This window comes from Sphaeramia orbicularis, chromosome 24 (genome assembly GCF_902148855.1).
Source record: "Sphaeramia orbicularis chromosome 24, fSphaOr1.1, whole genome shotgun sequence".
NCBI classification, from domain to species: Eukaryota; Metazoa; Chordata; class Actinopteri; order Kurtiformes; family Apogonidae; genus Sphaeramia; species Sphaeramia orbicularis.
In genome coordinates, this window is record NC_043979.1 from 4,411,967 (window position 1) to 4,556,145 (window position 144,179).

Here is a 144,179-nt window from a genome sequence, read left to right on the forward strand (position 1 = left end):
AGAGCCGGAAGGGTACTCGGGCATCTTCGGAATTTTGTCGTGATGTGCATTGTGGGAAACGGAGGCTTGCGCAGCCACCTGACAGTGACAGCTGCTAAAGACACGACATGGAAATGCTGCTGCTGCAGGTGGCTGCACGAGCCTCCATTTCCCACAATGCACATCGCAACAAAATTCCGAAGATGCTCAAGTGACCTACTGGCTCTGTTTGTAAACACATGTTTTGTTTATGGTGGATGGCACTTCAAAATTGTTCACCGTAATGCAAGAGATTCAGGTGAGTAATCACAGAAAGACTTACAGATTCATGATACTGAGGTGTGACAAACAGCCGTGTGTCACTTAAGTATCAAATACAGGCACCTTTGTTCACTTAGCACTTTAACTTGCACGTGTAGTTTACAGCACAGCACTTTAAACAAACATATTTGCACAGACAGAGTAATTGCACACAACTGTTTTTTTTTTAAAAGTAGTTTATTGATTTTTATTGTCTTTCCTTTTCAGTTTTTACATCCAGGGGTACTTGTATTTTAACTGATTGATGATTGCTTGGACCTGGAGAAAAGGAGACACAAATTAGACACAAAAAGATAAAGTGCAATGTAAATGTGCAGTATTTAAGTTTAGTTTGTTTAGTGTCTGTGTGAGTGGATTTTAAAGTGTTTTTAGTGAATGGTGTTTTAGTGTTTGTACCTACCCTGTCCTTGTGTCCAGGTCCGTCAGCAAAAAGAGTCCCAGCATAAACAACAACCCTTAAGAAGGTTCCGGCCTGGAGCAAGGCAGGGAAATGTGTGGGGAAGCCGGGAGGTGTATTTTTATTGGTTTATGGGTTTTTATTTAACTTTGGTGTTTAGAATTAGAGTTTTTAGATGTATAGCTTGGGTTTTAGATAGGTTATGGTTGTGGGTTTTAGTTATGGAGGTTTTAGATTAGTTTTAGCAGTTTAGGTTGATTTGTAACTTCCCTATGGAGTTGTAGTGGTTTTAGCCAGTTAAGTTGAACAGTATAAAAGGCGCCCATTTTCATCAGTTGTGGTTTGACTGCTGGAGAAGACACTGCTGCGCCAACCTCTGCATGCACTTGCACTTTTTTTGGCATTTGCAGTTTCAGCACTTTCACTTTGTGTGAAATAGATAATATTGAAAATATTAAAAAAAATTGTGGACCACACCATCTCCTGCCTCTGCCTCATCTCCTTCCTCATTTCACGGGCCTCCACCTGCTAAACGGCCAGCCGACGTCACATGAGGATATGACTGAGGTTTGACAGATTTGATGAAAAATTACTCACAAAAGTCTCCTGCACCTTTATAGATGTAAAAATATTAAAGGGAATTAAATCAGTGATACATGTTGTAAATGTGTACATCCAAAACTCAGACTGCTGTCTTCATCTGACGTTCAGTCTTCATTGCAGTAAAACAATATGAAACTAAGGCAGTGATTAAAAAAAAAAAAAAAAAATCATACAAGAAGTCCTGACAAATACCTCAAATAAGTACAGATAAAAATGAAACCTGACAGGTTTATCAGACATGTCAGCAGGTCCAGAGTCGGACAAAGGCTGGCGTTTCCATGGCAACGGCCAGCATCCTGTACATCTATCAAATACAAATGACATCACATACTGAAGCATTTAACCTGGTTTGACTTTAGGGCTGTGAGCCACCTGTTGAGAAGCTTTAATACTGTAGAGACTGAGCTGTAGGCCCTGATCAGCGTTAAACATCAGACTGTATGTACACAATACTGACACGGAAAAACAGGACAAACTCACAAACACCTAGAATGACATAAAGACAGAAAACCACAGTGAAAGTCTAAATAAAAACTACAAACTCTATTAGAACTCTGGTGTAAAGCTAAAGGAACAGTCCAGGAAAAGTGTTGAATTTGTGTGTGAGCTGGAACCAAAGTGTTGAACAGCTCCTTTTCTGTCCTTTGATTCAGGACTGAACAGGTCTGAGTCCAAGCCCAAGAAGAACCAGGAACCGCTGAAACAGAACCACACTGAACATCCAGACCGGACCAGGACTCCAGGAAAAGAACTGGGACTGGGACACAAACAGCGCACACACACACACACACACACACATACACATATTCTGCAGGATGGATGTGGACGTGTATCTCATCCTGTGTTCCGTGCCTTCAGTCTGAGGTGCCCCCCACTGGCCTGGAACAAACGTGTCATCCAACATGTGCTGGTGTCACTCATGTGTCTGAGTCCATGTAAAGTCCATTTAATGACTGAATAAATCAACCTGATCAGTGGAATAATGCTGACATGGGACGGCTCTGAAACACACACATGTTCAGTCTCAGTGTTTGTCTCGGACTTTTCCTGGTGGACTTGAACAGACAGGAGGTGGATTTACAGAATGCAGGACTTGGAGTTCCCTCCTCAATCCTTCCAGGTTTTAGGTTTAGACCATCACATCACCTGAGTCATTTGATCTCATCTATGTGGACATTTTCCATATGAAACCCAGCCCAGTTCAACCAGTAAAACCATTAAACAGACACATGAAGGTCATTTCTGCACTGCAAAAATCTAAATCTTACCAAGTGTATTTTTCTCATTTCTTGTCCAAATATCTCATTACACTTAAAATAAGACATAATCACCTGAAGAGTAACTTTTCAGTGAGATGTAAGAACTTATTTTTATTTTTGATAATCTTATTTTAAGAAATCTTACCAAGATAATTTTCACTTGTTCCACTGGCAGATTTTTTTTTTTTTTTTGCTTAATTCAAGATTTTTTTTTTTTGCTTAAGTCAAGCAAAAAAATCTGCCAATGGAACTGGTGAAAATTATCTTGTAAGATTTCTTGAAATAAGATTTTCCAGATCTATTGTCTAAAAATCAGTTCTTATATTTCATTGAAAAGTTACTCTTTAGGTGATTATGTCTTATTTTAAGTGTGATGAGATATTTTGACTTGAAATGAGAAAAATACACTTGGTAAGATTTTGATTTTTTCCAGTGTGTATGACGATGGAAAAGCTCCATGAGACACTGAAACATGAATAAACCCATGAGAAATATCAGGCTGAAACACAGTTTGTCAGAAGCGTCCAGTGTCAGCATTGAAGTGTGTTAGTGTGTTGAATAAAACTGTGAACTGACCCGACAGTAGAAGTAGAGGGAAATGTTCCCGATGATCAGGAGGAGGGGGACCACCACCATCCTGATGATCAGATTTGTCACCAAGTCTGAAACACAACAACAACAACCATCAAGTTTGGGCTCAAAATGGGAAAACGGAAAATTAACCAGAGAATGGGTTTAAGTCCAAAGGAATATTAGTGTCAGATCTCCCAGATCTACTTCAAACACTGTCTGCACATGACAATACATTCACTTTACAGGTTCTATCAGTGGAACATTTAAACATCTATTGGATAAATGGATAGAAACCAACATATATGTGGAATAACACACCATTATATACCTGGAAAACATCAGCAAACCAGCACTTTGGTCATTAGTTTAACAATTAATCTGATTCAAATCCATAACATTGAACACATTTAATCTGAGGCAGATCATTTCTAACCCAGTGGAGCCCGGCCCAACAAACCCCGCCCCTCGCACGTATTGGAGCTTATTCTGCACCCTTGTGTTGTGATAATGTTCATGAAGTTGAAAAAAATAAATGCACATTATGTTTTCATGACATTTGTCTGTTTTGATATTATTTCATGGTCACAGACTCTAACCTTCACCCCCAGAGCTCAACATTTTAACCCAGAGCAAGTTTAATCACTTCCTCAATGGCATTCATTTATTATTTATTTGTTTTTTCAGAATAAGTTTATTAGAAATGATTAATTTTTGATGGATACTTTTTTGGACTGATTTCCCAGTCCTTTATAACAGTGGAGTACCACAATGTTGGGGAAATGGGGGGGGGGGGATAAACCAAAAATGTGAAAAAATACAAAAGCCTTGGCTTTATGTCAGAGTGATGTAGAACAACTGCCTCTATATATGTGCCAAGTTTGAAGTCAGTTGAAACAAAATTGATGTTTCTATAGATATTTGAAATTTCGCTCATTATAACTAAAAAGAGAAAAAAAAAAAAACGATTAAAAACATCCCTAAAAATTTTTTAACTTTAACCTACTTTTCCCAAAATGTAATGACATCTATTCTGGGTCACTAGCAATTTATTATGAATTCAACTAATAGTTTTTCTGCTAAAGTGTTAAAAAACAAACTAACTAACAGATGAAACTGTCATTGGCAGTGTGCTTGCCGGAGGCCTTTGACAGAGAGCTTTGGCCAATATTTTCATGCTTTATAACCTGATACTAGTTGTTTTTTCTGCAAAATTGATGGAGTTACAGTCAAAAACTGATCAATAATTGGTGTAAAATACAGTTCTTCATCTTTTCATGGTCATCAGGTATGACCCACTTGGACGTTTAGAGGCTCCGTAGTGAATGTGGACGCTAGTGATGTCCGATCTGGATTTTTTTAGCTTCCGATCAGATTTTTTTAGGATTAGTTTTGCCAATGCTGATCTGATACCAACTTTTTACAAAGAAATTTTAATTTAAATGAGGTGTCATTATTTATAGGTTATTATACTATTGTTTTACTGTAGATCACAATTGGGCTGAATGTGGAACCTGAACTAAAACAACTATGACACCTTTGACTCTTAATAACTTTAGTATAATTTTTGCACTTTCCAAATTCATATTGAGTGACAAATTAGATCAGCAGCTGATACTGATCTTCAGATCCGATTGGGACATCTCTAGTGGAAACACTGTCATCTTCTACAACATTGATTCACTACTAAAGCCCATGGAAATGGATCAATGACAGTGGATGGACACACTAGGTTTATGTTTATATTTTGCAGAAAAGGTCACTTTTTCGTCAGTTTTCTCTGTTTCTGATATTATAACCCTTAACTTTAATCTGACACAAAACACAAAAATACAGAGGATTATGTCATAATAAATTGTGATTAAATCACTTAAGAAAGCTTTAAAATGGAGAAAAACATATTTTGAAACTGCCCCAAAAGTAACACTGGGTCTTTATGGGTTAAATGAACACAAAGGTTTCCACAGCGCTGTACAGGAAAATAAACACAATAAGAAGATAAAATACTAAGATAAAAACACAATGAAACATAATAATTCAAAAGACTGTCCACCCCAGATCAAATACCATGCAAATCGAATTAACAACCTACGCGGTGTGAAAAGCCAAAGAAAAGAGGTGGGTTTAAAGAAGAGCTTGAAAATGAGGCAGACAGTGGAATTCAAAGTGTTGGTTGATGTTGTTGAAGTGGACTCGACCTATTGGACAGATTTGACACCATGTGTCCAACTGTGTTGGTCCAGACCTCCTTCTGTTGCTGCTCATAGACTGACTGATACCAGTGGACCCCCTCTAGACCCTGGACATGTGGACCACACACACACACATCTACAGATGCACCTTGAACTGTGCACACTAACTGGGCTTCACATTCAACCTGGATGGACTGGGTTTAACCCTTTCATGCATGAATTATTAGAGCCTTTGTCGAGATCTTTTCTTGAGTGTTTTTATTTGTCATAAGGCATGAAAAAACAATGCAATCGAGTTTTTTTTTTTTTTTTTTCATGAATTTACAAAAATGTCCACTTGTCTACACCATGCATTTTATTCTTGAAGCACAGAAACATGTATTTAAAACCCAATATTAGAAAGTGATATGAAAACAATGAAATAAAAACATTTTTAATGCTGCCAATCTGATGTTTTCTCACATTTTAACATACTCTAATACTAGTTATGACTCACTTGATTGATTGATTTGATTGACTGTTGTATTTATTTTGAACATGAATGTCAAAACAGAAGAAAATAAATGAACAAAACACTTAAACATAAGACACATAATACATATTCAAAAAGGAATGAGAAGAAGCATAACTTATAAAATCCCACCCCTTCTCCTTAAATAATTAATAACAGTAATAATCTTCCTAGTTCATGGAGATAATATACAAAAAAAAAACCTTTTTGTTTTTTTGTTTTTTTAAAAACCTGTTAATTATAGTCTAACGATTAAAAATTGATATACACTCAAACATGTCACTGCAGATCAGGTTTATCAAAAACAGTTACAGTAATGGTATGAATGTCAGTGTATTGGATGGTGCATAAGTGTCCACTGTCGGCTGATTATGCAACTGAAACAACAAAACCAGTGAATATACAAGAGAACAGCTGTAGAATAACTGTCCACTGCAGTGACCACTATGCATGAAAGGGTTAAACCTGGTTTTAAACTCAGCTGTGGTTTGAACTGAGCTCAGATTAAAGGAGTGTTCGTTGGTTCAGCCCAGTCTCTGACAGGTTCAGCTGGACCAGCTTTACCTGATCTCAGTTCTACCATCGTGGTTCTGCTCACACCTGTTCACTCTGCTCACTGGGAATGTTGTGGAACATGGTCATGTGACTGTTACTGATGCATTGTGGGTGTTTTGTGTGTGTTTGTCCTGATGTTACCTCCGACAGTGAGATAGAGGGCGGGGCTCTGAGACGAGAGGCTGTGGTTGAAAGCGTTCACGTGATAAACACATGTGTAGTCCCCTCGGTGGGCGTAGCCCATGTCAGTCAACAGGAAGTGGGCGGAGTGATTGACAGCTGGCAGGGTGAGGTTCAGTGGCTCCTCGGTGTTGGAGATCAGCTGGAAGGAGCCTCCTGGGTACTGTGGTTGGACGGAGCATGTGATGGTGAAGTTGGAGCCGATGAGCACCCGAAACCCCTGCTGGTAGACCCCAAAGACCCCCTCAGACAGGGAGATGTTGGGCTGAAGCAGCAGATCTGTCCACACACAGAGACATGATTGGACCAAGCAGCACACATGAGCACAAACAAGCAGTTATATGATCCACCCTCCTCAGAGACACAGATGGATCTGATCCACAGGAGTTTGGGATGGGATGAACACTGACCAATGAAAACATGGAGGAATGGGTCATTTAGAGCACAGCGGATGTTCAAAAGGGATTATGGGTAAATGATGACAAACATTAGGGCTGGGTAAAAAAATCAATTTGATTGATTTTGGATTGATTTTATTTTAATTTTGCTTAATCAATTAATAGTGCATGAGATCAATTTTTCAGAGCAGGATGGCGAGTACCTGACCCGGGTACTGCCGATGCTGAGGCGTGGCCACCTCCATCTCTGTCTCGCGGGCCCCTGGGGGACATGGGGCATCTCGAGCTTGTTCTGGTGCGGGAGGGGAACAGAGGAAGGGTGGGGAAAACCCCTCCAGGCCTCCAACTCGAACTCGCAGTTTGGAGGAAATGGCCGCCCAGACCGTTTGGTTGGCAGGGGCTCTCCGAGGCAGGTGGCAGAAGCTGGTCGTACACATTTCCTTTCTAATGTCAATATTGATACCAGTACTGATGTGCTTCATGGCTGTGGTAGTCAAATGATCAGGTTACAGCTCAAAATTGTACTTTGGTATCATTAAATGAATCTGAATCAATCAATTAATACTGAATCGAATCGATAATGGATCAAATCGAATTGTGATCAATCGATTCACAACCTTATAAATCGAATCAATTAGGGAAACTGGCCGCGATACCCAGCCCTAACAAACATGTGGTGGTTTTACAGTCTCACATGTCAACATTTGGTCCTTTTGTTCTTAATGAGACCCAGTGAAATACGTTTGTCTTTTCAGCCTCATCTGGTCAAAACGAAGACATTCATTTGGGATCTGGACGTTACAAAGGTCAAAGGTCAATATTTGACACATTTTACAGAAAAAAACAATGAACTGAGACAAAATAATCAACTGATGAAATGAAAAGATTCATTAGATGTAACTTTAAATGTCAGAGTCAGAACCATCTGGTCACAGAGAATTCAGTTCAGACACAGTTTGTGTCCATTTGTACCTGAACACATCACGTCCACAGCGGATGAGTGATTAAAGGGATCATCTAGTTCAACACAGTCCCTCAGTCCAGATGTCAGCCTTACACAAGGAACTGAGATCCACCACTTAGGTCTGGAAGGAGCATTTTTTCTTCTCTTGACTGAAACAGCTGATCCACAGTTCAGATGTTGACACACAGCAGATCCAGACTTCAGGTCCCAGAGTTCATAGGGGTCTCCTGCTGGTCTCCACTGTCCCTGGTGTTGGATCTCCAGAGCCCCAGCACAGCGGCTCAGCTGTCCCACTAACCTGACACCACCTGGATGTGAGCAGAGACACAAAGACAGGAGGACTGGTTCAGCTGTTTAGAAAATGTTTCATCTCTCATCCAAGAGAATTTTTCAGTCTTGAAGAGACGAAGAGAGGCAAAACGTGTTCAAAAGAGCTGAACCAGTCCGGCAGAACTGAGAAGAACTACCAAGAAGAACATTCACATGGTTTGATATGGTGGTGGTGGGGGGTGTTACTGGGAACTGTTCTGTATTCTGATGGCTGTTTGAAGGAATGACCTGTGCTATCCCTCATTCTGTCACTGAAGGTGTAAAAGTCTGTCGTATGAAAGCCACGCCCCCTTGGTACCTGTACAGGTGAGTCCAACAGCTGTTTTAGGTGAGCAGGTCTTCCCAGCTGAGCTGGACCGTCTACAGTCCAGGACTGCAGCCTCACGTCCTTCACACTGGAGCTCACTGGTCCAGACTGGAGCCTCCCCCTCTCCATAGAGCCCCCCCTGGAGGACTGAAGGAGCCCCACAGCCCAGCTCCCTACAGACCACCTCGGCATCCTTAAGGTTCAAATCCTCTTCACACACTGAGGACCAGGACTGGTTGGACCGGACCTCCAGTCTGCCTGAACACAGACTGGAACCATGGACCAGTCTGACAGAGTCTGTGGACCCACAACAACACAGAGACATGTTTAACCCTTTCATCCATGAATTATGAGAACCTTAGTCAATATTTTTTCTTGAGTGATTTTATTCCTCTTTAATAATAAAAAACAATGCAACTGAAATTTTTTTATGAACCTATTTTTCATGGAGTCACAAAAATGTCCACTTAGCTGGATACCATGCGTTTAATTTTTGAAGCAAAAAAACATGTAGTTAAAACCCATCATCAGAAAGTGATAACTGTGTGAAAACTATGATATAAAAGCATTTTTAATCCCGCTAATCGGATATTTTCTCTAACTAATACAAGTCATTACTCACTTCATGGAGATAATATGCAAAAAAAACAAAACAAAACTGTTAATTACAGTCTAATAACACCCCAGGACCCCAGGAAGAAGAGCAGTCACTATGGTGGAAGCTAATGGGGATCTGTGTAAACAATATACAATCAACAATAACAATTAGCAATTGATTTACTGCAGATCAGGTTTATCAAGAACAGCAAAGTTACAGTAATGGTATGAATTGCAGTGTTTGGGATGATGCTTAAGCGTCCACTGTGTTGGCTGATATGGAACTAAATAAACTAAACCCGTGAATATACAAGAAAACAGCTGGAGAAAGGCTGTCCACTGTAGTGACCAGTGTGCATGAAAGGGTTCAAGACACAAAAGTCCATCAACAGATGTGAGTGTGAGGATGGACTCTTTCAAAGCCTCCTGTCAGTCATTGGTGACACAGGAACTAAACAGTTCTCATGGACCAGTTCAACCAGAGCCACAACGTCCTCAAAGAAAACAGCAGAACAAAGAACACACCAGTAAAAGGTCGTTTAGTGTTGGATGTGGAGCTGAAGGACACAGTGAGCGTGTGCTGTAGTTGAACTGGATTCCAACAGAGGGCGCTGTCTACATTTAGACTGGACCCAAACAGGCCTCAGGTCCACTCTGGTCAGAGTTAGTTTAACGTCAGCGCTGGTGGACACACAGTCATTCTGAAGTCAGACTGAACATTCAATATGTGTGAGTGGGGTCTGTTCAAAGACAGTGGGTTTGATGCAGGCAGAGAATCCCAGTGGTCAGTGAATGCACCATAATGCAGTGTGTTTGATCAGTGACCTGTGCACTGGTTCATCTCAGACCACTGGAAACATGTGACTCAAGTCAAGCATCTGCATTTAAGGACATGGTTTAGTGTCAGTGATGTTTCCATGGTGTCCTCAGAGTCCAGCAGACCCACATAGAGCTGGAAAAAGAGCACATGGACCAACACAAAGTCCAGTTCAAACAAATGGACTCAGTCCTTCTGAGCTGTTCTGAGTCATGTGACCACATTCACAGACTGGAACTGTTGGATGTTTCAGTTCAACTGTCCAATGTGTGGACCTGGTCTCACTGGGTATGTGCTTGGTTTGGTTTCTTCTGTGTGTGACATGATGTTAAATCAGCTGTTTGTTTGTGGACATGGATATCATTGATTGATTGTATTGATCAGTTTGTGTGAGTTCACATTAAATCTGAGTTGAAGTCGTGGACTGACCACACTGCATGAAAAGTGGGGTTTTCGTCAGTTAACGTCCCTGTAAATTGCTGTGGAACTTGAAATTAACGCCTACTGGTGGGAATTTGAAGTCACCACAGAAAATTCTCTCTAACTGCCGGGAATTGCCGTGAATCCCCCCCCTCTGGTTAGAGAGCCTTGGCAGTAACCCCTCCCCAGCCCCTTGGGCTATGTGAGGTTTTCGTATGTAAATGGTCCTGCTGTGAGGTATACAAATGCAAATGGAGTCGTACATGACACAGCAGTTTACAGTGGAGGTGAGACAACAACTCACTGACTTGAACCAGGCAGACACTGGATGAGCCACCAGACTGTGGACAAGAACCAGAAAAAGGCTGGAGCACAATCCAAAAATTGTGGTAAGTATATATTCAATTAATTATTACATGTGTGCTATTTAGGTGGGAATTTTATCTTAGTGTGACTTTCTTCGTTAATTGCACAGTGTATGATAGTGTGGTTTGACTGGTGGAACTGATTAAAGTAATGAATGTGTCACATTGACCTGCTTGAACCTGGAGGTGTTTGTTCCTCAAAGTGACTTAGTCTTGTATTATTTTAGGAAGGTGTGCGCCGTCTGCAAAACAGTGAAGGAAACAACAGATGGTATGAACCAGAGCAAGGGTCAGATTTTAAAGAGTTTGGATCCATTCTGCTCTATAGAAGTAAATGTATGCCTTTAATGTCTGCTTTTTCTGAACTATTTCTATTTGGTTTTCAGACTGAGCTCACCCACAGTGAAGCAGTGACTGCTCATTTAATGGCAGCTCCAGCTGAAGGTCCAGGCTTGAATGGAGTAGAAAGTGGAGTCCTGTTGATTAAGTAACTTTAATAGTTTGTTGTGTTTTGTTTCTCTATTGTTGTAATCCTATGCATCTATTTTTTTACTCTTCCTAACTTGTATATTTTAATTCCAGTGGCCTGTAAGACATAAAGAAACATTGTGATGGAACTACACATACAGCCAACCAGATCTAACAGTCCAGGCAGAAGACATGAACATTTCAGCCCACAGCAGAGAAGAAAGACGGTAAGATTTATAAGAATCTGTGTTTAATCTGAATCTGACACAAACACCACATTCTACTACTGTTAGCCTCACAGTGCAGCACTGATGGTACTTCTGTCTGTACAGCAGCTGGAGGCAAAAGAGGCTGAACTGGACAACAAGGAGGAGATTTATGGAGGGGGATCACAATGGATATGACGTCTGATGAAGAAGATGGCACTGATGGGACATCTGGGTTGACTGTAAGGTCTCCATCCTTCCAGAGTCTGGAGCTCTAACCTATGAGCTGCACTCTAACACACACTACAGCAGAACCAGCATATGTTCTACCACCACAGACACTACAGCAGAACCAACACATGTTCTACCACCACAGACACTACAGCAGAACCAGCATATGTTCTACCACCACAGACACTACAGCAGAACCAGCATATGTTCTACCACCACAGACACTACAGCAGAACCAACACATGTTCTACCACCACAGACACTAAAGCAGAACCAGCATATGTTCTACCACCACAGACACTACAGCAGAACCAGCATATGTTCTACCACCACAGACACTACAGCAGAACCAACACATGTTCTACCACCACAGACACTACAGCAGAACCAGCATATGTTCTACCACCACAGACACTACAGCAGAACCAGCATATGTTCTACCACCACAGACACTACAGCAGAACCAACACATGTTCTACCACCACAGACACTACAGCAGAACCAGCATATGTTCTACCACCACAGACACTACAGCAGAACCAGCATATGTTCTACCACCACAGACACTACAGCAGAACCAACACATGTTCTACCACCACAGACACTAAAGCAGAACCAGCATATGTTCTACCACCACAGACACTACAGCAGAACCAGCATATGTTCTACCACCACAGACACTACAGCAGAACCAACACATGTTCTACCACCACAGACACTACAGCAGAACCAGCATATGTTCTACCACCACAGACACTAAAGCAGAACCAGCATATGTTCTACCACCACAGACACTAAAGCAGAACCAGCACATGTTCTACCACCACAGACACTACAGCAGAACCAACACATGTTCTACCACCACAGACACTAGAGCAGAACCAGCATATGTTCTACCACCACAGACACTACAGCAGAACCAGCATATGTTCTACCACCACAGACACTACAGCAGAACCAACACATGTTCTACCACCACAGACACTACAGCAGAACCAGCATATGTTCTACCACCACAGACACTAAAGCAGAACCAGCATATGTTCTACCACCACAGACACTAAAGCAGAACCAGCATATGTTCTACCACCACAGACACTAAAGCAGAACCAACACATGTTCTACCACCACAGACACTAGAGCAGAACCAACACATGTTCTACCACCACAGACACTAGAGCAGAACCAACACATGTTCTACCACCACAGACACTAGAGCAGAACCAACACATGTTCTACCACCACAGACACTACAGCAGAACCAACACATGTTCTACCACCACAGACACTACAGCAGAACCAACACATGTTCTACCACCACAGAAGACTGGACTGGACCACCCTCAGAGAAGATGGCACCAACACTTGTCTGATGTGATGTTTTTAGGTCAAAGATCAAACTTATTTCATACGTTGTATAAATTACTTTCATAAGTTACAATAAGTTGATAATAGATAAATCAGTTAAAATCTGTTAAAATGCAGTTGGCTTAAGAATTGATAGGAGTGAGATGTCTTCTCCTTAAGGATCTTTGTGTTCTCTGTGCACTCAGGTTGTATACAGAGTGAGCGCTCTTTTCCTAGAGATGATCTTTGCCGTATATTTCCGTTCGTTCTTTTCTCTGCAGTTAAAGTTCAGAAAAACTCATGTTCGCTAAGTGTGCTCTACTACTGTGTGCCTTGGAAAATTTTCTTCTTTGTAAGTGTATATATCCGAAAACAACATTAGGTTCTAGATGTTGGTTGATTGAAACTGTTCTGTGAACGTGTAATGAAGCTAACGTTTATGATATTCAAGCTAGTGATGTGAGTGCATTACGTGTGTAGAGTAATTAATAAGAACTGTCTGTTAGTAATTTAAGTTGGATGTATTTTATATGTTGCAGTTACAAAAACGTTTCAGAAAACGTCAAGTAAAGGAGAAGCTCCAGCTCAGAACACAAAGCCTTGTTTGGACTGTACTGTGTTGTTGTTTGTGGCTGGAGCTGCACAGACACATGTTGTGAGGACAGCACATCTGACTGAACTGACTGTGGACATTCTAAGTGTGTTTAATTTGAAAGTGTTGGCACTGTTTTCTTAAATATGTAAGTGTGGTTTTTGCATTCTACATTTTATTAAAGCTTGTCTTTATTTTTTAACATGATCTTGGCAGTCGTGTTCTTTCTTAATTGATATTGGTGGTGATGTTTTCAGTATGTGAATTATTACCCTGCAACAATAAATAAATATGTAAATAAATATCTGAATAATAAACATAATAATAACAACAACAATAATAATATTTTTAATGGGTGGGGCATATTATAATGCTGCACAGATGACCAATCACATGTGAGCTGTCCTTTGTGGTAACATCCAATGGGATGCTATTAAAAGAAAAAAAAAAAAGAAAAAAACATCCAATGTGTGTCTCTGTGGTCGGACATGGCAGGCACCAGTGACATTCAAATGTAAATGAGGGTCGTTCACACCTCTGCGAGCTGTTAACCCCCGCACCCGCCCCGCTCCTCCTCCCCGGTTGGCTCCGTTTGCGGCAGTTTCCGGCACAGCTGAACTTTTCTGTAAACTCACGATAATTACCGGGAATCTTTGAAGTTGGCGGGCGTTTACGGGGTCGATAATCTGTTTTTTCATGCAGTGCCAGGATCTGAGCGTCCACAGAGTCTGGAGCCCACAGTGACAGTAGAAGGGTTACTGTTCAGTATTAATGCTCTTACCTGAACACTTCAGCTCCAGGTGCGAATAGAGACGTGTCTCAGATGTAAAACAGTCACTCAGTGAAGGTTCATCACACAATGGTCTGATTGACCAACAGTCTATTTCTGAACCCCCCCATCTGCGTCTCACTGAAACTGCAGATCCACAGTCCAGTTCTGCACAAACTCTGTTTCCTAACTTCCTGTACCAGTATAACCCTTCCACTGGTTTCCAGTTTTCATCCTGTTGTTTCATCTCCATGTCACCATGACAACGACTGGCTCCTCCCACCAACCTGAAGTGGACAGACTCTGTAGAAATAAGACAGACCAGTCAGAGTCCCGTCCAGAACCACAACACACCATCTGGACCACATGGACTGGATTATTGACAACATAGGGTTCCATTTATTACCTCCACCAGGAGGTATTGTGATCACTTTGCTTTGTTTGTTTGTTTGTTTGTTTGTTGGCAAGATAACTCAGAAAGTTATGGATGGATTTTCATGAAATTTTCAGGAAATGTTGATACTGGCACAAGGAAGAAATGATTAAATTTTGGTGGTGATCGGGGGGCGGGGTAAAAACTGAATCAGTTCATCCCTCATTCATTCAGTCAGTGAATTGAATCAGTCAGTCTGCTCCTGTTTGTCAGTGTTTCCTTCAGTTGTGGATCTTTAAAGCCGCACTTGTCCAAATGCTAGTAACAGGAGCTGAGTGTGCTCAGTGGAGCTTCTGGAAACCCATTATTCCTGAATCCTCTGCATTGGCTCCAGTTTGTTCAGATGAAAACCACCTGAACCAGGATGTTCAGCTTGAACTCATTTCACATCCCTCCTTTATGCATTTCTTACCGGTTGAAATGTTGCCGTTTTCAGACAGGAGCCCTGCAGGAAAAACACAAAGTACATCCATGAAAATAAGACAATATTCTAATTAGAAATAAAACATGTCCACATTAGCGATGAAACAGGAAACTGAGGCTGATCAGGATGGATCTAAAAATGTCTGAACTCTGTTTGTGGTTTGACTTTTACAAACGTCGTCTAAATACCAAACCAGCACATGTGACACAGATGAAGGTTCAAATACAAATATATGACATGATTGAACAGTATTAGATGAACAATGAGAAGAAGAAACTGACACACTGGGTTGGATCAATATTAGTCAAACTGGAGGAATCATTAATTAATCAACTGAAATCAACCCAGACTTGATTAAACTGATTATTGTTCAGTTTGTGTTTGATGGTTGAACTAAAAAAAAAAAACATTGAACCAGAACTGATCTGTGGTTATTAAACTCATAGATCACAGGTGTCAAACATGCGGCCCGGGGGCCAAATCCGGCCCGCCAAAGGGTCCAGTCTGGCCCTGGGGGTGAATTTGTGAAATGCAAAAATTACGCTGAAGATAATAACAATCCTTTCAGTTCAGGTTCCACATTCAGACCAATTCAATCCCAAGTGGGCAGGACCAGTAAAATACTGTCATAATAACAAATAAATAATGACAACTCCAAATTTTTCTCTTTGTAAATGTAAATATTTGCATGTATTTACACTAAAAAGAAGTATAATTTTACCAAAAAAAAAAAAAAAATGTGAGCAACCAGAACAAATATGAACAACCTGAAATGTCTCAAGAGAAGTACATACAATTTCAACAATATTCTGCCTGTTACTAAATATTTTGTGTGCTTGTAGATCTACTGTGATCTGCAAGTTATAACGTACATATGTAAATGATAAACTGAGACATAATATTGTTAAAATTACACTAATTTTTTCAGTTTGTTCATGTCTTTCACATCTTTTGAAAGGATAGTTTGTAGATGTAAACCTTTTCATAATGTAAAATTACTTTTTTCACTCTAAAACGCAGAGAAAAGTTTCGAGTTGACATTATTTATATATTATTATGTTATTATTTTACTGGTTCGGCCCATTTCAGATCAAATTTAGCTGAATGTGGCTCCTGAATTAAAATTTGACACCTCTGTCATATATGGATCATTTGAACCCAAGTGTTGAGTTGAACAGGTTCTGTCTGTGGATTGTGTAACAGCAGCTGATGGACAGACTGTAGAACCAATCAGAGAGCTGGAATCAGCAGCTGCTGTGACAAACATGAAGTGGATCAGTGAAGGTGGTTCAGACTCTTCATGTACTGGTGTGTGTGTGTGAGAGGAAACACAACGTCTATGTGTTTGAACCAGATCCATAAATCCAACAAAGACAAGTTAAAGACAGAACCTGAGGCTGATGAAACCACAACACACATTTGCACTAGTTTATCACCTGGTATCCATGAAAGAAGGCAATCATGGTCACAGTCAGCAGCTCAACCTTCTAATTCAGGGGTCTCAAACATACGGCCTGGGGGCCAAATGTGTCCCACCAAAGGTTCCAATCCGGCCCGTGGGATGAATTTACAAAGTGCAAAAATTCCACAGTCAAGGCTGTGGAACTCATTTTAGTTCAGGTTCCACATACAGACCAATATGATCTACAGTCAAATAATAACAGCAGAAGAACCGACAAAAAAGAATGACTCCAGATTTTCTTCTTGGTTTGATGTGAAAAAAAGATTACAATATGCCAATAAATAATGACAACTTCAAATTTTTGTCTTTGTTTTAGTGCAAAAAATAACATTAAATTATGAAAATATTTACATTTACAAACTATCCTGTAACAATAAAATGTGAATAACCTGAACAAATATGAACAACCTGAAATGTCTAAAGAAAATTAAGCACAATTTGAACTATTTTCTGCCTGTTCCTCAGTGTTTAGTGTTTGTAGAGCCATCCATTATGAATCCATCCGATCGTTTATGCACATGTAGAAATGATAAGTTGAGGCAGAATATTGTTAAAAATTGCACTAATTTTTCATAAGAAATTTCATTTTTTTCAGGTTATTCACATCTTTTTTGTTTGAATAGTTTAGAAAAGTAAGTATTTTCATAATTTAATGGGTTTTTTTGCACTAAAACGAAGACAAAAATTTGGAGTTGTCATTATTTATAGAATATTATGCTATTATTTGACTGGTCTGGCCCAGTTGAGATCAAATTGGGCTGAATGTGGAACCTGAAAGAAAATGAGTTTGAGAGCCCTGTTCTAAAAGTGTCTGATGTCACTGTTGGAACAGACACCTGACTGGACACAGCACTAGAAAAGTCATATTTACAAAATATGGCTGATGAATAACACAATTCTGACTGTCCGTGTGTCACATACTGATAAAAATTTATATTTTTTAGGAATATATATTTTTAATTGTTGTTCCTCTGACAAGATATAGTACAATACTACCAAAGGCGCTGTGGGTGTATTAAGATTTTTACTTAGAGTTTTGATCCAAATATCAAAAATGTCATATGGTGTGACTGTCTGGCATATGTGTGCCCTCACAAATAAGAGCATATTTCCAAATAAATTAGAAATATTTGATAGTTCTACAGTGCATGTAAAATAATAATGTGTTATCAATAGCCACATAAAGTGTTGATGTCTATACGTAATGTCAAGACAAGTTTTGTCCAAACACATTTTGTCTGCAAAATGGTTGTCATATGGTATGACACTATAATGTACTGTATATAATAGTGCTTTTCAACCTTGGGGTCGGAACCCCACTTGGGGTTGCCTGGAATTCAAATGGGGTCGCCTGAAATTTCTAATAATTGATAGAAACCCCCCCCCCCAACAATTTACTAATAAAAAATATATGGTGAGTTTAGAGACAATCACAATCCACAGACATGACAAACTGAAGCTGAAACTGCAGCACTGTGGTTCTGTTTATCTGTCAGATGTTCACTGTGGTCGGTTTCAGATGCTGCAGCTCTTTCATAATTCACAGTTTGAGTTCTTGTTTGTTCAGTATTAATTGTCAGCCTTGTAAATCCAAGCTGGACTGACTGTACATATCCTGACCAAGGAAAATCCAATTCTCCCTTTGTGCAGTAATCTACACCTGGCTTTTCTGTCTCCGTCCATAATAATATACATTATATAGACTAAATGTCATCTAAAATTAACGTTTATTTGCAACATAGTATAGCAAACTATTACATGATCAAAAACAAATTAATTTTAGCAAAAAACATGTCTCTGTTTTGAATATCTGGGGTCGCCAGAAATTTGTGATGTTAAAATGGGGTCATGGGTAAAAAAAGGTTGGAACCACTGGTATAAAAGTATATTTTGAACAATGCTGCTCGTCTTTCAGAGAAGGGAAGCTCATTGTCGGTTTACATAAAAAAAGTCAAGTTATTTAAACATAAATTCAGCCCTCTGTTCCTTTTTAAGTAAATGGTCAGTGACCTTATCATACCAACTAAACAAGAAAACGTTGAAATTATGTTAAATTGAAACAAGGAAGTACAATGAGTGTGTTTAATTTACAGTGCAAGAAATGAACAAGTAATTTCATAGTGGTTTCCCTGATTTCACAGCAGAATGTGTGACGGGATTAAACTGAACTGTCAGTGAAGGAGTGGATCTCAAACAAGCTGTCAATCAAATGGGATTCAGCCTTTCGACTGATCCTCCAATCAGCACGTGGAAGCCCAGTGTCCAGCCCAGCTGAGGTCCGCCCACAGCTCCATTCACCCCCAGAGATGCTGAGTGTCTGGGGGCGGGACAACATCGTAGCATTTATCCAATTACCGTCCAGTTTTGAGGCAATGAAAAAAACTGTTCCACTCAGTCCCATTGAAGTGCATGGACGCTGAGCGTCTACGGACAAATGCACTGAGCAGAGATCGAATGAGAAAACAGCACAATGGGAATGGAGGAGAAGTGAACAACATCAAGTCCGTTGATTTGTGATAAAGCTGATTCTGAACGAACTCGTCTGTGACATGAACGTGTTCTAACACATTTGTAGTCAATGAAATGTACATCTGTACATATTTAAACATTTAATTTTCGTAATTTTAGGGGAAGCCGAGCTTCCTTTGCAGTCTGTGAGAAATCACCTCTGATTTTGAACAGACAATAATTTGGACATCTTAATGATGAAGAGGACCACACCCAACCAGGAAGTTACAGTAACATCTCTGGAGTGACTTGCAAAGTCATGAGCTGAATTGTGCTTTTTTGATTTTTAGTTAAAAAGCCATGAATCTGACATCACCAGTAGTGGTCAATGTTTTGTGTCTTATGGTGCGACATTATTTGCATAAAAAAAAAAAAAATTCACAGGCACTTTAGCAGATGATTAAACGTGCTACTATTTTGCTGGCAAATGAAATAAATAAAGAAAATCAACAAGTTATATTCATGCAAGATAATTTATTTATTTTTTTTTTCATTGCAAAGATGGGATTATTGGGGGGGTTACATTGGCTGGGCCTGGTTTTTGGGGAGGTCATGACCCCTGTAACCCCTGTGGAAATTAACCATCTGCATGTGAGGACTCTGAAACCTGTTGGATCTCTGTCATTAAAATCCTGGATAGTGACGGGAAGTTCAGCTAATTTTAGAGAACCGGTTCTTTTGGTTCGGTTCACTAAAAAGAGTTGGCTCTTTCGGCTCCCCAAATGTTTTTGTTACTTAAATGAATTTATTACCAAACTAGAAGCACTTGGAGAGCGCAGACCTCCGCCAAGGCTGATCAGTGGCCCCCCCCGTGGGCCCCCCCACCCCCGATCACCACCAAAATTTAATCATTTCTTCCTTATCCCATTTCCAACAAACCCTGAAAATTTCATCCAAATCTGTCCTTAACTTTTTGAGTTATGTTGCACACTAACGGACAGACAAACAAACAGACAGACAAACAAACAAACAAACAAACAAACAAACCCTGGCAAAAACATAACCTCCTTGGCGGAGGTAATTATGTGTAAAATAATGTATGGGATGTTGAAACATACATTATATCAAATGTTTATTATGTACATGGCTTTATTTATCCACTTCTAAACACACTGTAGCTGCTCCTAAACTTGTTTCTTTCGGCTGCAGAAGAGAACCACACTCCAGCTGATGGTTGATCAATGGTTGGTTTATTTTTTAAATTTTTTTTATCTCAGGCACCAAACCACTGTGAAAAACTGAAATAATATAAACCATAACATATAATATCAAAATGTTGGCATTAAGCATATTTAACACAATATTTACCATAAACATCACATACAAATCCATATAAATAATAATCATAAGTAATCCATACTGTGTGCACCCTCCAACCAATAGTAAGGAGTAGCTCTTCTTAAAGGCGTGTTTTCCTCATAATTTCCAAAACAGAACTTAACTCTATGTCCCTGCTATATAACATCACATGACTGATTGAAGTATCACATGACTCACCAAATGCATCACATGACTACCTTGACATGGACTTTTTCTCCACCAGCAAGGGCCATTAATTACCAAACAAACAAAAATACATACAGATCAAATATTTAAACTAAGACACATATCTCAGTGACAGCTACACACACTACACAAATAAATCCTGGAATACAATAACAGAGCAGCAGAACCGGTCTCAGTAGACTCACTGGGACCTTCATTAACCCTTACTTGTATTTTCTAATTGCACTGATGGATGAACAGTTACCATATGTCTGTGCAGGGTGTTTGTGGAACCTGCTCGGTATAAAGCAGGGGTGGGCTACCTATGGCTTCGGGGCCACATGTGACTCTTGGGCCCTTTTCAAGTGGCTCCATATGACTTTGACAAAAAACATACAGAAATGATTTTTTTTTAAATTTAAACACATTTTGCTATTATTGTCAAAACCATAAGGTCATTCTAATGTTATGCAGTTGTAAAAATGTAGACTATACTCCACATGAATAAAAAAAATATAATATAATAGAAGTAGCAGTCGTAGTGAATATAGTCTACTTTTTATTTTATGACACTGAAGGTATTCCAGTCAATTTTTGCTGCACAAATGTCACTCTTTTCTTTAGTGTAGTTGTGACGTCTGTGTAGTTGTGTAAATGCACCAAAACTTTGATTTATTTTCGACATATTCTGTACAAACTAATCCTAAAGAGCTTCTTAAACAGTCACTACTCTGAGGTAAAAGACAGAAGGATATTTTTTGGCTCCAGATTTTTTTTTCTATTTCTGTCCTAAAAGGGCTCTTTAGATAGTAAAGGCTGCTGACCCATGGTATAAAGTCTACACTCTGCTCTTGAACAGTCTATGATATTGCAGCGTCTGGCTGGACGTCTACAGGATGAATGCCACTTATTCCACACTGATCACTTTATTAATAGAACACAAAACAGTTAGTGTCGGCTGAAACTGTGACAAACAACTGAATGACAGAAAAACATAACTGTCACTCATCCGCTCTCAGCCCACGCTCATACGTCACCACACACACACACACACACACACACACACACACACACTAGTTCACTGGCTCCGCCCCCATACCTCTGTCATCCAATCACCTGTCCCTCATAGCCACACACACTCACCACAGACAGACAGAAATGACAGAACATTGAAACAGCAACATCCCCAAACATTACCGCAGGGTATTACAATATTCAAATGAATCCACTGAATCTTCCATTCTAACTCAGTGTTTTTCAACCTTGGGGTCTGGACCCCACATGGGGTCACCTGGAATTCAAATGGGGTCGGCTGAAATTTCTCATTTCTACAGTTTATTTTTGGGTATTATTGTTATGAAATGGATAGTGTACTTTTGTTTCTGATATGTGTATTACTGTCACGTAAAGGACAGAGTTTATTTTTGTTTTTTAATATGTGTATTATTGCCATGAAAAGGACAGAATTTCTTTTTGTTTTGATATGTGCACCATTACTGTTATGGAAAGGACAGAATTTATTTTAATGAGAAATGCTGCTGCAAAATGGACAGAGTCTATCCTTGATATGTACAACACTTGTGTTTTATGTGTAGTCAGAATTTAATCTGATATGTGAGGATTTTTGAGTTCCTTATGGAATCTGACGTAGGAATTTAGGGTAGGTGAAGGATGGGTAAGGGGGCGGGAGATTATAAATTAAACTTCATCCCGCTCCTTTTCAAATGGTTTACTTTCTTTTTATATAATTCTTTTGTTGTTTGATTTTATTGCAATATTCGAAAAAAAACAAAAAAAAAAAAAAAACAAAATAAAACAAAACAAAGGACACTGCACATGTTAAAGATATATCCACCAAGACTCCAAACATGCATGGAATAAACCAAGCCTACACTGACTCTTCCCTCCAACTGGATTCCTCTCCTTGACTGGATCTGACGTCTTTTAAGTGTGTTGTTGTTCTTCTGAATTCTCTCATACTGTTTGCCTTTTTAATGTCCTTCTCAGTCAGAGGAATCCTCATTGATCTAAATCCAGTCACACCTTATTTACCTCAGCTTCTGATTGGAGGATCCAGCTTTAAAAAACTAAAAATCCCCTATAAAATAATTAGGAAAATCTTCAACCACAATTCAAATCCCATCCTGTCCTACAGAAAACCTTTCTTCATTTTATTCGCGTAAATCTATAAGAATTTTGCGAACCCAATATTTAAAGTTTCCTTTAAACCCAAAAGCCAAAGAAATTCATTTTTAAATTCTGAAATTCTTAAATTCCCTCCAATGATGTGATAAAAAAATTATTTGGTTTTGAACCAGATAACTGTGTTGTTCTGTAATGAGACTGAAACCACAAATCATTTATTTTTCCATCGCATGTATGTGGAAGTGTTATGGCTGGACATTTACGACTGGCTTCACACAAAAGTTTGCCTTCTTAAAGAATTTTCTGTAATGGACATTACTTATGGACATGTACTGGACAATGTCAAAGACAGCTTTATAATAAACTAGAAGCACTCGGAGAGCACAGACCTTCGCCAAGGCAGATCAGTGGGCCCCCGTGGCCCCCCCTCCCCCAATCACCACCAAAATTTAATCATTTGTTCCTTGTGTCAGTATCAACATTTCCTGAAATTTTTATCCAAATCTGTCCATAACTTTTTGAGTTATCTTGCACATGGACAGACAGACAGACAGACAGACAGACAGACCAACACCGGCAAAAACATAACCTCCTTGGCGGAGGTAATAATATCATCATTCTGGGTCAATTTTACAGACACAAATGTAAACATTTGAAGATGAAACCCACATTTTCCAGTGTCCATAATCAGTTTCTGCTCTATGTGAAAACTCTCAATCACATGAAGAGTAAACCTGCATTTAAGATTTTATCAATTATTAAGGAATATAATTTGTACAACAAATCCTAGCCCCCCCCCCCCCCACACACCTCATTTTATTTATTTATTTTTTTCCTCCAAAATTTGCAGTCTTGATGATTGTTGATATCTATATATTTACTCCTGTTTGCACCACTGCCTTTGTATGTTCTTTAATACAGATGCCAAGTTCTTTGTATATTTGGATATTGTCAATTTAAAAAAAAAAAAAAAGAAAAAAAGTCCTTTCCTGCTACAGCACAGGTGTCAAACATGCGGCCCGGGGACCCATTCCAGCCCGCCAAAGGGTCCAATCCAGCCTTTGGGATGAATTTGCAAAGTGCAAGTTAGGGCATCAAACTCAAAAATAATATCATCACCTATAAATAATGACAACAGCAATTTTTTTTTCTTTTGATTCAGCGCAAAAAACATTAAATTATGAAAATATTTACATTTACAAACTATCCTGTAACAATAAAATGTGAATAACCTGAACAAATATGAAGAATCTGAAATGTCTAAAGAAAATTAAGCACAGTTTTAACTATATTTTGCCTGTTACTGAATGTTTTGTGTCTTTGTAGATCTGCTCTGTAATGCATATGTATAAATGATAAGTTGAAGCAGAATATTGATAAGATTGTACTTACATTTCTTTACAAATTTCATTTTTTTTCAGGTTATTCACATCCTTTTTGTTAGGATTGTTTTTAAATGTAAATATTGGCAGAATTGAATGTCATTTTTTTTGCAGTAAAAGAATTTGGAATTGTTATTATTTATTGGCTATCATGTTATTATTTTACTGGTCCAGCCCACTTCAGATTAAATTGGGCTGAATGTGGCCCCTAGAAGAAAACGAGTTTGAGACCCCTGTGCTCCAGGGACGACAGATGGACATGAACATGAACGTTTTAATCTGGTCTGGTCCATCTCTGCTCTGGGTTGAAGGTTTTCTCTACATGGTCCCTGACAAATAAACTAATAATCTAAATAAACTAAGTTTTACCCTCATTTACCATCATGACAGTCACATGACCATCAGCACACGCTATAATTGACATCAAACACACGACACATGTGTAACCATGGAGGTGAGGCTGTCAGACAGTGATAAACCCTCTCAGCTCTGTGTGTGTCCATCTTTCCTCATACCTTGGATCCATAAGGACATCGAGAAGGACATGGAGATGATCCTCAGTGTGTGGTCCATGTCCAGTCCGATGCTCTTCTCTTCTCTGAGTCCTCCTCATCACTGTCTGTCTTATATCATGTCGTTCGTCACCTCCCCCTCATTCTTATCTCCTCATCTTCTCTGTTGTGGTTAGGCTTCTACGTAACATGCCTTCACATATTTGGGCAGTAACATTTCACTATGAGTCCCAACCACTGTTTTCTGGACGGAATGATTCAATCTGGAAAATCCTTCATGTGTTAAAAGGTTTTATGTTGAAAATCTAAAAGTCTAATGTGGAGTTCTAGTCAGATACGAGTGTGGATGGAAATGTAGAGGTTGAGGGAACTCATCTGCTGCTACTCAGTCCAACTGTGGTCAGTCCAGCTGCAGACTCAACACCCACAATGCACCACTGCACCAGGACAGATGGACTGAATCACACTAGTATTAGTCCATGGGCCTGGAGGGGTTACCGTGCACCCCCCAGGACCCTTCATGAGTGGTATCATTTTGTTTGATGGATCATATCGATTACAAATCACGATGTTAACGCTTGATACCGTGGGGTGGACTCGCATAATGGCTGCTTTTTCAAAATGGCTGACATGAAATCAGGGAAATCAGTTTTCTTCATATCTCAGCTCCCTGAGAACATACAGACTTGAATTAGGTGTCAGTCCCATGTTTTTGAGGTTGAAGCATTCACTGAAGACCACACTGAGCACTGAAATCCAATATTTCATCCTTTCTGAACAAAAATTCAAGATGGCCACCAAATAAGTATGACTCTTTTCTGTCAAAATCATTATAATTCCGTTGAAAATGAATAACATTTTCATAATAAAAAAAAAAAAAGCCAGCGTTAATCTCCTGAGGGTCTTTAGCACAAATGTAGCCTTTTTTTCCCCATAAGTTTGTTTTTAATTTAATGAATTTTATAATAATATGTTGGCCCATTACTCACAAAGTGATTTGTCTGCAGACAGGGGATTATCATTTCAATTTGATAGCAAACAGTGAAAACTCTTTTTAAATGAATAAAATACTATCAAATGAAAAAAAATAGAGTGAAAAAAGAGGTTAAGGCAATGAGCACTGAAATCCAATATTCCATCCTTTCTGAACAAAATTCAAGATGGCTGCCAAATAAATACGACTCTTGTCAGTGACAAAACCTTTAATTTCAGAAAATAATCTACTTCTTATTTTCAGAAATCTAAAACTTGTGAGCCAAGTTTAACATGTTATGCCAGACATTATAAACTCACAGTTGTGGTACCTCCTTACATATTTCAAAGATCAAAGAATCTAGAGAGTACAACTGTACAACAAAAGCTAATATTGAACAAACAATGTAAGATTCAAAGTGACAGCGTTTCTCTTTCTGTTTTCAGTATTCATCATCTGTATCACTTTCATAGAATTCCTGGGATGGATCAAGTTTAAACATGTCACTGGCTGGACTCTGTACTCATACTGCTTTGTAACCTTGTTCTTGAGTGTACTGGCAGCAGAGCACCACTCTGGTGTCTGTTTCTGATTTGAATAGAGTGCACCAGTTTGTTGAACACTGGTGTGTATTTGATCATCAGATGTCAGGCTGTAGGCATGTGTATGGAAGTAAACCTGTCTCATCAAATTTTGAATTTATAAAAACCATTGGATTTCTAGTGCTGAATTTTTTTTTTTTTTGCACTGAAATCAAGTATCTGAATTTTTTGTCTCTCAAATCCCCTATGTTCATAAATTTAGAATTTAAAAAATTCAGCTGCAAAAAATTCAGATGCAAAATATTCAGATCGCACATCCGCGTTGACCATCTTCCTGCATCGGCATCACTTGACCAACCTAATGTAATTCGATTGGCTGGCTGTCGGGTCGACTTGAGATAGAATCGATTCCTTATCCTTGGTGTCCTGGCTGTGTGATAAGAATTTTTTGTGTCTGAATTTTTTTTATTCTAAATTTATAAACATAGTTAAATTGAGAGACAAAAAAATTCAGATACTTAATTTCAGTGCAAAAACATTCAGTGCTAGAAATTCAATGGCTTTTATAATTCCAAATCTGATGAGACAGATTTACTTCCATGCATGTGATAAGGGTGATCTTTTTGCTCTGGTATTTAGCAGCAAAATCATCTTGACGCCACACATGTAGCAAGAGTTTGATCAACTGGATCTTGTTGGCATCATTTGTTGGGAATGCTTTCCAATCTGATGGACACTTTGTTTTTTCACCCTGTGTAATCAATTTCTCACCAGAACCATGTTGTCTCCTCTCCATGACTTTAACCAAATCTGGTTCATACATGTCAGTAGTAAAGACTACATCTGATGTCTTGACCATCGTGTCACCTGCCTATGGACTTCAGATGCCATAATCTGGCATATTTACAGCTGCAATTGTAGATGTTCATTAATATGCACTGTCCCTAATAAATAAATAAATGTCAAATATCTTGTGGCAGATCTCTTTGAAATTTCCTGGGACCTCTTGCATGTAATGGAATATTGCTTTTCCATCTTCAACAACAAGTGTACATGATGGTGATGGTATTGTTGCATTTTCCACTCCTTTGGTAAGAAAATGATATCCTGTAGATTTGTCAGTTTTGTTGAAGAATCCATCTGCTGTTGCCAGACTGTACGGAACTGCTGTCATATTTCATCAAATCTTCAATCTGAATCTTGGCCCCATCATGAGCTTACACAAGCAGTTGCAACATGATGGTGCTTTGCTGTCTATATTCAATGACTTTGTTATTCTTGCTGATTAGTGTGACTGTGCACTTGTTTCACCAAGGGTCTTTAATTGAGAATTTTTCATTGGTTCAAACAAGTGGTCTTTTTCTTCCAAATGTTCTTTGATGAACTTCTCCTTGGCTTCCTTTGACATTGCGTCCTATTCTATCTCCACAGGAGCTGCAGCGCCAGCAGACAAACAGTATAATTTGCTTGGGTCATAAATGTCAAACGGGTTCATGAAGCTCCTTATGGCCTCAGCTGTGCGTTTGACCATGGCCTCACTTTTCTTCACTTCAGCAGGTCCTTGTGTTTCCTGGCACCACAAGAGTCTGACAGCATGCATGCAAGTGCACAGTCACACTAATCAGCAAGAATAACAAAGTCATTGAATATAGACAGCAGAGCACCATCATGTTGCAACTGCTTGTGTAAGCTCATGATGGGGCCAAGATTGAGATTGAAGATTTGATGAAATATGACAGCAGTTCCGTACAGTCTGGCAACAGCAGATGGATTCTTCAACAAAACTGACGAACCTACAGGATATCATTTTCTCACCAAAGGAGTGGAAAATGCAGCAATAGCATCACCATCATGTACACTTGTTGTTGAAAATGGAAAAGCAATATTCCATTACATGCAAGAGGTCCCAGGAAATTTCAAAGAGATCTGCCACAAGATAATTGACATGTATTTATTTATTTGTTTGTTTATTTATTTATTTACTTAGAGACAGTGCATATTAAAGAACATCTACAATTGCAGCTGTAAATATGCCAGATTATAGCCGCAGTGCTAATTACCTCCGTCAAGGAGGTTATGTTTTTGCCAGGGTTTGTTTGTTTGTTTGTTTGTCTTTTTGTTTGTTTGTTTGTTTGTCTGTCCGTTCGTGTGCAACATACCTCAAAAAGTTATGGACAGATTTGGATGACATTTTCAGGGTTTGTTGGAAATGGGATAAGGAAGAAATGATTAAATTTTGGTGCTGATTGGGGGTGGGGGGGCCCACGGGGGGGGGGCCACTGATCAGCCTTGGCGGAGGTCTGCGCTCTCCGAGTGCTTCTAGTTTCCATCTGTAGTCCCTATGCAGGTGACACGATGGCCCAGACATCAGATGTACTCTTTACTACTGACATGTATGAACCAGATTCAGTGAAAGCCATGGAGAGCAGATGACGTGGTTCTTCAAATCAAGAAGAAAACAGACACTAGAGTGGTGCTCTGCTGCCAGTACGCTCAAAAACAAGGTTACAAAGCAGTATGGGTACAGAGTCCAGCCAGTGATGTGTTTTTTTTGTATTGCTCCATCATGCTCCATCCCTGTAAATGACCATTTTGTTTGATACAGTTGCAGGAAACAACAAGCGCCTCATCAACATGACAGAACTGGTATCCTCATTCACACAAGAGTATTGTACAGCACTTGCTGCACTCCATGTCTTCAGTCATTGTGACAGCACCAGCGCTTTCAAAGGCATCGGGAAAGTGAAGCCAATAAAAGTGCTCCAACGCAATCCACGATATCAAAAGATACTCGCAGAAGTTGGCACAGAATGGGAAGTATCAGACAAACTCCTCAGTGGACTTCAAGCTTTCGTGTGTGCCATGTATGGAAGAAACAGAAAACAAAGTGTTGATGAACTCCGCTGCATATTGATCTGAGAAAAGTACGAACTTACTGATAATGGATCCATCAACACACGCAAAAATGTTGACCTGTGCAGTCTCCCACCATGCAGACAATCGCTGATTCAACATGTGTGTCAGTCCAATTGTCAGATGACTATTTGGAGATGTGCTGATTCTCCAAGGATACAGACACCAAAGGCATCAGATGGTCATGGTTGGGAGGAAGAGGATGGACAGATTGGACCTCTTTGGTTTGAAGGTAGCTGCTGACCTGATCTTCTTGTCGATGCTCAAAAATCTGATAGATTCAACAGATAGTCTGATGAACCTGAGGAAGATCTTGATCCATCCAAGGAATTCTATGAAAGTGATACAGATGATGAATTCTGAAAACAGAATGAGAAACACTGCCACTTTGAATCTTACATTGTTTGTTCAATATTAGCTTTTGTTGTACAGTTGTACTCTCTAGATTCTTTGATCTTTGAAATATGTAAGGAGGTACCACAACTGTGAGTTTATAATGTCTGGCATAACATGTTAAACTTGGATTACAAGTTTTAGATTTCTGAAAATAAGAAGTAGATTATTTTCTGAAATTAAAGGGTTTGTCACAGAAAAGAGTCGTATTTATTTGGCAGCCATCTTGAATTTTGTTCTGAAAGGATGGAATATTGGATTTCAGTGCTCATTGCCTTAACCTCTTTTTTCCACTCTATTTTTTTTCATTTTTTTATACATATTTTATTCATTTAAAAAGAGTTTTCACTATTTGTTATCAAATTGAAATGATAATCTCTTGTCTGTGGACAAAACACTTTGTGGGTAATATATTATAAAACAACATGTTATAAAATTCATTAAATTAAAAACAAACTTATGGAAAAAAGGCTACATTTGTGCAAAAGACCCTCAGGAGATCAACTCTGGATTTTTTTTTTTATTATGAAAATGTTATTCATTTTCAACGGAATTATAATGATTTTTACATGGATGTGGCATTTTAACAGAAAAGAGTCATACTTATTTGGCGGCCATCTTGAATTTTTGTTCGGAAAGGACGAAATATTGGATTTCAGTGCTCAGTGTGGTCTTCAGTGAATGCCTCAACCTCAAAAACATGGGAATTGATACCTAATTCATGTCTGTATGTTCTCAGGGAGCTGAGATATGAAGAAAACTAATTTCCCTGATTTCACATCAGCCATTTTGAAAAAGCAGCTGTAACATGAGTCCATCCCACGGTATCAAGCGTTAACATTGTGATTTGTAATCGTCATGATCCACTGAACAAAATGATATCACTCATGAAGGGTCTTTGGGGGGGGGGGGGGGGTGCACAGTAACCCCTCCGGGCCCATGGACTATATCATTTGTTTCTTTTTGAGGATCTGTCCATCACAGTTTATTTACTTTTATATGTTATTTGTATATTGTTTTATAGTTCAGAGACGTGTAATACTGACAACATCAAATCTGTAAAGGAACACATGTAGAATGTAAACAACAAAGAGGTGTCGATCAATCATCCATCCATCCATTTTCTTCCGCTTATCCGGGGCCGGGTCACGGGGGTAACAGTCTAAGCAGGGATGCCCAGACTTCCCTCTCCCCAGACTCCTCCTCCAGCTCTTCCGGGGGGACCCCGAGGCGTTCCCAGGCCAGCCCAGAGACATAGTCTCTCCAACGTGTCCGAGGTCTTCCCCAAGGTCTCCTCCCAGTGGGACATGCCCGGAACACCTCCCCAGGGAGGCGTCCAGGAGGCATCCGAAACAGATGCCCGAGCCACCTCAGCTGGCCCCTCTCGACGCGGAGGAGCAGCGGCTCTACTCCGAGCTCCTCCCTGGTGACTGAGCTCCTCCCCCTATCCCTAAGGGTGCGCCCAGCCACCCTGCGGAGGAAACTCATTTCGACCGCTTGTATCCGGGATCTTGTCCTTTCGGTCCTGACCCAAAGCTCATGACCATAGGTGAGGGTAGGAACATAGACTGACCGGTAAATCGAGAGCTTCGCCTCTCGGCTCAGCTCCTTCTTCACCTCAACTGACCGGTACAGCGACTGCATCACTGCAGACGCTGCACCGATCCGTCTGTCAATCTCACGGATTGGGTGGCAGTCGATCAATCAATCAATCTCAAAACAATAGTTATCTGATACTTTACATTTAGAGCTGCAGACCAGACTCTGAACCCTTTGCCCTCCTCATATTTACTACCCTCTGGTTACCTCCATGCCATAAAAAACCTGATAGAAAACCATCATACAACAGTTTTTTTTGTTCTTTTTTTCCATAAGTCTCTTAAACACTTTCAGCCCTGATCAAAACTAATGAACATTCAACCATTTTTTCAGGTACACAACGTCTGTGAGTTTTCTGCTGGTACGAAGAGGATCCACAGTGAAGAGAAGCAAAGGACTGAAGGAGAACACAAGAGAACGTAGAGGAGTCAACCTCAAACACACACACGCACACACACGTATGCACACCCACACACACACACACACGCACACACCCACACACACACACACACGCACACACACACACACACACACACACACACACACACACACACACACGCACGCACACACCCACACACACACACACACACCCACACACACACACACACACACACACACACACGCACACACACACACACACACACACACACACACACACATATCCTGGTGTGCACGGCTGAAGATGTCTTGTAAAAATTCACTTTAGACCACAGGTGTCAAACATGCGGCCCGAGGGCCAAATCCAGCCCACCAAAGGGTCCAATCTGGCCCGTAGGATGAATTAGTGAAATGCAAAAATTACACTGAAGATGTAAACAGTCAATGGTGTGGAAATCATTTTAATTCAGTTCCACATACAGACCAATTACATCTTATTTGGGTCAGATCAGTAAAATAGTATCATAATAACCTCTAAATAATGACAACTGCAGATTTTATCTTTGTTTTAGTGGAAAAAAGTAAAATTACATGAAAATGTTTACATTAACAAACTATTCTTTGACAAAAAATGTGAATAACCTGAATAAATATGAACAACCTGAAATGTCTTAAGAAAACTAAATGCAATTTTACCAATATTATACCTGGTACTATAGGTTTTGTGTATTTGTAATTTGTAATTTTAAAGTAAGTTGTAACACACATGCGTAAATGATAAACTGATAAGCTGAGGCTTGCACTTGTTTTTCTTAAGACATGTCAAGTTGTTCATGTTATTCAGATTTTTAAGGAAATATTGTAGATGTTAACATTATCATAATGTAATTTAACTTCTTTCACTGTTATTATTTTACTGGTGCGGCCCACTGCAGATTATATTGGGGTGAATGTGGCCCCTGGAATAAAATGAGTTTGACACCCCTGCTTTGGACTAAAAAACCTTTAGGACCTGTTAATAATCAGTAATGTTGTAATAATAATAGCCTTCAACAGGTGGGGAAGGGAGGAAGGAAAATGGACAGAGGAAAGAGGAGTAAAATGACACAAGCCTGTTTTTTCTTTTGCTTAAGTAGCACAAAAGCAGCTCAGCTCAGTCAACCTGAAGGAATAAGCATCAGTCCAAACATGGGCTGTGACTGTCCATTCCACAGGACTGACACTCACAGTCAGAGTTGGACAGAGTCATCCAGATAGAATCCAAAGCCCAAACATAACCCCATAAAACAACATAAAAAATACTTAAAGTACAATTATTAAAAAAAAAAAGGATAAATAAATAAACAATAACTTAAATAAAAAGAGAATCAATGTAAAACATAAAATATAGTAATATAAAATAAAATCACATACATAAAAAAATAATTTTTCTAATAAATTAAATTTAATTAATTATAAATACACAATAAAATAAATAACTTAAATAAAAATCCAATCAAATACAGAAAATTATCTAAAATAAAATGAAATAAAAAATGCATGTTTTATAAAAAGTACTGAAGCACTGAACAGATGATTTCGAAAGTTTCAAAATGGTCAAATTAAATTCACCCTTAAAGGTTCTCGTGCGTTTGAGGTGCTTTCTTAAATTTCACCTGAAAGTCTACTTTTTGTGAGCAGACCTGTTCCTTTTTTGCTGCTGATCAGTAACAGGGTTTGGTTTTCAAATAGATCTGATGTTTCACACATCACTTTTCTGATCCCCATCAAAGGATGGAAACACTTGAACCAAACCACACTGGGTTCCTGTGGCCCCTGGTTGCTATGGTGACCATGGTATTACATATAGACATGTAGATAGCTGATTGGCTGGTATTGTGGTGATGCCTGTATGTGCAGACAAACAGGAAGTGTGTGATGAAAATATTAGACTTGCACGAAGATCAACGATTATGATCACACTTCTCGGTAGTGTTTACACATTAAAATAAAAGCACATTCAAAACAAAACATTATCATGTAACTGGAACATAATGTTCCAAATGCACGACTGGGGGCATATTCTGCACTGGGGGTGTGTTCTGGACTGGGGGGCTATTCTATTCTATTCTATTCTATTCTATTCTATTCTATTCTATTCTATTCTATGTCTAATGTTCCTCTCACATGTTCATATTTAGTTACTAGAATAATGGTTCCAGTACAGTCATGTATGTTCACATGTTCATCAGTTTCTGTGGAGGACTGACTTTATGGCACAGAAACAGACAGAACTTCACTAATCAGGAGCAGTACCAGTTCTCCCAGTACGAACGTTGTGTAGGACCCTATAAACTAATGGGGGCCCCTCCCTCACCTTTCTGATCATGTCCATCCATTTATAGGTATGTGTTTGAGTAAAATGAACATTTGTTTTATTCTCTAAACCAGTGGTTCTCAACCTTTTTTCAGTGATGTACCCCCTGTGAAATATTTTTTCAGCCAAGTACCCCCTTACCAGCACAAAGCATTTTTAGTTGAAAAAAATGACTTAAAACAGAGTGCTGTGCCGTCAGTGTCTGATTTATTCAACTTTGGAACTCCATTTGTAGTGGTCTCTCTTGAACTATTTGGAAATAAAAACATATAACTAAAAAAAGAAAGAAAGAATTAACTTAATTATACATAAAGATTTGTCTACATAAAAATAATTATCAACATAAAGTGTCCTCTTTTGCGAACATAGTAAAGATCTGTTCTCAAAAAGAAATCATTAACTTAATCTTACATAAAAGCAGAAACTGCTAAAAATAATTTAAAAAAATATTTATCATCTTAAAATATCTATTTAATAATTTAAAAAAAAGACTGACAACATAGTAGTCTGTAGTTTAGAGTCTGAACTACCAACAACATTTCTCCCAAATTCCAGATAAAAACATTGTAGAACATGACTCATGGTCAAAATAACAAAAAGATGCAGGTGTTTTTCAGACTCAAATAATGCAAATAAAACCCAGTTCATATTCATTTCTGAACAACACAAACTAATGTTGTTTGGTAAAAGTTCACACATCCATATTTGGTGGAATAACCCTGATGTTCAGTGACAGCTTCCACGTGTCTTGGTTCTCCTCCGTTGCTGTTGGATGACTCAGTGCAGCTCCTGCCAGAGAAGTTCCAGAAGCTCAGACCTGTTCCATGGCTTGGACCATCCATGTTCCTCCAGAAGTTTTCAAAGGGAGTTCAGGTCTGGAGATTGGACTGGCCATGACAGGGTCTTCATCTGGTGGTCCGTCATCTACACCTTTATGGACCTAGCTGAGGTCAGGAGCAGGCCTGGACTGGCTAATCTGGAGGACCGGGACAATTCCTGCTGGACTGGTATAATATTTAGGCCACGAGGGCTGGAGTTCACTTTAAATATATATTATTATTTTTTTTTTTTTTTTTTGGGGGGGGGGGGGGGGGGGGGGTCATAGCACTGGGTTGATCACGTAAACTGCAACCGCTATTCCTGGGCCGCCACCCCCTCTACAAGCAAGCAGACGCAGACGCACCTATGTCCTTGCATACGGTTAGTAGCTCTAGACTGTATCTGTGGAGCATATACGATCTGTGCTCTGTAGACTGTGGATGGTCAGCTGTGTTTGCTGTTTGAAACATGGAGAATAGAAAGAACAAGGGTGGTGTGGAGAAGCAAGAATTAAAAAGAGGAAAGCTCTGGAAGCAAACGCAGCCAAATGTGACAAAATCTGCAACTTTTTCACAAAAACGACCTCCGATTGGAAACAACTAATGAGGACGATGAACCGGGTAAACCACCTTTAAAATTAGTTAATTATCAAGTCAGTGAATTATGTGGCATTGTGGCGTGGAACATAACGTTATGCAGTTTAAATAATAGTATGGTGTGAGGCCACAGAAGTGGGAAACTTTGTCTTGTAGCTCCTCAGAGTCAGAAAGCAGATCCAGCAGCAGACACCAGCCATGAGCCCACAAGTCCAGAGTGGGCAGGTAGGACTGCTCAGAGAGGGAAGAGGATTAGAAGAAATAGGCTCCAGTGAAGAGTATGGTGTAGGCCTGTTCAGTATGAAAGGTATCTGAGATGATTCAGCACTACATGAATGAAACTGACACCAAGGCTTTGAAAATAGAAGATTTGTGCTGAGAATTCTGAGCGTTTTTAAACTGTGCTTTAGTGTCAGAAGCAGAGCCAGGAGCCAGTAGTGATGAGGGGATTGTTCCTGTCAGGATGGAAGGAAAAGGTGAGCTGTTGGAACAGACTGTGTGAACAAGCAGTAGTTCCACTAAAACCACTGTCTAGACCCAAACCATAGTCCTGACCTGTTTTACTTTTTATTATCAAAAGTGAGACAGTAAATACACAAAGCCCACAACTGAAAGGCAATAGTATAAAGTAATATTAAATAAACCTGCATATTCTGCCAGTGTAAATATCTGAATTGGTTAAGTAAGTCCAAATGTCTGTAGATATTATTTTTTATTGTGATCCAGGTGCAGGTGAGTCTAGGGAAACTGGAGGAAGTGTGAAAGGGAGAGCAGAGTCTACTGATGACAGAGGAGCAGCTCAGCAGCACAACCCTGAACCACTAGGCACAAAGGAGACAGATGAACAGGAGTCTGCTGTTAGCTGTGGTTCCTCTGCTCACCCTCAGTCACAGGACATACAGACAGTTTTTTCTGATCATCCTCATCAAACCCCTAATATCACTATACCAAAAGTTTTCAATAGTAACGATGGAACAAACCGCAAGTAAGTTGTGATGGAAATCTTTTGTTGCAGAGGATACAAAAATAAGAGTTATTAGAAAGTGCAGCAAGCTTTATTTTTTTAAATTATTTTTAAAATATTTTTATATCTTCTTTTATTTCATTTCAAACATTTTAAAGGTTTGAAAAATGTTAACACTTATAAGAACAAAAATATAGATTCTGTTATTGTGTTGTGAGGAATAATAATGTTGGAGATGTGGATGTGCACTCACTGTTGAAATAAATCCACATTGTGAAGCAACCTTTACTTGCGCTGAATTGGAAATATTTTAGAAAATACACTGAATTAGAAGGCTTTGCAGAACAGTGTGTAGACCTAACATGTAAGGTTAGAATTGCATGATTTTAATAATTGGTCATGATCTAAAGTGGGCCGGTCTGAGGTATGAAACTCCAGGGCTGAAAATGAGTCTCAGTCCAGCCCTGTATGTATATATATATATATATATATATGTGTGTGTGTGTGTATGTTGAGAAGCTGCTGTAGCAAAATGGAGGATTGCCTTCCACCATAAATTAGAGTTAGGGTATATTTCTTTTATGATTCCAATCCATTCCTCTTTTACTGTGGATCAGCATTTAAATAACTTCTATCAGATTCAATGGTTTAGTCACAGCGTTTCAAAAAAATGTTATGCTTTTCTTTCACAAATGTGGGAACGATGGTCCAAAACTGCGTTAAAATGTACAACAGTGAAATTTCTCTTGCCTGTCCAGCCAGCACTCTGGGTGCTCAACACCCCTAAACCTCTGATCCTAGAATCACCCCTGGTATGTATGTATATATCATGTTCTGTTAAATGGATGAAAAAATTACTAACTTACCCTCCTAAATGTCAGAAAGCTGTCATGGTGACAGGGGGGTTGTCTTTGGGCAGATAAATAGTGTGAAATTTCAGCTTTTATGAACACAAAACCTAAGCTCCATCTGATTTTCTGCGTCACTTCAACAAAAAAGAAAGCCTGGTTTCTAGTGATCATACAGGAAACACACAAGTACACAACAATAACATGTTTGTAAAATGTGATTTATTTGTCAGAATTAAAACAATACAAAAAAAGGACTTTGGAACAAAAAAAAGTGCCATTGAGGTTATAAATTACATTATAAAGTGGGGTAAATCATAGAATGCTTCGACATTGAATGTATCTTTGATATTTAATCTGCACCATGAGAACAGGTTTTCCACATGAACGACAAACTGATGACATCTTTGGTGATTTTGGATCCATTTGGCCATATTTTTAGTAGAGGACATTTTTATGGAAAACAACAAATCAGGGGACATATATAAAGAAAGACAATGGAAAAGACTGACAGAGCTTGTGTGGTTATGTGTACCTGACAGACAGGTGTGGACTGGGTTTGGTCAGTGCTGTTGAGGCTCATGAAGGTGTTCATGCTGCTGGACAGGTTCCCACGCTCACGGCGCCACTGACCAGAACCGCTTTGCTGAAGCTCACTCTGCTGTTGTTGATCACCAGGTTTTTAACACATCCCACGTAGGGGTTCCTGGTGCTGATGTGGTCTGGGAGGAAGAGGTCTGGGACAAGGTGAAGAGAGATTAGAGGGTGAAGGCAAGGAAAGGTTAACATCTGATCAAAAAAATGTAATTACAATAACCTACACCGAACTTAGAGTTTTGGGTCAGTTATTCCCTCTGCCCCAAGGAGGTTATGTTTTCATTAAGGTTTGTTTGTCTGTCTGTCCATGTGCAAGATAACTCAAAAAGTTATGGACGGATTTGGATGAAAATTTCAGGAAATGTTGATACTGGCACAAGGAACAAATGATTACATTTTGGTGGTGATTGGGGGTGGGGGGGGCACTTATCTATTGATCTGCCTTGGCGGAGGTCTGCGCTCTCCGAGTGCTTTTCTAGTTACTTATATTTTCAGGAAAATGTATTCTGAAATGGGAAAAAAATTGTAAAAAAAAATTTTGAGGAGTTTTTATGAGTGTGAATGTTTGGAAAGTGACAGTTTTGTGCCATCATTCTGGGTTTATAAACTCATAAATAAACTACATTTATTCCAAATACATTGATATTTGACTATTTTATTATTTATGTCATATTCTAAACACAGTAGGGGTGTTAGAAAATATCGGTTCTGCAATATATTGCGATATTTAATTTCACAATACTATATCGATATTAAAAAGTACTGTATTAATATTTTTAGGTATTTATTCAAATGCAGATATGGTGGAGGTTCATTTTTGTTTTCTTTTTTGTTTATATCTTACTTATTATTATTTAACACTGTTTTATTAAATAATGGTTATTTGAATATTTGAAGCATCCTAAAAGCACTTTTTACTGCTTTTACTGAGAGTGGAAGGTGTTAGTTCCTTTGGAAACTAGGAGAATTACAAAAAATTTGTGATATAGTATTAGATCCTGCTCTGATCAAATAAAAATGTGTTCAGTATTTGTGCAGATTTCTGTTGTAATTCAATTCTTCCAGGAAATAATCTCTAAAAAAAAAAAATTGCCTTTTTTAACAGTATCATGATATATCATATTGCGATCACAGTGTCATGATTTGAATCGTATCGTCAGATTCTTGCCGATACACAGCCCTAAAACACAGTGTTTCATATTAATAAATGCATATATCTGTGCAAAATACATTTGAATATAATGTTAACATTATTTGTATGTTGAAAATATAAAAAAATTATATGATATTGATAATTGAAAAAAAAATGCTTAATTTGATATTTACATTTGTTGTCCATCTGTGATGCTTCCATTTGTCTAAACTCTTTCAATTTAGGTATGATCAAATATATATATATATTTTTTATCTCTAACCAATTATTAGGTTGTAAAATTTTAGGATGAAAATGTCAGAGGAACTTCACTTTGGAAAACTTTGGAATTCTTGCAAAAAATAGACGTTAATTTTTTGTCCATCTGTGACGCAGTAGTTTTAGATATTTTTCATTCAAAATATCTGAAACTAAATTTTGGCCTTTGAGTCTGTTTAAGATGGCATCTAGACCTTTATAATTCTGTGTAATATTTGTCTTAAACTTATGTGGTTCAAAAGTTCTGAATCAAACAGTAGTGGGCGGTCCATCGGTGACACCTTTGACCCCGCCCTAGAACAGGATGGTATCGGTCCAAAAAAGAAGAGAAGGACATGTGTGTGTGTGAGCGCTCACCTGGGGCTCTGCCGATGAACACCGGCTTCCTGGTGTCAGTGGCGTTGGGGTTGACGGGTCCCACCACATGGTTGACCTCAGAGTCCACGTCCAGCTGGACCACGTTGGCGTTGCGGATTACTGAGATAAAACAGGACAGAACGCAGACGCTGTACAGACTGTGGTGTTTCCATCAACAGCATTAAGAGTTAATTTCATCATTCAATATTCAAGAATTATTTAAACATCTTATTTTTTTAAATACCACACATCATTATTTTCACATCTCTTTTCTTATTTTATTAATTTTGATGATAAACTGTGGCAAGTTTAGTAAAAAAAAAAAAAAATATTAAGGTTTTCCAGTTATGATCCAGAAACAAAATGATGAGATGGACGAAAAATGATTTATAATATTCAAAGAAATGGAATATTTTAAGATTACATGAGATAGAGAATGATAATGGACATGTACTTCAAAGCTATAGCAAAAGAAACATATGCTCCAAATAACTATGTTGTGCATTATAATTACAGCTGCAACTAATGACTATTTTACTCGTTGATTAGTCATGGACGACTGTAATGACTAGTCGACCAAACACATTATGAACTACAAAAAAACCCAAAACAATGGCTCTTATTTATATTTATTGCAGCAGTCAGACACATTTTCTTTCCTTTCACAAGAGCATTTGGTGCACAACAATTAGAACGAATAAAGTTTGTTAAACAAATATTCAATTCAACTAATATTGTAGCAAAAATAAAACACTTTTTCCCTTAAAAGTGCATTTTGGGCATAAAAATTCCAACACCTAACAAAGTTTATTAAACAAACGACTAAATACATAAGAGTTGTAATCAGCAATAAAATAAACATTTTTCTTAAACAAAAGTGCGTAAAGTCACTAACAACCTGTCGACAAATAAATTAGTTGTCAACTAATTTTATGTCGACTCTTTGTTAACTATTTGACTAGTCGTTGCAGCTGTGATTAGAGGGTAGTGAAATTCTTATATTTTATGATCATAAACAAGTTCACAGAAAAATTCCTGGAAAATAAATTAATGGGCTTTATGTCAGTGGACAAATGAAAAATAAATAAATGTTGATTTCTTGACAGTTCCGTTTCTGTGCTCATGTTCAGAGGTTTATGTGGTCACATACCACTGAGGTCCACTGACTAATAGGGTTACTGGTTTTTTTTATTATGTGTTATGTTTGTCTTGCTTAGCTCTTTTACTGTGAGGTGTGTATGTTCCTCATGTCCACCATTCGTCAAGTCAAATATTTGTTACCTCCGCCAAGGAGGTTATGTTTTTGCCAGGGTTTGTTTGTTTGTCTGTTTGTTTGTTTGTCTGTCCGTTAGTGTGCAATATAACTCAAAAAGTTATGGACAGATTTGGATGAAATTTTCAGGGTTTGTTGGAAATGGGATAAGGAAGAAATGATTAAATTTTGGTGGTGATCGGGGGTGGGGGGGGCCCACAGGGGGCGCCACTGATCAGCCTTGGCGGAGGTCTGCGCTCTCCTAGTGCTTCTAGTTATTATTACTTCCTTATGTTTTCATCAAGGTTTGTTTGTCTGTCTGTCTGTTAGCAAGATACCTCAAAAAGTTATGGATGGATTTTCATGAAATTTTCAGGAAATGTTGATACTGGCACAAGGAACAAATGATTACATTTTGGTGGTGATCGGGGGGGGACTAATCTGCCTTGGTCTGTGCGCTGAGTGCTTTTCTAGTTACTATTGTTATTCTTGAGCACAGCCATCGTGCTCATTCCAATATGTGGAATCCTCACCTGTGACTCTGTGCCAGCTTCCACTGCACAGACCCTGAGCTGGTGACACTTTAGTGAAGAACTCATGGGTTCCATCATTCACAAGAACCACCACCTGCAAACACACGCCCATAGTTGATCAATCGTCTACAACACAGGTATCAAACATGCGGCCCGGGGGCCAAATCTGGCCCGCCAAAGGTTCCATTCTGGCACCGCAGGATGAAAGTGCAAAAATGAACCTGAACAGTCCAGGTTGTCAAAAATCCTTTTGGTTCAGGTTCCACATACAGACCAAGGTGATCTCCAGTAAAAACAACAACACAATAACCCATAAATAATGACAATTACAAATTTTCTTTGTGAAAAATTATGTAGAAAAAAATTGAAGTGAAAAAATAACATTACACTGTGAAAATATTTACATCTACAAAACTATTCTTTTACAATAAAATGCAAATAAATACATAAATAAAAACAAAGATGAACAACCCAAAATGTGCAATTTTAACAATATTCTGCCTGTTACTAAATGTTTTGTGCATTTATGGATCCACTGTGATCTATAGTTGTGTTAAAAATAACAGATGGAATATTGTAGAAATTGTTCAAATTTTAGTTCCAAACTTCAAAATTTTAATAATATTCTGACTGTTACCAAATGTTTATTTAACACTGTGTGTAAATGCACACGTATAAATAATAATTCGAGGCATAATATTGTTAAAATTGCACTAATTTTTCAAATGAAATTTCAGTTTTTTCAGGATATTCACATCTTTTTTTGTAAAATATAAATATTTTCATAATTTAATTGTTTTTTTTTGTACTAAAACAAAATGGAAAAACTTGGATTTGTCATTATTTATAGGTTATTAAGTCATTATTTTACTGGTCTGGCCCGCTTGAGATCAAATTGGGCTAAATATGGAACTGAACCAAAAGGAGTTTGACAGGCCTGGTCTACAACCTAACAGTGTTACATTTACATCAGATCACCGTAGTCTAACCTGTGAATGTGTATTTGTCTGTGATAAATGTGCTCTGGACTCACCGCTCCTTCATGAATGTACATGGTGAAATAACCCTCCACTGCGCTCACATGCAGTAACAGTCCAGACGCCACACGGGGGCGCAGCTCCATCTCCAGCTCAAACTTCAGCCCCAGATCGAATGTTTCATCTGAGAGAGGGAAGAGGAAACGGTACTGACTGTGTGGACTGGATCAGATAAGACCCAGTAACACATGGTCAAAGCCCAGAGGGGTTTATGCTCTGTCTAAATCACATCCAGTGTGTAGAGTCTAATGGAACACATGGTCAGTTTGATACCAGATAGAAATGGTCTGACCTTCTGAGGGAGAAAATCTGAACTAAATTCATACTATGCAGATTGTGGACCTGTGCATACATGGAATAATGTCCCTCTGCTTTAATTTCACACTGATGAAAACACATCATCCCATTGGTTTGTTTCTACTCACCTAACATGACATAACCCCCTTCGGCTGAGAAGTATGTTCCAGCCTCAGAGCGACCCTCGAAGCACTGAGTGACCCCAAAGGTCTCGGATACTGACGACAACCACTGACCGTCCAGCTGAAGGTTCTTCAGGCAGCCGGTGAAGCTGTAGGCGGAGTTTCTCTACAGGGATACATGAAGAACACAGAGAACATTGGAGCAACGATCTCCAACCACTGGTCCACGTGCATGAGTTATGAATGAAAAACAACAACAGTTATGCAATAATTAATAATCAGTTCATCAGGAGACAAATGAAACCCCCTTAGCTCTGTCCCATCGACCATAGACCAGAACCACCTTTAAAACTAGTGGGTCCAAACCAAAAAGTGAGTGGGTTTAGTTTAGTTAAATGACAAGATAAAATAATATCTGCTTTACATGTCAACAAATAAACCACATCATGAATGAAAAGGAGCAGAGAGAAGAGCAATATTCTATTTTCTGCCTCTTTAAAAAAATAGTTGTATGTTTACAGAAGTAATTCCAAACAGATTTGTGAAGTCAACCTCTAAATACAATATCTGCCTTCAATTACTACTGCAATTCATCATTTGCAATAACATGAAATGAATCAAACAATTTATTCTTTAATTTCTCATTTTCTTTAACCTTAACCTAAGAGCCAAGCACGATAGAAAGAAAAGAACTGAACAAAAAAGCTCAAAATAAACATAAAACATGCAAACATATGCACTACACTAGTTTGCAAAGTGTACGGTGAAAAAAAAAAACCTTGACAGTGGACATTGGTCTGGTGTTGGATTTCTATTTTGGCCAACAACTTGGTTTATGTTGGCTTTTTTATGCAGGACAGCAGAGCAGAAATATGACCCTCATTATTTTATATATGGATAGCAACAGTGGAGATACAAGGAGAAGCACAGCCACTATTTGACATAATGACAGAGGAAATCAACAGGTTATTTAATACGGTAAGTATCAGAAGGATGACCTTTTCCTAAAAGGTGTTTAATCCATAAAGACCCAGAACTATATTTGGTGGTGACTTCCAAATGAATTGTTCTCTACATTAAGCATTACCAAGTGTTTCACAGTGTTATATAGCAACAAAGTAATAATACTTCACGACTGTACTCAAGTATGTTTTGGGAGAATTTGTATGTTACTGAGTGTTTTTTATTGCGTTTACTTTCATTTTCCAAACTCAATTGCATACTTCTACTCTAATACATTTTTAATGCACAGTATCATTACTTGTTACAAAGATAAATGAAAGGAAATTTGTTGTTTTCACCTCTGAGATTACCGGTGACTTATTTATTATTTTTTTCAGTTGTTCTATGTCTTTTTACTCAATTCTTGTATTTTACTGTTATTTTGTTTTTTATTTATTCTTCTGTACAGAACTTTCATCCACTGGTGGTTTTAAAGTGCTTTACAAATAAAGTTGGATTGGATTAAACATTTTACGTCAGATGATGCTTTTTGATCTTTGAGAGTTAAAGGGGTGAGAAAGTGACAGTCATATGTATGGGTGAGTGTAAACAGGAAAAGCAGTGGAATATTTGCTTTCATTAGCCATGTAAACATCTTAGTGTGAGTTTTGACTTTTTCAGAATAAGGGCAAAAATGTAACTTAGTGTAACATTAGTACTTTCACAAAAGAATCTCAAATTCTTTCACCACTGAGGATGAGTCAAAAGTACAGTCTATTCCTGCATTGATGTCTTGACTGATCCATAATCAAAAAATGAACAAAAACTAATAATGACAATAATACTGTGTTTATACGTGTGGAGGATGCTTTGTTGTGAGGGCTGTAGGACTCACAACAGCAGCTCCCTTTTGTCCTTTTATCCAAGTGCTGCTGATTTATTCAGACCTGCAGTTCATATTTCCCATGATCCTTCTTGTGTGTATTTTTTTTCGTCCCTTCCAGAGAAGTGTGAGGCCCTACCTGAATATTCTTCTGAGCATTCCCTGGAGGAACACCTCCGACATAGAGGGGGCTGCTGACATGCCAGGAAACGTTTCTTTCCTGAGCTCTGTCTTCCAGAACGGTGAGCCCATCAATTATTAAACGACCCATATTCCCATCACGGATGAAAACAACCTTCAGCAGGAGAAGACGAGAGGCAGTCACAGTACAAATATTGACATCTGCATGTGTTGTTCCATACGTTACAGCAGGGGCAGGTGGTACATACATTGTGCCATGTGCCGTCGTTGTATTTCTCGTCACTTTTGATTTTGACTCTTTGCTCTGCGACATTGAAGGTATACACGAGCTTCCCGTGGGCCAGGAACAGAGCCATGAAGTTGTCCTCCTGAGCGTCAGATACATAAAAGATGAGGCCGAAAGATGACTGGGTCTTCAGGGACAAAGAGAAGTGGGACCTGGAAGGCGAATGGTACATTTATTCATGTGTACAGATGCAAAGAAACCCTTGAAGACGTGTCTGAAGTACATGATGTGAGCATTTGAACACACTTGACCTTTAGGTTACATCTACAGTGTTCTTCATTGAACGTACCTCTTGGAGAGGGATTCTGGGAGATCTGTATAGTGCTGCCTGCTGTTGGCGATGCCGCCGTAGTGGTAGGCTTGGCGTGTTCCTCTGGGATTGGAGGAGAGGTAACAGGGCGTGATATCTGCCTCTGATGGTGCTTCGTCACTCTTCAGCTCCATCAGGCCCAGAGGGACACTTGATCTGTCTCTGCTTACCTGAGAGGGGATTTACAGAAGGTCAGGAATTTAAATAACTACTGTATGTCCCCAAAAAAATTACAATCGGACTTTCTGCAATGATAACTTTAAAAATAGTGAATCAATCAAAATGCAATTTCAGGGCATGAAACTATAACTTATTACCTACATCTTGCAGAAAACCCCATTCGATTTGTTTCAGCGGTCATGGAGAAAAGGGGGATCTGTGTAAAGCATGTCAGAAGTCCCTTCCCTCCAAGTTTTGTAAGGAGACGTGCTGTCCGTTGTGTTCACGCCTTACAAATATAAAGTTGTTCATTGCGTTCTTGCACAAAAATATCTCTTTTGAAAAAGTGACCGCTTGTTTCTTTTCATTTTCAACTAACAAAATGAATAATGAATGACATCAAAAAGGAAGCAGATTTCTGAGTTTTGCAAACGTTAGTAAAGTAAAAAAAAATTAATGATTAAAGAAAGATATTAAATTATTAACTCATGGAAGACTGGATTGAGCTCTTCCTCCTTTTTGGCTTTCTGTTTTCTCTCTTTTGGCATCAAGATGATCATGAACAACAATATTTACATATTTACACTGAACTCTTCCCTTAAAAACAAAAAAAAAAGGTTCTTGGTTAAAACAAAATAATATAAACACTCAACTTAGCACATTAATTAAAGTTAATCTTAACATTTGACAAAACTAAATTATTCCTGGGCATACCTGCCCTCAATCTAATGGCCATCTAACCAGAACATCCAAGTGCCAAACTTAGAAGACACGAACCCATGACATGCTTTACAAAGATCCGCATTACTTCGTGACCGATGAACCAAATTAAATGGGGCCTAAAAGTTGCTGTTCTGGCAAAACTGCTGGAATCCCTGGTCAGTGAATACGTAAAAGATTATATTGCCACCAACTCGATTCCATTCTGGTTCTTGTAAAAATCCTATTATGACCACTGCTGCCTTGAGGTTTGTAAGTGATGTTGCAGAAGCTCTTGATAACAAACAATATTGTTTTTCTTTGTACATCGATCTTTTAAAAGTTTTTGATACTGTTGACCACTCCACCATATTTGAGCATCTTATACCTATTGGTTTTTCAAATCAAGCAGTTGGGTACTTTAAAAATGATCTTACAGACAACCCAGGCTGTTCACACGGAGGGTTCGCAGTCAGACTTTATGCAACTACGTAAAGGGGATCCACAAGGACCAATCCTGGGCCCATTGTTGTTTATCACATATTTAAACAACACTGGACAAAATATTGAAGAACTTTTAATTTCTATGGTGATGATACTGTCATCTACTGCTATGGTCCCACTACAAGAAAAGCTTTTGAAAAGATTCGGCTTTCGACAGAGTTTAGGAACATCTGAAACTTGTTTTAAATGCAGAGAAAACAAAACTCATGATTTTCACTACCTCAAACACAATAAGATCATCTCAATCAGAGATCATGGTAACAAAAACAGGTCTTTAAATAGGGCTGGTTTCTACTTTTAAATATCTAGGGTTCCGAATTCATGACCACTTGTCTTGACTCAACGTTTCTACCTGCACTGGACTATGGAAATGTACTTTATATGATGCACCTGCGCATTCTCTTCACCTGTTGGACAGGGCTTATCATAGGTTCTGAGATTCATTACAAACTGTGCTTCTCTCACTCATCATTGTGATTCACCTGTAAATTAAACTGGTTATCAACTGCCTGTCGTCTCAGTCGCTGGTATATTTTAACCCATAAAAACCCAACAACCACTGGTGACCAAAATCATCTACCAATGTAAAGTGTTTAATAACTTCTGATCTGTTAAACCTATCAATCCATGTAAATAATTGGTGTAAAATGCAGTCTGTCATCTTTTCATGGTCATCAGATATGACCCATCTGGATGTTCAGAGGCTCCGTAGTGAACATGGAAACATCGTCATCTTCTACAACACTGATTCACCAGTGAAACCCATCAAGTTGGATCAACGACAGTGGATGGGCACAACTGGTTTGTGTTTAGTTAATGAGGAATTTTGTTGAAAAAGGCACATTTTCTTTGTTTTTCTCTGTTTCTGATGTAACGACAATTAACTTTAATCTGAGCTTTTATGAAAATCTATATGATCAGTGAATTAAATATGGGAAAATACCAGATTTTTATTGAAGAAATGGAAACTACAGAGGATAATATTGTAATAAATGGTGATAAATTGCTTACGAAAGGTTAAATAGAGAGAAAAATTCATTTGGGCTGAGGGTGAACAGTGTTCTGACTTCACCTTCTGGGACTGGGTCTGTCTGGTTCTGGACATGGGTCTAGACAACAGAGCAGCGGGGGGCCTCTGGACTGGACAGTCCTGGAGGGAAGTGTTGACCTTTTCTGTGTACCGCTGGAAGTCCTCTGGCTCGATATCCCGGTCTTGTCTACACAAACACAGATTGAATTGGCAACAGTGGGAGAGAATAAAGGCTCATTTATGCCCGCTTTACGTACATAAATAAATACATCCATTTCTAACACTGTCAAGCGTCACTGCCTTCATACTTCTGTGCATCCAGTGTGTTGGAATGAGCGTTTCTCAATCAATCCACCAGAGTGCGCCACTCTTAATTACAATACTGTCTAAATACCTCAAAGAGAGTTTTTGAGAAGAAGAAGAAGAAAGTCAATAATAACAGACATGGTGACGACAGAAGAGGTTTTACTAATGTGGATACTGATGTTAACCCTTTCATGCATGAATTATGAGAACCTTAATCATGAGTTTTTTTTCCTGGGTGTTTCTATTCCTCTTCAGGCATGAAAAAAATGTAAAAAATTTTATGAAACTATTTTTCACGGAGTTACAAAAATGTCCACTCAGCTGAACACCGTGCGTTTAATTTCAGAAGCAAAGAAACATGTATTTACTGATACACTGTGTCAAAACTAGGAAATAAAAATATGTTTAATGCTGCTAATCTGATGTTTTCTCACATTTTAACATACCTGCATGGAGATAATATGCAAAAAAAAAAAAAACCTTTACAATCTAATAAAAATTACCATTTTTTTACACTCAAACATGTAACTGCAGATCAGGTTTATCTTTAACAGCAAATTTACAGTAATGGTATGAATTACAGTGTATGGGATGATGCATAAGCGTCCAATGTGTTGGCTGATATGGAACTAAAACAACAAAATCCATAAGGGAACATCTTTGAACAGCTGTCACTGTAGTGACCACTATGCATGAAAGGGTTAATATTCAGAGGGGTAGTTGTCATAAATATGTTGGTAGTTTTTCACTAACTCACAAAGTCGCTCTTTGAAAAGTTCCGCTATTTCTGGAAATTATTCTCTTCAAATCTCAACACTGCATCCACGGTTCCCGGTGACACTGTGCTCCGTTGGGGTACGCATCCACAATCACCCAGAAAACGGACAGAATTATGCACGTAATGTACACAGAATACGGACAGAACACTGTCCATATCTGTCTTTAACGTAGAGCATAAATGAGCCTTAAGGGTATCAAGAAGTTGGAATACACTGATGAATATCCATGACAACAAGCTGCAGTGGGGTCTCGACACCTAATTTGAAAAACACTGCTATAAGTGTTCAGCTCCAAGGTTATTTACGAGTCTGGTTGGCGGAACATTTTACATATTTGCACATCAACTATCAGTCACAAAAGCAGCGGACTCATGAGTTTGTTTACCTGCTGATGTATGCATAGGAGATGCAGCCTGTGAAGTTCTTCATGCTGCTGCTTGGACTCCCTCCATAGTAGAACGTCTTCAAACTAGACCCCGATGAGGACCTGGTGGCTGAAGCTGGACGTTTCTTCTCCTGCTTGTCTTTGTCGTCCACCACCAGTGAATATCTGAGGTGAACAGTCCAACAAGTCACTTCAGGAAGTCGAATTTTTGTTTCTTCCAGCTACTGAACCTGCATACTCAACTGTATACAGTACATCGTCCTAAAGACATCATTTCCTTTTTTTCTGGCTCTTTTCATTTCCTGTACCTCCACAGCAGTTACTTAACAGTATCTCCTTATAATCTGACAGGTATAATGAAATGAGCCGTTTGCTAAATTGACAGTCTCTGTAACATTACAACTGTTAACACACGACTACTTTTCCACATTTCTACAAACCGCAGATACATATGTGGCATTTTAGTTAAAGTTAGTATGTGATCGTGGTTTGTTTTAAACATTACTAGACATTGTGAATCCTTTTTTGACAAACACAGTTGCTGACTTTTTCTTTATTTAACCCATAGAATGTTAGGTTTTAAAGTGCTCTGGTTAGGGGTAGGAAAATATCTTCAATAAATATATTCTGAGTCTTTCATCCAAATATAAGACATTTTTTGTTTAGAAAGACTGACATTAAGTGCAACCGTGGGTCTTGCCAATGTACAATAGTAAAACTTTATTGTGACCACTGGGCTGGATAATAATGGACCGATAACATTAACTATATGATATTATTATCAAACTGAACATTTGAGAGCGTGGCTAAATTCACTAAAAATTCAGAAATAGTCAGACATGTCAAGTGTTACTTTTTATGTAAATTTTGTTTGTAAAGTCAGAAAACTCAGGACATTTGTTCTTTTATATGCACATGACTCTTGAATTGCTTTAATCCATAAACACCCAAACATCCACCACCAACCAAAACCATCTACTGATCTAAAATGCTTAATTCCTGTTGACCCAGTAATACTAATCCTATCAATCCATGTAAATAATTGGCGTAAAATGCTATTTGTCATCTTTTCACGGTCATCAGATATGACCCATTTGGACGTTCAGAGACTCCGTAGTGAACATGGAAACACCGTCATCTTCTACAACATTGATTTTCACCAGTAAAACCCATGGAGTTGATTGATATCTTGCTGAAAAAGTCACTTTTTCTTTAGTTTTCTCTGTTTCTGATATAAACACCATTATTTTCAATCTGAGCTTTTATGAACCTCTGCATGATCAGTAAATAAAATGTAGGAAAATACATGATTTTCACTGAAAAAACACAACATACTGAGGATAATATTCTAATAAATGGCAATAAATCACTTAAGAAAGGTCAAATATAGAGAAAAATTCATTAGGGAACTGCCACAAGAGTAACACTGGGTCTTTATGGGTTAATGACCCACTGTAGCTCAGTGAACGCATCACACCTCACTTTTCTGTCAGAAGCTGGAGGTAAATCTAGAGGTACATATTTGTATTTGGGTGCTTCTAAGAAACTGATCCTAAAAACAGGACATGGGGACTAAAAATTCAAACAAGACGTAGACAAATGTTATGAAGCAAGTCTAGAAGCACTTTGGGTCTATTTTAAAAATAAATACTTACTGAAATAAAAGAGAAACTATTTTTCAGATAAAACACATTTTTATATTATTTTACATTATATTCAATACAAAAATCTGCATGTGACATGGTCAAAAGGACACAAAAATTACAAGCTACTATTTTTTTGAATATCTTTTTATTCTCTCACAGGTGCACTTTGGGAATTGATTATGCAAGGCAGAGTGTTTCACAACAAATGACTGCTGTTGCAATATCATTTGTGATTTATATGTGTTTAAATGGGCAGGGTCTGCATGTAACGCAAGTGGACACGATGGGTTCCACACAAAACCTGGAATGAGACTGAGATTGATGGAAAGGCCACATGTCTGGATTAGAAAAACCACTAGAATCATCAAATTTAACACAGTGTCCTTATTTATAGTCTATATAAGACCATTTACACACATGTTTTCAGATGTAATGCACTGACACCTTGGTACTTTTTCATGTCCCAATTTTGGTCCTATATTTAGACCCAAAATTTTATTAAAAATGCATTAATTTTGGGATGGCTCAGAGAAAGAGTATAATTTTTTTGCATTTATCTGAGGTCATCAGTAGGTACATCCTGGGGGGAAATATGTTTAAATTTCTCTTTTATTATTGGGTCTAAAAAAGCTGGAAAAGTGCCAGGTACCAAAATATACCCAGTTTCATAGAAGCACCCATTTGTCTTTGCCCATCTGTAGAACTGTCCAGTAGAAAAGCCCAACACTTACTTGGTACTGTTCACTGAAACCACTAAGAAATGTGTCCTTCCATCACTGTATTGTTTCTTGTGTGATTTGACTTTTGTGCCTCTGTTGTTGAACACCACTCCTCCGTTCTCCAGGGAAACACTGAACTCGTCGGTCTGAAGTGGGAGGAAAAGAATCGTTTTCAGAAAAGGCCATGGGAGGAAACATGCATTTAAGGGAACGATAGAACCAAACACTTGAATTATAATAACATTATTCTTGTGGTGTTAATTGCTTTGACATGCAGTTTACAGATGTGTAAATACCCCGTCTCGGTGGTAGAACAGGAGTCCGCTGGGCTGGAGTGTTCTGAAGTTGAGGCCTCCTTCAAAGCTGTCGAAGGGGGTGATCTTTGCTGTAGAGCCCAGGTAACTCTCTCCAGTCAAATAGGCTTTACGCGACATCTGTCACAATGAAAACACGTCTCACTTTCATCACCTCCTTTCAGCTCACAGTTCAGTGAACCCCCAAAGGAAATATCAACTGACTCGCAAATGGTGCTGAACTTGAAAAGCCAATTATTCTCTCTCAGGTCCTTGTGCGATCCACTCATGAGTAATACTTCATATTGAATCTGGAGAGGCATACACTGGATATCAGGGGAGTCAAACATACGGCCTGTGGGCAAAGGTTTCAATCTGGCCCAGAGGTAAAGTATAAAAATTATACTGTAGACATTCACAGTTAAGGGTTTCACTGAATCCTGAGAAGTGGTTTTGATCATAAACTTAAATGACATATTTTTCAGTTCCAGATGCCTGTTGCTAAATGTTTTGTGCATTTGTAGATTCACTGTGATTTGTAAGTTGTAATGTACACGTGAAAATGATAAACTAAGACATAAAATTATTAAAATTGCACTATTTTTTCTTAAGAAATTTCAGATTATTCATGGTTATTCACATTTTTGTCTTTAAGGTTTGTAAATGTAAACATTCTCACAATATAATTTTACTGCTTTGTGCACTAAAAAGAGAAAAATTTGGAGTTAAGATAAGATAAAATAAGACTATTTATCCCACCATGGGGAAATTTCACAGTTAACAGCAGCAACATACACACAAGCAAGTGCAGAGAAAAAGACAGGTAGAAAACCCACAAACAAGTGAAAAATGAAATGTAAGAGAAAAATAAGAAATTTAGTATTTATATAAACATTTATATAAATATAGAGTTAAAATAAAATATTATTTACATGTAAACATTGTGGTTGCACATGCACATGGTGTGAAATGGGGGGTTACTGTCAGGGTGCAATTTGTCAAAAAATCAGAAGGGGGGTGCAGTTATGGGGTGTGGTCCATAACTAACACTGGCATAAAATGAAAGTGAAACTTTACATACTTTCAATGTCCAACTCCCAGGTTCTATTCCTCTATTATACAGCGGATTTTACATGAAATTTTCACAATTTGTAACCTGTAGCCACTGGACACACAAATGCTGGGCCCCATGAATTTGCCCCCCCCCCCCCCCCCCCCTTTATGGCGCCCCAGTGCAGAGGGATGTTCATGAATTCTGAGACTGCTGACAGTTTGGTTCAGGTGAACGTTAGTGCCAGTAATGTAGGATATAGGTGTAAGAAAACTGTCACAACCTGCCTGTTATTTACACTGGTGTGTTGCCCCCCCCCCCCCCCCCGAGGATGAAATTCACTGAGCAGAATTAGGGATGTAAAAACCAGAGGGGGGGTTGCTCCCCCCAAACAAATCGCACCCTGGTTACTGTGAACTGTTATATAGTCTGATGGCTGTGGGGAGGAATGACCTACGGTACTGCTCCTTCTTGCACTGGGGGTGTAAAACTCTGTCTGGATTTGTCATTATTTATAGACTATTATGTTATTATTTTACTGGTCCGGCCCATTTGAGGTCAAATTGAGCTGTATATGGCCCCTGAACTGAAATGAGTTTGACATCAGTGCTGTATCTTCTATCTGACAGCAGTGGAATGCAGGAGGGAACACTTACAAAGGACTCCTCAGGGCAGCCGCTGCTGATGCCGATGGTGCCTGGCTCCTCCAGGAGGTTGAAGTCTTTTTTCTGGAACTGGAATCCTTTAACACAGCCTTTCAGACCGACCACAGAGGACAGTTCTGACCTGGAGAGACGAACATGTTGTCATTAGTTCATAAAAGCCTGTTTAGAGTCATTCTCTGCCAAAGTGAGACACACAGTTACAAGCTTTGACACAAATGCCTTTTTAATCAAACTTTGTCATTTAAAGAACTAATGTCATTTAATGTCATCACTGTCCAAGGAAAGTCATAGGCCAGGGGTGTCAAACATGGCATATGCACATGTGTAAATAATAAGCTGAGGCATAATACTGTTAAAGTTCTACGTAGTAAGTTTTAGTTTGTTCATGTTTGTTCATGTTATTCACATTTTTTAAAAGATAGTTTGTACATGTAAACAATTTCCTTAATGTAATTTAATATTTTTCACACTAAAACATAGATAAAAGTTTGAAGTTAACATTATTTATAAGGCATTATGTTGTTATTTTACTTGTCCAGCCCACTTCAGATCACACTGGTCTGTATGTGACCCCTGTCACAGGACATCAGCAAATGCCCACCACTGCACTCAGCTTTATTTTGGTCCAACTTTATGACCTGTGGCCTTGTCTTTCAGATTCAGATTCAGATTGTAAACCTGGGGTGTCAAACTCATATTAATTCAGCAATCCCATACAGTTCAATATGATCTCAAATGGACCAGACCAGTAAAATAATAACATAATAACCCATCCTAAATGCCAACTCCAAAATGTTGTCAATACTTTAGAGTGGAAAAAGGAAAATTACATTATGAAAATGTTTACAACCATGAAATGTCCTTTAAAAAATGTGAACCTGAAAGGAAATAAGTGCCATTTTAACAATCTTATACCTCAGCTTCTTATTTACACATGTGTATTACAACTTACATATCACAGTGGATCTGCAAATACACAAAACATTTAGTAACAACAGGCCGAATATTGTTAAAATAACACTTACTCCTCTTAACACATTTCAGGTTGTTCATATTTGTTCAGGTTATTCACAATTTATTGTGAAAGGATAGGTTTTAAACCTAAACACTGCATGTAATTTTACTTTTTTATAGTGGTGGGCAGCGATTAAAATTTTTAATCGCGATTAATCGCATGGCTTTCTGCAATTAATCGTGATTAATCGCATAGTTGTTGGGGGTGGGGGGTGGGGGCATCAACAGCATGTATTGCCTTTCAGTGATATTCCAGACTGGAAGTACTCCGGTGATAAAAAATAATTGCACGTCAGTGCTTCCAAACAACTGTGTCCTTCTCAACCCCACCATCTGAAGACATTTAAAATGAAAATGTCCATGTAAAAAACCACTACTTTTACACATGTTTATGTCCCCACCAGTGTATTTACAGTTGTGAGTGATTGACAGGAGTCTTAGTCCCACTAATCAGTACTAATACTAATAAGCCCATTAATATGTGATGTTCAGTTGTTCAAAGCAAGCAAAAGGGGCCCTGAAGTGGTCAGAATAAGTTGCACTAACGTATGTTTTGTCCTTTCCGTGTTACCGTAGTTAGTTCGGACATAGAACTAACAGACATGTTTCTTTCACTCTTGTTTGTATGGCCCCAGAAACGTTTGCCTGTGAGTATTTTATGTTCAGTTGTTGTCAGAATGAATAGTATCAAATATCTCTGATGTGAGCCTTTGTTGCTGAATAAAAAGACGTTGTAAATCTTTAATTAACCTGTAAATGCTAATCGTTAGCGTGTCTATGGATTTTCCCATTCAAGTTCGCATCGAGATAAAATGACTGCTAATACAACATTCACATCGTAAATGAGTAAAGATTCGTTCAAAGGCTGGCATATTATACTTAAACACAACCAATGAATTTACATAAACTTAACATGAGCCTGCAGAAAGAATTAGCAACCCATCTCCGACTGCTTGCATAAACAAATTAGCTTAAACATCAGCATTACTTGTAAAGTTCACCGGTTTTCTCCTCTCAGCTGCACATACACACAACACCGGTGTGTGGACTGGCAAAATAAAAGCATGAGTTTCAAAATAAGAGTCCGTATGTATAAATCAACTAAGACTTGCTTGAAAGGCAGAACAATAATAAAACGGCGTTAAGATGAGATAAAAAAAATTGTCGGCGTTATTTAATGAATGCGTTAACGTGGTAATAACGCGTTAACTTGCCCACCCCTACTTTTTTACACTTAAACAAAGAGAAAAATTTGGAATGTATATATTATTTATAGGTTATTGTGATAGAATTTTACTGGTCCAGCCCACTTGAGGTTGAATTGGTTTGTATGTGGCCCCTGAACTAAAAGGAGTTTGACACCCTTGATTGTTAATATCTTCAGTGGAATTTTTGCATTTTACAAAATCAAATTAGGACCCTTTGGAGGGTCAATTTTGGCCCGTGAGCCGTACGTTTGACACCCCTGCTGCAAACCCAAGTACTGTTGTGTATACAGTGTTGCCGTCTATTTAACTCACCTGATGCTGAGGATGTTTGACGGAGCTCCTCCTATGTGTATATCTGAGAAGGGCAGTGTCGTTTTGGGATTCTCCATAGATTTAACATGACTCTTGTCTACGAGGAGGATAACCTTCTTCGACTGATGGTAGATGACTGACACCTGAGCAAATGAGCACAGTAACAACGATTTCAGTAACACAAAGTGGAATCATTCAAAAGATAAATATAAAGAATGAATACATTTTACCTCATGGTATTTTGCATCATTTATTTGCAGTATTGGTAACCTTTCCTCGAAAAGGTTTGGTCCACTGCTGAAACCAAAGTCATACATCAGGCGCAGATAGCCATTCTTTAACTCCAGAAGGAAGAACTTCAACTGAAAAGAACAGATTAATATACGTTAGCCACCTGAGCTACCTATTTAGCACATATTGAAGAGAAGCCTCAGATTATTCAGTTGAACATTAAAGCTTAATATGCTCCTATGGTCCATTAACTGATATAAGTAATACGTACCCCGTTGACCATGAGGAATAGGACCCCATTGTTTGCAACTGTCCTCACAGAAATATCAAATCTTGTAACAACACCGAATTTGCCCCTCCTCTCCATGTTGTTAATAAGAGCGTAGCCTGTTCCGTCAAACAGGTAGCTGGCAATGCGACTCTGGGAGAACGCCAGCTTGTATCTGGGACACGAAAAGGCAATTATTAAGCAAATCACATGCAGTTTCCGACACATGTACAATACACTCCTTCATGAGTGAGAGAGCATCACAGTCACCTGGGGCATGGTGTTGATGTCGTCATGTCCATGTGATGAGTCGCTTTAAAGTTGTACAGACTGATGACATCATTATTTAGCGACTCCAGCTCAATGCAGCCGACGAAAGGAGCGAGACTCAGAGGAGGAGGAAGCTGGTTCAGAAAGAGGAAGAAACACAGGCTCCTGCTACTATGTTGTAAGAACATAGATTCAGTTGACATCTTATCTTATCTCATCTAGCCTCATCTTTTTATGTCATTTGAATGCATTACCCTGACGTTCGGTGGCACTCCGCCGACGAAGAACACTATGTCCTTGGGGTCGATGTCGAACAGTGAGTCGGTGCCTGGAGCTTCTCCTTTCTGGATGAACTTCTGCTCATCTGTGGTGCTCTGGCTGGGGATGGTCAGGAAAACTTTGCCATGTCTGCCCAGCCTGGAAACAGGAAGCATAAAGGAGCACGACCACAGTCAGCTGACCACCGTCTACAAGAGCCTTACTGAACTGTACAACATTTATACTCCCTAATAACCTTAGAAGGAACTCAGCCAGGCCTTAATTTAAGTTTTGTAGCTTTATCTTATTCATCAAAGAAATCCCTGTCATCTGGATCCTGTCTGTTGTCAGTTCCCAGAGTCAGAACCAGACACGGAAAAGCTGCATTCAGCTTCTATGTTCCACATGTCTGGAACAAACTCCCACAAAGCCTCAGATCAGCTGAAACACTCACTTTCTTTAAATCCAGGTTAAAGACCCACCTGTTCTCAGCTGCATTTGAATAGAGTTTTTATTCATCAGCACTGTTTCTTTTAAGCTTAAAATTTGCATCTGTTTAATCTGTTAATCTGTTTTATCTATTTATTTTTGTTTTTTTGTTTGTTTTTCTCATGCCTATAATTTTTATTGCTTCCCTGCTGTAATGCTTTTAATGTTTTATGTAAAGCACTTTGAATTGTCTTGTACATGAAATGTGCTATATAAATAAACCTGCCTTGCCTTACCTGCCTTGTTAAATCTTACTCTCTGATATTTCAGGAGCCTTGGGGGTGGGACTTACAATGTTGCACAATTCCCACTGGTCAGAATTCACAGCATTTTATTTTACCCTGATATATGTACAGTTTTCCTTCAACGAGTTACTATGGAGTTCAGTAGAAAGTATGTGACAAACGTACAATGACAGCGTCTAAGCTTTATGGTGAATTTATGCAGAGGATGTGATTTTTCAAACATCAGCTGATTTATTTGCACAGCCTTCACAGGTCTTTAGGTGCCAGTGAATGAAGACAACTGAGTTAATCATGATCAGTGTTTCCAACTCCTCAGTAGAGAAAGCATCTACTGTCTGTCCTAAAATTCACTAGAAGTTGCCAAATGACATTATCACCTAATTTGCATAATTGTAAATGTTCAAGAAATTGTAATGAACAATGTAGGAGAGAGGAATAACATTGTGTTAGAGACAAAAAGTGAGGATAATACAGCCTAAATATGTTTAGAACTACAAGTGAACTATACTCTGTCAATTCTAGTTTTATTTTATGTACCAATTCAAAGCGTCCTCCTTTATCTGGACTTGGTATTGGTTAAAATGACCCAAAGAGACACTCTTGGAGGGGTTACTTAGGTTATTTATTTATTTATTTGCCTGTTTGTTTAGTTTTTATCCTCATTTTCTTCAGTTCGGTTTGGTTTTTAACCTTACGGTCCACTTAGGAGACTACAACAAGTCACAGTAAAGCATGAACATTTTTAACCAGAACATTTTTAATTTCCAGTCTACATTAGCAATCTAAATGGAACAAAAAGAGACAATAGAGAAAACTGTCAATGTCATTGGGACTGATTTATATTCATTGATTTGTTTTACACATACAACAATATGTGTTTTCACGTCAGTCTCCAAAAGTCTCCAATAACACCAGAAAAAGGTTAATAGATTTGTCACTAGTGCTTTTTTGATAAATAGTCTCTAGAGGGGTCTGAAAAATCACCAAATATACCAACAAAGTGTCTGAGTGTGAAACACTCTTCCAGCTACAGACAGACTGTGGGTTTACATGACTGGGACAAAGAACATCATTTGGTGTCATTTAGAGGAAAATGTGTGTGTTTGAGTTACTTTTCAAAAGTTGCAAAAAGTTTCCAAACAAATTTTAAAAGCAGCTAAATTTGTTGCAAAGTGCTTTTTGAAAAAAAAAAAAAAAAAAAAAAAAGTCGCTAAGATTGTCCGAAAAGTTGCTAAATCTAGCAACAAAATTGCTAAGTTGACATCAGTGGTGATGGTTCCTTGGATAGAAATGTGGCAGTAAATGTACTGTTAATGTGACTTTTTCGAATGAACCATACCTCTCTACTTTGATGTAGTTAAAGACTGCAGGCCATTGGCTGACAGGCTTCGAAGCCAATGGAATCTCCACGTCTTCACCCCCAAGGTTGTACACATACACCAGGTTGTCATTCTTGATGGCCAGTCCCATGTAGTCTTTCCTACCCTGTGGGCAAAAGGTCATGATGATGATAAAATTACATCTCAAAAAACTCCTCAAACTATTCATTTTCCCATCATACCCTCTGGTTTGTTATTAAACAATAGTTCATTGCTCACATACAAGTATCAAGCAGAGATAATGTTAATATTTTGATGAATTTCACCTTGAAATATAGTGGTTGCAGAAGCCGTTATACAGTGCTCATGCTGAGGCTATTATTCTACAGTGAACACAAACATGGCTGCATAGATCAGAAAGGCAGTGAAATCACCAAGGTGAAGTAGTGTTACAGAGAACAGCTCACACTGGGCAGCTGCACCGTTTGGGAGCCTAAGTGGGAGGGGGCTAATGGTATTTATGTAAATGAGTATTCACATGCACATGAAAGGAACAACTGTGCACATTGAAAGGCTGCCACTCCTGCTCCCACAACAAACCATTCATATGAACAAGCTGCTCCGTGGCTTTAATGTTTGCCCTCATCTTTTGGCTGCAAGTTTGTTTGTTGTTTTAGCAAAACTTTTTAATTAAATTCCACAAAATCAACCAAGTGTTTTCAGAAAAATTAATCCATAACTAGGCATTACACAATATTTCATAAACTCTTTAAATATTAAGAAACAAAAAGTGCATTATTTGCTCTGAAATGTAGTAAGGTAAGTACATCAAACCTGCCCACATGACGTAAAATCCTGCAGAACTTCACATTTTTCAGTCTTTTTAAATACTGACAGATGAACAGACTGACTGTACAACAGAACAGTGTAACTCTCTCCTGTCTGTGTTCTACTTATGTAAATAGCTTGGTGAGATTTATTACTTACTCATTATTTTACTCAGATTTATATGAATAAATATAAAATATTAGGATAAAGTAAGCCAATTATTAGTATGGATCTAACATTTTGCTTAGATTATATTATTTATTTATCTATATTATTGTTTAAAACTGTGCCATCTTGTTATCTTCTTTGTTTCTGTAACTTTCCTTCTTGTAAATAGGGCAGGCATAAATAAGCTGTTGCTTCTGCCTACGCCTTTTTTGGTCTTGTTTAATATAGAAATCCAAACTATATGTATGTATATATCATGTTCTGTTAAATGGACGAATAAATTACTACCACTACTACTAATTTTCAACATTATTTGTCTTTTTTGCATCTTTCTGCATGCACATTTTTTCTTGCACTTTAATCTGCTGCTGCCTTGATCAGTAAATTTGCCCTTTGTGGTATTAATAAAGTCTAATCTATCCATCTCTGAACTGGACAAAACCATGAAGTGCTCACGTGTCGGTCTCCCAGGTATAAGATAAAGCGGTCCTCGATGGGGTCCTTGTCAGGGTCCACTTCCATGTACAGGCTGATGGACGTCACAGTCTTCAGATCCTCCAGGTTGGTGTGTGGATGAACCTCCACTGAGGACTGACCGTTGAACTTCATGGACACTTGGACCTGATGGGAATCAGGGAATGGTGTTAGCATTAGAGCTGCAGCTACTGATTAATTTTGTAATCGATTACTTTATTGATTGTTTTCTTTGATTTAATTAGGCAAAAAAAAATAACAGTAAAAATGTGATAGAGACATGTCTGAAAATGACAAATAATCGTCCTTTATTCCAGAACCAACTGAAACAACAACCACAAAAAGTATAAAAGTAAAAGGATATAGAAAAAATATCTACATACAAATAACAAACAAGTCAAATGACATCTATGTGCACTGCAGTCTTCAACACATTTGGATCCACCTTACTAACAGCTGAACATGGAACTAACATACAAGTGAAAAAAGACTAATATTTGTAATGTTTGTGTGAAAGTTTCAAAGTTTAAAAGAGTAAGTGATGGTTCCATTGTAGAAAAGTCAACATATAGACATGTTCTGTCTTTTTGTCTTCATCTCTTCTGAGCTACACTCCATGTTGTTTGTGTTGATCCTGGCGTCTTGTGCATTACAATAAGCGTCCGTGTGAAACACAACAGTGGAACCAGTGTTTAATGGCAACCAAATTAAGGAAACGAAGCTTTGATTCCAGAAAATTGGAATTGAATAATTTTGTTTTTATCAATTCAAGTCTATTAATCGTTTCAGCTCTAGACAGAATGGACAAAATTGGACAGAAGACAGAAGATGACTGGCTCTTGAAAATGCAGTTATTATTTTAGTTCATTTTGATCTATTGATGGTGAGGAACTCACTTTTTTGGCCACACTTCTGGCCTGGGCGATGAGCTCTCTGATTCTCATGATGTTGGTGGTCACGTTGTTAACAGGTTTCTTCTCCTCAACCACCTTCAGCTTGTCCAGAAGCTCCGGAACCAGTACGTTCAGGTTCTCGACTGAAAAGCACACAAACAAAAGCTCTTAAACATGACATGTATGCTGGGACAGAGCAGGTTAAGTGTGATTTGCGCTTTCCTTTACCTGCTTCCCCTGCAGAGACGACTGCGTTCTCATAAGCGTCTGTGGAGTATTCGTCGTTTCTCATGTTGCTGGCCCACTGATCCACCTTACTGCTGATGGGGCTGATGGTCTGAAGGACCTCAGCAGACCGGTTCAGAGTCTCCTGGGCTACTTTCAAGGTGAACTCTAGACGCTGTGGTGTTCGGTCTGAGAGGGACGAAAGGACCAAAGTGAGGAGAACTGTGTCAGACCGGGGACACCTGCTCCTTTAACCCATAAAGACCCAGTGTTACTTCTGTGGCAGTTCCAAAGTATTTTTTCTCTAAATTTAGCTTTTCTTAAATAATTTGTTGCCATTTATTATGACATAATCCTCTGTATTTTGTATTTTTTCCAGTGAACATCATGTATTTTCTTATATTTAATTCACTGATCATGTAGATGTTCATTAAAACTCAGGTTGAAGTTGAGGGTTATTATATCAAAAACAGAGAAAACTGAAGAAACAGTGACTTTTTCAGTCCAATCTATCATTAACTGAACATAAACTCAGCGTGTCTATCCACTGTCATTGATCCAACTCCATGGGTTTTACTGGTGAATCAATGTTGTAGAAGATGACAGTGTTTCCAACATTCACTACGGAGCCTCTGAACATCCAAATGGGTCATATCTGATGACCATGACAAGATGAAGAACTGTATTTTACACCAATTATTTACATGAATTGATAGGATTAGTGGATCAACAGGTATTAAACTGTTTACATCAGTAGATGGTTTAGGTTAAATGTGGATGTTTGAGTCTTTATGGTTTAAAGCAGTGTTTTTCAACCTTGGGGTTGGGACCCCATGTGGGGTCGCCTGGAATTCAAATGGGGTTGCCTGAAATTTCTAGTAATTGATGAAAATTTAAAAAAAGATTACTAAAAAAATATATAGTGAGTTGATAGAGACAATCACAATACATAACAGACATGACAAACTGTGAGTCTGAAACTGCAGCACTGTGGTTCTGTTTATCTGTCAAATGTTCATTGTGGTCAGGTTCAGATGCTGCAGCTCTTTCATAATTCATAGTTTCAGTTCTTGTTTGTTCAGTATTAATTGTCAGCCTTGTAAATACAAGCTGGACTGACTACATATCCTGACCAAGGAAAATCAAATTCTCACTTTGTACAGTAATCTACACCTGGCTTTTCTGCCTCCGTCCATAACAATATACATTATATTGACTAAATGTCATCTAAAATTAACGTTTATTTGCAACATAGTATAGCAAACTATTACGTGATCAAAATAAATTAATTTTAGCAAAAAAAAAAAAAAAAAAAAAAAAAAAAAAAAAAGTCTCAGTTTTGAATGTCTAGTGTTACCAGAAATTTGTGATGTTAAAATGGGGTCACGAGCCAAAATAGGTTGGGAACCACCGGTTTAAAGTCTCCTGATAAACAGTTCTATCTTGGAAAAAGTCTAATCCACCAACAATAGGGTCATGGTTTAATGCTATGGCCCTGGAGAAAAAACATATTCTTAAAAATAAAATATGAATATATGAAGGTATCTGGAAACCATTTGTATAATTTATTAAAAAACTGATATTGGACAAATCTTACAGGAAGTGTAGGAAAAAATTATGGTATCATTTCTGCTCTGTGATGTTTGAATGTGAACAACACCTGAAAGTGTTTTTTTTTTTTTTTTATGCTGGTACCATATATATTTTTATTTGAATATCCATAACGTTTTTATTTATCCCAGGTAACATTTATTTCCTTTTACACTGAGACTAAGAGAATGGAATAATGTTCTGTTCATATGAAGGGGGGTGGGGGATTCAGACTATGTTCTTTCTTTCAAAATAAGTGTAAAACTGAATAATGAATGTTTCATATACTTACCAAAGATCAATAAAGATATTTGATAAAAAAAAAAAGTCCTGATAACTTCTTACCTTTATGAATTCCACTGATATCCTCTTTGATATCTTCCAGTTTTTTGTTGTTTTTCTCCATGGTCTCCTTGGTCTCCTCAATATAGCTCATCTTGTCAAGAACCTCAGTGTCCACCTCTGACAAAATAATAATAAAAAAAAAAAGGGTAAATAACAGAGGATCCTTGGACCATGTAACATGTACAGTTTACATGACAATCATTTTTAAGTGTGTTGTACCCTTTTGTTCTGTATGTAATGACACAGATTCCTTGAAAACATTGTCGCTCTGTGTCTTCAGGTAGTCCATCTGTTCGTTGATTCCAATGATGGCCTTCAACAACAGAGAACAGGTGTAGAGTTAACACCAGCGCCACCATGCAGATATGCCCGGTATTGTATATTTGTGCCGTGGTTTTGCACACAACTGCATCCTAACAGCACAGGTTACTGTTACTGCACTGGAATGGACAGACTGTACTGTACATTTCTTTCAATATACATTGTCCACAGTCTTGATGCACTAATTCAGTGTTTTTCAACCTTGAGGTCGGGACTCCACATGGGGTCACCTGGAATTCAAATGGGGTTGCCTGAAATTTCTAGTAATAGATAAAAATAAAAACTTACTACAGTAATAAAAAACATATGGTGAGTTGAGAGAGACAATCACAATACATAACAGACATAACAAACTGTGAGTCTGAAACTGAAGCACTGTGGTTCTGTTTATCTGTCAAATGTTCATTGTGGTCGGTTTCAGATGCTGCAGCTGTTTCATAATTCATAGTTTCAGTTCTTGTTTGTTCAGTATTAATTGTCAGCCTTGTAAATACAAGCTGGACTGACTGTACATATCCTGACCAAGGAAAATCAAATTCTCACTTTGTGCAGTAATCTACACCTGGCTTTTCTGCCTCTGTCCATAATAACATACATTATATAGACTAAATGTCATCTAAAATTAGCGTTTATTTGCAACATAGTATAGGAAACTATTAAATGATCAAAAACAAATTTATCTTACCAAAAAAAAGAAAAAAAAAGTCTCTGTTTTGAATGTCTGGGGTCGCCAGAAATTTATGATGTTAACCCTTTCATGCACGAATTATGAGAACCTTAATCAAGATTTTTTTCCTGAGTGTTTTTATTCCTCTTTAGGCATGACAAAAACAATGCAATTGAAAATTTTCTTATGAAAAATAAATAATTAAATAAACAAAAAATATATAAAAAACAAAAAATAAAGTAAAAAAAAAGACATACTACTACTACTACTACTAATAAAAATGATCTTATGAACCTATTTTACATGAAGTTGCAAAAATGTCCACTCAGCTGGACACCTTGCATTTAATTTTTGAAATGAAGAAACATGTATTTACAGATAAACTGTGTGAAAACTTGGGGGGGGGGGGGGGGCTTATAGTTCTGGGGGTGAGAGTATGCTCAGGGGAGAGCTACACAATGTTACCAATTCATGTCAGAAAAGATATGTAGTGTCTTAAAACTTTAACAAAGATATGTGCAAAAACAAACAAACAAACAAAAAAGTCCATGAATATATAAGAGAACTGCTGTAGAATAGCTGTCCACTGTAGTGACCAGTATACATGAAAGGGTTAAAATGGGGTCACAAGCCAAAAAAGGTTGGAAACCACTGCACTAATTCTTTAGTGTTTTTATATTGATGTACATATTCTTAAGTGTTTTATATTTTCTCTTTCTTGTTTTTTTTAATCTAGCTGAGAACTACCTCTAAAAAAACTTTGCTACGTGCACATAATGACAATAAACATTCTTGAATCTTGAAACAAACCTCTTCCGCTTTCTGGGATAAGTTCAGGGTGGTGAGTGAGGTGATGTTGGCGTCATCAATGTATTTCACAATGTTATTGTAGACGTTGGCAGCGCTTATGGCTCTCTGCACGAAGCCGTTGGCATCACTCGCTCTTAGATCCCTGCCGACATAATGACACAAGATTAGTTTCTATTACAGTAGATTTGTGTTTAGAATCAGAATCAGCTTTATTGGCCAAGTATGTGAACATATACAAGGAATTTGGCTTCGGTTTTTTTTTGCTCACATTTCAACATGAACCCAATCACTCCTGAACACAGACCTAATATAGACAAACATTCGACTAGAGACAAGGATAACAATGGGATGAGATTTACAGTGGATTTATAATATGTACAGGGTGCAAATTGGAGTTTTATACAGTGAGTGGATGTGTACAGGGGTCTGGTCTATTGAAATTTATGTTTATGTATATATTATTTACAGTGAGCTTTATATTGCAGTATGTACAGAAAGTGCAAATTGGAGTTTTATACAGTGAGTGGATATGTACAGCCTTTAACCCTAAAAGACCCAAACAGCCTCTGGCAACCAAAAGTATCTACTGATCTAAACTGTTTAATACCTGTTGATCTGCTAATCCTATCAGTGCATGTAAATAATTGGTATAAACTACAGTTATTCATCTTTTTATGGTCACCAGATATGACCCATCTGGACGTTCAGAGGCTCCAAAGTTACCATGGAAACACCATCATCTTCTACAACATTGATTCACCAGTAAAACCCACGGAGTTGGATCAATGACAGTGGATGGAAACACTTGTTTTTACGTTCAATTATTGACATATTTGCTGAAAAAGTCACTTTTCATCAGCTCTCGCTGTTTTGATAGAATAACCTTCACCTTTAATCTAAGCTTTTATGAACATCTACATGATCAGTAAATTAAATACAGGAAAAGACCTGATTTTCACTGATAAATGCAAAATACAGAAGATAATATTATGATAAATGGTGATAAATCACTTGGGAAAAAACAACAAAAAAAATCCTTTGGAAGTTGTGACAAAAATAGCTCTGGTTCTTAAAGGGTTAATCTGAAGCTGACATGTTTTAAAAGTGAACTATTTGTTTCTGAGATGTATAAATATAAAGGAGCATGAGATGTACAGTACAACTACCTCAAATTAAGCTAATACAGTAGTTGAGAAAAAGAACTTAGTTACATATTAAATACAGCTGTGATCAAAGTGCATTAACCTGAGGATACGTACACATTATGTCATAAATCACCTAAGAAAGATTAAATAAATATTTTGTTGGAAAAACAAAATGAGATTTTTTATAACACCAAAGATCAAAAAGCTTTTACTATCATTCCCTCAGCCCTGTTGGAGGTTGTGTGGTGAACAGGATGTGGGTCATGCACATGTTTTTTGGCAGTGTACAAAAGTATCCCAATATTGGAATAATATCAGTGAAGAATGTGGAAAAATATTGGGATACGAACGACCAAGGACATGTTCTGTGCTATATTTGGGTCATTTAACAGGAAAAGACATACCAAGTAAAGATAAGTATTTGATTAAAATCCTCTTGATAGCATCTTAAAAAAAGCCATCACATGAAAGTGGTATAAAAACGACCCCCTTAGAGGACCCCGCTACCTTAAATAATTGGACAGACATTGTGGAAGAAATTCACAACACAGAGAGACTTATATCATAAGACTACAGCAAGAAACATGTGAAGATCAATGGAAAAAATGGACAATACACAGGACGACAACTGACACTAAGTTCTAAATGTTTGTGTTGTAAAATTTCAAAAATGAAACAATAAAATAAGTTAAAAAAAAGAAAAAAAGAAAGGTTAAATAGAGAAAAAAATTAATTTGGGAACTGCCACAAAAGTAGCACTGGGTCTTTATGGGTTAATATGAGGAAAGGAAATAACACAAATTACTTGATCAGAAAGAGGGATGATGAAAACACGTGCGTATTAAAAAATGGAGGCCTGAATTTGATTGGATGAGACAATTTGATTAAAAAATTCATCATATAATGAAAGTATAATTTCTCCATTCATCCTTCAGGGCAAAAAAAAAAATCCCATTTATCCTTTCAGGAAAGAGGCCTCAAAGATAAGAAAACTGAACTGATGGAAATGAAAAGTGTGTAAACTGAAAAACAGAATAACAAATGGTTCACCGATTTGAGAAATGTGACTGACATTATATTTGTGTTGCTCTGACTGTCTATCACTGTCATTCCCCGTTACTTTGGTCCAAAATGTTAAAGAGAAACTACAAAAATGTAAGAGTTGAGAAGGATTTGCAGCAACTTTTGGACTTAATCACTTCAGAGCTAAATAAAACCAAGTTATGGTTTGACAAAAATATGTTGTCAATAAATCTGTGTAAAACGAATATGGTAAAAACGATTTTTGGTAAATGTAAAACAAGTAATGAGCTAAAAGTACTATTAGACGGTGTAGATATAGAAAGGGTGAATTAAAACAAGTTTCTTGGAGTGATAATTGATGATAAAACTTGCTGGAAACCTCACATAAAACATGTACAAGACAAACTGTATCGATAAATACGCTGTAATTATTGAAGAAAATTGTTGAATTGTTGAGTCTGTTTGTACGACTGTACTGCCATGATCATACTGTTGTGTATAATTCCATTACTGCATTATGTATTAGTTGTGGTTGAATGCTAAAACTAGAAAAAATGTATTGTTTGATTCTTGCATTAAGTTAGTGATAAAGGTGTAAAAGCACTTCAGAGGTTGGATTAAATAAGTTTATACTTCTTTCTAATCCTTTTTGACCATGCAAAATTCAGACTTGCACGTACTTAAAGATAGATTCTGTTCATTTAAATGTTATTTTGTTTTTGTCTCATTTTGCTTTGTTTTGTTTCATTTTGTTTCTTGACATGTTCAAAATAAATAAAATAAAAATACATAAAATAAGTTTTGCTATCATTACTATTATTAATATTATTATTTTTAAATTATTTTTCCATTCTTGTACTTGAGGCCATAAATAGGAAGTTAGTGTTGAGAACAATCAATGCTGAGAAAAAGAGGAATATGACTCTGTTGTTGTCAAATCATAATTGTATTAACCATCTGCTCAAATGACTACATAGGCCGGGGGATTTGATGAAAAAAGACTGGGATTCCAATTGCTACTTGAGTCTATCTGTTTGGTTATCAAGACAAATGCACAGATTTTTATTCTTGATCTGGTATAAAAACACTATAAAACATTAAAATACATCTTGACTTGATAATATATGTTTTCTGCAGTACTTCTCTGAATCTAACATAACACACTCTGGATTTTCACATTGCATCAGTTTACATTCATATAATGGTACAGGCTGACAGGCAATTTGATTAAATGTGAGGCTGTACTAGATCATTTATCACTCCTGTTTTCATTTCCCATCCATTTATACTGTGCCATTTTTCAATTAATCTACATTTACATTACCTCCATTTTTACCAGTTAATATTAATTACACATACTTTAGCTACAATAATGTATAATGAAGCATAAATCAGATAGTGTCCTCCATAATCATTTCAATTAAAGCTACACTAATCAATATTTCCACATTAAGTGAAGTCAGATGATTATGTACAATAAGAAAGATGTCATTAATAGTGATAAATTAACAGAGTCTGTCATTTGACTGTGTTGTTCACATCAGAGCTATAGATCATTTTTATTTAGAGTCTGTTTGTGTATAACATTATGCACTTGTACGGAGAGGAGAAGGTCAACGAATAGAGGACAGGGTCATGTGATGAGCTAAAATGATTAATCGAATTGAAAAAAAAAAAAAAAAAAAAATCGATTAGATAAAAATTTTAATGAATCAAAGCTTTGTTTCCTTAATTTCTCTGCCGCTAAACATTGGCTCCACTGTTGTGTTTCACACAAATGCACATGACGCCAGGATCAACACAAACAACATGCAGTGTAGCTCAGAAAAGATGAGGACAAAAAGGCAGAAAATGTCTATATGTTGACTTTTCTACATTAGAACCATCACTTACTCCTTTAATCTTCGAAGCTTTCACACAAACATTACACATATTAGTCTTTATTTTTTTCAGTTGTATGTTCGTTCCATGTTCAGTCGTTAGTCAGTTGGATCCAAATGTATTGAAAATTGCAGTGACATATTGCTTGTAGATGTCATTGGACTTGTTAGTTGTTGTTTATATCTGTAGATATTTTTATATACTTTTATATTGTTGTTATTTCTATATTGATATTTTTTCTATATCCTTTTACTTTTATACTTTTTGTGGTTGTTGTTTCAGCTGGTTCTGAAAAAAAGGACAAGTTGTTTGCCATGTTTGCAGGGTACTTGCTGTTTATCCAAATAAAAATTCCAGACTTTTCAAAACATATTTTTTTCCCCCAAGACCTTGACTTTACATGCTTTTATACTTGTGTGCCTACTTTTTTGGTTGATATTGTACCCGTTGTGTGTAGTAGAAAAGTTCATTTTAATAAATGTTTGAATTAATAAATGCATAATTTGCAGTAAATTATATTTTACTGACAGAAATGTTTTCAAAACAGATGAAAATCACAAAAGTGTATGGATATCACACAGACAAGTTTCACTATAATCATTCTAGTACCGACTGGTTAGTGAAATCAAGTTTTTTTATATGATTTCCTCATGTATGTCTCATCTTGCAAGATTATGTGCCTTTGAGCATAGTCTAAAATTTGACTATGAGAGAAACTTTTTTTTCATACTTTATGAAGACTTTCACACAAAATCTCAGACTTTTCAAGGTCTGGAAAACACCGTTTCAAATGTCCATACTTTTTAAGATTTTCAAGACCTGGTTCACATTTTTAAAAATTTTTCACCAATGAATAAATTAATTAATTACAGCTACAGCTGTAGTTTTTATTGCTACTGCAGCAGAAACAATCGCCCCTCAGGGACAAATAAAGGTCTTGAACTGAGAACTGAATGACGGTTCATTGGTGATCCTGTGTAACTGAGGTGGTATCAAAGTCGACTCTTACTCCTCCAGGGCGTTGGCCTGGCGGTCCATGTCCTCAGCGTGGTCATCAGCTTTCTGCACCAGGTCTCTGTCGGCCAGAGACAGACGCTCCGTCTTCTCCATCAGCTTCTGACTGGCACCGTCGATCGCTGCATGGTACTGTGTCACATTCTACAACATACGAGCACACATATCATTGAATACATGAAAGAACTTTGAATGGACTTATACTTTAAACCCTAAAAGACCCAAACATTCACCATCAACCAAAATTATAAACCACTTCAGAAAAATTAAGTAGAGAGAAAAATTCATTTGGGTACTGCCACAAAAGTCCACTCAAGATCCCGATTATCTCTGCATGAAACATTGAGGCTGAAGCTAAACTAAACTAAAACTTAAGTATATGAAAACATGTACATACAGCTAGTTGACCAACATAGAATGAGGAATGTGATTTTGGAAAAGAGGGATGAGATCTGAGAAAATAAAAGGGGTCACCAAACAATCATTTCCTTCATATTTTGAACATTTGGAACATCTGGAATTTCCCGTGTGTGACTAATAAAGGCTTGTCTTATCTTATCTTATCTTCAGTGAACTGCACTGTGCATGGGTTCAATGTCATGGCATAAAAAAATAGAAGCATCTAATATAATATACACATGAAGACAGATTTATCTGCATACTTAGATACTTCTGTTGATGTTATGTTAAACTATGATTAACACATGAGAATTGTTGAATTTGTTGGTCTTTTTATAAGTTCTGGTTTCCTTTCAAGACTGTTAAAAAACATCATAATTTAAGAACAAGTGAGGATTATATTTTACTGGATATTAAAGATATATAACAATTTTTTTTATCACATTGAAAGAAGTGGTTAATATTAAAACAGAAAAGAGATTCAAGTATAAGTCAAAGAACAAAGAAAGTTTATATTACATTAAAAAAATCAATTAATTATTAAAGATGGAATTCAAAACATTATGCATGCTCATACGGAAAACGTGATTTATGCATGTGCATTTATTTACATATGTTCATTTATAAAAACAGTGGAAAAAATATGCCATTTAAAAACCAGTGATAATGTTTAGAAAAAACAGGACCAAGGGTCCTGTAGTCCAACAGCATATTTAAAGACACTGAAATTCATTTGACCTTTCAAGGTCACTCAAGGTCAAATATAATGGCACCAAATGAAAGCCCATATGTGACTTCCTATCTATTACCAATAGTAATTATATTCATATATTTTTGAAGTTATAGCACTTTGAATTTTTTCCAATTATAAACCAATGGGGATTTTTAAAATTTCAGAAATTCATAGAAGATTCAAAAAAAGCAATATTTCCCAATTCTTTGAACAAACTTGGTAGACTTGCCCCAAGGAACCTCTGCTATGAATTTCAACTGATTCTGGTTGAGAGTTTGGGAGAAGAAGATTCTTGAAAAATTGTTTACGGACGGTCGATGGACGACAACTGATACCAATAGTCCATTGGACCCTCGGGCCGTTGGACTAAAAATTCCAAATTATTTTTTCATCAGTTATTGGCTTTGCTATTCCTAGCTAACCTGTCTTTTGCATACTTTTCTGTAATTATATAGTTATACATAAAGTTTTGAAGAAAAACTGTAATTTCCCACAGAATAACTCAATATAGATCTACTTGACTGAAAAAGGCAAGAGAGCATTGTTTACTCAGTATCTGAAAGTCCACAAACTGCTTGTAAATCAAACTGTCCAGATTTAGGATTTGACATCAGCCAGGTCTGAATCCATTTCCTGCATAAATTGGAGATATTGCATCCCATGTGGCACTCTATTAAATTAAAGTGCAAACTGCATCATTTCCAGAGCTATAAAAGCAGAGCATCAGCTGACAGCAGGGACTTCCTTCAGCCTACAGTGGACCCAGGACTCACCTGCACCATCGCATTCAGTTCTGCCACACTGTCCTCGATGTCAGCGATGTGTTCAGTGGCTGTTTCCAGAGTGTCGTTCACAGCGCTGTGGTCTTCTGTCAGTCTCTGCTGCTTCATCTGGAAAGAACAGGGAAGGACGGAAACATACTGAGACACCTTTCAAGCTACAAAAATAGAATGAAGAATGGTGCAGGTCGTTCCACTCATGCATAATTGCCTCAGTCACATTTTTGGCCAAATTGTGATATCTATGTAGTTTGACTTTCGTAATCCTGCTGCTTTATTTTGTATCTTTGACTGTGTCCTGAAAAAAATATGACTTAAGCAGTTATACTCTGAGGCTAACAATGTAATGGATCCAGCGTGTCCACTTCACTGAAATGAGAGACTTGAGTAGGAAATGACAACAAGGACTAAAAGATGGGTCGAAGGAAAGGATGAAATCTTGACTCTATGACATGTAATCGGTCTTTAAATACCTTTAAAACCTTTCATATTTTTAAGTTTTACTCAGATGTCACTTTCTACAACTTGATTAGATCAGTCAATATAAGCCTTTACAGCATGGCGCTTAGTCAAATTACACATACGCACGCACGCGCACGCACACACACACACACACACACACACACACACACATATGGATATATATATACAGGGTGTCCCAAACATTTTTACATCATTTCATCACCTAATAATTTGTTTAAAATTTGTTTGCTATTTTTGCTCAAAAAAGTGTAATCATTTGTGTTGTTCTGCTTTCAGGAATAGACACACCGTTTACTGCAACAGAAAAGGCGTTCTGTGTATTGAAGTACGCTCAGAGTCAGTCAAATGTGAATGCGCAACATGAATTTGTTAGAATATTTCATAAACAAGTGCCAATAGGAAAGCAGATTTGGAGGTGGCATAAGAAGCTTCAAGAGGAAGGAACTCCACTACCAACTTGATGTGTGCAGCATTACAAGCAGCGCACACATTGAACATTCGGAATACCTTTGGAATATCATAAAATTATGCTCCCCTCAGAATTTTTCATTTGAAATTTGTAGAATAAAACATTTTATGTCCAAATTAAGTATCATTTCTCCTGACCATGTAGTCACTGGACATCATAAGATAAGAAAAGATAAGATGAGAATTTATTTATCCCACAATTTCACAGTTAACAGCAGCAACATACAATAAGCAGTGCAGAGAAAAAAGTATGAACTTTATTTGTTTTCTTTAATGTCCCAATTCCTCCGTTATCTTCAATAAAAGTTTACATCAGTGTATACAAGGCTGTAAACATGTTTATATCTGCTACATGGGATCTATGGGCTTGACTCACTTTTAGACAAAGCCTCACGTGGCCGTTCAGAGAACTGCAGTTTTTCTCTACTTCTGCTTCGGCTTCATTTTTTTCAGCCTCAGAAGCTGCTGCTTGGTCACAAAACACCACAATGTTTTCTCATTTTGTGCAGAATAATAAGGGATGTTATTAGGCTAATGTGTGGAATATAAAGTTGATTCACACTTCCCCAGATTTAATCTGACTACTACACAACGGAGTACGGACAAAGATGAGCTCATTTGGCTGGGTCGGTGGCTGCAGCTGGTATCCACTGGTTTGTGCTGAGTTTAGGAAGAACCCCAGATTAGCAGAGGCTCTGTGTTTGGTTAGCGCACTATTCATGGCATTGATTTACAGCAGAGGCCCTGATCATGGAGATTCTACTGCTGATAATACACACGTACACAGATACACACAGACACACAACTGAGCAGCAGCTGTTCTGCTGGACTGCAGACCAGAATGTCAACGAGGCCATGACAACAAGGCCTAGATCCTGGATCCAAATTCCAACCGCTTATGATTTTACACTGTCATAAACAAACAAATCCTACCTAACATTATAATGCAGCATATAAACTCTGGGACCAGAAGGACCATAGCAGTGATTTAACCCATTTATTGCAAATAATGCAGTTTTACCGAGTCATTTCTTGGGCTATTCCAGTATCAAATATGTTTTCCTTCCAGTCATTACCCTACAATAAATAATAATCTCCTACATCAAACTTAATGAAATACTAAACTAATACAGCAAACTGACAAATAATGGCAGCTTGAACTGTTTTCAGTATTTAACAATATACCAAATATACTTTTAATTGATTTTTTATTTCTTTTTAGTATGGATCAATTAAAAGGATCAATACACTTTTCATTGATCCATAATACAAAGAAATAAAAACTTGTTGTTAAAAATGACTACGACTACGTTCAGACTGCAGGCAAATGTGACCCAAATCTGATTTTTTTACCCAAAGGTGACCTGTATCTGATCTGTTAAAGACAGTTTGAACAGCACTAATCAGATTTTTTCAAATCTGACCCAGCCCACTTTCATATGTGGTCCTAAATCTGATATATATCTGATACTTCAGTCTGAACGGCCAGGCCGCATTTATCCAACCTTTACATCATTGAAATGCGACAAATGTCACAATTCTGCGTCCCAGGAGTGTTACTTCTGTAAACACAGTGCATGTCTGCATGGTCACATATTACATCAGGACCTCTTTTGTGCATGCAGGTCACTTTAGGGTCACATTTAGTTCATACTCAAAAGTGATAGAAGTTGCGTTTAATGTGGAGTATGAACGAGCATACAAAAAAAAAAAAAATCAGATTTCACCAAAAAAATCTGAATTGTGCATTAAGACCTGCTGTCTGAACGGAGCCTTTGTTTTATGTTCAGTTCTTGATATCTTAAGGATTAGTGGTTCAGAAGTTATTAAACATTTTAGATCAGTTGATGGGTTTTGGTCGGCGGTGGATGTTTGGGTCTTTATGAGTTCAAAAAAATCTGAATACCACTGATTAAATGAACAACTGTAAGAGGATTAACCGGAGCTTCACTATAAGGTTAATGCTGATCTTCAGGTACTTGGACACTGGACTCACTTTTGTGTGTGTGAGAGGGTCATTTTTTACTTGCACTTTTTGTGCTTATATCGTCCTTTTAACTTGACTGTTTTGTAATTTATTTTTTTTTTATTGATGTGTGTAATTTACTTGAGCACCTTACAGACCATAAAACCACATTTTGTTGCACTGTACAATGATATTTTGCAGCGGCAATAAAGCTTATTCTATTCTATTCTATTCTATTCTATTCTATTCTATTCTATTCTATATTATTTTATTTTACTCTATATAATAACTACTCTGAGTCAACACCTCCACCAACTGTCTTATAGACTGAATATATGTTTACTGGCTACGTAAAGTGCTTCTCAGTACTTCTACTTTTCTCTTGCAGTCTGTTGGAATTCCTCTGTACGTTAATGATTCTGTGAAGTGGCTTTGAGTTGTAACATGGGAAAAGTCATGTTTCTGTTGACTCTGGATATTGTCATGGGAAAAAACATAGTAGTGCAGCGTTGCTTCCCCCTGTGCAGGCCTCCTCCTAATCTAACAGCCCCGAGCTCCCACAGATGGTTTTGTGTTTCTGTTCTCAGCACTTAAATACCAAGAGTAATACACTTCTCAGACATGCCCTGCAAACAACACCCAGACCTCCCAACAGCCACAGTGTAGAACACAAACAGGCCTGTTTCCAGTCTTATAAGACCACTTACCTCTGGTGTGGCTAAACATTACTCAACAATATTTAGAACATCTTTAACAGGGCATGAGAGTAAGGACTTCATACCAACACACATACAGAGATGGGAACACTGGAGGAGGAATCAAAGAGGTTAGAGACACAGGGGGTCATGGGAAATCACCTCACTCCTCTGGAATTTCAGGATGTTGGCTCTGTTCCGGTCCTGTGTCTGCTGGATGTTGTTGGACGCTTTCTGGAGCAGCCCCTGGGCATCAGACAACATGGAGGAGAAACGGGAAAGGACCTCCCTGATCGGTGGTAGGCGGCCGTCGGTAATCATCAGTTTCTTCTCCAACTGACGAACGCGCCTCAGCACTGGAAGCACAGGCAGATACATCAGCCGTCATTAGTGTTTCCAACTCCTCAGTACGGAACGCATCTGTTGTTTGTCCTAAAAGACACTAGAAACTGCTACATGACATCACCACCTAATTTGCATAATTGTAAATGTGCATGTAATTGTAATGAACTATGTAGGAGAGAGGAATAACATTATGATAGAGACAAAAAGTGATCCTGACCCCAAGGTTGAAAAACACTGAGATAAATGGTAAAATTGTCCGTTTCAGACGCACTGTGTGTTCGTGTGACAGGGGTTGTTTTGGGACAACCCAGGTCTTAGGGTTCACTGTGTGAAGTTTGTGTCGGAGTCTGTGTTGTTTTCTGGCCATTTGTTTATGTTACTTCACTCTATTTTTAAGCTAGCATCTGTCTTACTTGCCTACATCCGTGATAACAGGACTTGGACCAGTTTATCTGTAAAAATCCTTATACTCACTTCCAAGTTCCTCAATGACTTTTTGAGCTCCCAAACAGCAACATCAATGTGAAAAACTAGCTAATATAGAAATAAAATAACTAGTACTGATCACACACTCCACACAATGTTACATAGTCAACTTTTAAAAGACTGTTCCATCAACAAAGATAAATTTTCTACAAAATTAAAATGATCAGAATTCAGCAACAAGTTTCCTGTTTAGTTTATCAGGTTTTTTTTTTTTTTTTATAAGTTCAAGGAGGTTGAAATGTAATCTTTCTTAATTTTAAGCAGTTTTAAGTTTGCTGCCAAATAGTTTAAAGTTAAACACCATTTAATCAGGTTCATTAATGCTTGTTGGCACAGAGGTATTTGAGAAATCTTAAATCTTTACTTATTCGTATGTATAGAAGGTAGAGAATTATATGTGCATGACTTCAGTTTAAGCAGCGATGACGCATCAGCTGACCAGTGATCAGCAGGTGCACTGATGCATCTTGTCACCTGACCTGACCAGCTGATTCCATCCAACCATCCAATATGTCCATGTCCATTATTCAGATGACACCTCATATTCAGCTCCGTTTATTGTCTACCTTTTTTATTTTTAATTGTTATATTGTATTTTCTTACTTCTTTTTAAAGTTCTTGCCTGTTGGCTGTGGTTAAGGTTAAAGAAAATGAGAAATTAAAGAGTACATTGTTTAACTTTTTTTTTTTATAATTATCAAAATGTTATTTTGTTTATTATTTAGATGTTTTATGCTTATTTTGAGATTTTTTTTGGTTCATTTTTTTCCTTCTATAATGCTTGGTTAAACAAAAATTAAAGAATAAATTGTTTGATATGTTTTTATTTTTTGCAAATGATGAACTGCAGCAGTAAATGATGGCAGACATTGTATTAAGAGGTTGATCTCACAATTCTGTTCAGAATTACAACTGCAAACACACAAGTATTTCGTTAAAGAGGCAGAAAATATAAGACTACTCTTCTTTTTGCTCCTTTTTTTCTTAATGTGGTTGTTTTGCTGATATGTAGAAGCAGATTATCTTTTATCTAATGAATGAAACACATAAATTAACTAAACTAAACCACTCAGGTTATCGTATTTTGCAACCCTCTGTTGATTTTAACAAAGTCAATAAAAGCACTGAAAAGCTGGTCCCAAGAATGACCACTAGAATAAACACATTAGATGTTGCGGAAAAATGAAGTACCTCAAATTCTAAATCAGTTTTTGACTATCTTAAAAGGTTTTTGTTTTTATTTCTATCCAATCCAACTTCATTTGTAAAGCACTTTAAAAGAACCACAGTGGACCAAAGGGCTGTACAGAAAAATAAATGAAAACAAAATAGAGTAAAATACAGGAATAGATTAAAAGACACAGAACAACTGTAAAAATAAATAAATAAATAAATAAATAAATAAAAATACAGAACAATAAAAGAATTTCTAAGGCAAAGGGATCATAGTCTGTTTTATGCAGATGGCAAATTTTCAAGTTAACATTGCTCGTCCTTAACTTGTCTGATAAGTAACAGAAGACATTTAGAATAACTGTGCTGTAGTTTCATAAGAGGTGTTCTTATGTTTCATCTTATCTAGAAGAGCAGAAGGATGTGAAGGGCATTCTAAATGTGACGGCTGCTGTCTGTGTGTGTGTGTGTGTGTGTGTAGAATATCTGCTCACAGTCATGGGCTTCGGTGGACTCGTCCGTTGCGATGGGCTCTCGTGGGGACAGGTCCAGTGTCCTCATCCAGGACACCATGACCTGGGCCATCTCTGTGTTCCGCCGGGCCACCTCCGGGTCGATGTCCTGGTGAACGCTGTACAGCTCCCAGTCATGGATCATTTCTGTGGATACGAACAGAACCACACACAGGGACAGTGTGAGACTCACATTTGCATTTTGCAGAACATTCCAGAGGGTTTTTATATAGTTGAAGTGTTTATATAGCTGAAGACGGAGGATGTTTTGAAAGTTAACCCATAGAGAAACACTTTATCCTTCAATTTGCCATAAAGAGTCAATATTAATGCATTTGGAGATACAATACATGGCTCTCATTAAAGAAGAATGTGACAAATAAATATGAACTGAAATTAACCCATAAAGACCCAAACATCTGCTGATCTAAAATGTTTAACAACTTTTCAACCACTAATCCTATCCATACACGTAAATAATTATTACCTCTGCCAGGAGGTATTGTGACCGCTTTGCTTTGAGTGTTTGTTTGTTTGTTTATTTGTTTGTTAGCAACTTTATGGGAAAACTATTCCAACCATCTTTACCAAATTTTACCCACAGATAGGCCTAGGCCCTGGGACCAACCCATTAAATTTTGGGCCAAGTAGGCCAAAGTTCAAGGTCACAGCAAGGTCACAAAATCTACAATTTTCCTATCTCTCATCATTGAGCAATTTTCAAAAATTCATAAAAAATTCAAACCGACTCCGTTTAGCTTCCAATTTGGTCCACCCGTAGCTTCGAAGAATATCTTGTATCTGGCACAAAATTGTCCACATCCACTGTGGAATGTGGACTCTGTGGACATTTCAATTTCACATTGAAAATCCCATTTACGACACATTTTTCATTATAACTCAACAAATATTGATTGGAATTTAATATAATTGGACATACACATGACTGGTACCAAGCTTCAACTTTTTCTGCTGTATGGAACAACCTTGAAACTGTTTAATTTAAAAAGAAATAGTCGATCCACACATGCACACCGTTCGGGGTGCTTGGCAGAGGTTTGCGTTCTCTGAACACTTGTTATAGAATGCTATTTGTCACCTTATCATGGTCATTAGTTATGACCAATTTGGACATTCAGAGGCTCTGTGATTACCGTGGAAACACTGTCATCTTCTAAAACACTGATTCACCAGTAAAACCCATGGAGTTGGATCAATGACAGTGGATGGACACACTTATTTTACATTCAAGTTAATGATATATTTTCTTGAAAAAGTCTAATTTTCCTATTTTTTTCTGTTTCGATAAAATAACCTTTGAATTTAATCTGAGCTTTTATGGACATCTACATGATTAGTGAGTTAAATATAGGTAAAATACATGATTTATATTGAAAATGCAAAATGTAGAGGATAATATAATAATAAATGGTGATAAATCACTTGAGAAAAATAAATACATTTGGAAGTCGTTACAAAAATAGATATGGTTATTTAAGGGTGAAACTGACAAATGTTATAAAAGTGCACTATTTGCTTCTGAGACGTACCTCAAATTAACTAGTACAGAAGTTGAGTGAAAGAACTCAGTTACATATTAGATGCAGCTGTGATCAAAGTGCATTAATCTGAGGATACATATGCATTATACACACAGGAGCAAAGTTCAACATCAGAGGATCACAAGATCACAAGTCATCTGTACATGCTCAGATCACATATGACTAACCCTACCACCCAGATTAGCATGTGCTCAGATTATGTCAAACCATCATGCAGCTGGAACAGTCTCATAGACCCAATAAGAGCTCATTTTCTCCAGGGAAACAACTTCATCACTATAACAACACAGCTGACATTGATGATGTAAATAACAATCAGAGCTGAAACGATTAACCATTAATCAACTCAAATCGATTAAAAAAATATTCAATTAGAATTTTCCTGAATCAAAGCTTTGTCTCCTTAATTTGGCTGCCGCTAAACATTGGTTCCACTGTTGTGTTTCACACGGACACTTATTGTGATGCACATGATGCCAGGATCAACACAAACAACATAAGACATGAGAACAAAAAGGCAGAAATTGTCTGTATGTTGACTTTTCTACATTGGAACCATCACTTACTCCTTCAAACTTTGAAGCACAAACATTAAAAATATGCGTCTTTACAGTTTATGAGAATTTGGACTCCATACTTCCATTTCACTAACTCATCAGTCACTTCTGTGCTTTCAGATCTCATCAGTGACTGAAAAGCTTTGGTGCCTGTTCTCAGTCAGATCACTACTGATCTCACCTGTCACTGTTTGATTGTCTGGTCTTTGTTTTATCCTCACTATAAGTCCATACTGTGGACTATTTGCTTTGTCTTGGATTAGTCTACTCTTTTTGTCTTACTCTGCTTATCTTCCAACAGCTTCATATATTTATTTTCCAAGTTCAGTTGTCAATAAGTTGAATCCAAATGTGTTGAAGACTACAATGCACATATTGTTGGTAGATGTCATTTGACTTGTCCGTTGTTGTTTCTATCTATAGAGATTTTCATATATACTTTTCCACTGTTGTTATTGTTGTTGTTATTTTTATAGAGATATAGATATTTTTTCTATATCCTTTTACTTTTATACTTTTTGTGGTTGTTGTTTCAGCCGGTTCTGGAATAAAAGACCAGTTGTTTGTCATTTTCCCGCATGTCTCTTTCACATTTTTACTATTTTTTTGCCTATTCAAATAATCATTTAATCAAATTCAATCAAAGAAAATAATCTATAAATTAATTGATTACAAAAATAATCAATAGCTGCAGCTCTAATAACAGGAAGTCACAGTGAGTGTTTTTTAGTCCTATTTAATGCTTTTTAGTTCTTTTCTTTTTCATTTAATATTTTTGCTTATTCTACTCATCTACTGTTAACCTTTTATGAAAATGACATTTTTCCCATTATACTTTGTGCTCTATTACTCATTACCTACCATCTACTGTTTATTATTTGCTTGATGTTGTTCCCATCTCTCATCAGACTTGCATGTGTGGAAATGGTGTAGACATACTGGACTTGGAGGATTACCTTCAATGCGCACATTGAGATCACTGAGGTTTGTGTTCAGCTGCTCGGCCAGGGTGAAGTCCTGTAGTGTGTCGTTCTCCAGTCGGTTCATCAGGTGTTTCAAAACACTTTCCTGAAACAAAACAGCTTCCAAACTAAACCACTGGTGGCTGGAGACACTACAGAACATGCTACAGAACACAGATGTCTGGTAAAAAACACTTCAATAAGATGAGCTGGTGTCACTGAGGTGCAGCTCTACAGGCTGGTGTGTGTGTTGTGTGTGTTGTGAAATCCCTGATGTGCAGTTCAGGCTTCACTGACCGAGTCTTGCAGCTGTTTGATGTCTGACACCACCACATCAGTGGCCTCCTCCAGCTCCCCAGTCTGGGCCTTCAGCACAGACGACTTGTTTTTCCAGCCAAGAAATTGAGTCTGTGAGCAAAGAAAAACAATTCATTCATCACAACATTCTAGCAGCATTAGCTGGAGTGGAAAATGTCCTGCAAGAAGATTAAGAGAAAAGAAACTCCAGGAAAATATATGAACGTCAAACACACGTTTATATAGCACTGGTTTCCAGACTTTTTCAGTCATATGTCATAAATTCTTATTTTTTTACCTGCCACCATCCCCCCTCTTTGGAGGACAACTTTATTTTTATTTACAGCTTGTGTTAAAGTAACAATATCAAACTTTATATTCACATGTTCATCCATTTCTTACTTGTTTACATATACACAGAGGGAGGACTCATATAGACAAAAGTGTACAGGGACAGGACGAGACAAGACAGTGGGACAAAACAGACATAAGACAAGACAGTGGGACAAGTGGTGAAAACATAACCAAACATGTGAAAGACATGACAACAAGTAAGACAAGACAAAAACAGATACTGATTACATATTCATCATTATACATTGGTGTGTGTGTGTGTGTGTGTGTGCGTGTGCGTGTGTGTGTGTGTGTGTGTGTGTGTGTGTGTGTGAGGAGAGGGGACCAAACAGAGGAGGGCTCTACTGGTGGGTGTTGCAGTATAATTATTTTCATGTCATTAGTTGCTTCTCTCACCGTGTATTTTACACCATTTTTATATAATACTATAAGATAATATAATTTTTTAATAGAATTTTCCTCTCACTGTGCATTTTATGTGATGTTTAACTTTCAACATTTTTTTTCTACTTTTCATGTCAATATTTTTGACTGTAGTGACACTGACATTTAGTGCAAACATTCACTGAGACTGAAAAGATTTGGGCGGCCACAGGTCAAAGGTCAAACTGCATCCATTTTAGCAGACACAATATCTCGGTAATGATTTTTTTGTAATACAAATGTTTATAGTTGGAGTAAGAGATGAATTCTTTAGATTTTTGTGGCATTTGAGATCAAGATTTCAGAATTCTAAGATGATGTTCCTTTTTTTATGAATGCAAAGCACTTTCATAATATTCTCATTTTCATTTATTTAAATTGATATTTCATTTTCTAAATATGTGATGCCATGACATACAGTCTGTTACTAATAACATTGTACATATGATGCATGTATGTATATACCTGTAGTTTTTACCCAACAACAGTCACCACAATCAATGTAGGAAAAAACGTGATGTGCCATAGGTTTAAATGGATCAGTGCAATGACAGAATGTATGTGTGTGAGTGAATGGTTTCTGGTTATTTTCTACCCATTCATTTTAGCTGCTTTTATTTGTACTGGTATTTTTTACAGCGGGTTAATGCTTATAATTGATGCATGGGTTGGATGGCAATTTTAACCCATACACATAACATGCTGTGCACTTTTAATCCCCCTCAGCCAAATATAGTGTAAGATTCTGTTGAAAGTTACAGACCTGCAATTTAGATTAGATTGTCTTTGTGTAAAACTTATTACATACATATTTATCTGTGAAAGTACTCAGATATTATAAATGCACAAGGCGCTTTGACCTTGAAAAAGTAGGTCAACGTCAACTATTTTCAATAGGCTTCTGCTCCATTGCAAGACGCATCTACAGTATACATTTGATGCAGATATATCAATGCATTCTTCGGATAATGTGATTATGTCATTGAAAAGACAGACAGATGGACAGACAGACAGATGACAAAACGATTACAATACTAAAAAATACTACTACTAAAAATAATAAAAACCCAGTGCTACATTTGTGGCCGTTCCCAAATTAATTTCCAACACATTATTATTATTATTTACTATAGAATTTTCCTCTCATTTTGCATTTTATGTGATTTTTAACTTATATAATTTTTGCCCTTCCTGTCATCTTCATCTTGTTACATCTTCTACATCTGAGGCCTGTCCTCTCCTCCACACTTCACATTGTTTTGTTGAAGTCATCATTAAATACCTCCATACTTCAAAGTTAGCATCAGTGAATGTGCATTTCCATAACTGTTGTACATCTATGTGTATGTGTACCTGTAGTCGATGAGCTGTGTAGTTGTAGTATTTGAGTCGGTCATTGGCAGCGGCTCCTGTGGAGATGTTCAACACCCCCACTTTGAGCTGGTCCAGAGTCTTATTGGACAACCTCAGGTCTCCTATCAGATGCCAGATGCACTCATCACAACCTAAGACAAAGGAGGACAATTGGATTAAAGCAAATGTGTTTTATTATATTACATGACCTTGAATACATATTGTAATGTTTTCCATTAAATTACCAAAAACTGAGAAACATGTTGGTAATACAGTGGATGAGTCCTTTATACTTCTATCTGAAATGCCCAGGCCTCTCCCTGAATGTACAGTCACGGAAAAAATTACTAGACCATCAAAAGTCACCAAAAACAATAGTTATGCAATCCAGTACTAACTCCTGTGCGTATCATGTGACTAAAACAGACAGAAAAGCAAACATGGAATGCCTAAATGCACTGTTTTTGGCAGTACAATGCCATAGCTATTGATGTAAGAACTTAACCCTATAACCCCAAATGTATCATATTTGATACGAGTTTTGAAGTCCTCTACATGATCAGTGTGATTTTTTTTTCTTGAGAAACCTAATGTATACAAGTAGATACATGCAATACACGGATAATCCACCAGCGGGAGGAATTCATTCACCAGAGGCCTTTCCAGTGACACTACAAGACTGTCATTAATGAGGAAGGAGGCAGGACTTTGCCAGTTTTGAGAAGAAATGACCAATTTGTTAGACATGTTTGTATTATACGTATTATGTTTTTGTTTTTCAAAAATATTAATATTTAGTGTTGAGCCCCGACATATAAAATATGATACATACCGGTAATTTTATCTCATACATGGAAATTGATATTTGAAAATAAAATTTCTGGGTTGTTCAGAAGGACCAATAAAGGCTCCAGTTTCAAAGAACTGTAATTTTCTGTGAATGATTTAATGGTTCAGGCTTTACAGGGTTAAGTGATTTTGGTTATTATCAAGAAACCCATGGAAAATGGATAGATATCAGCTCTTAAATTAAACTCTTATGAGCTATTTTTGTTGTTATCATTATATTTGTCCAAACAAATGTACCTTTAGTTGTACCATGCATTAAAATGAACAAGAAATTGAAGAAAACAAGGGTGGTCTAATCATTTTTTCCCCGACTGTATATGAACAGTCACTGTAGAGAGAAGCAGAAAGAAAGACAAAAGCAGTGTGATGTTTTACTTGGCAAAAAGGACGATGAGACTATTGTAGCTGGAGTGAAAACCCGTAAACAAAGATACAAATGAAAATAAAACTTCCCTTGTAGGAACATTTTGTTTTCACTTAGTTTCTGATGTGCATTATTTTGTCTGGCAGGTTTGTAAAATAGAGAAGGCATTTTTATCTTCTCAGATTTGACACAGCATGAAGTGAAAAATGTGTGAAAAACAGGCCAAGTTGGAGTTTCACTGCAAGATAATAATGCCTCCTTTGCCCCATGTGAATGTGAAATGATGCCTGAATTTCTAGAATAGACGTGCATTCCAGAAAACCAGGGGATTGTAGGATATTAGTGATGTCTTTTAAATTCCAACATGAAGGATAGACAGTAATCCCTCCAAGTAACTGATTTATTTTAGAAGTGTAACTACGCTGTAGCACATTGCACGATCAAGATCTTAAACTGCACATCCTGGTTTTGATCTTGAGTGTTAATTAGAATGACTAAAACCAATATTAATACTACACTGGACAAATAAGACATAGCTAATTCTTTTTCTATTTTATGTCAGTATTTTTGACTGTAGTGACACTGACATTTAGTGCAAACATTCACTGAGACTGAAAAGATTTTGGTGGCCACAGGTCAAAGGTCAACCTCCATCCACTTTAGCAGACACAATATCTTGGCAACGTTGTTTGGATTTATTTTTGTGACACAAATGATTAATTGGAATAAGATTTTTTTTTAGATTTTAGTCACATTTGAGATCAAGATGTCAGAAGCATAAGACAATGTTCCTTTTTTTTTACCTTGGCCAAGGAATGGCGGAGGTTATGTTTTCATCGGGGTTTGTCTGTCTGCTTGTTTGTTTGTCTGTTAGCAAGATAACTCAAAAAGTTATAGACAGATTTTCATGAAATTTTCAGGAAATGTTGATACTGACACAAGGTACAAAAGATCAAATCTTGGTGGTGATCGGGGGGGGGGCGGGGGGCTTGTTTGTTCGTCTGTCTGTTAGCAAGATAACTCAAAAAGGTATGGACGGATTTCGATGAAATTTTCAGGAAATGTTGATCCTGACACAAGGAACAAAGGATTACATTTTGGTGGTGATGGGGGGGTAGACTGATCTGCCTTGGCGGAGGTCTGCGCTTTCCGAGTGCTTTTCTAGTTTATGAATGCAAAGCACTTTCATAATATTCTCATTTTCACTGATTTAAATTGATATTTTGTTTTCTCAATATGTGATGCCAAGACATATAGGGCCGGATCTACTAAAGGTTTGCGTGGATTAAAACGTGTGCAAACTCATTACACGCAAAAAAATGTACAAACTGATTTACTAACAGTGCGCCTAAGGGTTGCGTCTTTCAAAGGTGCAAAATAGTGCATCTGCACCCATTTAGTACATTTTCCACAATGAATATGCAATATGGGGCGTTTCCACGCAATTGTGTGTGTGCTGGGAGGAGAAAATGTAAATATATTAATTTAGCACATGCAAAGTGATTTATCAAACCCCAAAGCAATTTTGCTGATAGAAACTGTGGCTATATTTAACACGTCTCAAAAGGAGGTGCAAACGGTTTGGATGCGTAATTGCGCACACATGGCTGCAGTTAGGAGACATCGAAATGATGACATGAGATGCAGAGAACGCATTTTTCACCCTCGTGTGAACATGTTTGGAGTGAAGGAAGAAAAAATAATTGAGACTCACACACACACACACACACACTTTACGGGACTCTTTTCCACACCTGATGATTGTGATCAAAAATATGCATTGACATTAGGCTACAGTGTGACAAAATTATGTGTGCCTGATAGTCATTCAATCCACCAACCTCCATGCCCCCCCCCACCCCCCCCCCACCTCCAAAATGAAAAATAAATGAATGAATGAGTCAATGCAATACCTTCTATGACCAAACTCCTCCAACTTTACATTTCTGTGAGTCTGGATCATTCAGCGCACTGTTACCATTAGTGTTGGTTTATCCCAGAGCAGTTTTTACAGTGTACTGTCTCCAGCAGCGCACGCAAAACCCTCATTTAAATAGGGCGGTCTCCAAGACTTTGCACCTGTTGTAATTTGCACAAGTAATCTTCGTAAATCACCCACAAACCATGGTCCAGCCCCACAGGCAAAATTCTAGATTGCCCACACAAATTGGGATCTTAGATCCGGCCCATAGTCTGTTACTAATCACACTATACATATGATACATGTATGCATATGTCTGTAGTTTTTACACAACAACAGTCACCACAGTCAATGCAGGAAAAAACATGTGATGTGCCGTAGGTTTAAATGGATCAGTGCAATGACAGAATGTACGTGTGTGAGTGAATGGTTACTGCTTATTTTCATTCATTTTAGCTGCTTTTATTCACACTGGAATTTTTACAGTAGGTTAATGTATATAATTGATGCACAGATTGGATGGCAATTTTAACCCATAAAAACCCAGTGCTACTTTTGTGGCAGTTCCCAAATACATTTTTCTCTCTATTTAACTTTTCTTCAGGGATTTACCACCACAGCTGCATCTAATATGTAACTAAGTTCTTTTACTCAACTACTGTACTAGTTAATTTGAGGTAGTTGTACTTTCCATTTCATGCTGCTTTATATTAAAACATATTTACACAACATTCGTCAGCTTCACACCAACCATTAAAGACCCAAAACTATTGACTATGATGTATCAGCATTTATTATTTTTTTATTATCATGCTCTGTGTTTTGCATTTTTCAGTGTAAATCATGTATTTTCCTATATTTAATTCACAGATCATGTCGATGTTCAGGAAAACTTTGCTTAAATTCAATGGTTATTACATCAAAACAGAAAAAATGAAAGAAAAAATTACTTTTTCAGCAAACACATCAATAACTAAACATAAAAACAAGCATCTGTCCATAACAAAGAAGTGGCTAACACTAGAAAAACCTACAGTGGAGGAGTGGATTGACATCATTTATGACATTTTTAAGGTGGAAAGAATTACTTTTGCAATAAGACTACAATTAGGTCTGTTTTTGAAAAGATGGGAAAGATGGATTAGGTATGTCACACCAGTTTGTCCATTGTTTATCTAAAACCACGTCTCATGTCCATTTCACCTCTTTTTTTCCTTTAAACGCTTTTGTGTCGATGCTGTTTTTTTTTTTTTTTTTTTTATTATTTAATTTTTTTAATATCACAAATGTGCACCCCAGCATTCCTGTTCTAGGGAGTTTAGTCCTCAATTGTGTATTGTAAAAATGACATCTTTGGTATTGCTGAAGGAGGACCAATCATCCTTATTTGTATTGTCTGAGGAGTCACGGACGTATCGCTCAATTGTAATTTTCAGATGAATGGATAAGAATGGTGAATTGCTATGTGAATAAAAATGTGAACCATGGAAAAAAACAATAAAAAGAGAATTCGAAAAAAGAAATCAAAACAAACAAACAAACAAAAAAAAACAATTATCTACATCCACTGTCATTTACCAAACTCCATGGGTTTTACTGGTGAATCAGTGTTACAGAAGATGACGGCGTTTCCACGGTAACTACAGAGCCTCCGAATGTCCAAATGGGTCATATCTAATGACCATGAAAAGATGACAAACTGTATTTTATGCCAATTATTTACATGTATTGATAGGATTAGTGGATCAACAGGTATTAAACAGTTTACATCAGCAGATGGCTTTGGTCACCAGTGGCTGTTTAGGTCATTATGGGTTAATTCATTGTAGTTGTTATAATGACAGTATATGTATTCTATTTATTCTATCTATATGTAATGTATAAAAACTGGTGTGAAGGAGGACATGCTAATGTTGCTTTGTGAACTTACTGATGTTGCAGAGGTTGACTGCGGCCTCCGTCAGACACTCCCCAGTGTGCATATCACAGTGGCCGCTCTCACAGTCACACTCTGAAAAACAAACACACACTTCATCACACAGTGTGTTAAGACAGGAAACTCTGCACATCAGCTCAAATCGCTGATCAGGTGGAAACCAGTCAATATGTGGTTAACAAATATACAGTATATGACATCCACAGATGGTGTGTTGGCTCTGGTCCAGCACATCTGTCTTGAGCTCGGTCTTGTGTGGGATGATGCTTCTAACAGCTGTGTGTGTAGATTTGGACGGTGATAGTGATGTCATTCAGCTCTGAGGTCACAGGGTCGCGGCTCTCAGCAGATGTTGGTCTGACATCATGAGTACTACTGCAGTAGTGGGTGTGGGAACCCGAGTACACAGTTCACTATTTTCCTCTGGGAAAGAAATATCTGTGGTACATGTTAAGACAAATGGTGGGGGTGGTATTTTCAAGAGCCCATGTGAACATTACACATGTCATATACATCCATCACACTGTTGAATAAACACATACAATATTCAAAATCAGGATCAAGATCAACTTTACTCTCCCATACAGGAAATAAAATGCATTATGCTGAGTGGACCATTCAGCAACATGAACTTAGTACAGTTTTTATCATAGATTTTATTATGTGCACAGTCATTTTTATACATATCTATCTATCTATCTATCTATCTATCTATCTATCTATCTATCTATCTATCTATCTATCTATCTATCTATCTATCTATCTATCTCTCTCTATTTCATCTAAGTGTTTTTATGGTGGCCAATGTGACATAATCTCAGTTTTAAAGTGCATCTATGATGTAATGTTTGAAATCACAAAAAAGAATGAAGAATCAGAATCAACATGATGGGCTTGAAGGTTGACTAGAATTGAAACAATTATTCGATTAATCAACAGTCGTCAACTTTGTGTTGATCCTGGTGTCATATGCCTTACAATAAGTGTCCGTGTGAAACACAACAGTGGAACCAATGTTTAGTGGCAGTGAAATTAAGGACAAAGCTTCAATTCAGAAAAATTGTGATTCAACTTTTTTCATCAATTCAAGTCAAGTAATCAATTAATTGTTTCAGCTCAATTTTTATATATATATCCTTTTACTTATATACTTTTTGTGGTTGTTTTTTCAGCTGTAAAGGACAAGTTGTTTGTCATTTTCAGACATGTCTGTTTTAATGATTTTTAATTTTTTTTTTTTTGCATATTCAAAGAATCGTTTAATTGAATTAAAGAAAATTATGGATAGATTATTCTATTACAAAACTAATCAGTAGCTACAGCTCTAGTTGACTTACTCTGGCAGCCGGAGGGGCTGTAGTCCCAGTATCCAGGGAGGCAGCGCTCGCAGTAACGGCCCCCTGCCCCCGGACGGCAGGGGCAGCTGTGGGTGAGGGGGTGGCAGGTGGATCGAACAGAGGCCGGTCCACATTCACACCTCCGACAGCCCTGGCAGCTGGAGAAACCTGAGTACCCCTCCTAGATACATGAATGAAAGTACTGTTAGTAGAGATCGTTCATGGTGTTCATATCATTTAACCAAGTTACCGTTGAACATTTGCGTAAAACCATGGATACATACACTCCCAACAGAATTTGTCATTTTATTTGTGTGTTTCCTAAATAGGCAGGAGGTGGTTTTAGGTTGATATACAGTGTGAAGTCAACAGAATGGACTTTTCATTTAATTTCATAAATTTTAGGTGTAGGCAACAAAAGAGGTTTGGTGAGAATTTTGAAAATAAATATGATTGAAATATTAGTAAATACATTTGGAACCATTTTTTTTACTCCCTTTTGTGGACTTTTCAAATTAGACCATGCCCTTGTATCAGTCCTTAAACATAACCAAACACTGCCAGCACTAAACCATAAGATTTCATAAGGGTAATGATATTCTAGTAATTCTGATGTCTTTGTTCATTTAATTTCATTTTACAGTTTCTATCATTTATACAATGGTGCAGTGGCAGGCTGTGCATTTGGTACCTGGACCTTAAGTGGGGATTAACACGACTTAATCCACCTCTTAAAACCACCATTATGACTATATGACTATACAATACAAAAAACACAAAAATAACAAGGTGTGGCATTACAGAGAGAAAGAGAGAGAGAGCGAGAGAGCGAGAGAGAGAGAGAGACATTTGGCGTATTGAGGGTGAATACCATTATTATTAAAGCAAGAAACCCAGTTAAGACAAATCCAAACCTCTACACAACCACAACTGTGTCATGTACATCATTTGGAGCAGTTCACAATAAATATTTATTTAATAAAATGACAAAAACATACCCATTTTAAATAAAAAAAATTTCACAGCCTACTCACCAGAGATTTTCATTATTTATATACAAAATCCCTCCTTATTTCTTTGCACAAGAAAACTTCAATGACTCTGTTTTAGAGGTGAGCTGTGTGTTCCAGTTCCATCAGTAAGTCCTTTTTTATGTCCATGGAGGCCAAGGCTGTGAGTCGCCTCTGTGGCGTATTCCTATCAAAAGCTTCTATTCTCCTGAGGACAGAGAATGTCCGCTCAACCAGCTAGAAGCTAGCTGGTTAGCTGACCTCTCCTCACAGTTTCCGGCTTTTCTGGAAAAGTCTGCCTTGAAAATGGATTTTTAAGTATGTCCGAGACCAAATAATTTTCCTCTCCTCCGTCAGCCATTGTGGACGTAAAAAATTCTGCCTCAAAGGTATTAATAGTTAAACTAAATTAAATGAGCTTAATTAGCATGATTAAAAAAATATTGCCAAAGCTAAATTAGTTAAGCTAATTAGTTTAGCTCTTACCATCTAATCAGAGGAATATGGGGTAAGGAAACTGTCAAAAAGATTTGTGTGCATTAGATAGAAATGTGCGCATAAGACAGAAATGCGCACATTAGATATGAATATGTGCAAATTATTCTATAGTTGTGCAAAAAATAAATATTTGCAAACTCTTGAATGAGTTTAGTCATACATAAAATGTATTGTGTGTATAGGGTGAGTCAGAAAAAACGCTCTTTTCATTTAAAGGAATTGTACCACTGAAATGGAAATGCTTATTTTTCTTTTGATTATACAGTCATATCGATGTGGTTATTGAGCATGTCTGGCGATTGAATCATTGATTTATGGCATAGCATAACAGAGGGAATGTCCATTGTTTATTGTGCACAGAAATATCTGCCAACACAGTTTATGCCACCGTGAATGAAATTGAAATTGTCAAACATTACAGCATCTTTACTCGCCATCAAAATGTTTTGTCTCAACGAAGTCGTCCGGCACGACCTTCAACCTGGCTACCGTTCAGATTGATGCAAATCTGTGCTCGTTGTCGCATCTCTAACACAGCTCTTCTTGCCATTCGTGTTCGTCGTAGGGCTTGGATTTCAGCCGTGATGCGATTTCGGAGTTCCTGAAGAGTTTGTGGAACAGTCTGATACACACGGTTTTTAAGATACCCCCACAAGAAAAAATCAAGGGGGGTCAAGTCCGGGGATCTAGGTGGCCACTCTCTCTCCTGACCCAAACAGACAACTCGATGAGGAAGTAATACCTGCAATCGCTGTGGTCTTGCCATGATGAAAACTCCCTGGGCACTGTCATGTAGGCCTATGTCCTGAGTGTGAAAGCAAAGCCCCGACTCCTGTAATTGTTGTCAATTTCAAGTTTGTTCACTGTGGCATACATTGTGTTGGCAGGTATTTCAGTGCCCAATAAACAATGGACCTTCTCTCTCTTATGCAATGCAATAAATCTATGACTACATCACCAGACATGCTCAATAACCACATCAATATGACTGTATGGTCAAAAGAAAAATCAGTGTTTCCGTTTTAGCAGTACAATTTCTTTAAATGGAAAGAGCGTTTTTTCTGACTCACCCTGTATTTTATCCGTCAGAATATGAATGACTGTACTTTTGACAACAAGAATCACAAACACAAAATCCAACTTTACGATTATGCTTTCTCCATCACAAATACAAATTCACCAATGTGACTCTACTGTCAAAAACACGTCACCACTTCACAAGCATTTATCTATCGAGCAGAGGATCCATTGATTCCACAGACTGACCATGAAATGAGAGACAGTGGGCAAATATTGAGGCGCTGGCATGGATTCTGCAGTCTATGCAGCTTATGCACACTAATCTTTTTGACAGTTTCCTTATCCCATAGAGGAAGGATAAATGCTGACGACATTGAGGGCCAGCTAGCTGGCCCCGGGAGGTGAAATTGAAATCTGATTGGTTAAAGAAACAGTCTCGATGCTATACAGTTTAAGTTACATGAGCCTTCACTACTCATTTTGAAGGTCTAGGGCAAATTAGATTCACCCTGACAACACATAGATACTGAAATCTGATTGGACAAAATATCTTACATCCACATACACGTACTGGAAGCAGTGCAGTCAAGAGGAACGCTAAGAAATTAAGAGAATCATCTATTGAGAATAAATTAATACAATTTCATGGAGCAAATATTACAATTTAGGTTGTAAATGTAGGTCAGCGTTTCTGATGATACCTACGCCAAAAGAGAAGGCCTTGCTGACCCTGGCGGCCCACCACTGCAATGATGTCATCTCACACAGTGTTGCGTAATGTGGGTGAGTAGAAGCATATGCAACACTAACATGACTGCACCCAGTATAGATCCCTGTGGTGCACAACATCTACACATTTAGAAAAAAATATCTCAGCAATACTTCAAAATGTTCTCAATTTCAGTACATTCATATGAGGGCCTTTGTGATTTGACTGATTAGAAAAGGCTCTGCCACGGTGGAAAAGAGCTAGGAGAAATGGGCCAGGATCTGAAACCAAAGCTTCCTGAGAAACTTGGCGTGGTCACGTGGTTTGGGTTACCTCACACTGGTCACAGAATCGTCCGGTGACGCCTGGTTTACAGTGACACACTCCTGTCCTGTCGCCGCATGATGAGGTGCCACATTTGTTGCACTCGCACTCTGTAAAGAACACAGGACACATGCAGAGATCAGAATGTTAGCGGTCAAATTATGTCACGAGCAAAATGGAACTGGTTATTTTTGGACTCCCAGGGCCCTGAAAAGACATACGGTAATCCCACATCCTGACTGTGACCTTGTCTTGTTTTTCCGTAGTGCAGATTGAGGATTAGATTTAGATGTTTAAGTACATGACAGTGAAACATTACAGTGAAACATTACACACAGACATTACATACAGCCTATTCAATTTTAATGCAAGTCATTGCTGCTCTGGGTCCTCAATCAAAACAATAGTAAAACATGTGGCTTGATGATGGCAAGAAGTAGCGTAGGACCATGGCAGGTATTTTCATGACCTAAACAAATGAAAATCTATCTGTTGGGACTCAGGCAGATATTACTCTGTTTTAAAGTTTTACACGTATTACATTTATTGATGCCATTTGTTGACGTTAGCCTACTCCATTTTTATGTAGCTAATGTTGTAAACTGTTACCACTGCAGAAGAGCAGAGGAGAGGCACTACAGGGTGTTATCATGTATGCAGACAACCAAGACAGGTGTTACACAGAAGAAGCCCAGATAGTTAATGTCAACAAATGACCATGCAAATGTCCCAGCACAAAACAAAATGTTTAGAATTAGTTGAGTTGACTTGGTAAGTTCAGAAGTTAGCAAGTAAAACTATATCACATTAGGCACTCTGTCCTTGTTATAGTGAACTTGATATTGATGTTGAAATTTATTAGTTATTTGTAAAATGGCATGCAATTATTTTAAAAATTCTGTGTGATTGAAATACTTACACACTACTATACTTAACCCTCAAAGACCCAAAGCATCTGCTGATGTAAACAGTTTAAAACCTATTGATCCACTAACCCTAGGAATACATGTAAATAACTGGTGTAAAATATAGTTTGTCATCTTTTCATGGTCACCAGATATGACCCATTTGGACGTTCAGAGGCTTCGTAGTGAACATGAAAACACCATCTCCTTCTACAACATTGATTCACCAGTAAAACCCATGTACAGTCTACTCTCGTTAAACCGCCCGCCGTTATACCGCCATTTCCGCTTATCGCCATCCGCCAGCCCAGTTCCATGCACAAACAACACTTATACCATTGATTTCCCGACCGTTATACTGCCAGCGGCGTGGCGCGGCACCTCCGAGGTGCGGCTCCCAGTGTTGTCTTCTCCGTGGAAACCGGGTCGAAATGGCTCTTTGAGTGTTAAAGGTTGCCGATCCCTGCCTTACAACATAACAGAATCAAGATTTATTTAGAAACGCAATTAGAACGGGTTAACGGAGGCAGCATAGACATCATATAGTAAAGACATGCACATTATGGACGCAACCCGTTGTAACGCCATTTTCGCTATACCGCCAATTTGGCCGCGAACGGAAGTTGGCGGTATAACGAGAGTAGACTGTAGTTGGATCAATGACAGTGGATGGGCGCGCTTGTTTTTTTATGTTCAGTTATTGATATCTCTGCTGAAACAGTCATTTTTTCTTCAGTTTTCTCTGTTTTGATATAATAACCTTTGAATTTACTCTGAATTTTAATGAACATCTACATGATCAGTGGATGAAATATAGGACTAGAAAAGCACTCGGAGACCACAGACCTCCACCAAGGCAGATCACCCCCCCCCCACTTCCGATCACCACTAAAATTTTATCATTTGTTCCTTGTGCCAGTATCAACACTTCCTGAAAATTTCATCAAAATCCATCCATAACTTTCTGAGTTATCTTGCTAACAGACACACAAACAAACAGACAAACCCTGATGAAAAAATAACCTCTGCCATTCCTTGGTGGAGGTAAAAATACATGATTTACATTGAAAAATGCAAAATACAGAGGATAACGTTGTAATAAATGGTGATAAATCACTTGAGAAAGGTTAAATGGAGAGAAAAATTCATTTGAGAACTGCCACAAAAGTAGCACTGAGTCTTAATCGGTTAATACTGTGAAGGGGATATGACACCACTGAAAGGTAATCAAAGGAGGTGGGATGTTAAATCTGATAACATTATGGACATCTCTGAGTTTGACTTGTTGGAAACATGTGATATAATGTGCATACACAGCTCAACAAAATATAGAGCATAACTGTAGTCCTTTTTAATCTCAACCTGTTACATGCCATACCTTAAAATTGTCCCATGTTGCTGAGTGTTAAATGCTGTTATATTATGTGCTGGGCTACAGGGATCAGGCAGAATGCTCAACTGCTGTCACTGATGTATGGTATGGTTTAGTATTGAGCCAGAACAACTGTGTCAACATACTATATCAATTTTCCAAGCTTTAGAACCGGCTCAAGCTGCACAAGTGGAAGAGTTGGGATTTCACTGAACATAAAGCAACAACAGTGTCTTCACCGAGCATAATCTTGGACCATTAAAATGTCATTCTTTTCCTTCCCTCTGACTAAATATGAACTTGTTGCCCCCACCTCTGCAGTTCTTGGCGGTGATGGCATCGCCGTAGAAACCAGAGGCACACCTCTCACAGTTGGCGCCGGCGGTGTTGCCCCAGCAATGCTGGCAGTGGCCCGTCACATTGTGGCACTCACTGAAGATCAGGTTTGGGTCCGAGTTGCCATTACAGTCACACCTCTTGCAGGAGTTACCAACAGCCATTGGGTTTCCATAGTAACCAGGAGCACACCTGAACGGGAGAAACTGCAGATGAATAACAATATCGCTTCACAGACGAATTTAAAAAAACTTCCCGTGGCTACAATCCTTTTGATTTATTTGTCCAAAGCTCTTTCTAATATACTTTCTTTGAATAAATTATGCTTTATTAAGTTACTAATCTGAGTTTAATCTGAGTTTAAATAACCTATATATTAGGGTGTGCCTTCATGCATGCAGTGCAGAATGGGATCATGGTAAGTGCACAAGAGTGAGTTATACATTTCAGTGATTGAACTGGGTTCAGGTTCTTTGCTGCATCTCTTATCTTAGGTCTCTACTATCTATTATCTCTAGTAAAGGCAAAAATGCCCAAAATCTTAATTAAAAAAAAAAAAAAAAAAAGAAACAATTCATTCTGTTGTTCATGTGCACTCTCCAGCACATGTGAAAAGAAATCAAATTGTGGAGTCTAACAACCAGTGTTACCAAATCTTCAGTGAGGAAAGTAACTATTATTGTTCCTAAAAGTTGCTAAATGACGTGATTATCTAATTTGTATAATCATAAATTTACATGTAATTGTAATGAACAATGTAGGAATAACATTGTGTTGCAGACAAAACGTGACTATAAGAACACCCTAAATATGTTTAGAACTACAAATGAATTATACCTTGTCAATTCCAAGCGTCCTCCTTTACCCGGGCTCAGAGACCGGGTAAAGTGACCCAAAAGAGATACTGGAGGAGTTACTTAGGTTAGTTATTTGTTTGTTCGTTTAGTTTCTAGCTTCATTTTCTTAAATTTTGTTAGGTTTTTAACCTTAATCACAGACCATTTTTAATTTTCAGTCTACATTAACAATCAAAAATTGACCAAAAAGAGACAATAAAGAAAACTGTCAATGTCAATGGGACTGATTTATATACCGTGATTTGTTTTATAGAAACAACGATACGTGTTTTCATGTCAGTCTCCAAAAATCTCCAACAACACCAGAAAATGGGTACAGATTTGTCACAAGTGGCTTTTTTGATAAAGAGTCTCTAAAGAGGTCTTCTGAAAAAACATTAAATATACCAACAAACTGTCTAAGCGTGAAACACTGACTTTTCCAGCTACAGACAGACCGTGGGTTTATATGACTGGGACAGAGAACATCATTTGGTGTCATTTAGAGGAAAAAATGTGTGTTTTAGTGTTTGAGTCACTTTTCAAAAGTTGCTAAAAGTTTTCAAACAAATTTCAAAAGTAGTAGTAGTAAAAAAGTTGCTATGAGCTTTTGGAAAAAAGTTGCTAAGGTGGTCTGAAACATTGCTAAATCTAGCAACGAAAGTGTTAATGTGGCATCAGTGCTAAAAACAAGAGCTTGACAAAACATCAGTCTTCTATCACTTCCATATTTTCAGTCTGGTTGCATGTCCATGTCTGTCTCCAAACGTCTGCTCGGTGTTCACATGATCTCCTGACTGGCTCAGACATGTCTCAGCTCTGACCTCTCACAGAACTGTCCGGCGTAGCCCTCTTGGCACTTGCACCGCAGGACGGCACCTCCTCTGTCACAGTGCACCGCGAAGCTGGACGGACACACAGGAAAGTATTTCAGAGATTACACAGTGCTTGCCAACATGCAGCAGAAAAACAAGAACAGTCAGACTTACTTATTTGAGGGGACGGAGAGAGGGCAGGCGCAGGGTTTGCAGGTATGGCGTCCGTCTCGGCTTGGAGCCAGCATGTAGCCGTCCTCACACACCTCACAGAAATCACCTGTACTGTGGTCTCTGCAGTTCTGAAAAAGGAAATGTTACAGGAGATGATCAGTAACACACATGAATAAAGCAGTTTCTGTACTGATTTCTGATACTGAAATCAACAAATGAAAACTTACTATACAAATCCCAGTGATGTCTTCACAGTAGTCTGCATGGCCTTTGCAGTTACATGGTAAGCAGATGCTTTTCTCACTCAGGAAATAGCCTTTAGCACACACCTGCAGTAGGAACACAAACATTTATATATTAAAGATGGAGTAGGAGATGCTTTCCTGGAGCATTTTTTACTATATTGCTTAAAATCCCGTTCACACCCCGATTACAACCAATTAAATAAATGCTGTAACACAAAAATAAAACAATTCAGTCACCTGTAGAATGGACAGGACTGAAAAAACACCATCCAATCATTTTAACTGGCCCATCGAAATGATTCAACAGTGATATGTCTATCAAACTCAACTGCCATTTGTCCCACCCCTCTCTGCGCATACCCCTCTTCGTGCATGAATCGTGTGTTCTCAGAGGTTTGGAGCACTTGTACAGGAAATGAAGCCAGAGCCAGAGCTTGGCTGTATTAGCTATATTAGGATGGAAAGTGCACCGGCAAATTGTTTTGTCACGAACATAAATCAGTAGGAAATGTAACGTTTACCAGATAGGTATGAATTGGGGCTGTTCTGTAAGAGAGGGGGTGTTGGAGGAGACTGAATGAGGTACGCATGGATCCACAAGCCAGAGCCGGGTTCAGATGAACTGATGTTATGCAGCCCTCGTGAACCCTCAGGAACAAGCACTGTGCATGCAAGTACTCTGGAGGCGTGGTTTCGGGGGGATGTCTGGAGAAAGGGGTTTGGACTTTTGAATTGTGTATTTTCAAAATGCACTTTGCTCGAACTGCTTTTCCAAGATCTCCTACCTCACCTTTAAGTCAAACTGTGAAACAGCTCAGCAGCTCATTGGTTCAGGTTATACATATGAGAGCCACTATTTGTCCTTTGGTAAAGACAGCAAAGAGAGTGAGCCAGTGATATCCTCACAGTTATAGAAGGGGAATAGTGTAGTCAAATCTGGACCATTTGGTTACATCACAGCTCAAAGTATTTCGGTCAAAGGCTAATGGACGAAGCAGATACAAGGAATCAGCTGGTCTTGGTTTCTCCCATCTGCAGAATAACTTGTCTTGAGCTGGTACACAATTTCTGTAACTCAACTAAAAGCATTTTTCACATATGGATTTTGCCGCAAATACTAGGTACAGGCTCACAGAACATGTAGTATGAAAAGCACAAAAAAACTGCACAAAATCACCTGTTTTCAGTCATGAAAGTGGAGTTATGTCAGCTTTAACAGGCAACTAAGACTAAGATATATCAACATGTATCAGCTGGACTGTTACATCATTTTATCCAAATCTAGTGACTTAAGTTATCACAGGACTTCTACTAAAGCTTTATCACAGTGTTGTTACATTCCATTGTGAAATATTTGTATTGATTTTAGTTTGTGACATTAACAACACTTTCCTTAGCCTTGCATATCACACTTTGTCTTAGTGATCTGACAGAACCCATTATCATTCTGGAAAAGTATAAACAACAACTGTACAACCATCCAGATCCAGTCATAATTTTGTTGCAGTGTAGAAAATGAGGAGAATATTGACTGAAATCACAAGCAAACTGTTATTACATCCACTGAGTCACAATGGAATCTCCTCAGAAACACCTCAGAGCAGGTTGGCAGATGGAGAAATCTGGCAGAATCCAAAATGCTAATGTTGCATAGTTGCATAGTCATAAATAGTTGTGGGTCTTTAAGGTTTAATGTGACAGTGACCCAGCAAACTCTGCACACCAACCCATCAATTATACCTATAGAATACAGCAGATGGTGAATCACTTTATAGGTTAAACTATGAAAACACCCTAAGACGCCAAAATTACAGTTATTATACAATGCACAGTAGGGTTACTAACTGTGGAGACTTGTTTATTGCATTTTCAAAACAAGACTTCTGCAGATGGAGGACACCGTCTAATGTCATGTCATTTTCTGCAGTTTACTACCCTGTCATCATATAAGACAACCTGACACTGTACAGGCGAGCAAGGATAACGCCAACTGTTAGTCACATGTTATCAAACTGAAGAAAAAGGGACTTTTTCAGCAAAGATATCAATAAAGGAACATAAAATGTAGGCTAAGTTCAGACAGCAGGTCTTAATGCGCAATTCGGACTTCTTGATGAAATCAGATTTTTTTGTGCTCGTTCATATTACACATTAAATGCAACTTCTATCAGTTTTTAGTATGAACTGAATGCAACCCTGAAGTGACTGCATGCGCTAAAGAGGTCCTGAAGCAAGATGTGACCACGCAGGCACACACTGTGTTTATGGAATAGAAACTCTTGGGATGCTGAATTGCGACGTTTATTGCATTTCAATGACGTAAAGGTTGGGCAAATGTGACCCGGCCGTTCAGACTAAAGTCGCATTGCAAAATATCAGATACATATCGGATTTAGGACCACATTTGAAAGTGGCCTGGGTCAGATTTGTGCTGTTCAAACTGTCTTTAACAGATTGGATACAGGTCACATATGGGCAAAAAATCATATTTGGGCCACATTTGCCTGCAGTCTGAACGCAGCCGAAGTGTCTCCATTCACTGTCATTAATCCAACTCCATGGGTTTTACTGGTGAATCAATGTTGTAGAAGATGACGGTGTTTCCATGTTCACTACGGAGCCTCTGAACGTCCAAATGGGTCATATCTGATGACCATGAAAAGATGTCAAACTGTATTTTACACCTATTATTTACATGTATTGATAGGATTAGTGGATCAACAGGTATTAAACATTACATCAGTAGATGGTCTGGGTCTTTGAGGGTTACGTAATACAGCAGTATTTCAACCATACAGAATTTTTTTTTTTTTTTTAATTGCTTGTCATTTTAAAATGTATTGATAAAATTCATTACCAATATCAAGTTTACCACAACAAGGACCAAGTGCCTAATTTAATGTAGTTTTAGTTGTTAATTTCTGGATGTACCAACCCATTTGATAGTAAACATTCTGTTTTTCACTAGGACATGGTCATTTGTTGGCATTAGCATTAACACCTGTCTCTGTTGTCTTTTACCTCAATTATTCACATGTATTGATAGGACTAGTGGATCAACAGGTATTAAACATTTTCAATCAGTAGATGCTTTTGGTTGGAGGTGGCTGTTTGGGTCTTTAAGGGTTAACTTTTATTTTTTGCACAAAATGAAAGGATCTATTCTGAATAGTGGTATTACCTCCTTGTTACAGAATGTGAGCTGAAAAGCTGCATCCTGTCTGATGTTTGTCTGGTGGCGTTTCTCAGGATAGTGTGATGTCAGATCCCAGAACCCCTCTTACATCTTTAAACATTTGAAGCAACACTATTCACTGAGGCGGACAATAGCACTTTGTTCTCAGGCGTCTGGAAGACCTTCGGCATTTGACCCCGTGTTCCACTCAGTCAAGTAGACATTAATGCAGTGCATCCAGAAAAGCCTGGAGATGGAACATTCCTCAGACATACAGAGCTTTATGGCTACTTGTGAGTCATATTTTCCTTTGATTTATTCGCAGATGGACTGTGAGACAAAGACAGGGTTCTGTAGGCTGACTGTGGAACATCCTGTGGATAGCAATGCTTTTCACAGTCCCCTCACACTCCATAACCTTTTCCTGGTGCTTTTCCAAAGTGAAAATACACTGATATCAGTCCCATCCATCATTACTTTATAGACTCATTGTGTTGACATTTCATGTACACACATCCTGAAAATCTCCCCAATGATATAAACAGAGCCACAAAACACAAACTTTTGACCCAGGCGCAGTAGTAAACCACAGCCGGCCGGTGCTGTTTACCATTTGTAGGGCTACTTAAAACACTTTTGAACTGGTTCAGACCCATTAGCTCTGTGACAGTCTGTGATGGGTCAAGCAGCTGCAGAGTGTGTATACACAGGATGGGGGGGTTAGACGGATGTGGGGAGGGGGAATGCAGCAGATGGTGAGGACGTAGGACATGCAGATCTTCAGATGTCTCTAAAGTGAGAGGAATGCATCTGAAGTAGCACTAATACAACCCAACAGTCTGGAAGAACAGGATTATGCCCATGTTAGTCATGTTTTCATTTGCATATTTAGGAAACAAAGAATTTTCCCTAAAATCCTTAAAGACCCACAACTATTTATGTCACAGCTTTCAAATGATTTTTTTGTCTTTCCCAGGTGATTTATTACTATTTATGATGATTATCCTCTGTATTTTGCATTTTTCAATGAAAATCAGATATTTTCCTATATTTACTTTACTGATCATGTAGATGTTCATAAAAGCTCAGAGTAAATGTAAAGGTCATTATATCAAAACAGAAAAAAATGAGGAAAAAGTGACTTTTTCAACAAAATATATCATTAACAGAACATAAACCCAGTGGGTCCATCCACTGTCATTGATCCAACTCCATGAGTTTTACTAGTGAATCAGTGTTGTAGAAGATGACAGTGTTTCCACGGTAACTACAGAGCCTCTGAACATCCAAATGGGTCATATCTGATGACCATGGAAAGATTTTTACCTGAATAATTTCACAATATTAATAGGATTAGTGGTTGAAAAGTTATTAAACACTTCAGATCAGTAGATGTTTTCGATCGTTTGTGGATGTTTGGCTCTTTATGGGTTAATCTGTCCACACAACCAGACTATACCTGTACACAAACTGACTAAAGACAGCAACAAAAGCTAAGACAAACCAGCGCTATTTATGTGTGGATGACAGTCGCAAACAAAGAGAAAAATGTTTCGCAACATGTCCACTGTCATGTGTAAAGGGCATAAACAAGCCGACTTTAATCATTGCTTTTCATTTTCATTTTGTTAGTGTTTACCATAGTGAAAGATAGGAATTACAGGTTATAAAACTATTTTAAAAAAAAAGCAGCACAGTTACTTTGCATGTCCTAACCCAGAGGTGTCAAACATATGGTCTGTGGGCCAAAACCAGCCCGCCAAAGGGTTCAATCCGGCCCATTGATGAGTTTGTGAAATGCAAAAATTACACAGATAATATTAACAATGTCAAAAGGGCAACATTCAGCCCAATATGATCTCAGTGGGTCGAATCAATAAAATAACAACATAATAACTAATAAATAATGACAACTCCAAATCTTTCTTTCTCTTTGTTTTAGTGTAAAAAAGTAAAATTACATGAAAATGTTTACATTTTTAACCTGAGCAAACATGAACAACCTGAAATATCTTGAGAAGCGTTATTCTAACAATATTATGTCTGTTATTAAATCTTTTGTGTATTTGTAGATCCACTGTGATCTGTAAGTTGTAATGCACAAATGTAAATGAGAAGATGAGGCATAATATTATTAAAATTGCACTTATTTTTCTTAGGAAATTTCAGTTTGTTCATGGTTGTTCATGTTATTCACATTTTTAAGGGATAGTTTGTAAATGTAAACACTTTTGTAATGCAGTTTTATTTTTTCATTCTAATACAGTACATAGAGAAACGTTTGGAGTCGACACTATCAGGTTTTTATTTTACTGGTTCAGTCCACTTTAGAGCTATAGAGTCCACTTCCTATTGGGCTGAATGTGGAAAAAATGAGTTTGATGTCCATGTCCTCGCCTGTTCACTGTTGCTGTAAAGGTGTCAGAAAATGCATTTCTTGGTGTCATCTTGCTCTCAGTTCTTAAAGAGGCTCATTATACCTCAACTCCTGCATAATAATTAAAAGCACTGTGGTTGATTCAGTTCTACAAAGTAGTACCATCATCTCCTTTTATATTTTTTCCTTTTTTATATTAATATCATTTCTTTTTAGTGAAATATTAAATGTAGGAGTCTCCCAAACAAAATTATTACGTGTTTACAGTTTAGGCAATGTATTTAGGTTCTATTCACATTTAACAATATATATTCACTTGTGTCACTTCATCCTAATGAAACTGATTCAAGTAATTTCAGCCAGCACTGTGTTAAATGCTGCTGTTTGATGAGGCCTTTTCTATTGGTAAACTAACTGTTAACATCATGTTACCACCCACATGAGCTCAGTGGCAAAAATCTGTGACTGGCCACACATTGTAGTAAACTAGATCAAAGTAAACTATTACAATGTCAGATGCATTGCTTACTATGTAAATACTAGGATGTGGTGCCATTGTCTAGTGATTAAATGAAACAGAGCTTTACAATGAATAAACAGAGTTGTTTTTTTGTTTTTTTTTTTGAGTTTGAACATTATTAGAAACATCTGATATAATGACACAATTCAACTAAATATATAACATAGATTTGGTTGTTTGTAGATAATTTAATGGAGAAATGTAACATACAACAGCTTGAAGTGTCTTCAAACATGGTGGTAACATGTTCCATGTTATTAGCCTGTAAATAAAACAGCTGATCATCATCTTCAGCTGTCCTCCATATACCAGCTCTCTCAGTAATGTCAACTATTTGAGCGACCGTCCCACTGTGCCCACGACAGTGGAGAACAAAGATGACATTCAACATGTCAAATAGCCTCCCTCTGTTTTCACGTGAAGCTGCCTTTGTCACTATTCAGCTGTGGTTTATGTGTTTCTTTGGTTTTTAAGTCAGTGTGTTTCTGTGATACAACCCATGACAATTCCACACTGGGATGCAGAGTTGAACAAATATAGTGGGTATCCCACATAAAAACAGGAACTGGTGCAGGGCCATCCAAAGTCAACACCCTCTGTCGTCATGCTGCTCCAAAACTGCGCAACCATGTCTGTTCCCTGTAGCCCATGAGATGGAAAAAACAGTTTCATTTCACAATAATCTTAAAATGTGACTGATACTGAACATGCAGGCACATTCAAATGTCCCTGTATCTGTATGTTCTGTCAAGAATCAGTAACAACTTGAATTTGTGAGGTTGTCAGGTTCTGTCTCTTTTAGAGTCCTGTGGTCTTGATGCAGGAGATCAATCTCCCGATAAAAGTGGGTGGTACTTTAACTGGAGAAGAACTCAACTAATTAAATGGAAGTTCATATATGACTTCCTTTCGTTGCCCTCCTGTATCTGGGCTTGGGGACCGGCTACAGTGACCCAAAAGAGACACTCTGGAGGAGTTTCTTAGGTTAGTTATTTATTTGTTTAGTTTTTAGCTTCATTTTCTTCTGTTTGATTTTTAACCTTACAGTCCACTTAGGAGACTACAACAATTCACAGTAAAACATGAACATTTTTAGCCAGAACATTTTTAATTTTCAGTTTCAGTTTTAACACCAGAAAATGTTGATCAATTTGACACTAGTTGCTTTAGACTAGAGGGCTCTGAAAAAATCACTAAATATACCAACAAAGTGTCTGAGTTGTCAACACTGACTTTTATAGCTACAGACAGACCATGGGTTTATATGACTGTGTTGCAGAAAAAAAAATCATCTGGTGTCATTGAGACAAAAAATGTGAGTGTTTTAGCATTTCCACTTTCCAAACAACTTTCAAAAGCAGCAAAATGTGTGGCTAGGTGCGTTATGAAAATAAAAAAAAGTTGCTAGGGTAGTGTAGAAACAAAAGTCTAAGTTAGCATCAATGAACACATTTTCTCAGAGTGGGCCACTGTAGTGGATTGAAGATGTAAACAGGACTGAATCTCATCTCTTCTTGGTATTTCCACTGTAGTTGGTTGTGTATTTATAGTGACCTTCAGACTGGTCTAAGTCATACTAACTCTTCAGGATGAGGCCGATCCTGGGTCATGAGAATCTCTTCCTAACTCAATAACTGAAGTGCAGACGTTCTGTCTGCAGGGGCGAGGCCTCCTCTCCGGGGAAGTTCAGACATGGAGAAACATCCCATAAATTGCTTTGGTTTAGGTCTGTGTTTGGCAACTAAATACCATCACATTTTTAACATAAACCTTATCTGCTTTGGATGCAGTGTCCCATATTTTATCACATAAATGTTTATCTGAGTGCAATCAAGAATGGTGGTGAGTTTGGTGGAAAATACCATCCTGTGCAAACTGATCTACTGGTGTAAGTGTTCACACAAAGCAAAACACTCACTGAAAGTTGATGCATTCTATTTTTGTAATTTCTTCGTGATATTATCTTAGAAAGTATGTTTTATTTTCAGTCTTATGTTACATTCACTGATGCTTTTCACCCCTGTTTTTTTTATGTCTACTTAATACTCAAGTTTTTCCTCCATAACCACTTTAACCAGTCAGGACCAATGGAAACTGATCAACCCACAATGCATTATTTATCTTAACAGAACTCCTCTTGAAGAACAAAAGTATTTTTAAAAGCCAGTGAGCAAACTACTGTTTTGCAGCTTTATGATTTAGAGCACACACTCACCAACAGAAGGCGTGCTACAGTAATAACCAAATGCCATCTTAATGGGATGATTTTTATAAAAACACACTGCTGTTCACATAAGATTTTGTTATAATTACACTGTCTTGATTTTGTTGCAAGGAAATGTCATTTCTTAGTGAATTATACATTTTCTGTCCTGTCATGTAGGAGGTGTTCGGGATGAATAGCAGATGTACAAAGACCAAAAGCAAACTAAGACCTGGTCTCTGTCACCAAACGTAGCCAAGTGCTGTAAAAATAGCAATAAAAGGTTTAATGGTGCAACTTGGTGATAAAATGCTCAGTGGTTAGAGTTAGGAAAAGAATATGGTCTGAAGTAAATATTACTTAATAGGGTAAGAGTAATTTATAAAATCACATCTTCTATAATAAATGATACCTTAGCATCTTTCTCCAAACCTCAAGTCCTGTTAATGCTCAAATCCAACCACAAAAAGGTTAATAATGCTGTTGTCAAACCCAGCTGATACTGTAAACAAACTCGATGGATCTTTAGGATGGACAAAATACATGGTCTGCGGCATCTTACATTTTCATTCAGAATCAACTTTCTGGCAACTTAGAAATTCCATGAATTAACATTTAATTCTGTTGAACCCGAGTGAAGCTGCATATGAATGTCATTTCTGAAAGACACAGTTATAGCATGAGCATATGTATCTGAAATATCACAAATTATAGGTCTGTAGTCGAACATAAACTCTTGTTCTTTGGAAGTCAAATGCACATATGGAGCAAATATACACTTCTGACAAAAACAAAAATAAAAGAGAAATAAGAGCAGAGAAGACAAAAAAGTTAGAGTTAGTTCAGGTTAAAGTTACATTTGAGCCAGTGTAGTGTACCACATGATAAACACAGAAACAAGATGACCTAGAAGATTAGAACAGAAGAAGTCTCTTGGATGACAGACAAAATGTTTTCAAAAGAGCTAAACAAGTCCAGTTTAACCTAGAAGAACCATCAAGAAGAACCACCAAGAAGAACGATGACCTGGGCCGATGAGAACTAACAGATGACCTAGAAGATGTTCAACACTTGCCTTTTTGCCCTTCTTCTGTTATAACTCTAACTCTAAACCTCATCAGGATTACATTTGGGCCATGTTTTAAGTAGCTAAAGCAGTTTAGGATGTATGTGACCACATACAAAACACAAAATCTTCAAGTCTGACGATGCACTTTGGCCTTAGTTCTCCTGCTATAACACTAACCCTAAGACTGTGATGTGACACTGATTTTATTTAGGGTTAGAGTTCCATGAAAAGAATGGAAGTTGGTTAGGAAGATATTCAGTAATTTACAATGTCATCCAATTTTGGTAGATTAAATACATTCCTGTGTGTCATGTTCACTAGACTACTGACTGCATCTTCAACAATAACATCTACTACAAAGTCAAGTAATTACAGAGTCAACATGCTAGTCATGAAAACTTAAAATATTGGCTTAGGAATAATGAACTGTTTGACCTAACAGCTGACATCCTGACCTAAACTATGCCAAGGGAACCTGTATCGCTGTGTGCCTTCCCATGCCTTTATTGTGCTGTTCTTCTCTCTGGGGTGTTGCTTAACGTTTGGCAGCTGGTTTCTATTAGAGAACTGTGAGGGAGGGGCAGGAGGGGGCATGACAGTGCTGGAGACAGTAACTAATAGCCTTAGCCTTGGGGTACCTCTGATGACACAAACACATTGCACATACAGGAACTCAAAGCAGGACCAGTGTGGACTTTCAGAGTCCAGACGTCTTCAGAGATATGTCCAGACTCAGAAACCTGCCTCATCCTCAGACCAGACCATAACTTGGAACTTAAACAAGTTAGTAGTTTATCAGCACAAAAAATAGGAAAAAGAAGAACTCTTACTTTGAGAATGGACTGTTGTTGCTCCTGAAGTCTAGCGGCAGAAGCTGAGTAGACAATCCCTGAGAGGATGCAGAGCAGGCAGAGGCTGGGCACACATTTCGCAGCCATGTTAGTGTGTTTGTGGAGCTGATCCTGCCTTTCCGTCTGCCTGGGGCTCTGTCACTGTCTTCTGGCTGAACAGCGAAGCCTCTGGGCAGCTCCCGTTGCTCGGCTGCACCCGCTGGCTTCACTTTTCCACTGCTCTGACCTCCAGATGCGGCACCCAGTCCCGCCTACAGACCCGGCCCTGCGCTCAAGTCCACTAAAACAAACTTGTGTAGACTTCCTCCCTTTCCCTCCCTCCCTCCCGATTCCTCTCCCCTAGCGGACTTGCCTCTCCCCCGAGCCTGTGACTAAATCACATACAGATGGGAAAGGCTGGAAACTGAGAGAGCGGAGAGAAAGAAGGAAAGACAAGAGAGGCAAATGAACAGAGAGCTTCTGTCTCTAGAGCGAAGGCAGACAGTCTACCCATCCAAAGTGCACATACACCCACCCCCCCACCCCCGATGGGCAGACCCAGATTGAGTGTTAGCTCCTCGTCTCCATTTGCAGGTCCATGGCACCCTTTCACCTTGGGCTCAACAGGCAGCGAACCCCCCCCACACACACACACACACACTCCCTCCAGCTCTGCTTTCTCCCCCCTCCCCTTCTTTTCATTCAGGGTGGGCAGAGGGTCTGGAAGCTTCAACACTCACTCTGCACTCTGCAGGCAGAAAAGAAACAGCTGCTGTCATGTCCCAGCCCAAGTCCACCACACAGCCCAAGACTGAGGTTTCAGTTTGTTTTCAAAGGTCGTATCATCAAAAGCTGCTAAATATATTGATACTGCTGGAGGTTTTTGACAGGAACAGTCTGAGCCGGACACTTACAGCACAAAGGACATATTATCTAAAAATAGAACTTCCCCAACAGTAGTGGAGTGGAACTATGAACTGTGGTCGCTCACACATTTAACGTCCCTATACTTTTTAGAGCTGCAGCTATTGATTAGTTTTGTAAACTATTAATCTATTGGGTTATTTTCTACAATTCAATTTGATACACACACACACAAAAAAAAACAAGAAAAGCACTTGGAGAGCGCAGACTTCCGCTAAGACAGATCTGGGCCCCCCGATCACCACCAAAATTTAATCATTTCTTCCTTGTGCCAGTATCAACATTTCCTGAAAATTTCATGAAAATCCAGCCATAGCTTTTTCAGTTATCTTGCTAACAAACAAACAAACACGCATGCACGGACACATGCACGCAAACACACTAAGCAAAGTGATCACAATACCTCCTGGCGGAGGTAACAAACAAGTCAAATGACATCTACAAACAACATGTGCACTGCAGACTTCAACACATTTGAATCCAACTGACTAACTTATTAACAAATAAAGCCAAATTGTCATGATCCACTTTTAGTTTGGTTTTGTTGTTTCCTGTTCCCTCTCCTCTGTGTCTGTGATTGACCAGTTAATGGCACACACCAGGAGCTGATCTGCAATCAGGCACTCCACCTGATTTTAAGCGCTGCAGTTCCAGAGCTGTGTGCCAGAACGTTCTTGCTTCCATACTGGTAAGGTGGTCTCTCTTGTATTGGTGTGCTTTGCGTTTTCCCTTGTTGTTGTTTCCTGGTGTTTGAGCCTTTGTTGGTTAAACTCTGAGTGTGTTCTGACCATCGTGTGTATTTATCCTCTGTTTCTATCTTGTGTTTCATTTTTCTGTGTGTGTTTTCTAATACCTAATTTGCTGTGTTTCAGGTCCTGTTTCCTCAGTTCTGGTCGTGTCTTTTCTCCCGGTTTGGTGAAGCCCTTGGTTCTCCTGGTCTGAGTATTGTTTTTCATCAGTGTATTTTCTGGATTAATAAACTATTAATCATATTTACGTTTGTCCGAGTCTTCCTGTTGTTGACCACCACACGCACTTGGGTTCCGCTAGTCTCGGACCCTGACACAAATATTGGAAATGTTTGTGTAAAAGTTTAAAGGAGTAAGTGATGTTCAATGTCCTTGTCTCTGAGCTAAACTCCATGTTGTCTGTGTTGATCCTGGTGTTAATAAGCATCCATGTGATACACAACAGAGGAACCAATGTTCAGCGGCAGCGAAATTTCAAGAAACAAAGCTTCGATTCAGGACAAATGTAACTGAATTATTTTTTTTATTCAAGTCGAATTGACTAATCATTTCAGCTCTAAAATATTATACCTAGTACTCCACTCCTTTTGCCTGACAGCTTTACAGTTTTTCATTTACTTCCTCTCCAATGAAAACTACATAACTCCAAATGTGCTGACTTTGTGATAAACTGTGGGATCCAGTGTTTATAAAGCCTGAAGGATTAAACTATAGCAACAAAATTGTATTTTTTTTGTCTTTGAATTTAGATGTTTATTAGACTTAACAAAATCCAAACAAAGCTTTGCCATATCTTGTTCATGATGACTTTTTTTTTTTGTACCATATTTGATAAATCAGTTGTTTTTGGCAATTTTTCTGCTCACGTTAACTTTAAACAAAATCAAATTTTGACCTGAACAATCAAATTTAGAAAATCTCCCTTGAATTGCACCATAACATCACCTGGATGACATTGTTCAGGATGTATGCATAGAAAGGGGTTTTCACATTGTCACCATGGCTGAAGCTTCCACACTTGATCTTTCTTTGCATCATTAGACACACTGAGGCTGTCCTGAGAGTGAATGAGTGTCAGCAATTTCAGAAACCAATCTCAAGACATCACATCACAAACTGTAGGGAGTTTTGTCTCCAGTCGGCCTCACACAGGACAACTGTACTAAAACTCATCCTTAAAAAAAGTCTAAATCCCTTAGATTTACACAGACTTGTGTATCCTCCATGAAGACTATTGAGTTTGTTTTGTTCTGAACTGGGAGTCATTTGTTGATATTTGCCAGCTGTGTTTTTAAATTGACTGTTTCAGTTGCATATTCAATAACAGCTTGTCAACGGACCTCTGTAAAGGACTCTGCTGACTTTTGTAAAAAATTCATAGACTTGCTCCCATGTTCTTCAGTTGGTCTCTTCTGCTCCTTTAGCTAGTGTGCAATCCTCGCATGTTGGCCTAGAAATGAGTTGGCTAACAACTACTGGGTTTTTTGGAGTTTTTCCTTGCCGAGAAGGAGGATCTAAGGATGGGGGATGCCCGGGACATTAATCAGTTTGCTTCATGGACTGTTTACCTAACTAATTATTTGACTGTTGCTTACCTTCATATTCAACAAATTCTATAAATCCCTGTGAGGTGACCTTGTTGTGATATTGGGCTCCACAAATGAAATTAAACACAAACTTCATCTAAGTTTGCTGACACTAAGGCCTATTAGCTAAAGACTATCTGACACTTTGGATTAGGACTGTCACAAAACTGACAATAGGCCTGTTATTCAGAGTTCATAAAATGTTGACTTTAGAGATATGTGGTGCTATCAAGACAGAAACACTACAAACATACAGTATGATGATCTTACTGAATATGATGCATTGCTGTAGATCATGTGTCAAACCTACAGCTCGTGGGCCAAAACTTTCCCGTCAAATGTCCAATATGGCCCACAAAATGAATTTGCAAAGTAGAAAAATTACACTGAAGATATCAACCTTCAAATGTGTTGTATTCATTTTAGTTCAGGTTCCACAGACAGACCAATGTGATCTCAAGTAAAATAACAGCAAACAGCCTATAAATAATGACAACTCTAAATTTCTGTCTTCGCTTAATGAGAAAAAAGTAGAATTACATTATGAAAATATTTAGATTTACAAACTATCCTTTCACAATAAAATGTGCATAACCTTAACAAATAAGAACAACCTGAAATATCTTAAGAAAAACAAGTGCAACTTTGACAATACTCTGTACACACCTGTTACTAAATGTTTTGTGCATTTGCAGATCCACTACGATGTGTAAGTTGTGTTAATGATAAACTGAGAAATAATATTGTTGAAATTTCACTTATTTTTCTTAAGAAATTTCAGGTTGTACATGGTTGCTCAGGTTATTCACATTTTCAGAATGTAATTGTACTTTTTTCACACTAAAACAAAGAGAAAATGTTATGATTTTACTGGTTTCAGCCCAAATGAGATCACATTTGGCTGTATGTGGCTGCTGAACTAAAATGAGTTTGACACCCCTGTTGTAGATTGAAATACCAACTGTATATAAAATAGTTCAAATTATGTACAATGTATTACATGTACAGCAGCAAGGTGCAACACATAGTTGCACCACACCATTAATGGTATGGGCCCCTCTTATCTCAGAGATGCTCTGGTGCCGTACCATCCCAACAGAACCCTTCGTTCTCAGAATGCAGGTCTACTGGTAGTTCCCAGGGTCTGTAAAAGTACAGTAGGAGCTAGAGCCTTTAGTTACCAAGCTCCTGTTTTATGGAATCAGCTTCCAGTTAACATTAAAGAGGCCGACACAGTCTCTACATTTAAGGTCAGGCTAAAAACATTCCTATTTGAAAAAGCTTATGGTCAGGCTAGTTCAAACCAGACTAAACCCACAGTTCAGTCTAAGCTGCCCTAGGAGCAAGAATGCTGGGGGAAGTACAGGCACTGAGTCCTATCTCCTGTTTCTGGTTCTACGTACCATTCTGGTCTGCACTTATATTTTTAATATTTAGCCAACTTAGTTTGTGCAGTGCTATTCACCCGATGTCCCCTTTCCCCACTCCCCTCCGGGGGAGTGGCTACTTTTTCAGTTGTAACCACTTGGGAGCCAATGATGGCAGGATCTGCGCTGACCCATCTGTGTCCTGCCCTGTCCTGTGTCCTGACCCCCTCCCCCACCTGTCTGGATGGACGTCCTCGGCCTCACCACTGTGGATGGGCCTCCTCGCCCCTGCCTGTCTCATCCAGCGGGATGGACCCCCCATGTGTCCACCCTACTGCATCCTTGTAGACTAGAACTACATCTGCAAATGGACGTCCATCAGTCCTGGTGCATCTATAGCCTGTCCGTCCATGGGAGTGGATCTCTCCTTCACTGTGGTTCTCCCCGAGGTTTCTCCCTTTTCCCACTGGGTTTTGAGTTTTTCCTTGCCGAGAAGGAGGGTCTAAGGACGGGGGATGCCCTGGACACTACTCATTTTCTTGCTGTTCATTTGACTGTTGTTTACTCTAACTGACTCTGTAAAGCCCTTTGAGATAACCTTGTTGTGATATTGGGCTATACAAATAAAGTTGAATTGAATTGAATTGAATAGTGGCAGAACTGATCCAAAAACACTATATAAAATGATTATCTGGCCAGTGCAGAATTAATACATTCACTGAAATAAATAATTGAATGCTTCTTACTGCTGCTGTTCCTTACAACTCTGTGTGTTGTTATTACTATGCAGGAGCTGAAGCACATGACTCTTGCCTGAGCCAAAACATCTGAAGACACTTTTTTTGCTCTGGTCTCTATAAAGACTGTGTTGTATGCAGTTCCAAATACGTCCAAGTTATGTGGTGCTATCCCATAGGACCATGTGGAAGTTATATGTCTCAAGTGACTAATAAACAGGTTGTCACATTCCAGTTATGTATGGCAGAGATGTCATTTTAACTCTACACATGAGCAAAACAAGGTCTTAGGCAGCTCCACCTTCACCGCACGTGAGTTAAAATAAGTTGCAGCGGGACAAAAAAGTCTAAAAGCTGAAAACCTAAAGCTGCTTTCCACCAACAGATTCATTTTTAAGCCTGATACCAACCTGTTAGAGTTTACAGGTAAGAAGTCTGTGTTGGAATCTGCTTTGTTCTGGGAGATGGTCATTTGTTGACATTAGCTAACTAAATTCTTCAGCTCAAAACTGTCTCTTTTGGCTACATATGATAGCCTGCGCTCTGTTTTATGTTTAAGAAGAAGAAGGAGGATGCTTGGTCTTTCAGCTAAAATTTTTACATTTTTGCAGTTTCCTAATGCCTTTCTTCTGCTCCTCTACAGCAGCAGCACTGTACAACACAATCTATTCACAGCTAAGAAATTAAATTAACGAACATAAATAATAATAATAATATATGAATAAGCACAAAAGAATATGAAATTATTACATTTGAGCCTTTACATTTAACTCTGTTGCACCCAAATTTTAAAGTTCAATGTACCAAATTCAACTTATACGTTTCAGACACATTCCTCCTTTCATTCCTAAACTTTTGTAAAGATACCAACTGAAAAAAAATGTATTGGAGGTGTTCAGGAAGATAAGACCAACATGTATCTAAAAGGAGAAGAACTTAGAGCTTTTCTGAGCTACTTAACAAAAATACAGATGAAACACAGATGATGTGTTTCCCGTCTCTCACACCTCCAACATCTCAAGGATGTGGAAACGGTATTTAATTTATGAATTAAATGGGGTGACAGTGCATTCCCATTTTGATTAAATTCTTTAGGTTAGGTCTTCCAGGTTTACATGGAGCCACTTTTTTCTAAACTACCAATAGCAGCAATTTCTGCCACTTTTGTTGCCTAATTTTCAAACTGGATTTACTCATTTCGTATCAAATTTTGTCTTTGATGAGACCTGATATTGTATGAAATTCATCTTTGTTGGTGTAACCCAGCCTAAAGGTTAATATTCACTCTATTTTCAGCCGATGAGGCACTACTGTCGTACTCTTATATTACCTGGCTTATGAAAAGACTGTGGTGCCATAACAGAGTTAATAGCTGCTGTCAGGTACTTGAGAGCAGCTGCAGACTTCAGTAATGCACTTCTGAGTTCAATTTCAGCCTTATGAAACACTTCCATGAAAAGTAAATGGCACTAACCACCACAAAGCTGATGTTAGGCTTTACTGAACCGCAGAGTGTTTAATCCAGCAGCTCACTAAGCCAGGGGGGAGTGTCCTTTCTCCTTCTTTGGCCTTTAGTACATTGGTATTCTCTGCACAGGCTCAGTATAAACACCGTGGGTTGGTCACAGGCCACAGTTGTATTCAGGAAGGTTTTCACAGCAGCAGCCCAGTGGTCTTCCCTGTTCTCCACAAAAGGAGGAGATTGTCCCGGGTGGTCTTCTTTGCCAACCTATTCAGCTAAGGCCATTCATGTGAGCAGAAGCCAGTGCTGGGTCTGGCAGCTCAGTGATTCTGCAGACATGCTACAACACTATGCAGCTGTGGTGAGCCTATCACAAGACCCCCCTCAATGCAAAGGCTAAGGCCCAATCCCAATTCACCCCTTGCACTTGGTACTAACCTGGGGTTCAAACACTCCCATATGAAATGGTCCAACCCTTCCACATGTGTTATGTCATCAACAGTCATCGCTGCTGCTATAAACAGATGCGACAACTTAGTTTACGACAGAATTCCCCATGCCATCAGCAGCTCTAACCATTTCTGTTCCATGGGCTTTGGGTATCTTTTTGCGGCTATTAACCGCAAACCGCAGAAATGCGATCTATAACACATTAAAACAGCATTAAACGGTCAATCAAATGATTAAGTTCAGGGCTTTAGATTACCTTAATTTGGGCACATCAGATGCTGGAATCGGCGGAGGGGGTGGGTGCGGGATTAGATTTTTCAACAGTAATTCCTGTTTTCTCAGACTATTTCAGATATATTCAAGAGTATGAAGGCATGGATTCCACAAGTCTAATTTCCAGAAGTATTGATCAGCATATGGCCAGCTGATTTTAATTCCAAAATCACAGGACTGCATGCAGGCAGATAATTCATATGTCATATGTTTCACTGCGTTTGTTATGTGAGCGGCCTGAACTTATAGGTCGCCCACGAGGCATGGTTGTTGAGAGAAAACCTTTGGCGTACAACGTACGAGTCAATCTCCAAGCTCTCATCACCTCTCATTGGCCGAAACGGGTGATTTAGACCAATCAAACGGCGCAAATATGTCATACCTGCTGCCAGACAATAGTCTGGTCTTGTCTGTCTTTTATGTTTTGTGTGTCACTTCCTGTTTTATTTTGTTAAGTTTTCCCTCATGTGTCTTGTCTGTCGTCTTTACTTCCTGTTACCCGCTCATCCTGACCTCTGTCCTGATTACCTGTCTCCGCCCTAATTTGCTTCACCTGTGTCTAGTTGTCTTCCCTCCCTTTTGTGTATTTAAACCCTGTCTTTTCCCCTTGTCAGTCGCTAGTTTGTAACTCCAGTAGTTCAGACCAGCGTACTTGACCTCGTTTGTTTGCCTGTTTTTTGACCTGTTTTGGATTCCTCGGTTTTTCGTCTTCTGCCTGATCCCTGTCGGTTTTTGTCTGCCTCATCTGATCTGGTTTTGACCTTCTCGCCCTGACTACCGGTACGTGAGTTTGCCTAGTCCTTATGTCCTGTTGCTCGATTGTTAGCCTGCCTGTGTATGACCTGTTTCCGTCCCTGACCTCCCTTTGCTTTTCCCCAGTCGGGGAAAAGACTCCTAACACCGCTCGGGGAGACGGGCTGCTGCCCTCGATCCGGAGGACGAATCTGAGGAGAAAATCCCCAACCATTATCCTCAAGATTCTGTCACTCATTATATTTTTTCACCTGTGTGTGAACAATAAACCTTTTGGAACTAACTTTTGTTGTCGGAGTTCTGCATTTGGATTCTGTGTTTGTGCTAACGTTATCACAAAATATGACTTCTGCGGGAAGCATGAATACTTATGCTTTCCTGTTCGGTACATATGTGTTGTTGTTGTCAATGTTTTCTCTGTCGTTATGAACAAGCCTTGTATATTATAACTGATGTGTTTTACGGGAGGAAAAAAGCAGGGGCGAGTGAGTCAATACTTTCGTTTACACTCTGCTCTGGCCTTTTTTTATTTTTAATTTGGGGACACTAATTTGGGGACATTTAATTTGGGCACACCGTTAGTCGGCCCAGCCAAGGTGTAATCTAAAGGCCTGAAGTTGTTTATGAAGAAAATACATACATTTGAGTGTTTCTTTCATCACACTGCTGCATTTTTGCTGTTTACTTCCATCTTTGCTGATGATTTGAACAGAACTATGGGAGACTTGTCATACCCCTCCGTTTGTAGTGTGGTCCTGAAAAATCTCAGTTTCAAGGGCCAAACACCCCTACCCCTTCATGTGAACATGCAAAATGGAGGCGGAGGGGCCAAGGGGTGCATTGGGATTGGGCCTAAGACTGGTCCAAAGCCACGGTCTGGTAGCAACACTTCCACTTTTTTTATATATATACACACACACACACACACATACACACACATACACACACATACACACACACACACACACACACACACACACACACACACACACACACACACACACACACACACACACACACACACACACACACACACACACACACACACACACACACACACACACACACACACACACAGGCAAAAGTTTGGACTCACCTTCTTATTTAAATGACATGGACCACAGATGGCCAACAATAGCTCAGCATCATTTGGAACTCCTTCTAGACTTTTGGAAAACATTTCAGGTGATTACCTCATGAAGCTCATCGAGAGAATGCACAAAGCAGTAATAAAAGCAAAATGTGGCTATTTTGAAGAATCTAAAATATAAAACATGCTTTGAGTTTTGTCACACCTTTTTTAACTACATAATTCCATATGTGTCCATTCATAGTTTTGATGCCTTCAGTGAGAATCTACAATGGAAATAGTCATAAAAATAAAGAAAAAACAGGTGAGTCCAAACTTTTGCCTGGTAGTATATATATATGTATATATATGTATATGTATATGTATGTATATGTATATATATGTATATATATATATATATATATATATATTACAGTGATATATATATATATATTACAGTGATATATATAAAATGAAAAAAACCTGAAAAATGTTAGTTATTAATTTGCTACTTGAATATATTTTGAGTTGTTCGATAAAGTAAAATAGCATTCCCAAATTCTGCCAAAAATGGATTGTACAGATATGAACTGAATTATTTTTCGCAACGGGCCGGGGTATATATGCTGCCACTAGAGGGAGTGGTGAGTCACTTTGCCAGTCAAGGCCGAGATAATGATGAAAACCAGCAGGAAACAACTTTTAGAGTCAAAGAAAAGAAATGATTAAAAATAGGAGCCATTCTTTTCTCCTCTGGACACGGCTGTAAAAGAAAAGAATGGAGTTTGATGGTGAAATGGCAGCGTTTCTTCTACATGGGTGAGTTTGATTCTGAGGCTTATGAAGGTATAACGTTATTATGGGATGTTATCTTTGATGAGATGCCATTTGTTGATCCAGGGTTCAAACTAAACTGTGACAGTTCTGTTTATACAGAAAACTGAGGTGATTTGTGGTTTTCCTGTGGCTGTTTTCCGTCTAAAAACAGAGCTAAGCTAACAGAGCTATAATGTAAACTACCAGCTGACACAACATGTTAACAGTATAAGACACAGTAGTGGTTAATATTCTCTTCCTATTGTCCATTATTGTTTCATAATTTGATCCTGTATGGAGGAGCCATTTTGACAATAAAAGTGAAACATTTCCCATGATTTATTATCAAATAAGTATCTAGTGTGTGTAGGTGTGTTACTTATTAGTTGGCTCCATGAATATATTTTGACTGGTTCCATAAAGTAAAATATCTTTACTTTCTGTGGTTCAGTGCCTGGGAAATTTCTGTGTTGATCATTGAGTGTTTATAGGGTAACACCTTATATTTAGGTCCTTGTGTTGTTAGTTCATAAGCAACAAGGTCATTATAAGATGGTTAGTGACTTTATTATGTGTTACTAAGGATCGATGAGAATCCAAAGCATTATAAACAGTTTTACAAGACAGTTATTAGAAGGGACTTTCAAGGGTTTATAAATGGATTAAGAACAGCATAATATTACCACAAACACCTTTTAAGTCTCTGACAAAAAAGAGATTTATTCTCAAGGGACTTACTGGTTAAATAAGAGCTAAATTGACTGTAAAATAAGGACAACACCAAACTACAGTTAGTAAGTCCAGTCAACCACCAGTAAAGTCTGTTCTTTCCATTTATCAATCAAAACTGAGAAGAGTGTCTTAAATCTTTCATTAAACTTATCCACACTATGCTCTTCAACCACACCAGATGAAGTACTTGTAGTGATAAATAAGCCAACAGCTTCCACCCACTCTCCAAAAGTAAGGTCAAATTTATGTGAATAACAATAACAGAGAACAGATTATGGAAAATGTATTAGATATGTGCCACTAATATGACTCTGCAAACAGTGTCTACACTAATGAAGGACATGTAAAGAACCATTTTTTTTTTTTTTTTTTTTTTAACCATCATTACCCTTATTAATGTTTCCTGAAAACTGCAGTCAGACAACAGTAACTATAGACTGTAAACAAACACCTATGTGAGCCAAACTCATCCATCCAACAAACTGAACAAGGACTGGACCGTACACAAACTCCATCTGAGAACAGAAGCAGAAGGCAGCTTGAGCCAGGAGGTCAAAGGTCAGGTCTCTTCCTTCAGCCTGCGGTGTCTCCTTACACTCACCACACATTCTAGAGAGAACTATAAACTCACAACAAACATCTTGACCCTTTACTGCTACACATTCACCACACATTTCACTTCTAACCTTTAACTGAACACATTATGGTCAAGGTATGAAAACAACAGATTTACATTTATATTTTTAATATATAACTTGCAGGCACATATATCTAATATTTAATTCTTATACAACCAGCAATTTTGGGAAAATAGGGTGTCTATCATCATTATACCTCAGGTTAATTTAAGTTATAAAGAAGTTAACTTTAGCCAAATAATATAATCCACACACACCAACATGCCATACTGGTCACACTTTGTTAGGGTACTTGTAATAAACATCAGTTAACTAGTACTGATATGTCCACTAACAATATTTAACATTATGTGCTAATAAGACTAAACATTACAAAAGTAAAGACAAAATATTTTCTTTATACATTTATTGCTCCATTTTCATAACATGACAACCTGTTGACACTTTAAGGCCTACTTTAGAACGTCAGTAAAAAAGCCTTGTGACTTTCCTAATTGTTTGCATTAGAGTTACAACCGCATTTACTGAATTTAACTACTGTGTTAAACTTTTATAAAGCTTTTAATTTACTTTGTCATTATATGTGGTAAAGTATTATAATGGAGTTTTGTGCGTGCTTGATTTCTTATGTGTAAAAATCTGTGTTGTGCCAAGACCAAGTTGGTTTTGACCAGAATAGAGGTATTGAAGAATGTGGGAGCAAGTAAAAGAATTTTAGCTGAAAATCTGACCTGAGTTGAGCTGCTGTTATGGAAATAATAGAGTTCTTTAATATCAGCAAATGACCATTCCCCAGCAGAAAATAGACAACACACAAAGTAGACAAATCTTCCATCTAGAACATTTAAGATTAATACATATTGTGCACTTAGTAGCAGTTAATTATTAAGTATATTAACACAAATGTCTTGAATATGATGAATCTGTTAGTGATGTTATTATTCAAATTTATACAGTCTTATTAACACTTAATAACGCTAAAGTATCTCATAGGGGCCCGACTGACTATAAGCCCATATTACAAAGATACAGAATAAAGCAATAACTGCACTGAACTGGAACTCAAAAGAATTGTTCTCCCATTTTAACCTTTCTTAACTTATGTGTCACTATTTATTATATGTTATTAATTGTTATTACAATATAATATTGTTGTTAATATCCTCTGTATTCTGCATTTTTCAGTGAAAATCTGGTATTTTCCTATATTTAATTCACTGATCATGTAGATACTCATAAAGGTTTAGATTAAAGTTGAGGATTCTTAAATCAGAAACACAGAAAACTGAACAAAAAGTGACTATTACAGTAAAATCTATCAATAACTGAACATCAAACAAGTGTGTCTATCCACTGTCATTGATCCAAATTCATGGGTTTTATTGGTCAATGTTGTCGAAGATGATGGTGTTTCCATGGTAATGACGGAGCCTCTGAACATCCAAATGGATCACATCTGATGACAAACTGCATTTTAAATGAACTACTTCAACGTATTGATAGGTTTAGTGGTTTAGAACTTACTAAACATTTTGGATCAGTTGATGATTTTGGTTAGCGATAGCCGTTTGTCTAATTTAGACAGAGCTATAATGATTAATTAATGATTTCATGTCTTGTCAGTTGTATAGTTTGCATAAATTCTGTAAAATTTTGAGACATATTTGGATGTAACCTCACTAACCTGATGTCCCCTGAGGATGTATTCTTTTCAAAACTTAAATGTAAGACAAAGGGTAAAAATCACAGTTAAATATGTATTTGTAACTAAATAAGAACTTCCCCTGTGTTTTAGTGTGGGTGGTGGCAAAAAAAAAAAAACAAAAAACAAGGAGATGAGGAGTCAAAGGTTCACATAAATGGACATGAACAGGTGCAACATCACAGTGAAAAAAAACAAAAACAAAAAAAAACTATTAGCTGCATACTCCAAAGAGGATGGACCAGAACTATGTAAATAGTGACAGAAGTAGCTTAATGAAGCATGAAAACCTCCTTTAATAGACACCAAGTCAATCAGTTGAGTAAATGAAGCATGGGCTATTTCCCACAGCTAACATTGGGATTTGTCACAGTAGGAAAAAGCAAGGTATAATTAATAACACTGAGGAATCCTGCTGTCCTGGTGCCACTGTAAAGGGGCCCTAAACAATAAGTCAACCAAATGGGGGCGCTTTAGTTGAAAATCTGTTCTTTGGACATAAATCAAGCAATAATAGGCAGACTGAGATCAAATTTGGTTCATATTGATCGTTTTACAAATGTCCATTCTCTGTCTACCATCCAGAGTTGATATGGTGACATTTTCATCCACTAGGTGGAGTTTTGTGGGGAAAAATTGGTTCACTGACTATTATTCTGCCACTATCAGGTCAATGTAGACAAATTAAGTTCATATCAATTGTGTAACAGTTCTCTTTCTTCATGCCACTACCTTGAGTTTACATTCGATATCATAATACTGGAAGGTCTCAGAGCGTCTGTGTGTGTATCGGCACAATTCTGACAAATGTAAACATTTTTAACTGGCCAATATGGTACCTACAGTTCAGGAATAGTACCTTCTCCACATTAAATATCTCTGCAAGTTGATAGGCCCAATATTTTCGGAGATATTACTCATTTTGGAATTCAATAGCCTTACAATCACAGAAGCACAGTACCACGCTGTATGACAGGAAATGAAGTTAAAAACAGGAACGCCGCATTTACTCCCACATATCAGTATTAACATTGGAGCCTGCAGCCTGGGCTGCCATTAAGGGGGGTAAACATGACAAATTCATGGGACCCAGCAATCCTGGGGGGGGCATACAGCAGTTTAGTGGGCCTGGAGAGTTTCACTTTCACTTTGCACCACTCCGACAATCATGGACCCCCCCCACCCCGCTACGACAATCACGGTCTGTTGAAAAATCCTTTTTTTTTTTTTTTTTACATTATTAAGGAAATAGTCGGCCAATCAAGCTCTAATTTGGTTCATATTGATCATCTAACAAATATCTAATATCTTTTCTGACATTACTCAGCAAATAATTTTCTGACATTACTCAGGCCGGATATCCTTCATGTAAACATGAAGACTATCCCCCTTTAGCACCAACATAGGGGAAGAACCCTATTGATTTTGGGTGTTCCATGAATATTATCACTTGTCCAAATGGGGGGTGCTTCTGTTGAAAAATCTGTTTTTTGGACATTATTAATAGATATAGTCAGCCAATCAAGCTCAAATTTGGTTCATATCAATCATCCAAAAATATCTGTCTTTTCCTTATTACTCGAAATGTAGTTGTTGTCATACTGTACACTGTATGAACATTGTGTCATTTATTTGCTTTATTATATAGCAGAGGATTGGGGGAATTTCGGGGATATGCCCTCGCTGTCGGCCCCAGACACAATAAGCTTTATAAGATTCTAAGTGTTCAGCTTAAACACTAAAACACATTGAAATTTGTTCTTCACCATAGAGGAAAAAATATCCAAATTCCTTCCTAAGATTCAGTTTTTCCAACTCCTCAGTAAAGAATGGATCTGTTGTCTGTCCTAAAAGTCACTAGAAGTTACTAAATGGCATCAAGTAATTTGCATAACTGTAAATGTATAATTTTAATGAACAATGTAGTAGAGAGGAATGATAGAGACAAAAAGTGGGTATAAAAACCTAAATATGTTTAGAACTACAAGTGAACTACACTCTGTTAATTCTTGTTTTATTTAATGTTGAAAAAAGTATCTAGGGTAGTCTGAAAAGTTGCTAAATCTAGCAACAAAAGTGTTATGTTGGCATCAATGTTAACATTCATTTTTAAACTTTCAGTAATGTTGATCTTTGCTTCCAAAGGACTCAACCGTTTAGATGCTGTTTTTGTACCAGTGGTGAAGCGGTCATCGTTCTTGAATGTGCTGTCACCTGAATATGAGGAATAGATGTATATTTACAAATCAAAGGAAGTTGAGCAGACAAAAAAGGTAAACATTGTCCATCCATCCATCCACCCACCCTAGATGTGTTGCCAGTTCACTACAGGGCTGGAATGGGTTACTGAACATTCATATGGAATACAAACATCTTTCATATTATGAGTTGAATGTATGTTTTTATGTATATCATTAAAATTCAAAGCATTGTTCAACTCCTGTTGGTTCAGAGTACAGTTGCCTTTTCACCCTCACTGCTGTGTGGAGTACAGTTGCCTTTTCACCCTCACTGCTCTGTTTACACACCACTCTGCATTTTCTCTGGGTTTGTGAGTTGCCTCTTCAGGCAGATGCCTATTGCAGTCTCGTCAGTGAGTGTAGATTAGAAACAGATGTAAAGAGGAGGGGGTGTGTGAGAGTCATTCCAACTATGTAGAGCAGAGGTCTGACTCAGTGGGAAAAGCAACGATTTAATCTCCACTCATGTAAACTGCCTTTGCTGAAAACTGAAACTAGCTGACAGATTGGAGTTATACAAATCACATGTGTAATTTGCTGGCAGTGTGTTTCCCCAAAGGTAAGGTAAAAGCCTCATCTGCTCATCCGAGTCCAAGCTGTTCTCCATACAGATGATGGCACAATGAAAGGATCCTGAGGCTGAGAAATTCCAGGATTCTTTACATACTCTATCAAAGTAACACAACAAGACAGCTGGAAGGAAAGGAAATTAAAGTCCCATATTTAAATAAAATTTTAATATATGAACCTATCATTTTAACCTACTGGCAAGCATTATATAAACCAGGGGTGTCAAACATACGGCCCGTGGACCAAAGCCGGCCTGTTACACAATCCAATCCAGCCCTTCAGTGCAAAAAATTAAGGTGAAGATATTAACAATTAATGGGGTCAAACTCAGGGGTCACATTCAGACCAATATGATTTCAAGTACATTAATAGCATGATAACCTATAAATATTGACAACTCCCAATTTTCATCTAGGTTTAATCACATCATGAAAATATTTACATTTACAGTATTGTGCCAGTTACTTTTGAACTGTAATACATTACCGATTACTTCTTACTGTTAATTAAAAGTAATTCTTACTTTACAGTATTATGGTCTCAGAACTCTAATGCGTTATATGACTCCTGTATTACTTATGGGTTAAATACAGACTCTCATCATAAATGGTGCACGTGCAGTAGATATAAATGTGCGATCCTTAAACACGGTTTATCATTGTGCTTTACGATTTATCACAGGTTGTAGTCATTTCACTCACCACTGTGAACTGTCCGCTAAAGCTGAGTGGCCTTCCTTGAGCTCCTGGAGGTTCACCCAGTGGTTGTCCCTGATCTATAAGGCTCTTGTTGGGTTGGTTCCGTCATATCTATTATCTTCTCTTCTTAACCAATAGCCCTTATGCCCTATAGACATGTGATATTTATCACCTGAATGTTCCAAGGGCTTGAACTAAAATGGGGAAGCGAGCCTTCAGTTTCACCACCCCCTCTGCCTGGAATACTGTTCAACTGGAACAACAAATACCAGAACTCATGTTGCTACAAGCTTTTTGTACTATTTTACAGAGTAGACAGTGATAATCATTTGGACAGTGCCTGTGTTTTTAATTTGGTTACTGACCTCATTCAGATCTTGTGCTTAAAAAAAAATTGTGACCTAAACTACACTGCACTTTAAATTCTGTCAAACTTATTATTTTGTGACATTCCTAAATTACCTGTCTTTCCCCGTGGTGTGTGCTGCTTGACTTCTTGGCCAAATCGCCCTTGTAAAAGAGATCTCAATGGGATTTTATCTGGTTAAATACATAAAACATGCTCAAACAGGGGGCATGAGGCCGCCGGTAGATAAATTCCCAATTGATAAAGAATTCTCAACTAGTCATAGAAACTTTAGCTTACCATGTCATTGCTGATCACAAGGCTCATGCTAACTAGCTTCTGTACAGCAGCGTTAGTAATGAGCATACGTCCATGTGGCCAATGTACTGCCTTCTGCCGCCTTCACTCATTGGCTGAACACCAACAGGAAATAGAACTTTACTAACACATTTTTGATTCCTGAAGGTCTTGCTGTTTTGTTTTTCCTTTTCATTTGAGCAATTAAATTAAGGGTGAAAAGTGTGTTGTAACTCAAGAGTTATTGAACATATACTGAGTAAAATATGACTGAAAATTAATTAGTAATGTCTTACACTACTGCATTACAGTAAAACATAGTCTGTGACTGGAATGCATTACTTTTGTTACATTTACAAAACATCCTTTCACAATAAAATGTGAATAACCTGAACAAATCGGAACAACCTGAAATGTCTTGAAAAAAACATAGGTGCAATTTTAACAATATTATCCATGTTACTAAATGTTCTGTGCATTTGTAGAGCCACTGTGATCTGTAAATGGCATTAATAAGATGAGACATAATAAGTGTCTGTATGTGTTCCGGCTGTAACCTCCCCCAGCTCCACCCTCACATCTAGATGTTGTCACTTCTGAGTGATGTCATGTTCACCTCTTTTATACCATCTATGACCTAAAGAAACTGAGGAATAGTTGGTGTGTCTTCACCCTTTGGAGTCCCTGGACGTTCCCTGGCATATAAATTACAAACCCATTTAAAATGATGTATCAATATACGAGCCTCGCTGAGTCTTCATTTCAACTTGTGTAACAGGGGTGTGGTTAGGACCCAAACGCAGCACAGTTGTTTGTAGTTTAGAGGTGGATTTATTTTAGAAAAGGTCTTAATATGGAGGGCCGACAAAAGCTCAAATGTAGACGGACAGTCTTAGACACTGGTAGAGTTCTGGAACAGTGTAACTCAGGTGCACTGCCCAGACATAAACCCGGGGCTCAGATGTTATCACCGCTGTCATTGCCATTTGGCCAAATGGACGAATGGAAGCACTGGGTCAGGGGCTCACCTTGGAACAGCTGTGTCTAATCGCTGAAATGCCACATAGTCACAGACGTAAGACTCAGGAAATCCAACAATCCAGAATCGTTATCACAGACAGTAAGGTGGGTCAGGTTACTGGGGCTGAGGCAAAGAGACATGGTCAGGCCAGGCAGAGTCAAACCTAGGAAAATCCAGAATCACAGAACTCAGGGTCACAAACAGAAAACCGGTCAGGTTTTACCAGGGCTGAGATGAAGAGGTAGTTAAAATCAGGCAGGATCAGAAACAGGAAAGAAGGTTCATGATAAATGCTGGAAAGTCTGGCAGGATACCAGGATAATCTGGCACTGGGTGGATGAATCTGTGCTGCATAAATACTGGTCTGCTGATTAGGCACAGCTGGGAAAGACAGGTAGAATGGGTTTGGCTGATTAGGTGTGGAATGGTGAGGAAGAGGACAGCAGTAGGGAAACCCAGGTGAAACCAATGTAGCTGATGAGAGGGCAGGGTCAGGGAGGAGGCAGCAGCGAAGCAAACTGTGACAACTCGTGTGAAAAGTGCAGATGTCAAAGTGATTCTGGGAAGTCAATGGTGTTGAAAGGCCAAGTAAAACCAGACTTATGGTACAAAATAAAAACAGAATTTTCACCAATATTATCAACACGTTTGGTGTGCGCTCAGTGCAGGAAGAAAGGGTAAAAACGTTCTTCTAAGGAAAGTGACTGCATAAAAAAAAAGTCACCATGTTTGGTGGAAAAGTGGACTACATCAACCAATCAGATGAGTGTCATCTTATGACACCTGATTGCTCTGTAAATAGTTGTATAGAGCTTTCCTAAAAAATGCTTGTTGCATTGGCTGCATTTTCATGTAAACTGTTGTTTATAGCATCATGGTGGTACGGTGGATAGCACTGTCACCTCACAGAAGGAAGGTCCTGGGTTCAATTCTAACACCAGGGACCTTTCTGTGTGGAGTCTGCATGTTCTCCCTGTGTTTGCGTGGGTCCTCTCCAGGTACTCAGGCTTCCTCGCACCATCCAAAGACATGAACTGACAGGTTAATTGGTTAATCTAAATTGCCCAGAGGTGTGACTGTGACAGTGATTGGTTGTTCGTCTCTATATGTCAGCCCTGTGATGAATTGGCGATACGTCTAGGGCAGGGGTGTCAAACTCAGATCCTTGAGGGCCGGTATCCTGCATGTTTTAGATGTTTCCCTCTTCCAGCACACCTGACAGTCGTTATCAGGCTTCTGCAGAGCTTGATGATAGGCTTATCTTTTGAATCAGGTGTGTTGGAAGAGGGATACATCTAAAACATGCAGGATACCGGCCCTCAAGGATCTGAGTTTGACACCCCTGGTCTAGGGTGTAACCCGCCTTCGCCCATAGGTAGCTGGGAAAGGCTACAAAATCCTCTGCGACCCTACTGAGGTTAAAGTGGTTTTGAAGATGAATGAATGAGTTGTTTATAGCTTTGGTATTTGCTTTTTTTTTTTTGTTTTAAGTTCTAAATTTATATGTTCATCCTAAGTTATAAAATGGTTTGTTCAACATGTTTTGGGTGTGATTTGTTGTGGTTCAGCATGTTAATACAGCATATCAAATGAAAAAAAATAACTGTAAAGTCACACAGGTGAGGTTGTGCTTAAAAAAATGATAGAAAACAAGGCAAGGAAATGTAAAGGTAAAATCAAAAGTAGTCAACAACAGCCAAATTATATTCAGACTGCAAAGGGCTACAGAGATCATGAGAGGGAGAAGGCAGAGCTTTACTCAAAACAGTTGTTTCGAAGAGTAAGTAATCCATATTTTAGCATATTTTACATTTTTAATAAACATTCCCAGTGTGGTCCATACATTTTTACATAAAAAGTCATGTGATTCAAGAGGCAAGAGTAAATTCAAGACAGACGTATGGATCATTCTCAACATCTCCTTGACATATACCTAAATAGTAGCTGCCGTCCTTGATCCTCTGTATTAACTCAGAAAACTTCTCAAATCTGATGATTAAATGAACAAAAACAAAGAAAGATTTAATCTATATATGGTCTCCATAGCAACTCTGAAGACAAAAAAGTGAACTAAATATAAAAATAAATAAATAAATATAAGATAGACTAAACTAAACCAAATATATACTTGCTATCAAAAACAGTGTAAATGAGCAGAAATTAAAGTTCTTATCTTAAAAAGTTCATTGACAAATACATTGACTGTGGATTACTTAATGCTAAATGCTCAATACTGTAGCTTCTTAAAAAAAACTATGAAAAAATGATAATTCATGATACTATTAAACAGTGTATGTAGTAACATGACTTTAAATCTGCTGCTGTTAGGGGTAACAAAGAGGGGGACAAGGCTTGTGCAGGGCAGAGATTTCAGAGAAAACACTTAGATAGAGGAAATGATTTTGTGAAAATACACTTGGCTATGATACAGTGTTAAAACACAGCTGTGAATGTGAGAATTGACAAAGTATCCCACACACAACAGGTTACAGCAGTGCTGAGTGAGCCAAGTCCAGCTGCTGTGGTTCTCTACAGAATCTGCTGTAGATGGGATATACATTACAACCACACATCTGTCTACTTATTCCACTTCTACTTTCCCAGAAGACTAAGAAATGGTAAATAATATGTGAATTAAAACATAAGTTGTTTTGCAAGTTTCTCCACTTTTTGCAACTCCTCAGAAGAATACATTAGAAAATTTAACTCAGGTAACCAACCAACCAACCACACACACACACACACCGACAAAGAGATAGACAGACAGGTACTGAAAAGTGCAAAATAAACTGTAATGTTCAGTATAATTAAAGTGCAAAATGGCATTTAACCCATAAAGACCAGCACTACTTTTGTGGCAGTTTGCAAATTAATTTTTCTCTACATTTACCCTTTCTTAGGTGATTTACCACCATTTATTGCAATATTATACACTTTATTTTGTGTTTCTTCAGTAAAAATCTGGTATTTTTCTATATTTAACTCACTGATCATGTAGATGTTCATAATAGCTCAGAGTAAATTCAAGGGTTATTATATAACAAATAGAGAAAACTGAAGAAAAAGTGACTTTTTTAACAGAACTTATCAATTACTGAACATGAACTCAGTGTCTCCATCCACTGTCACTGATCCAACTCCATGGGTTTTACTGGTGAACCAATTGTGATCTAGGCTTACTTGTGCCCTCCCTCGGCTTCCTGATTAAAAACCCTTATTGTTTATCTGTTTATTTCTGATAACTCACTTTATATGAAGACTCATAGTGCTTGAAATGTCTATGTTGTTTGTTTTTATACTATGTATTGCTTTGTTACTTTTGTCTGTTTCAATTTTTAATTCTCTAAATCTCTGTTTTTAGGGTCCGCCCAGTCATGTGACCTCTCCCTATATATAGGAGGATCCATATGGGCGGCCTTCTTTTATCAGCCCTGATGAAGGCCTATAGGCCGCAACGCGTCGGCTCAGTTTTTATTTGTCTGGCCATGCTTCAATAAAGGCTTTTTAATTTCAGCCCTACTCTGAGTGCCTCAGTTTTTACAAACAACTATATTTTACACCTATTATTGACATGTATTGATAGGATTAGTGGATCAACTGATATTAAACAGTTTAGATCAGTAGATGATTTTGGTTGACGATGGATCTTCATGGGTTAATTGCAGAGTGTCATTGTTGTTGTTTTTTATTTTGGTAAAAGAGTATACAATACTTTTTTGTAAATATGTGTTCAAGTTGTTTGCCAAGAGCCTCCTTTCTATGGTGTTTGTGCTGTTGAAAATAGAGTTAATTCAGCATTTTGGAGACAAATGAAATAAAGTAAAACATTAGGAATAACACAGTAGTTCATATATTATCAAGACCATTTTAATCTCACATCCTTGGACAGTGAACACTGATATTAAAGCCTGTGTTTGGTCAACTCCCTCAGTTCCTCAGGACAGGATGTGGTCTGTCAACGCAACACTCAACATATGGAGGTGAGTGAGGAAGTGTGAAGAGTTCTATGACTGATAACAGAGTGGATACTGAACAGAGACGCTTACGAGAACAGGAAAAGCCCATGCTCAACACTAGAGCACATCACTATTCACTAAGAGACACACAAACCACAGACATACACAATACAAAGTGGTTCACATATACCCTCAAGTAGATACTGCATTTGGGTGGATACCAATGTTTGAATTATGAAGACTAGTGCGTTAACGATTAAGTGCACACTCTGCTGGTCACAAAGTATAATGCAGCTAATGTTTAAACAACATTTGGACATTACAGGTGAAATACAGTTTCACAACTGAATGGGTTAATGGTGGAACCAATTGTCATATTGTGAACCGAAATAACAGAATGAATATTCTCACAAAGTTTTCTGGTACTTCAAACTGGTACTCCTCAAACTTACTACCCTCTGTGCACCTTTCTAGGTAAAAATGTACATGTACAAAAAAAATAAACTGCTATAAAACAAAACACATCTTAGATAAATTTTTTTCTTTCTCATAAATATCTTCAACAACTTCAGCCCTGCTCAAAACTACCAAACATTCAATAATTTCCAGGATTTTAACATTTTAAATGCAAGTTTATTTGAATTATGATTTATTTATTACAAAAAAAGAAAATTATTTTTCATATAAAAAATAGTAGAGGGATGGGGCATTGGTGGTCATTAGAGTCTGCCTGTTACAGGAAATTTTTCCTTGCCAGAGGTGTCAAAAGTATTCACATTTATTACTCAGGTAGAAGTATATATGTTAGGGTTTAAAAGACTTCTGTAGAAGTTAAAGTATCAACTCGAGTTTTTCACTCAAGTAAAAGCGTAAACGTAGTGGTTTCAAAACTACCAAAAGTAAAAAAGTGAATGTAGGGAAAAAAATGTCATTAGGACAAAAGCTTAAACCTCGCCACAGGGGGTTATAGTGTGCTACCCCACTTCCCCAAAAATCCTTTTTCTAAAGGCCATAATGACTATAATGTTACAAAAAAATGTTTTGTAAAATTTGGGAGGCACTAGGGTACCCATTTCAGCCGCATGCATGCCCATTGAAAATTAAAGCATTTTAGTTCAATGTAAATGTTTGTTTTTTCTTGGAAGTTCTTCTCAGTTCAACTGGATTAGCAATTTTGAAAACGTTTCATCTCTCATCCAAGAGCCTTCTTCAGTTCTAATAACTGGTGGAGGAAACTGGATTTATAAATCTGTAGGGGGAGGAGTCTGTGTAGGTGTTAATCCCAATTTAAGGGTACGTTTACACGGCGACACTCCGCAAAGATTTCTCCTTTGCGTTATAAAATCATTCCGCGTTAAGACGAAGCCGCTATGATAACGAGCTGCGTTAACATGAGTCCGCGAGAACGGCTGAATACGCTGTAGTGGCCATGCCAGACCAGTAGCTGGCGATGTAGAGCTGTAGTGAAACAGTGGCGGTAAAACACGCGCCTGCGCACAAACGATTTCCGGTTTAGACAGCCTTTAAATGAGGAGAAGAAGAAGAAGAAGAGGCAGACAACACTATTTACAAACAACAATGGCGAGTGGTCGTACAAAGACGCAGGACTTTGTCTGGACAGATGAGCCGAGCACAGTTAGCAGCACGTATGTTGTTCTGAAACCGGCCATTGTTGTTGTGGTTATTCCTTCTTTTTCTGCAGCTTTATTGTGTCATAGAGGCTGGCAAACCAGCTTGGAGGCGCATTACCGCCACCAACTGGCCTGGAGTGGGTTAACTGGCGGTTCTTGGCTGCGCGCGCATGCGGTGACGTCATATTTTACCCCGGAACGTTCCGATTCGCGTTAACACGGAGCTGAAATGCGGAGCGTATCGATAACATTCCACCCTGGACCGTGGTATCAAAAGTTTCCGGATTCAGGCACTCTAGGCACCGTTTCCATGTTAACAGAAGGCTAATCCGCAATGAAATCTTCCCGGAGTTGACTGAATCCTACGCCGTGTAAACGGCCCCTAAGTGTTACAGATGTAAGGGGGGGGGTGTCTCTGGGGGTAGGGTCGTTAGCGGGTATTGTGTGTCAGTTTCAAGGTTGTTGACCAGAGTGGTTGGTCACTGTCCAAATCCTTAAGGGGGGGGGGGGGGGGGGGGGGGTTGTTTGGTTTCAGGTGAGTCCAGGTGTGGAAGGTTGTTGGTTGAACACTGTTTGGGAATGTTATTTAAAACTGTATTATAGGTTTTGGATCAGTAGTGTCTCAGACCACCACCTCTGTTCAGGAAAGGATTTTCCACTTTGACAAAAATGACTTCTTTGACTCCTCTCTCAAATTATTTGTCTTCTCTGGCCAATATTCTGACATTGCTGTCCTCGAAGAAGTGTCCTTTTTCTTCCAAGTGAAGATGGACTGCAGAGCCATGCGTTTATGGAGGGGTTGTTTGGTTTTTCCTATGTATAAGTCCATACATTCCTCAGTGCACTGAACAGCATAGACCACATTGCTTTGCTTCTCCCGAGGTAGTTAGTCCTTGTAGTTTGTCCTTGGGATGTACCAGAGCCTGTCTCAGGGTATTGGTGGGTTTGAAATATACCCAGATATTGTACTGGTTGAAAATCCTTCGCACTTTATTCAGAGACTCCCGTTGTGTATGGAATGACAATGTCTTTTCCTTTTTCTGGCTTTTCCTCTGTATTGTTGGTGGGTTGTTGGTTCCTTGGTTTGGTTTTAAGGAAGGCCCAGTTAGGGTAACCACATGTCTTCAGTGCTTCCTTAACCTGCAGTTCTTCCTTCTTCCCTTCAGCCTCTGTCGGAATTTCTTCTGTTCTGTGGTTGAGGGTTCTGATGACTCCCAGTTTGTGTTCCAGTGGGTGGTGAGAATCAAAAAGTAGATATTGGTCTGTGTGGGCTGGTTTCCTGTAAATGTCTATGGTTAATCCTCTGTCATCGTTGATATGGATGTTGCAGTCCAGAAAGGGCAGGCAGTTGTTTTGACATCTTCCTGTAGGAACTTGATATTCTGGTCCACTGAATTGATGTGTGCGGTGGAGATGTCCAGGTCTCCTTTCCTTATCTTGACCCAAGTGTCGTCCACATATCTAAACCAGAGGGTGGGAACTGATCCTTCGTATGTACTCAGAGCCCTGTGTTCCACTTCTTCCACGTAGATGTTGCCTACTATAGGGGACACTGGGGAGCCCATAGCGCAGCCTTGCTTCTGTTTGTAGAAATCTCCATTGTACCGGAAGTATGAAGAACTCAGGCAGAGCTCAAGCATCGAGGACATTTGTTCTGGGTTAAGGGTGGTTCCGCTAGTGAGTGTGTGGTCCTGTAGAAGTCATCTTTTCACTGCCTGAACTGCTGTCTCGGTGGGAATGCAGGTGAAAAGTGAGGTGACATCATACAAAACCATGGTTTCATCTAGTTCCATAGTTACTTCCTTGATCTTGTTGGCGAAATGCAAATATATTAAAGAACCATATATGTATACTACTGTGCATTAACATGTGTTTCATGAACCATGTATGTGTATTACTGAGCATTAACATGAATTTCATGAACCATATATGTGTACTACTGAGCATTAACATGTGTTTCATGAACGATATATGTGTACTACTGACCATTAACACGTTTCATGGAGCGAAAGATATGATGACTAGTTGCCTGCAAGTATTGTAATGGTGAAAAAAGTCAGGTGTGATGGATCTGTTCTTGGACAAACCAACAGCGTGTCAGAATGGTATATGTTTATACTTCTCATCCAACCACAATCAAATTCACTCTATCCAGATGGCGTGATTTATCTAGATAGTTTCTTACCCTCAGCCCGTGCTACAGGGTATTGTCATCTGGGTCATCTGCAGTGGATAGTTAATGAAAAGTTGAGGGGAGCTCACTTTCCCCTTTTCACCGCTTTATCTACACGTCGTCCACATACAGGTCCATCGCATTATTTGTAAAAGTATCTCCTCCTGTCCCACAAATTTTTTCAGGCATAGGGTGGGCGGCAGTAGGGTGAGGATTCCATTAGTAGGGCTTGGTTCATAAAAGGCTGAGAAACCCTGGCATGGAATGAAGGCTGAGGGTTTTCAAGTGCAGGCACGTTATATGTTTTTTATTTGAACGATGACAAGCCAGAATGAAAGCAAGCCAAAATGATATAGGAGTAACAAGGCTATTTTTAAGATGTAGGAAGTAAAAAGTTGGCTGAAAAATAATTACTCTCGGGCCTGGTCAAGGGGAAGCATACATGTGTGATAATAACATTTGAATTGTACCCTAATACTGTATTATGGTTCCTTTTTTTTTTTTTTTTTTTAGCAAATTTTGTCTAGTTTTTGGATCTGTTTTTTGTTTCGAAAAATTCTTGTTGACAAAAAAGTTATAGCCATATGAAGACAGGCAGATCTACTCGGTGAAAGCACTTCTCGGAATTGTAATTTTCTTTTTTTTTGAAATATTGTAAAAATTTGAAAAATATAATATATGAAGTTCTTCGTTCCATATGTAGCACCATTGGTCCTAACGTTTAGGTTAAAGAGATACTCACATTGCTCCAAGTCTGGTCGGAGTTGTAACAGGAAGTTACTCACAAAAAGGAGTGAGTGTTGGTTTATGAACAGGTGACACTTTAATGTCAGCACTAGGGGTGAAACGATTCCTCAAGTAATTGAAGTACCTTAATTACAAAACAATGACCGAGGAATTTTCTCTGCCTCAGGGAATTGCTTCTTTAATAGTAAAGCTCAAAGCACGGCCTTTCACACAGACTGCTTAATGTGGCACACTGCGCTTATGTCACTCAAGCGAAGGAAGATGATGGAGGACACTAAAGTGTTCAGTTGAAGCAGAAGATGGAAGAGGTGAGTGAAAACGACTAAAGACAAAACAAAAAAAAAACAATAAAAAAAGACAGAAAATGTCAAAAGTGTGGAAGCATTTCAGACTGAACACTGTGACATGTATCCGTTGTGATACAGCCCTTCCATACCACAACAGCACATCTTTGATGTTGCAGCATCTCCTCTGAAGACACCCAGAATGGAGCGGAGGACCCGAGATAAAATAAAATTAACATAGCACAAATCAATGAGATTAACGTAAATGTACCTTACTAACGTAACATTAGCCCTGCGGAGGGCTAAGTTTCTGTTAATTATGGCTAGGGTCAAATGTGTGGCTAGTTTATTATGATTGCAACAAGCAGATTTAGGCAGAAAGCCACGCACCTGTTAATTTCCCAAAAGCACAGCCAAAATGGTGCATGGATTGCTGAAAGTTTTCTCTTACCACGTCACGGCCTAATTCTGGCAAAATCCAACCACTTTTTGCAAAAATGAAGCAAATCAATTAACTGGACCTGTGTGTGTGGGGGGGGTAATAGGTTACGAGAGAGACAGATAAGGTGGGGAGGCCACTGCTTTGATTCTCCTGAATATAGCAGAAATGTGTGTAACTGTTCATGCATGGACTCGTTCCAAGTTCCCGTTCAAATGTTCTTTCCTCTTATATGCCACAATGCATTCATGCAAGTTATGTCTAAACTGTAAACTCTGAAACTTACAGCTGCCAAAGTTAAGTTGCACAACAAAAAGGCAATGTTTATGCCTTTTTTAAAATTTATAAATACCATATATTTTTGATACTTACAAGAAATACTAAGTTGAAAGTAATTAAATTCTATTTATTTTTATTTGTGTTTGCAATTGCCTCTCTGGAAATGTTTCTGGTCAAGAATATGCATTTTGTTGCTATGCACAATATGAATGTAAGAAATAAAACTGTTAATTATCTAAAAAAAAAAAAAGAAACCAACTGGTCCTTCATTATTAGGTGAAATACCTTATTTCCTCTTGTGTATTTATAATTGCTCTTTAACCAAGCAAAAATAAGTTTTATCTGATTACTCGATAAATTGAAGGAATTTTCAGTAGAATACCCAACTACTAAAATATCCCATAGCTGCAGCCCTTGTCAACACACAACAAATAATAAACATTTCCAGTTTGGATTTACATTTATTTACCAAAATAAGGTACCATAAAAAAAATAAATCAAAATAAGAGCCCACTGAAGTCAAGCTCTCCAACTCAAGGCTCTAGTAAGTTCAGTTATGAAAAGGGATTCCCAATGTGTGTGTTCTGTGTTTATGTCCACTTAGGGTGTTTTCACACAGCATACTCGAGTCCATATCAGAGTACGCTGGACCTCCAAGTCCACTTAATTTTATCCATGTGAATGCAACTGTTCCATGCTCGAGTACTGTGCCCAAGTCCAGTTGAGAAGAGAGTCCTGGGTCCGGACTGCCCGTACTCATCAAGGTACGTTGCTGTGTCAATGTGATCCGTGCCCGAGTCCAGAAGTGACCTAATCACCACTCTGACAACAGAAGTGGGTTAATCACCACGAGACCATAGACAGCATTCCTGTTGTCTCCTGAAACAGCCTCAGATCAGCACAGCACGGGCTGGCCTTATCAACCGCACCGCTCAGTGATATATCAGGGACAACGAAAGTCGCTCTGCTTCTCTTTGCCTCAAACAGGCTAACAGATACAGGGGTTGGACAAAATAATGGAAACACCTTAAAAAATCAATAAAATATAATTTAATATGGTGTAGGTCTGCCTTTTGTGGCAATTACAGCCTCAATTCTCCGAGGTATTGATTCATACAACTTGTGAATTGTTTCCAAAGGAATTTTAGCCATTCTTCAGTTAGAATACCCGCCAACTCTTTTAGAGACGATGGCGGTGGAAATCGACGTCTTACTTGAATCTCTAAAACTGACCATAAATGCTCAATAATGTTGAGGTCTGGGGACTGTGCCGGCCATACGAGATGCTCAACTTCATTAGAATGTTCCTCATGCCATTCTTTAACAATTCTAGCTGTATGGATTGGGGCATTATCATCTTGAGGTGAAGGTGTTTCCATTATTTTGTCCAACCCCTGTAGGTTAGGGTTTGTCTTCTTCTGACTTCCACGTTGGTAGGATAACGACAGAATTCCTTCCACACCACCACCTACTGTTTCAGCCCTGTAACACCCATTCATACTCAGGCACAGCCGTGGTATGTGCGTGTGAATGCAACATCTGCGAGAAAGGTGTGAATGTATCCAAGTACAGTACGGACTCCAGTACACTGTGTGAAAGCACCCTCAGTAACTCCATCCACAATTTCTACTAACCAGGTAGGTGAGGAGTGTGTGTATCTTATCTGTCTTCAGAATGAGTGATTCAGACGATCTGAAGTTTCCAAGGTAGGTTCTGCGGCTGGCCACACCACATCTCCAACTTTCTCTCACTCTCAGAATCGCTGGGCTGGGCTCGCCATCTACATCCTCTCTTTCTGTTCCTCTGACAGTTGATCAGACTAACCAGGGGAACCAAAAAACCAACCTACACACAAGGTGCAAAGTTGTGAGATTCTTCATCTGATCCCGTCTGTTTCTCATGAGATCTCAGTATCTTTCTCAGTTCTATGCATGAAATATATCACCAAACATCAAGAAAATACATACACACATTAAAGTGAATTATGACAATTAGTTTTAAGCATAAATGCAATCAGTTATTCATGAATTACCATACACAATAGTACCATTTTAACAGACACATAGTTTATACATCCTTTAAACCTCTATATTTGACATATAGCATCAATTTTAGCTTTATAATCCACCGTTTTTAATATTTAACTGTTTAACATAAATTAAAATACAATTTTTACACACAAAGGTGCAATTTCTTAATCAAAAATAAAACATACCACACCATAATGGCACTGTTACCCATTGCAGTGGTTAATAACATGAAATTAGGAATTCATATGGCAAAATAAAATTAATGAAATGCCTCTAAGTACAAATTATATATAAAGTGCACGTTAGCTTAGCGATTAGCATGAGCTAAGCACAACGAACAATATAGCTATTAACAACTTGCGGTCGCGATTAGCATATTGCGCTCATTAGCATACAAGGTAGTGATCTTTTCATAAGCTTTAAATTACAAAGTTCAGTGCACAGAAGTCATGAAAAATATTGGAAAACATCTTATGACATCTGTTGAGCAACACAGACCAACTTATACCAAATTAATAGCAAAATAAGCGTTTTTCTTCCTTCAGAGCAGCTAGCGAAAAGCCGGCTACTGATCTGCTAACCCACCGGAGGTTCAGCAAACACAACTTCTCATGAGGGGACTTTATCCTCCTCGGCTCACAGCTTATGATGAAACCTGGATGTCTGTGACTACCGGGGTCGGACTGTGGGTGTCTTGCTCTACTTATCCACCTCTTATCGGCTCCGGTATGCTTCTTGTTTTGCTACCGTCCCCCTCATGTGTGCTGTGGCCTGCCTCCTGTCTGACAGTTACACACAGGTGCAGAACACTGATGTGTCCGGCGCGGACGAAACGATTCTGAGAGCCGGTTCTTTGATGTGAACGACGGAAGCCGGCTCCTGAATGGGACACACACACACACACACACACACACACACACACACACACACACACACACACACACACACACACACACACACACACACACACACCTGCCCCCCGACCAGGGGGAGAGGTGCAGAGTTACACACACAGCAAGCGCACAAACAGGAGAGAGAGAGAGAGAGAGAGAGAGAGGAGAGAGAGAGAGAGAGAGAGAGAGAGAGAGAGAGAGAGAGAGAGAGAGAGAGAGAGCAGGGACCACAACACAAACGGACTGGAAAGGTAAAAAAAAAAAAAAAAAAAAAAAAAAAAGTTGAGAAAATGAGTGACAACAGGAAAAGCAGCAAAATCTGGACACATTTCAGTGACAGTGACCAAACTAAGGCAGAATGTAGAGTGTGCAAGACAGAAATCTGATGTAGAGCTGGTTCCACTAACAACCTGCACACACACAAGAACTGTTCATAAACCAGAGCAACTGGAAGAAAAAACACAAGCAGGTGAACATGACATTAACTCTTTCATGCATACTGGTCACTACAGTGGACAGTTCTTCTCCAGCTGTTCTCTTGTATATTCATGGATTTTGTTGTTTTAGTTCCATATCAGCCAACACAGTGAATGCTTATGCATCATCCCATACACTGTAATTCATACCATTACTGTAACTTTGCTGTTCTTGATAAACCTGATCTGCACTAACATGTGTCAGTGTACATCAATTGTTATTTGCGAGAATTTTTTGTTTTTTTTTTGCACATTGTCTCCATGAAACGAGTAATAACTAGCATTGGAATATGTTAAAATGTAAGAAAACATCAGATTTTCTTTCATTGTTTCAATATCAATTTCTGATACTGGGTTTTAAACACGTTTTTTTACTTCAAAAATTAAATGCATGGATGTTTTTGTAACTCCATGAAAAAAAAAAAAACTTGATCACACTGTTGTTGTTTTTTTCATGCATATGGAGGAATAAAACACTCAAGAAAAAAATCTTAACTAAGGTTCTCATAATTAATGCATGAGAGGGTTAATGAAGGTGCCAGTGTGTCTACTGCAACTGTTGCTGCTGCTGCAGTATGTATTGCATCGCTGTGAAAGCTAAAAGTGTAAAGTGGTTAAAAGCTAGTAAAGGTCATTTGTAAATAGTTAAGCATTTCTTTTTGCACTTTCTAATTTATTTATTATTAATCAGTCTGTAGAGTGTATTAAGAAAGGTGTATTTACATTTACATAAACAATTGATATAGTGCATGTTTTTTTTTACATTAGTAATTCATATTGCGCTTTACATTATTGTTGGTAATGAATTAATTTAAGCACCAGAAAATCTTAAGAGTCATTTGGGAGCCGAAAGAGCCAGCTCTTTTTAGTGAGCCGAGCCAAAAGAGCCGGTTCTCTAAAAAGAGCTGGAATTCCCAACACTAGTGCAGACTTCATGATAGCTGACTTAGGCTTGTTGTGCCAAATTCTACTCCCTGCCGAAAACTGCATCACCAGCAGCTGCCAAAAACAGCTCCCCCTTCCTAAGTCAGCCATAAAGAGGACAAAGTGCACCAAATTCACCCTGTCACACCAGAATAGCTCCACATGTGAGCTGCTCAAGTCATTTCACTCCTTTAGCTTCACAAGCTAATTCTGATGGGGGATGCAGTTTTCGGCAGTATCTGTTTATATTGTTATGTATTTTGTGTGTTGTGTATCTAAGATTTAACTTTAGAAAGTGTTATATTCCTTACAGTTGCACAGTCTTTAATATTAAACAAACCGAAAACATAACTACATAACTGCACTGTCATTTAGTCTCTACACCACCACAGTGGATGTGAAGTGAAGCAACCAACTGTGACCTTTCAGCTTTAATCCAAGGGGTTTAACAATAATATTGCATTAACCATTCAGTGATTTAAATGATTTAAAATGTAGTCCCTCCATTTTCAGATGCTCAAAAGTGCACAAACATAGATATGAGGACTGTTTTCAGTACTTGGATGAAAATCCTTTGCAGAGGCCAGGCCTTAATCATTGACACTGGTCATTGAATAAGCGGTCCATACTTGTCTGACACATTGAATTCATAGTTATTTCATGAATGTGAATGACTGAATTTTGTATTCACACAAAGACTTATCAACAGTTCAATTATGATTTATACCCCAATCCCAAAAAAGTTGTGACACTGTCAAATACACACACACCATTTCCCATAAAGTTGGAATAAAACGTTTTTACCACTTCTCATGAAATGATTGTGACAATGTGATTTATTTTTCATGATAAAGTGTAACTGGGACAGTATGTAATCATTACACCAGGTCAAAGGTGATTACTGATGTGTAGAAATAGGAATAAAAAGAGGAATGTGTCTGAAAACAAAACTATTCCAACTTTATGAGCAACAGTGTAAAAACAGAAAGCAATGATTAGCAAATCACAAACCCATACATTTTTCGACAACACACAAAACATCAGATGTTGAAAATGGAAAAATACACCATTTTGGGAAAAACTTCAGGTCATTTTGAATATGATGCCAGCAACACATGGGCAAAAGGTTGGAAAAAAAAGAACTACGAAAATGAAACAGCTGGAGGACCTTTCTGCAAATAATTATGTCATTATCAATACTGTTGTGTTCCATTATGTTAACAGTTAAAGGTGTGTCATATGAAAATAAAGCAGTACGGTGCTCCAAACTAACATTCAGTTATCAGGTTTTCCCAGTGTCCATGTTATTATCATTATCTGCAGTTACAGTCAGCATTTAGTTTGGCCTCCATTTGGATTCAGTAAATCTTCAACTCTCTTGGGTCGACTGTCTGGGTGTTTTCTTAAATAATCTTGTGTTATATTACACATCTTCAGAATGTCCCAGAGGCTGTCATGGTCTTTTATGCTTTTCTCTGTCCAGATGATCCCATATCACTTCTATGACATTTCTGTTTTTTCTGAAATGCATTTTTTGTTTTCAATAATGTTTGCATATTTGCTGTATATTCAAGGTTTTTGATGATTACTTAGCCTATATGTATGAGTGTGTGCATGCATGCATGCATTTGTACATATATGAACATGTCTGTTCAGTATGTCAGTGGTGGTGGTCTGGGTGAGTGTATGACTCCTGGTCTGACTTTTTATCACAGTCCAGGCCTGCAGTGAGTGTGTTTTTATATTTACTGTATTTCTCCTCATCTTTGCATCACTAAAACAGACAAATGAGAGGCTAGACTCAAGTACTTTAAATGCGCGTCATCATATTCTTTATTTCCTTTATTATTTATTTATATTTTGACTTGGAGCCCCTCCCCAGTCTGCAGACACAAGTATATGAATGCCCTGCTTAGTCAACACCCGCACAGGTAAACACTGCTCTAAATCAGACTCAGTGGGATAAAGAAGCTGACTGGTCATCATCAGCCCAGTTCCCCAGCCCTTCCCCTCTCTGAAGTTGCAGTTACAGCAGCAGACACTCTAGAGGGCAGTGTTGCTCTCAGATTGATGCAGACCAGAGGATCCAGTTTGTCCCATGAGTCTACCAGGCTTTAGGTAAGGAGCTTCTCTTCCTCTTTTGTTCCCCCCTTTGCTGCTGCTGCTTCTGCCTCTGCTGCATGATGGGACCCCTGCCAGCCCATCTCTGAAATACTGGAGAAAAAAAAAAAAAAAAGTCAGAGATGGAGAATGAACACAAATCCGCAGACCTGGCATAGATCGCCTCTTATTGAGTGTTATGGCTCCAGCTAGACAGCAGTTACACTCTGGGTCAGTCAATAAAGAGGGATCTGATTTCCCCTCAGGATGCCGTACGCTGTAAACACACACTACATGCTCAGATAATATGAAAAGACACTACCTTTGCACACAGGAAAGCAAACCTCACAAAATGATACTCTGCATTATACGAAATGTCTGTTGGCCTGTTATATAAGCATCAAAAAGCTTAACTTTAACATCCTATAAAAAGGTGAATATATATAATATGTATGTATGTATGTATGTATGTATGTATGTATGTATGTATGTTTGTATGTATGTATGTATGTATGTGTATGTATATCTATGTATGTGTGTGTGTGTGTGTGTGTGTGTGTGTATGTATGTATGTATGTATGCATGTATGTATATAAATACTATGTGCATCCACTTCCATACTAACCTTTACAAGGTTGTAGCGGTCTAACATTTTCCATTTTAGATGTAATGATACAGGGTGAGTGTAAACCCTTGACACTGTATATTTTCATATCTGTGTATATACAAACATATGTATGTATGTATAAATATGTATACACACACATATATGTGCATATACGTATGTGTGCATACATATAATGCATATATGTGTTTATATTTGTGTATATATGTATTATATGTATGTATGCGTGTGTTATATATGCATATATGTATATGTATGTATACAGGTGCATTCCAATAAATTATAATATCATCCAAAATATTTATTTC

The 144,179-nt window shown here is 38.1% G+C and overlaps 2 protein-coding genes across 3 annotated transcripts; both read right to left on the reverse strand.

The window, feature by feature from the left end:
- Positions 1-425: 425 nt before the first annotated feature.
- LOC115415547 (antigen WC1.1-like) lies at positions 426-24,790 on the reverse strand. The gene is made up of 6 exons (XM_030129143.1): positions 24,733-24,790; positions 8,558-8,785; positions 7,938-8,237; positions 6,529-6,846; positions 3,136-3,221; positions 426-2,179 (listed from the first exon to the last, which is right to left on the reverse strand). The coding sequence occupies exons 1-6, from the start codon at positions 24,788-24,790 to the stop codon at positions 2,135-2,137; spliced, it is 1,035 nt and encodes a 344-aa protein (XP_029985003.1). The 3' UTR covers positions 426-2,134.
- Positions 24,791-37,310: 12,520 nt separating this feature from the next.
- lama4 (laminin, alpha 4) lies at positions 37,311-109,176 on the reverse strand. Of its 2 annotated transcripts, none has more exons than XM_030127945.1 (40): positions 108,885-109,176; positions 98,693-98,794; positions 98,466-98,593; positions 98,301-98,381; positions 96,618-96,832; positions 94,037-94,137; positions 90,467-90,647; positions 89,124-89,204; positions 84,060-84,211; positions 81,930-82,040; positions 81,627-81,738; positions 78,534-78,698; positions 76,198-76,391; positions 72,418-72,534; positions 70,508-70,656; positions 65,450-65,591; positions 63,871-63,964; positions 63,652-63,768; positions 61,720-61,905; positions 61,495-61,634; positions 60,581-60,745; positions 59,149-59,294; positions 57,072-57,234; positions 56,828-56,951; positions 56,551-56,732; positions 56,279-56,410; positions 56,049-56,191; positions 53,506-53,635; positions 51,802-51,939; positions 51,518-51,651; positions 49,141-49,305; positions 47,713-47,857; positions 45,258-45,448; positions 44,931-45,120; positions 44,681-44,836; positions 42,723-42,882; positions 42,294-42,421; positions 41,261-41,354; positions 39,476-39,595; positions 37,311-37,847 (listed from the first exon to the last, which is right to left on the reverse strand). In XM_030127945.1, exons 1-40 carry the CDS (start codon positions 108,990-108,992, stop codon positions 37,702-37,704), a joined length of 5,628 nt encoding a protein of 1,875 aa, XP_029983805.1. In that variant the 5' UTR covers positions 108,993-109,176; the 3' UTR covers positions 37,311-37,701. The 2 variants fall into 2 exon arrangements, with proteins under 2 accessions (XP_029983805.1, XP_029983804.1); XM_030127944.1 differs by having other exon boundaries at positions 56,551-56,722; positions 56,818-56,951.
- Positions 109,177-144,179: the final 35,003 nt, after the last annotated feature.

Coding starts and splice junctions, on each gene's coding strand:
- LOC115415547 (XM_030129143.1), bottom strand. CDS start 24,790: ATGGACCACACACTGAGGATCATCTCCATGTCCTTCTCGATGTCCTTA. Junction 6,847..7,937: donor TGTGGACGTGATGTGTTCAG/GTACAAATGGAC, acceptor GTGTGTGGACAG/ATCTGCTGCTTCAGCCCAAC. Junction 2,180..3,135: donor CCCTCTACTTCTACTGTCGG/GTCAGTTCACAG, acceptor CGTTTGTTCCAG/GCCAGTGGGGGGCACCTCAG.
- lama4 (XM_030127945.1), bottom strand. CDS start 108,992: ATGGCTGCGAAATGTGTGCCCAGCCTCTGCCTGCTCTGCATCCTCTCA. Junction 90,648..94,036: donor GATTCTGTGACCAGTGTGAG/GTAACCCAAACC, acceptor TCATGTATCTAG/GAGGGGTACTCAGGTTTCTC. Junction 51,940..53,505: donor GCTGCCCTGAGGAGTCCTTT/GTAAGTGTTCCC, acceptor TCATTGTGACAG/ATGTCGCGTAAAGCCTATTT.